The sequence below is a fragment of the Heliconius melpomene genome, chromosome 4 (assembly GCF_056956725.1).
Source record: "Heliconius melpomene rosina isolate 202511_hmr_F chromosome 4, ASM5695672v1, whole genome shotgun sequence".
Lineage (NCBI taxonomy): Eukaryota > Metazoa > Arthropoda > Insecta > Lepidoptera > Nymphalidae > Heliconius > Heliconius melpomene.
Genome location: NC_140392.1, coordinates 9052395 through 9196573, shown reverse-complemented (window position 1 = coordinate 9196573; position 144179 = coordinate 9052395). Strand labels below are relative to the sequence as shown.

The 144179-nt window shown below is 33.2% G+C and overlaps 2 protein-coding genes across 2 annotated transcripts; both read left to right on the top strand.

Annotated features, from left to right (window-relative positions):
* Nucleotides 1-49: 49 nt before the first annotated feature.
* LOC146539674 (odorant-binding protein 22-like) lies at nucleotides 50-1016 on the top strand. Its single transcript, XM_085184997.1, has 2 exons — nucleotides 50-242; nucleotides 643-1016. Exons 1-2 carry the CDS (start codon nucleotides 177-179, stop codon nucleotides 991-993), a joined length of 417 nt encoding a protein of 138 aa, XP_085041123.1. The 5' UTR covers nucleotides 50-176; the 3' UTR covers nucleotides 994-1016.
* A 61570-nt stretch (nucleotides 1017-62586) lies between these two features.
* On the top strand, nucleotides 62587-125785 carry LOC146539673 (uncharacterized). Its single transcript, XM_085184962.1, has 7 exons — nucleotides 62587-62755; nucleotides 116250-116344; nucleotides 116606-116970; nucleotides 119579-119798; nucleotides 119915-120089; nucleotides 120990-121126; nucleotides 125488-125785. The coding sequence occupies exons 2-7, from the start codon at nucleotides 116287-116289 to the stop codon at nucleotides 125691-125693; spliced, it is 1161 nt and encodes a 386-aa protein (XP_085041088.1). The 5' UTR covers nucleotides 62587-62755; nucleotides 116250-116286; the 3' UTR covers nucleotides 125694-125785.
* The last annotated feature ends 18394 nt before the right edge of the window (nucleotides 125786-144179 follow it).

Below are 144179 nucleotides of genomic sequence, written 5' to 3'. Positions count from 1 at the left end.
GCCCTGATTGCGTAAAAGACAGACAGACAGACAGAGTTACTTTCGAATTTATAATGTAGGTATGGATCAGAGATGATAATGCATTATTTAATAATTATTACATTAGTATAAAAGATGAATACTGTATTTTATTTTTAATTACTTTTGTTTAGCCGCTTGTAGTGAAAACTTACAAAATGAGGGCTGTCTGGTGCATAGCCGCTGTGCTCCTCGCTGTCGTTTATGGACAAAATGCTGGCAATGTAAGTAATATTTCATGTATTTTTCTATGTTTATCCAAAAAGAAAAAGAAGTGGCCAGGCAGAGGTCGTGGAGCAGGAGTACAAGGGCAAAATTTAGTATGAAAGTCGCTAGTTCAAGTGAGATATCAGATGAAAGGGCTCTGGCTAAGCTAAGCCCGTGACCTCTATTTTTGGTACGGAACCCCCGGTGGGCGAGTCCGACTTGCTCTTGTCCGGTTTTTTTATTTGTGTGCAATAAAATATAACCTTTCATCGAGTGGAAATCGAACCCACAACCTGTCGTGTTTACAGTCACACGCTAGTACCGCTGCGCCATGACTGACCTCAATTATTAATGTATTTATGTGTCTGTTTCACCATTGTTACTAGTGTTATTTTATTACCAAAATAATTTAAACAGATCATCGCTATGCCTCCAGCGCGTATTTCCGGTATTGTGATGGCGTCATCAAAGTGCATTGAAGAACTGAACCTAGAGAAAGATACGATGAAGAAATTTTTCGCGTGGCAGTTGAGTGATTCTGAGTCTACCAGAAAGTACACGTATTGCCTTGGAACTGGGTCTGGATATATAGATAGTGATGGAAGCATTATCAAAAACGAAGTTCTGGATATTGTTGGCAGGCACAGGGACAGAGTAAACGCTATCATTGACGAATGCAACAAGTCCAAATACAATGATAAGTACGAAGCGGCATTTCGTAGTGTTATGTGTTTCAATGAAAAATCTGGATTGCAGTTCAAGGTTTAATTATTTTTAAATGAAATCCTCCTTTTATATGACATGGCATTGTATTGTTTCTGATACTAATAATATAATAATGTATTCATTAAATTGTTTTTGTATTTCCACACATCTTCGTCGCTTTGTAACACGAATTTCATTTTGAGCATTGTTATGTTGAACGTGATTTGGATTTTAGTAAAATTTATTTCGCTATCTGCCATTTTACCATCCAAAATTATTTGAACACATGAACATACCTATTAAAATGAAAACAAAACAAAAGTAAGTATTTAAATTCTAGTTTACTCTTGCGAGTTCAACATAGTCCTTAATGGGCCAGCTCCGATCGTGGTCCAAATCGGGCTACAAAGGCCGGATTTCTAGAACCTTCGACGGGTCGAAAAAAATATTTTTTCGCCCCGTTCAAGGTAATTAAATATTTATTAAATTTATAATTTTAATTTCTTCCTGTGGTAACGATCCAGGCATAGCGCTATGTTCCCTCTACCTACCGTGCTATGTGCGGGATACAGCCTGTAGAAAAAAAAAACTATTTTATATAACATCAATCATCATCGTCGTGGCAAACTACCACTATCTATATTCCATAAGAAACAATCCTCACATAAACCTTTATAACCCTTTGATAGATGACAGTAATGTCCCATTAAGAGTCATCGTTACCTGGCGGATGTGTTACCCATAATGGAAGATAAACGCCTTCTAGCCACTATGTTTTATTCTCCGTACGTACTTAATGGGGTATTTGGCACTATATACATTTTAAAATCTAATTAGGCTAGTTTATTTGAATTGCAGAAAATCTTTTCGAGACCTATTTCATGTATCGATCCACCCCGTTGGCTTTCTTCGCGAGGCTAATGGTAGAATTAGTTATGTTCGCCTCTTTGCCAAGAAGTTGCTTTGAAGAAATATTTCTTAACCGACCGAGAACTTCATATTTAGCGTGTGCTAATGGTTGGTGAGTGTATCTCAAATTTTGCATAGGAGTTACTTATAGGACGTAGGTGCTCGCTAAGACGAGAATTTGCAATATTCGACTTTTAAGGGGTTGTTTTTGGGGTTGAAAGTTTGTATGAAACTTCGTTACTACAAATGCTAGGAGTCTCAAATTTTGTATAGACGTCACTAGGACGTAGTCATGGAGACAGAAATTAATAATAACATAGTTCACGCGGGTGAAACCGCGAGCGGGCCGCTAGTGTATTATAAATCGCTTATTAAATTCTTATTCTCGTAATCGCTCTTAATCGCTTATTAAGTTCTAGCTGGTCTTAGGTTAATATGATTTTTAAATATTTTTTAGTTTATATTTTGAGTTTTTTAATAATATTTTTAATCTCGAATACGGATACTTGAATAATAAAATTATACTTTTGCCTCGACACCAGAGCGAAGAAATGGAAATAAATATTTCATCTCCTCGAGTGGGGATCGAACTCACAACCTGTCACCTTTACAGTCACACGCCACGTTGTTCCCCTGCGCCACGACTGGCCTCTATAATTATCTGAATAAAAAACGCACACACATAAGAAAAATACAATCTCTGTTTTGAAAGAGCCGCGAAAAGTAAAAAAAATATATACAGTAATACAAAAAAATAAGATAACTGTATTTAAAACGACATCACCGCAGCTAAGTATTTGGCCACAATAGGCCGTTACTCGGAAAGGAAGCGCTGTGCGCTGGCAACCTTTTACTTACATATCCGTTTGGCGTCGTTTCATTTGTGAAGATTTATTTTGCTTTTATTTACTTTTTTGGTTCATAGATATATGAACCAAATTTCATAGATATATGTTCTTAGATATATGTTCTTTGCATTTGAATATATGTATAATATTATATATGCAAATGCACTGTACACAATGTATGAGTGACGATTCTGGCTTCGATTTCTATTTGGAGGAATTAATAATTTTTGTATGCTGAATCCGGAACGTCATAATATTATTACATACGTTCTCTCCACCTACCATGCTATAAGCGAGAAAGATATGAAAATAAAAGAATATATAGTGAATATGTGTTTATCCCTATGGCATATTGTTTGGTTTACATTATTGAAATTTTATTAAGGATCCCTAAATTGGTCTAATAATAATGTAGTTTTTATTTCCTTTGGGTATATATTTGCTAAAAATAATTAATTTCCATTTATTATATAACTAGCGACCCCCTTGCGGCTTCGCCCGCTTTAACTACTGGATTATTCATATAATGTATGTTTGCACTTAAGATAATGTGAAAATTAATTAAACCCTAATGCAACCCGCATTTTCGTAGTGTTAATAAGGATTTTCCAATTGTTTTACACAGCAAGGATTTTTTAGTAGATACCGTAATTTTAAATCTGTGCTACTAATCTTTTCAAGTAGTTATTAAAATATATTTAAATGACTATTTTTAAACGGAAGAAATTATAAACAAAAGCCTACCAACTAATAACTACTATAAAAAATATGAAACCAAATATATCGCGCTGAAATAATACATTCAACTCCAATTATCCAATACGTGCAAACGCATCTAAATCTTCGTTGCTATGCCTCTATAGCGGGCGGGTTTTTTTTTCGAGCTTGTGGTTAATACTGAAGAGGGTATTCTGTCCCTGATGAAAAGCAAGCACTACGTGGCTGCCTGTGAGGAAAATTAAATAGAATGCATCGGCTGGGAAGTGAACCCGGGCCGCCCGCGTGGCAGGCGAACATTCTATCACTGAACAACCGATGACTGCTCATGACGCGCTTGTATAAGCAAAACGTCGCGGGGCGCGTTTCGCAGCAAGGATGTTTTGATATTGTAACAACTTCTAAAGTACTTATTAAAATGAAAAAACAGTAAAAGATCTACATTAAATGGCCAACGTAACTAATATACTTATTTATATGCTGAGAGTAAGGGATAAGTAAAACTTGAGTCGGCACAGCTGATGAGTCAACGGCGTGATGTGTCAATAATTAAATGCGTTTTTCTCTAAAACTATTCGCAATTTCGAAATAGTGTAAACAGCAAATTTTATCTTCGTTTAACGTAGAAAATTAATAAAGTATTTTAAAGGATAAGGAATAATACCATTATGGAAAAATATCCCTCACAATAAAAAATATATTGAAATTACTATTTTTAGACAGAAATATGATCACTACACGTTATTCTTAAAAGATATGAATATGCCTTCGCTGACTTTTTTGTAGATCTTATTAAGAGGAACAATACTCCAGTACATTATTTTCATGTAGTACTTACCATTAAAGCAGCGCATGCGCGAAACTGTCTCAACGGGTAGGAGTTTAGACACATTTATCGTATTTATGTTAATTTACATAAGAATGTACAAATAATAAACTATATATAAACCTTCCCTGAGAAATACTCGACTTAATGGTGAAAACCGCATAAAAATCCGTTGGGTGGTTTAGAAGAAGAAGAGTTAGAAAGTTCAGACAGACACGAAAAGCGACTTTGTTTTATAAGATATAGGATAGGATACTTCATACAATTAAAACCACAATCTCATTCATTACTTTTCTCTGTTAAGAGACTAAAAACTTTCACAAACGCCCCGAGACCTCGTTTCATTTCGTTCGCGTATTCCGATGCGAATTCAATTTTATTTCTGTATCGTCTTTATTACTTTTTCATGTTAATTTGTTAAACTTACGGCCAAATATTTTGTTTGAATCATATTATTTTTACGCCTAACTTTTCAGAGTTACAATGTCATTTTATTATATTTCAATAAACATATAATAAGAAAAGACATTGCTACTTTTATTATATCACTAAACACGCAATATCTCTAAAATTCACCGGAAAGTGAGGGACGGAGTGTCTCTACACCAGCTTCTTGCTATGCATGCAAGAGTTAAACAAGTCGAACCAGTACTAGTTGCAGAGGTAACAAGGACTATAACATTTAAAACGACCACAGCCACCAGTGATGTATAACGTTCATTAGCGCTCTTGGCTTGATGAATCACCTCATCAGCCATTACCTCAAGTCGGGCTTTTATTAACTGGTTACTTTGCGTTTTGTATTCTCAAGTTATTAAAGATGGAGACTGTTATGGCCTAGGTGGAGCCCGACTCGGACTTGATCGGTTTTTTTTATTTACCATCATATAAAAAATGGGTATTCCCCGAATGGGAATCGAAGTCACAACCTATCGTGCTTACATTCACACGTATGTGCCCCTGCGCCACGACTGGCCTCAAACTGCCTTTACTAATAAAAGAAAGATTCATATCTTTCTTATCTATAATATCTACAATATATATTCAACTAATGGAATGAAAGCCGCTAGTGAAGTTGTCGCAGTAAGCGATAGTCCACCCTCAAAGATCCATTCCAGTCTAACATATTGTACAGAGAAGTGGACTACTTTGTTAAATTGACATTTTTATACGCGATTGTACCCGCTCTATACGGTCGGTCGTGTGATAAGCGTCTTACGTAACAGGATGTATATTCGAATGGAGAATATTATTAAACTGTGTTTACGAGGAATCTATTAATTGGAGACATTTATTAATATGGAAGACACTAAACCAGAGTTTAGAAACACAGAGTTTTTTGTCCATTTATCGAGTCAAAAAAAGTTTTCACAATTGTATTTTGGCCTACTCCCCTAATATGTATTTTGTGTTTTTTTCAATATTTTTTTGACATTCACGCTGTTTTCATCAGTGTACTTAGCAAGAAACCTTGTGTTGCGACTCTCCGTTCTCCACTTTCCGATGAAATCTCAACGCCGCACTTTGTCTCGAGATCAGAACGAATGAATATCTAAAATATAAATGAAAAAATAATGAATAACAGTGCTAAGTGGGAAAATAATTATTACTTTCGAACCTACAACCTTCGCGTTTACAGTCACAAGCTTGCTCCACTGCGCCTCAATGGCCTATCAACTGAATTTTAAATGTAACTCTTCCCTAAATCCCGTGAACAGTGTCGCAATATTCCTAAAGCGGGTTCCAGCGTCACAGAGTGTATTATATTTGCATGCAACAAGATGCACTTTATAAGCTTCCGAGGGACCTCATTTCAAGAACATAAAGCCAAAGATAAATAGCTATTTTAAATGTTCTCATCGCAAATATCATAGGGAGTTCTGTATGAAATTGCAATTCGTATTTAGTTTGTTTTTCAAAAGTAGCAAGTTCGATTATTACTATACGCTATTGAAGATGCTCTTTTGTTATATATGAGTATAAAAAAATTAAGATATATATAGATAAATTATTTTCTTTCTGACAAAATGCAGTATTGAGTTTCACGAATCAACTCGCAATGTCTCGAAAATTAGGCAGATAATGGAGGAGATATGAAATTAATAACTAGAGCTGTAATATTAGCCCAATGGCATACTTTTGTTTTAATTTTTTATAAATATTTAAATATTTCTATGATGTACTTTTAAAAAGCCATATGAATTTTCTCCATCGTATTTTTCCTTTCGGAAGAACGCGAAATCATATCAATCATATTTTTTCTATTATTGATATATCTGTTCAAGCAACAAGTAAATAATATTATGTCAAATCTAAAAAAAAATTAGGGACAAATGAAAAAAAAAACAAATTTTCATGTTAATTAAAAAAAACCTCAGTTCGTCTCGTGAGATGATGAAAACCGCTGGATATAAGAGCACGCCCGCCTCAGAGCTCGTGCTCCGTGCTAGGGACGTGACGCCCGCCTTCACTATAACTAATTTAGAGTGCACAAAAGCAGCTATTTCAAGGAAAATATTGTTCGTTTTATTGCATCACTCGTTTCTGCATGCGGTTTGGTATATTAGATATCTATGATGTATAAAATATATTAAATTCTTTAGGCCAAGGTGGCTCATCGGCATAGAGTCTGCCTGTTAATACGATGATTGTGGGTTTGATGATACGCCGTTTCATGTCCATCTTCACAATGATGGCCAAACATCAATACAGCATCACGTTTGGCCGACTCATCGATATGGCAGTGAAACACGGGTATTGCCTAAGAAGAATAAAAAAAGATAAATGTTGTGGAGATACGATATCTTCCTAGGATAGGCTAAGTCAGATTAGCTTCTGATTACTCTGAATCTGACTAATTCACAATGGAAAAATACAGAGAATGGTAGTTGCTAGCAGCAGTAGGATGCCACAATAAAAATAAAGAATATGTTAATAATTATATAGTTTGGGCAAGTCGAAAGAATGACTGATGAAAAAATAACAAAAAAATATAGCGGTAAATCTTGAAAAATTTCACGCTTTATCAAAACGAGTCATTTAAAATTAGGAAATACAATAATTATGTAATTGTATAATATAGAGGACACGGACATTTAGACATCAATTATATCACTTTATGAATTCACTGTGGATATTAACAAATTGCCCTTAGACCTTCAGTTGCCCTTATCAGAACTATACGCGTAAGTAAATTTGACTTGACACATTCAAATTGTCTAATAATTATCGTTTTAATTGGCTATATCAAGGGAAACGACTAAATGAATTACTGTTAGAAGCATTTATATAGAAAATGTACTTATTTGGGCATTTTTACAGTAATTATTAGATTTGATTATGAAATAATAATTAAGCATATTTAGTGAAATTAGCATTTATTTAAAAAAAAGAAACAACTCGCTTTTTTGGACATATTGCTACAACTAACAATGAATTAAAATATACAAAGAGGCTTTTATTGTATAACTAGCGACCCTATTGCGGCTTCGCCCGCTTTTACTACTGGATTATTCATATAATGTATGTTTGCAAAGCACTTAAGATAATGTGAAAATTAATTAAACCCTAATGCAACCCGTATTTTCGTAGTTTCAATAAGGATTTTCCAATTGTTTTACACAGCAAAGATTTTTTAGTAGGTACCGTAATTTTAAATCTGTGCTACTAATCTTTTCAAGTACTTATTAAAATATATTTAAATTACTATTTTTAGATAGTTAAATGACATTAAATAATACATTCAACTCGAATTATCCAATACGTGCAAACGCATCTAAATCTTCGTTGCTATAAAGGCAAGTGGGTTTTTTTTTTTCGAGCTTGTGGTTAATACTGAAGAGGGTATTCTGTCCCTGATGAAAAGCAAGCACTACGTGGCTGCCTGTGACGAAAATTAAATAGAATGCATCGGCCGGGAATTGAACCCGGGCTGCCCGCGTGGCAGGCGAGCATTCTACCACGGAACCACCGATGACTGCTCATGACGCGCTTGTATAAGCAAAACGTCGCGGGGCGCGTTTCGCAGCAAGGATGTTTTGATATTGTAACAACTTCTAAAGTACTTATTAAAATGAAAAAACAGTAAAAGACAGTTTTGATCTACATTAAATAGCCAACGTAACTAATATACTTATTTATATGCTGAGAGTAAGGGATAAGTAAAACTTAAGTCGGCACAGCTGATGAGTCAACGGCGTGATGTGTCAACAATTAAATGCGTTTTTCTCTAAAACTATTCGCAATTTCGAAATAGTGTCAAAAGCAAATTTTATCTTCGTTTAACGTAGAAAATTAATAAAGTATTTTAAAGGATAAGGATTAATACCATTATGGAAAAATATCCCTCACAATAAAAAATATATTGAAATTACTATTTTTAGACAGAAATATGATCACTACACATTATCCTTAAAAGATAAAAATATGCTCTCGCGGACTTTTTTGTAGATCTTATTAAGAGGAACAATACTCCAGTACATTTTTTTCATGTAGTATTTACCATTAAAGCAGCGCATGCGCCAAAGTGTCTCAGCGGGTAGGACTTTATACACATTTATCGTATTTATGTTAATTTACATAAGAATGTACAAATAATAAACTATATATAAACCTTCCCTGAGAAATACTCGACCTAATGGTGAAAACTGCATCCAAATCCGTTGGGTGGTTTAGAAGAAGAAGAGTTAGAAAGTTCAGACAGACACAAAAAGCGACTTTGTTTTATAAGATATAGGATACGACTGCTTGTTTCTGTAAATGCAATGGTCGTGGATTCCATTCCCACGTGGGAAAATAATTTTATTGAAATCATTTTCATCTCCCGTCTATGATAAGAAGTTGAATTCCGATATTTTCCCTGTATCGTTAACTAAATATGGCTGTAGAAATACAAACGTTCGTGTCGAAATAAACATAGTGAGCATTCGTTTACTCCTGTAATCCTATAGTAGGGCAATCTGACACGGCGGACAAATTCCAATACTGTATTGATAGTAGGGCCAAATAGCCTTACTTTTTAGGGTAGGTTATAAATTTATTTTAATCCGTTCATAAATAAAAAAAATATATATCCAATAAAGTATTATATGTGACAATATAATATTGATGAGTTTTCATATTTTCTTTGAAATTATAATTTTATAAGATCATGAAAGTAAATAGTAGTAAGATTGTAAACGCGCAGGTTGTGGGTTCGATTCCTACTCGAGAAAATTAAGCATTTATTTAAATTTATATTTTTATGTCTTCGTCCTGGTGTCAAGGCTAAGTGCTTCCAATTGCGAACTGGGCGAATTAATTATTTTTAAAAAATAATTATTTATTAAATGAATAAAGACAACAGATGTTCGTTAGTTGCTCGAAAGATGGACTTTAGATCAAATATTCAAACGATGAACCCATAACCAATATGTCAAACAAATGTATAATGTAATTAAGGCGTAAATAACTTTAATGATTGTGTTATTTGGTCCCTTCAAAAGTGTCAGCTAACAGCAATTACTGCGGTCCTCTTCGGGGATTCGCCTATTACGCTCATTTATCATGTGTTACTTGAAATTTGTATAATTTAATTGCCATTAATTGCTATATATATTTCAAGTTTTATCCCGCACCTCCTGAAAATCGTCCTAATCCTAAGATTTGTTTAGTGGAAAGTGGTCAAAATCTTTCTGCATATATGAAAACGTTAATATATTGTAACAAGAGAATAAGAATTTCGACGTAGGCTGATAAGAACGTATGGCTTAGTTGTCAGATTGCTTTAACGGTTTCCAAAAGGCGCGGGTTCGAAATGGGAACGTTTACGTTAAAAAAAATATACGGATTTTTTTTAACGTAACGTAATTTTTTTGGAATCTACGTTCCAAAAAAATTTAATAAAACGCTTTTCCCTGCAACTTTGACCGCACGGTGAAATTGAAATAAATATAAAATTAAATCTAACTACAGATATAGTGAATTACGTTTAAAATTTTCTCGAAAAACAGATTATCAAATACAAAATTATTTTTCAATTCAAGCTGGTAGTTTCTGAGATTAGTACGGTCAACCAAATTAACTCTTCAGATATATAGTGTAAGTAAAGATTTTATTGTCATAACATTATACATATATTGTAGATAAAAAAAAGACATTCATCTAATGATAACGTCCATTTAGAAATATTTGAATAAACACTAAAATTTCTGCGTGAAAATATTTCAACACCAATTGCCCATTCGTTGCACTAATAGCACCTCTAAATTTCAACCTATCATGAGTTTTTAAGCATAGTTTTTTATTCGATTTCACATACTAAAAAATAAAAATATTTCTAACAGGGTACGCCGTTAAAATACAGAAATTACCTCCCAGCTTTTTGCCCGCACTAAACCAAGTGTTAAGATATTCCATTCCCCTCTTTTTTCCCAATTTTCGAACAATGCGGGTTGAGTAGCGGAACTCGACGACGAATTTTATTCTCTTCTAGAATGAAAAAAATAAATTATCTTAACTTAATGTTGATAAAACTTAACATAAAAATCTTAACAATAATTATTTGGGAATCGAACCCACAACCTATGCTCTTACAATCAGTTCTTGTAATGCTAAGCCACGGCGGCCTCTAGTGAAATATAAAATAAAAATACATTTTTGAACCTAACGTGCCGTGATTGAGGCTCTTTGATTCATACGAGTGTATCGCAATATTTATTTAAATATTTACATTTAACTAGAACGCTTTTATAGCGAATAACTATAGTTTTTTTTTACTTTTTAGATATTCTATCAGAGAATTTGGTCAGTATTTTTTCCTTTTTTTCCATCACTTTATCAGAAGAAAACTTCGTGTCAAAACACTTCGTTTCGTTAAGCGATAGTACACAAAGCTGCAAAAAAATTTAATATTTATGTAAACATATATGTTAAACATGTATTATACATAATACAGGCACCCTGCAGAGTACATAAATCTCAGCAGTGCGATACTTAATTAGCATTACACGAGTTATATTGGTACCCGCGCCCTACACTACTATACTCGTAGAGGTAACTCGTATGGTCGCTACGGTCCACCGCCCTATGACGTGAATCGTTTAGCACGGTATTAGTTAAAGTTTTATATTAGTTTCTTTTTTTAATACGCCTTTATATCTTCGGTCATATCTATCTATCTATTTTTGAAAACGTAACTTTTTTTTAAAAAACTAGTCAAGTGTAAGTGTGAGTGGGACTCACCCATCGAGGGTATTCGTATCAGGATTTGGATCAGGATAACGGGAATTACAACTTATAATAATTAATAGTAATAAAATTAAATAATTAAAATAGTAATCGAACCCACATTGTCGAGGTTCCAGTTGCACTTTGTGTCCCTACGCCACAAATGCAACTGACCATATAAATAACTGTAACTAACAATATGCCCATGATATGAATCTGACCTAACCTTTCTACTAAATAACACCTCTTTCTTAACTAATGAACCATAAAAGTTAATTAAGTTAACAAAATAGTTAATAATTAACCGTAAAATATGAACTTAACGCGCCGTTACTTTAAATTAATGGAACATTAAGTTAGTCTTTGTTACCTGGATATGTGATCGTCATTAAATGTACTAAGGTACCATGGTGGCCAGACGTGGTATGGGGCCCCAAGCGAGCGATTATAAACGCGACAGGTTGTGAGTTCGATTCCCACTCGAGGAAACCAATTTGAAATTGGGTGAACGTAGTGTCATTACCTTACCTTTAAGATAAGTATTTGAAGTTAAAAATTAACGCTAGACTGAAGTTTCTTATTTCACTCGTATAATTTCCACGAGTTATCTGTCCCATCATGTTTTCGATAGAAAATTTGCTTAAAGTTTGTTTTAGTATGTTATGATGATTTATTTTTTAACCTCAATGATGAAGGGGCTCAACCGCCAACCTTGGCGGAAAGTGGGTAACAGAAAGCCCTTCTAGGGAACGGAGTGTTTTAATACTATTCAGATTCAGTGTGAAGCAAAGTGAGCAATAACTAAATATCCATAATGGTGTAGTACACGTGGCACGAACGAACTAACTTTTTACAAATTCTTCTTCCATTCTAACTGTAGTTAAAAATTCCTTTTAATATTATAATTTTCATATGAATTTCAAAAATATTAAAAATTATAAAACGTCCACCAGACCGGCTCTCGCTAAGCCAGCACAGCCAGCACAGTGGCTGTGGACGTAAATTTTAATCCTTGATGACGTAGCGTGAGAGATAGCGAGCTCGTAGACCGAGAAATTCGCACAGCATGGCGCACGAGATGTATGACCATTTATATTATTAGTACATTTACTTTTGAGAAAATATCTTATGAAATTAGTACTAGAACTGTTTTAGTGGAAATTGGAAACGAGAGACGAAGGTCTTTAAGGTCAGTCTTGGCGCAGGATCACGAGAGTGTGACTGTAAGCTCGACTGGTTGTAGTTTCGATCCCCACTCGAGGAATATTTACTTAAATTTATTTTTTCATTTCTTCGATCTGGTGCTGAGGCAAAGCGCAGCGTTGAGTTCCGCCACTCGACACGCAATTACGCCGCATATACAACGAAAATTGAATTGAATAAAAAAAAATTGACGTCAAAACATAAAGGAAATAATTTAAAGTTAGTTCCAACACAAAGTCAAGGTATTTAAACTTTGCAAAGACGCTTTAGCTCCGTAGAGTTGGTGAAAGCTTAAAAACCAGACTAAGGTATAACAATATATTAAAACAGCTAGTGCGTAAAATTAAAATGTCAACCAAGTTTTACTTCTATTATAATTTGCACATTGTTTTGTTATTATATAATAGAATGTGTGTTATATTACGGTCTTTGATATTAGTGGCAGTTTCTCATGTATATTCTCATACATAACTTAAAAGCTGTAGTCAAAAACTAAACAAAAAACTGGCCAAACGCGAGTCAAACTCCCACACCGTGGGTTCCTTACCAATTTTGAGATTGAATGTCTACGGGAAGTCCAATTTATAAAAATTGACAATTATTTCCGGTCAATTTCCTTCGTGTGTTTTCCATACAACGTGACATTGGCGAAATGAATTGTGCTCAACTGGCACGCTCGAAACGCCATATATCGAGAAATCAATCAAAAATTGACAAAAGTTTGAAAGACAAAAGATCGAAGTGAAACTGTCTTAATGGGAATGGAGTGTCTTAATACTAGGTTCCCAGGTTCCATCTGCCTGATCTCCTATGTGCGTACAGGTAGGTACATCCATAGCTGTGTAAATAAGAACAATGTGTTAATTTTTTTTCTAACTAGAATAAAAAATATTATTTTAAACTTTAAGCTATTCAAGATCCATTTGTATATATTAATTAATATTTCGGCGAAAAAATATCGAAATTGAACTAATAACGAGCACGTTCAACAAAACACTTAGAATTATTTATTTTGTAGAAAATATTTCTAAAATATTGAAACAAAAAATAAGTTCACTTTGCACTAGTGTTTGTTTAGAATCAAGCGTTTCGTTTAAATGTTCTATAGAAAAATATATTTTATTTTACATTTTTTATTTGAATCTTTTCATAGCCAAAGAACGCAAGCTTTTTTAAATTTGTTGGATAAGCATTGAATTTTTTTATATAATATTTTTTAAATATTATATAATTGTTATATATTCGAGGCCGTAGTGGCTGTAATGCAACGTTTGTGGCTTCGATCCCCACTTGAGTAAATAAAATATTTGCTTGCTCTGGTGTCGAGACAAAGAGCGGCGTTGAGTTCCGCTCAACACGCAATGCCTTTAAAATTTGGCGGAAAGTGGGGAACAAAGTGTCTTAACACTAGGTTCCCTCTACCTACCCTGCTGTGTGCGGGATACAGCGTGAAGCTAATTTAATTTAATTTTACTTACTAACTAAAACCACCTCTTTCACTCGCAATTACAATCACTTCACACAAATAAAGCTCAACAACAACACCAGTATCGCTGAACCCTCACACAATCCGCTTCCCGCTTCCGCTTCAAGGATGAACGAGCGAGAGTAATTAGAAGTACGTGAAACACGTGTTAGGTAACAGAGGGGATTTGGAAAGCTAACTTTGTAGGTCGCAAGTCACGTGACGTCGACGTGACAGCCTGTTGTACAAATGAAATAGGCCTTTGACATTATATGCCCTATATTCTAGTTGCTTAAGGAATATTTATTATTTTATGGAGAATAATTCTAATAGAGTTTGTCCTATAAATATAAATTACTTGTCGGGACAACGTCCTACTTTAAGCGCGGTGGTTACGGGTTCGATCTCCAATCGGAGGAACAAGGTGCAGCCTTATAACACAGCTCATTGAAAAAAGAGCTCATTTGGCCATCGTGAATTTTATTTGGCCAAGGTAAACTGAGGTCTTCTTCTTCTTCCCTCATCACTCCTCCACTCTTAATAAATAGTTTTAAATATAAGTTACTCTTAGCTTTTCATTATTTCATATACATATACAGTAATTAACACAAAACACATAAAGAAGAGAAAACCAAAATATTTAAAAGAGTGATTTTAAAGAAGTGCTTAAAAGCCTTGGGCTAAAACAATATATTTAAAAAAAATTAAAAAGTACACCACGTAACATTTCCGTTTCGTAACGTTACAGCCTACACTTGAAAACCGTTTAAACTATATGGGCTGCAAATTTTTAGAGGAATTTTAACTTTAATATGTAAGTATAAAGTTGCTTTTCCTTTGGCAATTATCGTTGCTATTTCGGGCAACACGTACACGTAGGGAATGCTTCATTTTCAATTGTTATTTGTTTTCTGGTGATGAAAACATGCCACCCTGGTATTTTAACTTGCTTTAATACTAACGTAGTTATTTGTTTTTTTTTTTAGCTTCAGACTGTATAATGTAGATAGATTGATGGGGTCAGGCAGAGGAACCTCCTGTATCCCGCACATGCCAGGGTAGGCAGAGTGAAATTGAGATAGTGATCTATATGACAGTTGACGAGGTGATAGGATATATAAAAATATGAACGTAACCAAATATTACACTTCCTCGAGTGGGGATCGAACCCACTACCGTCGCGTTACAGTCACACCCTTGTGCCGCTGCACCACGACAGCCTCAGATTCCATTCAGTCTCACCTAATTACTTAACGGCCGAACCAGAAATTGAATATATTGTAGTTGGCGTTGCATTCGCGAACTTTTGCAAAACTATTTGGATACGATCCAGCTCTTGGGAGGCCTCGCAGATACAAACCCGCTAGAACTTCGAAATGGCCAATGAATCTCCCACTTTGATTTAATGTCTGCCAACATCGTCATAAATATATACGAGGGAAAGAGTTATTTTATACTGACATATTAGTTGAAGCTAAACTGAAACCTATGTTAGTACTGTAAAACGTAATATTTGTTTGTTGGTACGCACTAACCTCATGAACGTTTCGAATTAAATTTTATATCGTATGGGAGTTTTTCGAAATAAGCTATATGCTAGATTACCTTACGTCAATATTATATAAAACTTCGATCCCATTCATTACACTGAGTATGCGGTCAGAGTTACCTCGACCATTTAGAATGTGTCATATACAAGTATTTATTTCCTCTTATTTACTTATTTACTAGGGAAAGCTGCATGTAAGAGTATAGTACTAAAGATTTTTTTATTAAAGTAAAATATATTATACAGTTAGAGAAAAAAATAATAAGAGAAAATGAAACTTATACCATGTAATATCTTGAAATAAAATGTTTTGGTTACCTAAAAAGTACTTAGCAGTATTTTATAAGGGAACAACAAAGTGCGAAACCCTTGTCCCGCCATTGGCCATAACTTTTAATGTACGTAAATATATCTAAAAATATAATTTCTTTATGTTGAAAATTATAAACAATAATAATATTATATAATATATGTTCCATAGCAGACAGAAACAGAATCTAGTATTAACCTTTAACTATGGACGTGATTTTTTTATAACACAAATATGGACGTCGGGTCTGTCAGACCAGTGTATTTATTGGTCATATTCCGTCAGTTTTTTAAAGGAAGAAGACAATTTTATGTTTTAGTTTACATGAATAGTCTCAAATCAAGCAAAATCAATATAAATAAAATCGCTTTTTATTAAAGTTTACGCATCACAACGATTTAAGTAACTTAAAGTCACAATTTCAGTCTTTGGCCACATGGGATGACGCTTAAGAAAATAATACTATAAAAAAAAGACAGATAATAAAATAAATATTTTTTTAACAAAATATAAAGTCTAACAAATAAAAAAAATAAAGAAATTACATCTTATGTTATAAAATAAAAGTTTTGACAACACCTCAAGATAAGGTATTATTGAACATCGATACACAATGGCTTTCAACATTGAAGGCAAACAGGACGATTGCAGTCAACATAAGTATGTGTTGTCTTTCTATATATCTTTTGGGGGCAAAGTGTACATGTTTTTCAAGAACCCAACACTATTTTTTTAGCGTCATGTTCAATAAATGATAAATCAGATCGCGAAACGCGAGTCAAAGTCATTCTCAATTCTTAGAGTAGTTTAGTATACGAAACGCGTTTTTTTATTTGATGAAGTGCTATTTTCTTTATAAAATGTCGTCGTCCAATTCTTTTATTAGATGTTGATTATAAAGTACCGACATTTTTGTCCCTGACGTGCTTGGTCGATCATTTTTTTCCATTTTATCATAAAAACAAAAAAAATTCAATCTTTTTTAGGTAAATAATATTTAAATTACTAAAATATATAACAAACAATGCAAAATAATATATTATATATAACAATAAAAACATTTGAATACAAATAATACAATTTAAATATTAAAGTATATTTTGTAATATTATAAAAATATATGGCGTTTTGAAGTCATTCATGTATGGGAAACATGGACGTCGGGTCTGACAGACCCATGCGCCGTTTAGAAAGTTAAATACTCACGTGTTTTGAACCCAGAGGCACAACCATTGCTATCTACATTCATTTTGTCATTAATACGAAAGGTACTGAGCGACTCAGTGGCGGAGGTCACCGAGAAGTGGCCGATTTGTAGAATTCGTAGACCTAGATGGGTCTGTCAGACCCGACGTCCATACTTAAAGGTTAAAACACTCCGTTCCCCACATACCGCCAAACTTTCGAGGCATTGCATGTCGAGTGGCGGAACTGAACGCCGCACTTTGCCTAAATATATATATATCTACATATCATCAACTATATAACCGATCACAGAAGTCATAGATTCAATCAATTTAGTTGATTAATACAAGCCATTTCTCGTTCTCGTCTGACGATGTTCAATAGATAGCAATTGTGACGTCAAACGACTATATTTGAAATTGCTGGTGAAACTCTTACTGAAATATTATTTATTCTCTTCAAAATCCTAAATGTATTGAGGCCGTATGGAAGACGAGATTATTTGAGGTTTTTACAAGTATTTTATGTTTTATAACAAGAATAGAATAGTTTTTATTTTAGATTTTAAAAAATCTTTGAAATATCACTTGTGCAATAAAGAATATTATATACATCCTTATTAATATGCGATTGTAGGCTCGATTCCCACTCGGTAGGATGAAATATACGACGTTGATTCAACACTCAACACGTGATGTCTCGAAATAATGGGACGAAAAGTGTGAACTATCTTTATACTTGCCTATCTTGATATAGGGGGGAACGAAGTGTCTTAAAATTAGGTTCCCTCTGCCTACCCTATGTGCTTTGTACGGGATACAGCATGAAGCTAAAACTGCAAAGGTTATTTCATTCGGGAACAATCTTATTTATTATTTGTATTATTTAAAAACTCTTTCACTTTGAACAAAGAAAACCAACAAAAGTAACTTATAACATTCTGTTAATTAACCCTCATACCAACAAAGGGAAGCCCTACGGAAGTAGAAAATTCAATTCAAGTTTTTAATATTGTTCAATTTGATGATCAAAATTGTTAATACAATTTACTTGCGGCTGTTTCCCAAAACAAAATTACGAATTGGTGATCTCAATACTTCATTTAAACTTTACATTAATTGGATTTAGACGATGTCATTGGGACTCGATCGATTTCATAACTTCCTAGGTCTAAGTTATGACTATGATTATTATAAGTATAAGGAACATGTAGTGGAGTGGGGTTGTGGGTTCTATTCCCTCCTTTTTCACCTTTCCTTTTCTCCTCTTGAATTCGGCGCTTAATGCCTTAACACTTAATGCTTCAAGAATTCAGCGGAAAGTAGGGAACGAAAGTGTCTTGAGTGTCTCAACACTAAGTTTTCAGGATCCATCTAACTACCTCAGTATGTGCGGGTTAGAATATATAGCTAAAACATATTTGTACCTATATCTACTTAATTTTGGTAGAGACTGGAGACATTTATCAATAAAATTTCTTCAAATAGAGTTGACAATAAACAACGATTTTAATTGACTGAAATCCGAGAGTCCCCAGACCTTCGTCATAAGAGGACCTTAGTACCTATCCATTTCACCCCATATATGTTCGCCGATTTCCAGTGATTTTCAGGAGTTCGGCGTTCATACACTCCGATCCTCACGCAGCGCCAAATATTCATGAACGGGTGGAACACAATGCTGCCTTTTGTCTTATAGCCAAAGCGAGAAAAGAAAATAATTCTTTCCTCATTTTACAAAAAAACAAACAAATACATAATATTCTTACAAATTAGTAATATTGCGCAAAATCGCGAGACGTTTCTGGATTCCGTCGTCTAACGCTTAATGAGATTTTGTAAATTACAAGATTACGTCAAGTGTTAAGAAAAAGAAAAGAAGTTTATATTTTGTTTTAATTGGAGCGAGCAGTTGTAGAAGGTCTACCCTCTGGCCGGAATAGCGCCTCCTAAGGTTCGACGTGAGGTGGCATGTTCTGTCGAAAAAATGCGTCAGGAAAAAGACCCTCGGCACCCACTCTTTGGCTACACCGCACCTCGTGCCCGCTTGAAAAGTCGCCACAGTTTTATTCAAGCTACCAAAGCTCTAGATTGCATTCCGAGTCGCGCTAGGATACGGTTATGGCAGACAATCTACTCGCCACCTTCAGGCTTTGTTCCCCCCAAAGAGTGCCTACCCGCAGGTTACAACTTGCAGTGGCCAACATGGAAGTCACTTAATCGTTTACGGAGCCAGGTTGGCCGATGCAAAGAGCTTCTCGTGAGATGGGGGTACGAACTGAGGGATGGGTCACCCTGTGACTGTGGCGCCGATCCACAAACGATGGCACACTTACTCTCCTGCCCGAAATGTCCATTCACCTGCTCACATGACGATCTGATGGAAGCAACAGATGCCGCCGTCGACGTGGCTAAATACTGGCAAAATGTGATATGAATTCTCCATTCATTGACACGAAGAAGAAGAAGAAGAAGTTGTAGAAGTAACAATTTTGTGTCCACGAAGTATCCCGCAAATAGTAGGGTAGGTAGAGGGAACTTGGGAACCTAGTGTTAAGACACTTCCCTTCCCCAACATTTTACTGAATTCTGGTTGGTTACCAGAGCGAGAAAAATAAAATATTAAATGTTTCATTCCCTCAAGTGGGAATCGAACCCACTATAAGGCTTACTATTATTGGAAAATATAAGTATATTAGGAACTTATATATAAATAAATAACTGAAAATAAAATTATTTACAGAACCATACCTAGAATGCCGAAAGTGTAAAACTTAAATAAGGCTAGGTCAAAACTGAGCCAAAATTTAATATAAAATGTATGAGAGGCGGAGTGGAGAATTCATATTTGTGATATTACAGCCTTTTATGCGGCGTGCTTTTAGTGCTTTAAGAGTAAGGAATTCGAGTTATTGTGAAACACTGGACCAATAATTTTTTGAATATTTTTTTTAGGTATAGAAAAACGCAGCAATATAGGAACCTGGAAATGGAAATCCCTGGAAATCCTTCCCTTGAATTCTGGAGACAGTGTGCTAGTGACGTAATACAACGTCGATTTTCTTTGTTATATATTTCATTTCCCATGTAGGAATCGTTTTCTGTACCTGATGAAGTAACAATTGTGTGAGATACAGTATGAAACTGAATAAAATACATTCTTCACGCAATATCTCAGAAATTGGGTAGAAAGTGAATAACGTAGTGCCTTAACACTATATGCAAAAACAAATAAAAGAATAAGAAGGATGATAAAGCGGTACAATGATGAAATGTACTAAAAACATATACAATAGATGTAATCCCATGCTCCCGTCCAACTATAATTCCGCTATATTTCACGGCATGGACGTCTTAAATTCGTTTACTTGGGTCCGTAAAAATAGATAACCCTCGCCTCGCCTACATATACATATATCTATATACATAGTTGACATCTCACTATTCGTTTTACTATTATTGTATAATATATAACTTTTGAACTTTAAATTCATACGTTTACGCACGGAATTCGCCTTTTTACACCATCTTAAATTTATTCTTCTATACATCTAGTTCACTTTTTTAACTTCTGTAAGAAGAAAAGAGAAAGAGAGGAAAAAAAATATCACAAGGTTATCAATTCGATTGATTTTAATTTGGTCCAGTTCTAACAACGTCACAGATGAGAAATTCATATAAGTCTTGAATTTGCATTAAGTATGTGCGTACGAATGAACTCAATACCACTCCAACCGATTTCGATGATTACTTTTTTATTGGAAAGGAATACTTCATGACGCTAAGCTAAAATTTGGTTAGCACTAACAAAAATGCAAAAAATAAACAAAGCTTCTTAACACGTAATGTCTGAAAACGTCGACAAGTGAGGACCAAAGTTTTGCCCCCAAATAACCCATACGAGAACATCATAGGAGACCACAAGATAACACGATAGTGCCATTTAACAACAGGATAAAATACGTCGTTCTCCAAGAGTAATATCAGGAGGAAGATACATGTTTACGCGTGAAGCCATCTGCGATGCGGACGGCATAAATCACCGCTGAGACGTCGTGGATAAATCTCCAGGATTATCAGACATGGTTTTCGGTTTAGAAATGACTCATCTTTATCAATTTCTTGTTGTATCTTATCTTTACTTGTACTTTAAAGGTTTGGGTATTTCTATGCTTACTAGCAATATAAGACTGAGGAACATTTATCGAAACAATCTCTTTGTTCCTTTTTAGCTTTACTCTGCGTTTTGCAAATAGCAGGGTAGGCAGAGGAAACCTGGTTTTAAGACATTCGTTTTCCCATCTTTTTCGAGATATTGCATATTGAGATGCGGTACTCAACGCCACAGTTACTTTATGTAATGAATGCTTTTACTAGAACTAAAAGCGAATATTATAAATCGAGTTAATGTAGTGGCTGTTTAGTGGTTTGCACATATAGTTGCCCAATATATTCAAAATCGACAGGTCGCGTTTAAATATTTATAATCATAAAATATTGGCATCATTTACGTCATATAAAACGAGATTAATTTTAAAGCGTGATTTTGATTTAATATAAGTATTTCCGTTGAATTTATTATGTGTGTATTTTGTACGTATACAATGAATAAATAAAATTAGCTATATTACGGCGCAGTCAGTATGTAGGTGTTTAAATCTTCAATTTTAAAGAGACAAATCGCGGCGTTAAGTTTCGTCACTCAACACGCAATGCCTCCAGAGTTCGGCGGAGGCCAGGGGAACGAAAGTATTTTAATAGAAACGGAGTGTCTGAGCTCTAAGTTCCTGGGTTCTCTCTGCCTACCCTGTTGTGATACAGTGTGAACCTAAAAAAATCTAAATAATCTCCGAGCCCAATTTTTGTTTAGCATTATGAAAAATTTTAACTTTTCAAACTGAAAAACAACTCCATTTTTTAAGTAGATTTTGATGGCTTTATGGTTAATTTCTTTTCTATATACATTCGATCCGTAACTATTTTTGATTTTTATTATTTAAATTTAATTATTTGATTTAGTTAAACAAAACTTTATTCCTAAGCATATATGCATAGACATGCTTATATGCCACTCAATAGAAGGATTCGCTCTAATCCTATTTAATGTGATTGGAAAAGGCATTTACGTGAAATTGATAGCTTTCATCGTATGTACAGTATGCAAAAAAAAACCCCGATATTTTGATATCTATTTAAATTATCTTTATAAATTTATTTAGGATCCTATCCAAAACGCGATGTTTACCCTAATTTTCCCCCCTAAATAGGAATAGAACATACACCCGTTACGTCCATTCAAATCTCTTTATTCTTCACTAATTCCCAGTGTATCGTTAGACACGTCAGAAGCAGTACCATCCTGGAGACCCGCGGCCGCGTTCCAGCGGGCCACTTTTAAAAAGTAGGTTTTTCATTCCTTTCATGTCAGTTACCGCGTATCCTATCGTAATTACGATCTGACGTTGAAAGGGCGAGATAAAAGAGTACGCCGTTTTGGTATTGTGAACCCATCGTTTTGTGTCATGGTGGTGCTGCCTGTGAGGATAGCTTGATTTTTTCTGTTTTTATTTTTTTTATTATTGGAGGAGAATCACGTGTAAAATTATTTATTCCTAAGATAAACGTAGACAAATATCTAATAGAATGTATTAAAACTGTATTAGCGATTTATTTATTTTTCAAAGTATTTAAATATTTTGCAAAATATTTTTTATATTGATAGTTACAAACAAATCATGTGAAAAAGTGAAGAATATATTCTTAAAATGAAAGTGTATGAGATTACTAGTCACATTTTTATCATCTTTACGTATACGTAATATGAGAAATCACATATACAATGACTAGACCCGCTCGTTGGCTTGTCGGCGTAAGCTAAATATCCCGCACATAATAGGGTAGGCAAAGCAAATCTGGGAACCTAGGGCACTCTGTTCCCATTAACACATTTCGGTACTTTATTTTGCGGAGAATTCCGAAGGAATTGCGATTGGAAGCACTCCACTCGCGTGTTGAGTGGAATTCAACACTGCGCTTACCAGAGCAAGGAAATTAAAATAAATCATTCCCTTAAATTAAATTAGAATCCACAACTGTCGCGTTCCAAGTCAAACGTTAACCGCTGCACTACAACGGCACCTAATATTTTTTAATATTTTTAAATAACGACAATTTGTACAATTATACTTTAAAAGTACGTATATTTATTTAGTTTAATGAGCACTTTATTTTAATCAGGCGCTACAGAAGCTGAGGTATCATTATAAAGTCTATTTAAGAAATTAAAATTGTCGTAGTACATATAATAAAATGTTATTTAACTTAATTTAATGCTATTTTAAATAGCTTATATACTTTATTTGATTAGAATAGAAATAAATGAGATAACTCAATTCAATACTTAAAATATCTTAATTGTAATTTTTTTTTATAATTTTTAAACATTTTCATATTTAGGAGCGTAAAATATTTCTAAGACTTTCCGTTATATCTTTTCGAATCGAACTCACTACCGCCACGTTTACATTCAAAGGCTCGTGCGACTGCGCCATGACGACTTCAAGAACATTACTAAAATAAAAAATATCCAAAGAAATTATATATTTTGATTCTTTTCACGTATTTAAATCACTTATTAATTTCAGAAACTCTATCGTATAATACGTATAGCGAAGCAGATTCTTTTACCTAAGTACAAAGAAAATTTGAACGCTATTAACCTGGTAAGGTAAGATTTATTTTTATAATTTCACGCCCAATAAAACACAGACTTTACTTTAGATAATTGTACGGGGAAATATTTATTTTATAAATTGCTTTGCAAGTTTCGAGCTTCGCTGTTAAACTTAAAAATTATAAGCAATCGGATTTAAAAATTTTGTTTTCCTTTTTATTAGTGAATTCGAGTCACTCTGTAATGAGTCGTAGCTCAACGCTGCATTATGTCTACCGGAGGAAAGAATCGTTTTTATATTTGGTGAATGGGGAGTAAATCCACAGGCATCGTCATTCCAGTAAGATACTGTTCCACTGCACCATGATGGCCATGATAAAAAAAATATAGTTATCTCTCGATTTCCCACAATATATATATATCCTTCTAAAATATTTAAATAATTTTTTATTTAATTTTTCTTTGGGTCACACAAAAATTACAGCACAAATTACCGTTCCCCAAGCAAAATGTACACGAAATAAAGTTTCAGATCCAGGCAGCTGTGAAAGTTGAGAACTATTTGGGAACTTGCTAAGCTGTTGGAAGTTCGGCATTCGCGAAGTTCGACCGGACCGCCCGCGCCGAGAGCACTTACATTACAAGTTTTATACTGTAAGTATATCATAAGCAGTTAGGACATTTTGTGAGGTACCTAATAGTTACCTTAGTCCTTATAATGTGGGTTGTTCTTGGTGGTTTCTGAATATAACTTGAGGAATTGATTAAATTTAAAACTGAGGCCGTCTTGGCGCAGCGGCGCAGATTGTACACGTGACGGTTGTGCGTTCGATTCTTATTCACGGGAAAAATAGGCGGAAATTAAGAAACGCTGAATGAACAAACGAGCTGTTATACGATAAACTTCAGCTGTCTTATAAGAGCAACGTTTATACGTTTATTCTTTGCATTCTCAACTATAACTTTTACTTCATTTTATATATTTTACTAACGAATTGGAATTTTATTATTTACTAGTGACCAACTCATGGCTTCACCTGCTTAAACTGTACAATTATTTATTTACTAATTTAAATTATTGTTGTAACACCATTTTAAGTTAAGTTATTTTAGGTTAAGTGCAAGTTTTTTTATGAAATACTTATAAGGTTCACTTTTAGATTTTTTTCCTTAATTTGTATAGTAAGTTCTCACTTCGCGACAAATTTCATAAATGTAGGTGGACGGGAATTAACCTATAGGTTTTGATGATACGGTGAATTTCACAAAGTAATTTCACGCAGCAAAAATGATACATAAATGGTCGTTACTGTTGATTGCGATGACGTAGAAGCTTGATTTTTTCTGTTTCTAAAAGGACTGTACACTTAAATATTTAATATTAATATCAGCTTGATACTTTACCTTTTGAGGTACGGGACCCTAAAAAAATTAAAACCCTTTGTTTTGAGTACTATTACATTGATGGATAGATATCTCCTATTCACATGTATTGTACAGACAGATATCAGTTACAATGTATAGATAAATCAACCAAACACCCTAGCTCTAGTCAACTAATGTAGATACAAAGGGATGACTGCCCGTGTGGATATATCATTGACAGTTATCTCATTTCAAATTTGATACAAGCTTTATTGTGATTAAACTGTTAATAAATGTATAAATACATATTATAATAAAAAAATAGATATATTGACGTATAGGGGCGCAGGTGCACAAGTTTACGACCGTAAACGCGACGGATGTGGCTTCGATTCCCACTTGGGGGAATAAAATATTTATTATTTTCATTTCCGCACTATGGTAAAGAGGTTTTTAGGGCGGCGTTAACTTCCACCATTAAATATGCAATACTTCGAGAGTTAGGCAGAAAGTGGGGAATGGAGTGTCTTATTCTTACATTTTTAGGATTCCTCTGTCTACTCTAATATGTGCGGGATACTGCGTGAAGCTACAAAAAAAATAATATTGATATTATAATTTTAAAGTAAAATAAAATAAAATGTTCTCTAAAATAATTGCTAAGCCTCCTACTTAAGCATACAGAATTATTCATGACCTTGTAATATCTCCGAGTAGCACAGTAAGCAGAGAGCTCTAAATACTCTGTTTTCCAGTTCTTATTCAAAACAAAGTTATTCCGCATAGAGAAATGGCATAACTAATCATTCCATGTCTCATAATATAATCATAATCATTCGCTAAATAAGAATCGAACCTACAACCATTATTTTAACATTCAAACACTAATAGCCTAATATACATATGTATTATGTACATAACTCAACTAATCCCATATGTAAACATATGAGTTGAATATAACGCAAACACCAAATTGAATGAACAAAATAGCTAGAATATTTACTGAGGATATCACAGAGTCACTACAACAAAACCCCCAAATCAAATAAGTCCAAAGGTCTCAGGTCACGGCGCGGCGGCCGAATCGAATTTCCTTTCTAGTTTTCTGTAAGCAAATTTCCCGAACAACCAACTGCGATCGTCTTCAATAAATCAGCCCGACAAGATTAAATTCGTCGCGGTTTGTGGCCGTAGTTTTACTTTTATAAGTTCAAAGGTCGACTAATATACGGGTTTTGCATTTTTTGGTGTTAGATATTAAAAAAATGGTTATTGGTTGGTGTGTTGGGGTTCGAGTTCTGTATGGTGTTAACTTATCACATCAGATTAGGGGAGGCAAACGGAACCAATTGTTTTTCGGCCGAATTTTCAATGTCACACTATCCACTAGAGCGGAGAAATGAAAACAAGTGATTTTTTTATAAAAAAAGAAACACTAAACCCTTGAGGCCGTCGTAGCGCAGCGGTACAAGGGTGTAACTGTGACGCGACGGTTGCGGGTTCGATTTCCATTCGAGAGAATGAAATATTTAATATTTTCATTTCCTAGCTCTGCTAACAAGGCTAAAACAGAGCGTTGAGTTTCTAAACTCGGCGGAAGGTGGGAATGGAGTGTCTTATCACTAAATTGCCATGTCCACTCTGCCCTACCCAGCTCGGCACGGGATACAGTGTGAAGTAAAAAACAAACAATAAAAAAATACTAAATTAAATAGTCATAAATCGTACGGGAGATGCCCTTTTTCATTATTCTCGAACGAATCGTGTTCCAGAATATTGTCTTAATATTTAATTAATATCAGCGACAATCAACCTTCAGACCCTCGTCAAAGAGAAATAAATCTGACAATAAATTATAATAACTAAAAGACATTTGAATGACAAACGAAAATATTATCTTATTATGTTAGACGAACAGCTGTTAGCGTTTATTTTTGTTTGTTATTTTAACTTGTATATTTATTAAATTAGTAGTTTTATATATTTTTCAATATTTTTTTACAGCAGAAGGTTTTACGAGTGGAACCAGCTCAGATTTATTTCTCTTACTAGTTTCTTAAATATTAATCTACGTTATTTGGCGTTGACATAGTATATGCACACCAACACGCAATGTGATCAGACTGAAGAAATTAAATATGTTTTTAACTCAAAACAACCTTACATGCCCCAATATGAATGATAAGATCTATCATGTCTTAATGGAACGGAGTGTTTTAACACTAGGTAAACCGTAAACCTAAGAAAAAAAAATCGCTAAACAAAAATTTCACATAACTGTGTAAAAAGTTCACCATCGATACATCTGCTCACGGAAACTCATAACAAATGCAAGACATTGAAGGGTCCGTATCTGTACGCGTCATCCATCATTATTACAGTGTTTGTGTGTATAACGTAACACACAAACATACATACGATGTCGGGTTACCCAAAAGTATGGTAAAGATGTATTCGAACCCTTTTAACCCTTGTTTATTTAAATGAGCACCGCAACTTTACTTTGAACGATGTAATAACGCCAATCTGTTGTCGGTTCTAATAGAAAATCTCAACATATCAATTAGTTTCGGTGTATTTTCATTAAATCTTTGTTAATATTGAAATGGGTTGAATTGAAATTATTAATTGATTTTTTTATATCAATTATATCGTAATGGCCGTCGTGGTCGAAGGCACAAGAGTAAGCGACCGTAAATGCTACAGGTTATGAATTCCATTCCCGCTCGAGGAAATGAAATGTTTAATATTTTCATTTTCCAAGCTCTGGTATCCAGACAGAAGCGCACAAAACAGTTTTTATTATTTATGCGGTAGGATTTCTTGCTTATATATTTTTTTATTTAAGTAAAATTCCGATTAAAATTTAATTTATATTTTAATTCAAATATAGCAGTCTCAAGCAAACAAATGGAACGGAACTAAACGGATGGTAGTTATAGGAACTAACATTTCTCGTTTGTAAAAATAAGCGTTGAATTTCAAAGATTATGAATGCTGAATTTATTCCTTCTACTACAACGAATCCAATAAGTAATTTCAGTGATATAAAACGAATTATATCTGTTCAGAATGTGGTTTGAAATGGAAACAGAAATAAGTATGCCTTCAGAATTCTGTTGAAAATGGGGAAAGTATTGTCTTATCACTAAGTTCCCAGGTTCCCTGCCATGTACAGAATACAGTGTGAAACTATTAAAAAACAAATAATTATAAAACAGAAATACAGCTGACTTAACGATATAATTCGAAAATTAATTGATCTAACAATATAAGTAGCTCATAATAAAGTAAATGTCAGTTAAGAAGGGTTTTCGATAAACCCATCCTCTAAGGGGGTTAAAAGTAAAGTGGAAGTGTACGCTTTGAACTCTATAAATAATATTTTCAGGGACTTAAGCTAAATGTACGCTACTTTAAGATTTTCATAATTTTTCTAGAAGGATACGAAGATTACTGCCAAAAAATTTACAATGATTCATTTGACGAGTATATACTATTTACCTAGTGTTATTTTATTTTAATTTAAATTTGTTTATAACGATATTTTAATACCTTAAAACATATAAAATCAAACATACAGTAGGGTATACAGAGGGAACCCAGTGTTAGGAAACTCTATTTTCCACTTTCCGCTGAATTCTTAAAACATAGGTATAGTACAAAATAATAACAATCGTACCGTTGTGGCATAGTATCTGTATTGTAAACACAATACAGATACTATGCCACACTCATAGCTAAGATTCAAGGGAATAAATTATTGAATTTCCTTCTACTGCTAACAATATAAAACACGGAATTAAGTGCCGTCACTTTACATGACAAGTCTCAAAAATGGGAGGGAAAGAGGAGAACGGAGTGTCTTAACACTTAGTTCCTTCTACTTACCCTCCTATAAACCGGATGCTAGGTACAAAATGACTATAGTTGTAAAATTCTCGTAATGGCTAGTCTATAATGAGAATATAAATCAAGATAATGGGTGATAGGTTGTCGCTATAGCACAGTCTACTCTACTAGCAACTACCAACACTCTCCAGTAAATAAGCCTTAATTAAGTTTCAAAACATTAAGTAAATTAACAGATCTTTTTATTCTTATTAAAGCAATGTTGCCGTCTCTGTTCACAATTTTATTGGGATTCATTACTAAATGAGATATTTTTACGTGAATCAGCGAAAATGTTCGTGGATTCGGTCCGTTGTGAATTCTCTTAGTTAGGAAAATATTAAAATTGTTTTATGAACATTTTTTACATTTTTTACATATAAAGTTTAGTATTGATTCAAATCACATCAAAATCGATCCTGTAATTTATTCCCTCGAGTGGGGATCGAACCGACAACCGTCGTGTTACAGTCACAACCTACTCCTCATGATACTTATATTTTAATAATTAATGATTTTTTTCAGATTCTTATAAAATGGTCGGGTTATTTGTTTCTTTTTTCACAAATATTTAACGTTCAATCTCTTGAAACAGAAGCCTCATTATTAAAACAAATTTTACAACTCTAATTGAGGAAAATCCCTGAAACTCAATAAGATAATTGGTATTGAATTTTTAAACCCCCATCTTCGTCTTACGAAATGAAGATCATTTAAAATTTCTTTTGATCCCAAAAGTGTCTGTGTTCTTATATTTTTTGTGGAATACATTTTTTTTCTAGTTTAATTACAATTTTATTTTTATCGCAAAACGGAAGACTGTAACGCGGGTTAAAGGTAGAGATTTTTTTTACAGATAGTTAAAAGTCATTCACAACGTTGTTTAACTTCTGGATGTTTTTTTCTGAAAATATTAGAAAAATTTTAAAACTTAGTAATTTGTAATACATTAATTACAAATTACTAAGTTTTAAAATACATAATACATTAGTAATACATTAATTATTATCACTTTTCGCCTCTGATTCCTTTGATTGTCTTTTCGACATAGAATGACTTGCTGTGGGACAGCCTCAATTTGAAAATATTTCAAGTCACTCTGTATCCCTCTCTCCGCAGGGTAGGCAGAGGGAACCTAGTGTTGGGACACTCCAGTATTAATTTTCCGCTGCATTCTAGAGTCATTCGATACGAGAGCGATAAAATGGAAATACTAAATATTTGACTTCCTCGACCAGGAATCCAACCCACAACCAGTCTCGTCTAAACTTATGCTTTGTGTCCCAGCCTCGCGACTGGCCTCAATAATAAGATAATAGCTATAAATAATAAGTTAGTATGTTGATTATTAAATCTAATTATACATTTTGTGGTTTGTGGTAAAGGCGAATGACAGTACGTCCGCCATTTCAATACGTACTATATATATCATTCTATATAATATGGACCGTTATGGCGCAGCGTCATGCTGCCTGATTGTAAATGCGATTATTGTAGGTTTGATTCTCACTCTGGGAAATAATTATTCCCATTTCCTCGCCCTCGTATGTCCGCAAGCAGCATTATGCGAGATTCTACGTGAAACTGGAATATAAGCACGCGAAAAAAGATAATCATGAATGAAAAGTGTGACAAATTAATTACTGTATTCTTTTAGGTTATCCCTCTAAAAATAAGCATAAGAAGAATACGGAAAAAAATGAATATAATATATTTCCATTTCTATTTCAGTTATCAATTCTTAAGTTTACGTAGAAAAGTCACTTAGTTCTTCATAAAAATAACATTTTATCATTGTTTATATAAGAAATTAAGGAAAACGAGCAGAAATACTCGATTTCAATATTTTTTCTGTAAACGTATGTAAAAATATATATGTTACTCATTGATATTGGTGTACTCTATTTATATTAACTTCCATTTTTCCATTAAAATATCTTTACTGTGTTTGTTTCTACAATTTATTATAATATATTTTGCTTCACAACCCATTTATTACGGCCTCGTATCGTATCTTTTATAGGTACCCTATAAAACGTGATGTTTTGTCGCTCCTCTCGTCTTCCGCTAACGAGAGTGTAGGTAATCTATTATTAAAACAAGGCGGAAATTCTGAACACTACGTATTAAGCGACAGAATTTAACACCACTTTGTTTTACCAAAGTTAAGGTAAAAAAAACTTCCAAAGAAATGGGGAACCGTTTGTTTTACTAGATTCACTAAATTTCCTCTGCCGACCCTGCTTAGCGATAAAAAGCATGAATCATGAAAAATGTATACATACATTTCAATAACATAATAAATAAAAAATATATAAATATAGAGAATCAAGACAAATAGTCGATCTTTTATTTTGAAATCAGCGTATAAATTAGTATTTAATATTTAAAAACTAGTCTCGACTCAAAGGCGTCGCAGTATGCTTGTAACTTTGGATCATTATGCTAATTTACTCGTAGTTGTTGAATGGACTTAATAATGCTTTATAAGTAGAGTTGGGAGTTTTTTGATAGTTTCCTACTTATTGTATTTACTTGTTTTATAGTTGTAACGATGTATTTAAACTGTGGGAAATATTTTTTTCTTGTTTCATTCTATATTCTGCATCTATATCCATAATTTTAGATTTTTAGATTCTTTCTTCTTCTTCTCCATTCCTCACTTTTCTCCCAATTTCCTAGACATTGCATATGGAGTGGTGACACAATTCAAACGTCATACTTTATCATGTTACCGGAGCAAGAAAATGAAAATAATTTATTTCTACGAGTTAAAATCGAACCCACAACCTTTGCGCTTACATTTAGATTGACAGACCTGTGCCGCTACGAACCACTCGTAACTATAGTTATAATAAAATTGAAAAATGAGAGTCTTCATTAAAATATACATCTAATGTGAAAAAATCATATATAACTGGGACAGAACAACGTTTTCCACTCTTTAAGATATATACATAAAGAAATTATGCAATCCTATCAATCTTCGAGCTATTGCATTCAAAGGTCATTTGAAGAACTTTCTAATGAACTGAACTGGTGATCTCGTTATAATTGATCAAAAGCTGCAAATTATAAGTCTGAAAGTCGGCCACCAGCGCCGAACAGAGTTAGTAGAAGGACTAAAAATTAGAAAAGTTTCGCCCCGCTTTCCCAAAGTCAACATCTGACCTAGAAGTCGAGGCATTCAGATGTTTTAATTGGCCGGATGTAATTTTGTGAGATTTCACTTTTGTAGTTTATTCTTTTTGATTTTGTATTTTATGTTTATTAAACTAGTTCTTTTTTTGTATTTCTAAGTGCTGTTTATCTTTTGTCTCTAAAAATCGAGGGAAAGAATATTTTTCATTTCCTTCTTCTAGCTGGGAGACAAAGTGTTACATGGAGTTCTTCCACTCAGAATTAATATCCGGAAATTGGCCAGTCATCATGCGATGCCTCCAGGATTTGGCGGAAAGTGGGGAACGGAGTGTCCTAACACTAGGTTCTCTGCCTACCCTGCTGAGTGCGGGATAAGCGTGAAAAAAGATCAACATTTTAAAAATATATTTCAAGTAGTTTTATCTTGGGATTCGAAGCTCAAACCCACAACCTCTAGCCAAGGAAGCAGTGCTATTTTTATTAACAATTTCTTATTCTCAAGCAATAATTAACGTTAAGTTTATTCCGAAGCAATCAATTTGTCGGGTTTGTATCGAGGATCGAGGGCGGGCTGTCGAGGACGTGCCCTGATTATGTTAAGGCTGGACCAAGTCAACAAGTCAAATTACTTTCTGTCCATTTTACGATGGATGCTTATAAATGAGTATAGTAATAATATATTATGCTTTTGTTCTTCTTTTGTTGCGTGGGATTGTTTGGAAGTTACAAAAAATATCTTTTTTATGATAAAGAAGATAAAAAATAATATAAAAAAAACTTTCAATCAATTGATTATTAACGTCTAGTAAAAAGGTCTCCTAGAATACCAAGAATTTATTAAAAAAAAATATGTATTAGGTAAATAAAATTAAGGTAGGCAAAGAGATGTTATAGTTAAAACAATGTTTTCTCGACCTTGCGTCCGATTTAAAGACGATGCCAGAATCGATAAAGGAGAAGAATTAAATTCATCCGAGTAGTAATAGAACCTACAACCGTGTTAACCGTTAGCTCTCCCACTGCGCCATGTTGATAAAATAACCTTGTCATAATAACATATTTTATGAGATTTCTTTCATATATATATTCTTCCATTGATTAAAAGATACCATGGCATTACATAAAACTGTGAAGAAATACAGAATATCTGTCGTGCCCAGAATGAATACAAATGAGCTGATGTCATACTAAATCCCATAAAACGGTTTATTACCGCTGCCTCGGAATTAAGATAGCAAAAAAATGTTTATAAAGTAAAATGACAATTTTGTACTGATTTAAAGATTTCTTTTTCTGCGTTTCGTATCTATCTTCAAAGTGCAAATTTTCATGGTATTTATTCCTTTCATTCTCTCTGTGATCTCCGTAGGTGGGTCGTGGGAATTCAAATTAAAAATTCAAAATATTCTTTATCAATTCTTCTTTATCAAATAGGTAATTATTATAAGCACTTTTGAATCGTCGAAGCGTCGTCGAATATTATATGGGTCATAATCAGAAAAAGTGTACATTTTGTGTCTTTTCTTGTCCCGCTACTTTGAATGCGTTTTAAAAATACAATTTTAAAGATAATTTAAATATTTTGCCATTTACGATAAGTTTACTTATTAACTTAAAGATTTTTGTAATATTTTAAATGTATTATGGCTATTAATAGTATTTTTTGTTAGTTGCAAAAAACTTTTCAAAATGCTTCCATACAATTTTTCGTGTCCCATTCACCACTTTACTTTTTAAAAATTGATTTGTTACGAATGTTTATGGTTTTATTTGATTTCAGATATGTTTATATTACTTTACTTTATGCAAAATATTAAACAAAAGTACTTTTATTGATATATTATTTAATAAATAATATATATGAATTAAGTAAATTTGTCCCAAAATATTGTCTTTTTTGTTACTCAGGGCTAGTAACGTACAATTAAATTATGAATGCAATTATTTTGGATGGTGTTTAATATTAGTTTTTATTGTGGCACCATAATTCTAAAAGTCAATGCTGTCGTAGCTACAACAAGTAGTGTTCTCGCTGCAGTTGAGGGGTTCAAATGTTTTAGAGGGAATATGTAAAATTACATCTCAGGGTTATAAACGGCTTTTATTTTGGTAAGTATTCTATAATTTCGTTTTCTTGTTTATGTTATTTGCTTCTTTTTACAAAATCTCAAAAAAGAACTTCAGTGCTTACACATGCAACACGTGGCTTATGAGCAAATATTTAAAAAGGTTAGAATTTCTCAGACTTTATTCTCAATTGCGTTATATTTCGTTACGTGACGAAACTGAGAAAATATGAAGCCTAGTTCATAATTACGTTACCATCGGAAGATATGTATATAAAAAAAAATTGCTGGCATATGAAAAAAATAATTGGTGACTTTTGATAACGTAAAGTAACCAAAAATAATGATTTTTAAGTTTTTTGCCTGTTTGCTTGTTTGTCTAATGTGTTTGTGCACGCTTATCTCAGAAACGGCTTAACCGATTTAGTTAAAAACATTTTTTTATTCTTCCTGAAATTAGTTGTGATTTTGTAATTACTATTTTTTTCTCTGGAGATAGTGAATTAATAAATATGTAGTTCAAGTTCAAGTGGGTGAAGCTTTTATTTAAAAACAAATACGTTCTGTACTAGCGTTGTTAAAGATCTAAACAATAAACATAAAATATTATTAAATATCTATTGATAAATATTTTCTTATTTTCAGTAAGCGTCATGGCTCCTATGTCAAATGCTGAAACACATAAAAGATATAGAGAACGTCTTAAAAAGACCAATCCTATGAAATATGAAGATATGCGGAATAAACACTTACAAAGAATTAAACTTAATTCCCGTGATAACGACTCAAATTTTGATATATTTTAAAGTGGATTTAATTTTATCATTAACTTTGTGATCTCTAACTAGAAATAGAAGTTTTTTACGTTACGAACTAGCATTATTATATTGTTAATATTGTCACTTTGTTATGTTTTCTTACATTTATAATCTGTTAATTCAACGATTGAATCTTTAAAATTTTAATTTGTGTCTCATTAAATAAAAACAACAGTAGTTTTATTCGTATAATATCCTTACTTTGTTGTGTATAATGCCTTATATCATCAGTTTCGTAACAAACATTATCAGTGTTGTTACTTATCAGTTACGTTACGAATTCGAAAATGTCCACTTTTCTGATTATGACCCATATATCATACTTTTTGTCTTCTATTTTTTTAGCTATTAGTATTTAGTCATTTTATAGTATTTATTTGACTATTCAAATGAAATTCAACCTCAGGTTTCCATTCAAAATAAAAAAAAATGAAGAAAAAGTTTGGAAACAAAACAAAGAAGAGCCATGTGTCGCTAGGTTCTGTTCGCCTTCTCCATATAATGTAAAAATTAACATAACAAAAAAAATATTTATTACATTCTACTTAATTTCAAGACAGCTCCGAACCAAATGGTTTGGTTATTTAAATGCTTTTGCGGAGTATTCAGAGTAATTATCGTAATACATGTTCGATCTAGCGATTAGCGTTGCCGCTAGTATGCTGACCTACTTCTTCATCAATCTCTCCGTACAAGCTCTCCGGGAGGTTCTCATGCTTTTTACATGACCATCCTCCAATAGAATCGTATATATTGCAGTCTCAAAGTAAAACGAGGTATATCCCTGCCTCTTTTACCACTCTTCTTGCCAATAGCATAATATAATGAATAATTTATCTCATCCCAAATTATTTTTTACGACAGAACGTTCATAAAAACGTAAGGAAAAATGTAATATAGCCTTTGAAAATCCATAAACTGGGTCTAACATCGACGTAGAGGGGCATTAGGACGAGCAGCCGTATCTCATAGCAATCAATCCCAAATACCATTACAATATAAGCAAGCTAAATATTTTGTTTCTTTTTATTTGTGACGGTCGATTTGGCCGTCGTCCCATACGAGACATATTTCATGTATATCTTGAGTTAAGTAAAACCACGGCGACACTTTGTCGTGACTTTATCAGGCTTTGACATGGAATATTTGTATGAACTAGTAATTTTTGGTAACGTTTTACTTGAGGTCATAATGGGTCAGTGGGGCAGCGTTTAATTGTAACTTGGGTTGTGGGTTCGAGTCAAATTCGGGGGAATGATTTTATTTAAATTGCTTAAAATTTCCTGCCCGGATAGGTAGAGCATCGAATTTAACAACAATATTATAATTGAACAAATGAGATTAATAAATATATTATATTCTATTATTAACATATTCTATTATTAACATATTTTAACTTACAAAGATATCATTGTTACTAGAAATGCATTCAAAACCTAATTTATACTCACTACTGGCCAGAGCTGAAACAATGCTAGACAGTTCTAAAGGTAGAGGCACATAGAGTAAGGCTTGTCATATATATTCTTATATAGATTTAGTTTCCACTTACATAATTGATAAATTTCATTTCTCTTTTTTAGAAATAAAAGCAAGGCGTTAAATTTCTGAGCTTTCTCTCTGTTTTCTCTGCTCTGTGTAGGTGAGAGTTACGCTACAACATACATAGGCAATATTTATTTCGCTGAATTATGAAGGCTTTGTGATATGCGTATTCAGTTGAGAAACTAAACGCCGCGCTTGGCCTAATCACCAGAGCGAAGAATGTTATCCTCAAGTGGAAATTGAACCTGTAACACGTGTGGCTTTTACAGTCACACGCTCGTGCCCTCTTTTCTTTGTGTTTGATTCCTGCTCGAGCAAATTAAATATTTTTATATCTCTGCTTTAGTGTCGAGGCAAAACACGGCGTTGAGTTCTGCACACTTCAAAATTCTTAGAGAAAAAATCTTGACCAATTCCACTTTATAAGGTAAGCCGTCGTGTTTACTTATTGTACCCTGAGCTTAACATTCGCTCGTTGCTGAAATCCATAGGGAATTAAGCGTGTGAATAGTGCACTTGGCATGTATGGACATCTTGCAACGTTATATATCAAATTTACTTATAGTAGAGTAATATAGCGAATAACATTGTATAATTATAATAGCAATCTTATGTATGTGGATTCGATTCTTCATCGGGGAATTTTTCCAGGCAGTACCAAAAAATCGAAAATAATAGATAATATTAACACTATATCTAGTGATTTAACACTCCGTTCTGTAAACATGGGGATCTAGCAAGCCTTTGTAAGAAAAAACATTTCTTGGAATATTTAACCTCTTCTAACAGATAATCATATTTTTAAACGAAATCCATTTTTACATTGAACGGTGACGTTTTTTGAATTTTATTATCCTATACAGATGAGACTCATTCGTATTCACGTCGGGTTGCCTCATCGGAAATACTTTTTACCGAACACCCTGTAACCTCTATTGAGTTATAAAAATTGGTAAAAAGACCATTGTATGGGGTTTTTAATGCTTTTTGGTTATTTCCAAGGAGATTTCAGTGACTGTGGGGTAAAATTATGTAAATTTAGAAATATTAGGGAATATATTGCATTGAGATTTTGGGGGCTATTTTTTTCTTTCTTTGATGTATGTATGTAACTTTTTTTTATAAGATGAGGTCGCTCCCCTACATAATGGTCTGACTAACTGAAATTTCTAGATACGCAAATATTTTACACAAGCCTTGCAAATGAAAGGTACTGCTGAAAATAGTTCATCCAAATACATGGCATGTATGTTTAGACGAAATAATTAATTTATCATAACCTCATCTTCAGAGATGAAGGAACCGATCAAACTGCTAAGACAAAAGGCATTCGAGGGCATAATCAACGTGTAGGGTGTCATTTCCTCGAGTGGAAAACAAACTCACAGCGTTTGCCTCGTGCCTCTGCGCCACACCTTGTCTCTCATACCTGTGATTAAAATATTTTATTTCTTTAACAATATAATATGGTTATTTTATTTTTTTGCAGCTTCTCGCTGTATCACGCATGCAAAGTAGAAAAACAAGTCTATTTTTAAGACACTGCGCTATTCATTTCCCGCCGAGATCCGAGATCTGGAGGCATTTCATGATGAGTAGCAGAACTGAATATTGCGCTTTAACTGGATGCTCACACCGCACACCACAGAAAAGAAAATAATAAATATTTCATTTCAAAGAAAATAGTAAATATTTCATTTCTTCGATATATTTTTTTAGTGTGGCGTGATCCAAAAAAATAGCTGTATAGAAACAAAAACATAAAAGTGATAAAACTCACACACCATGATATGGTCAGTAGTTTTTGTTTCGCAAATAAATGGAAATAGTAAAGGAAAATATAAACAATGAAACTTTTTTCATTGAGTTTAAGCTTTATAAATAACATTTTAATCACTTTTTCGTGGAGTAAATTTATTTTGCGTATCAAAAATTAAAAGGGTGATTTTATTTTCTTTCAATTACGGGGTAGTGTTTTGTTTTAACAGTTCTCAATTAATAAATTATTTATATCAGGTTTACGCGGTAAAAATAACCTAATTTTATGATACTCCACTGCGGAACTCAACGCAGCTCTTTGTCTTGGTACTAGAGCGAAGAATTAAAAATATTAATAAATAATCATTCATTCCCCCTAATGGGAATCGAACTCATAACGGTCGCGATAACAGTCACACCTTGTGTCCTGGTGACCACCAGTTAGCACAAACTTCTCTATAGATAAAAATATATATTAAGAGCGAAGATCAGGCTAATTTTTTACTTACCATTTTAATGTTCAAATTTAAACATAATGTATAAAAATAATAAACTATATATAAACTTTCTTTTATCTTAGTCATTTTTGCAATCTATAGCTATTTTTCATTAAAGTTAAAGTCAGTTTATGAGGACCTTATAAGTCCTATGGTACTATTAAGACTCTATGTAACCTTGTCTATGGAAATGTTGTTATAATTATAACAGACTTCTGACGTAGCCTAAGGCTGCAAGTTAATGTTAGAAACTGAAGTTAACATTATGTTATATGTAGGTATATCCTACATATTATGATTAAAATCTGGAGCTAATAGAAATGTCTAATGTTGGTTGCTGTTTTTTAGCTACTTGCTGACTGCCGCATAGGCAGAAGGAACCTAGCACTACGATACTCCGTTCCACATTTTTCGTCGAAATCTACGGTATTGCATATTAAGGCAAGACGTAATTCAACGCCGCGTTTACATCCATAATGAATATTTATCGAAATTCGAACTCATTTACAAAGAAAAACTGTAACGGTTCTAACGTTATATATAGCATTCAAATGACCACAACTTTCATTCCTTTATTTTGTAAGTTAATCTTAATAGTATCTCTGTATATATAAGTAAACTAATTTTAGAGCACTTATTTTTCACTTTTTTTATTTTATAAATTAAAAGCTTGCCTACACCTAACATTTTTAGCAAACATTTCAATATATACTGCCAATCGAGATTCGAAGTAACGACCATTTCGTATAAACTCAAACACTTACACCCTATCTGTAACCAAATATTAGTAAATACAACGCCATTCGTAGCCTATTAAGCAGTGTTCCTCCAGCTCAGGGTAAGTTGGACGTTGATCGGTGCCGGTGGACTTCACCAAAACTCCGTCAGTTCAGAACAACAGTGTGTTTAACTATTGCAAATTGTTTGCAAGTCCCTGCATTGTTGTCTCCTTGAATCTAAAGTATCTGCTTTCATCTTGATTTTGGTATTGTTATTAATATTTGAGGGAATATTTCAAGTTAAATAATAATAATAATAATAATAATATAATACTTTATTGCACAAATAAGAAGAGAAAAAAAAAAATACAAATCATTAGAAACACGATTAACAAGTGTGCAATGGCGGCCTTATCACTAAAAGCGATTTCTTACAGGCAACCAAAGAAAAACGGAAGGATTAAATTTAGAAAAGAAGGCAGAAAGGTGCAAAAAGTACATAAAATATATAAAAAACAATATTCAGAGAACACAAAATAGTTTAATACATACATTTATACATACATATCTACACAAATGCCTACATACATACATATATACATACATACAACAATTAAAGATAAATACATATATAATTATAATATTATAATATTGTTAAATAGTGTAATAATATTATGTATTTTATGAATAAATCAGTTTCACGCTGTATCCCGCACGCAGCAGGGTAGGCAGAGGGAACCTAGTGTTAAGACACTCCGTTCATCACCCCACTTCAGCTTATATATTATAATTTTATTCCTAAAATTATTAGAGGCCAGTTGTGACGCAGGGGCAAAGAGTGTGACCGCAAAACCGACTGGATGTGGGTCCGATTTCCACTTGAGGAGATTTAAATATTTTTTTAAATTTATATTTCCATTTCTTTGCTCTGGTGTAGAAGCAAAAGAGCGGCGTTAAGTTCCGCCACTCAACACGCAATGCCTCCAAAGTCGGTAACGGGAGTGTCTTACTGGGAACAGAATGTCTTAACATTCAACATCAATGTTTTACAAAAATTAAATATTTATAAAATATAACGTTTGCTATAATATATCATTATAATAAGAACGAAAACAAGAAACAAATAAAGAACGTTTGTCTCGGCTATATTTCAGGGTGCACCTGCTTCCGCTTGCTTAAAGGGTTAATGCCTTCATTTTAAACGGCAAGCATAAAATTGTGAGCCTACAAAATTATTAATTATTGTAGACCCTTTGCCATAACCAAAATAGGCTTTATTTACTTTATATAATTTATTTTGTTACCTACCCTAATAAATAAACTTACATAAGCAATCTCTTATATAAATAATATTGCTATAATTTAAAAATTCAATAAGCAAATGTGTACGTAACTTTATAAATAGTCGATAAATAAAATGGACGATACATGCATGGCTAACTGACTTGATTTATACTCCGGACTCAGAGTAGGGGAAATTAGAAAGGCATTACTTATTTTCTTATATTGTAGTTCAATTAAATTAAACCGACGACCTGAAGAAGGTTGCTGGCTTCGACTGGATGCGGGAGGCGGAGGATCGGGAGCTCTGGCGCATCTTGGGGAAGGCCTATATCCAGCAGTGGACCCGAACTGGCTGATTTGATTGATTGATTGATAGTTCAATGAGCTTCGCGCGTACATAGCAGTGTAGACAGAGGGAACCTAGAAACGCCACGCTTTTGCCTCGTTTTCATAGCGAGGAAATGAAAATACTATTTTATATTTTATTCCTCTGAAGGGAAATTGAACCTACAGCCACCAAAAATAATTCAAATATTTATAAACGTAATTAATAGACAGAATTTTGCGCACATAACATTTCCTCATACAAACTCTATTCCAAGATTTATAACGCCCGTCCGTTATTCAATAATTCATGAATCTATCTCAACGTTTATTATCTTCATTCTTTTATCGGTACTTGGTGGTTTTCGATCCTATAAAATAATATCGTTTTTGCTAGGCCTACATAATATATATTTTTCGAGGCTATTCTGGTACAGTGGAACAATGTTTGATTTTGGAACGCGATGGTCGTAGATTTATTTCCAATTCAAAAGATGATCATGTTGAATGAGGCCCTCCTGGTGCAGAGGCATACTATAAGCGCGAAGGTTGTAGATTTGAATCCCCGCTCGGGGGAGTAAATATTTAACGTTTTGATTTCCTCGCTTAACAAGGCAAGCAAAAAAATTAAAACAAAATCCTACTTTAATCCTATTTTCATTTTGATTTTTTGGAATTCGGTCAGAATATGGAGAATGGAGTGTCTTGTTACTAGCTTCTTTTGTGCCTACTTACTCCACTACCTCCACCTACTCTTCTAAATAATATACTCATATACATACTTCAGTAAATAATATACTCATATTCATATTGTTTATGTTTATGCATAAACTGTAAGATAGTGTGAAGCTGAAAAAAAAAACATTCTTTTACTCTCTTTCTTAAATTATTAATACACTATTTCATAGAGGTTGGTGATGGTTCAAAATCTAGGACACAGTGTGTACAAAATAAAAATAACAAGGTTTAATTCGTATAATGAAAGTATGTTATGAAAATAGGCTAGATCAACATTAAGATACAGCAATTTTGAGATACAAAATGTAATTTTTATTCTAGTGGTTCAGTTTAATAATAAAAATCAGAAATGCATATATAAAGAATTAAGGTTTAAATAAAAATAAAAATTCGTATAATTATTTTTTTCGAAAACCAAGTATTTGCATGGAGAAATATAAATAAAAAATATACGTAGTAATTAAAAATAGGTTTTCATATTAAAAAAAAAACGATAGTTCACTCTCCTTTATATAAATGCGATGTGGTTTCATTTGTAACCGGGGTAACGATTTTCTGACACTACTGGCCCATTAAAGAAATATTCTCAGAACAAGCATGTTTTGACTTCGCAGTAATAATTAAAAGTGGGTTAAAAACGATTTTATGTTTATAATCATGGTTTTTATGTTTATGTTTATAATCTTTATTTTTTTAAAAAAATCACCAAAAAATATAAAATAACTAGCGGACGCGCGCAGCTTCGCTTGCGTAATTAGGGGTGAATTCTAATAAACCCCGAAACAAGTGTTCATTTAAATACTTTTAAAAATTTAAATTTCAAATTTTATAAAAATCGGTGCCGATTTAAATTTTTTGCCATACAAACTTTGAACCCTTATTTCACCCCTTTAGGATTAACATCTTTCAAAATCCCTTCTTAGTGGATGTTCAGATTACGAAAGTAAACATCTGTCCAAATTTCACGTTTCTACGCACAGCGGTTACGGCTGTGCGCGCGTCTTACCTCAGTCAGTGAGGACAAGTCCTTTTATATATATAGATTACTAGCGGACGCGCGCAGCTTCGCTTACGTATGTAGGGGTGAATTCTAATAAACCATGAAACATGTGTTCAATGAAATATTTTTAAGAGTCTAAATTTCAAATTTTATAAAAATCGGTGGCGTTTTAAAGATTTTTCCAAAAAAACTTTCAACCCCTTATTTGCATCCTTAGGGGAGGAATTCTAGAAAACCATGAAACACATGTTCAATTAAATACGTTTAAGAGTCTAAATTTCAAATTTTATAAAAATTGGTGACGATTTAAAAAAAATCTATACAAACTTTCAACCCCTTTTTTGCACCCTTAGAGGGAGAATTCTAGAAAACGATGAAACACATGTTCAATTAAATACTTTTAAAAATCTACATTTAAAATTTTTTTTGTTATTTTTCTAAGGTTTTAGAAAATTTAAAAAAATGTTTTTGTCAATATTTTTTTTTTATTTACATATCTCACACATTTACAGAGCATAAACGATTCTGATAAATAAATTATAAGCAAAAAATCATTTTTAGAAAAAGCTTTCATTTAAACGCTTTAAAAAGGCGAAAATAAAATTTGTCTTTTAAATTTTAACTATCAACTCTTAACCTCATTGTACACAATTTATATGATCATAAAAGCTTGTCGCGCGATTTACTTGTGTAACTAAACTAGTGCTAATTTAATTATGTAAAATCTGCTAAGTTTCAATTTTTAAAGTTTCAATTTAATTAAATATTGATTAACGCGACAAGCTTTTATTAAACGGTTTTATTTAGCTCACCCCGTTTATTTGTTTGTTTGGGTCAAATTTAGTAATTGAAATTTAACCCTCTTCCCGTTAACCGATTGATCTGAAATTTGGTATACGCCTTTGATTCTAGTGACAATACAATTATCCATATTCAATATTATTGTGAATCCAAGATGGCCGCCGCTACAAGATGGCGGACAACTTAGTTTTTTTCAATCCCATCAATATGGATATCAAATGAAAGGGCTTGTCAAGTAGAATTCAGTGGACTATACAAAATCAAAATCCAAGATGGCCGCCACTATAAGATGGCGGACAAGTTAGTTTTTTTCAATCCTATCAATACGGGTATCAAATGAAAGGGCTTGTCAAGCAGAATTCAGTGGACTATACAAAATCAAAATCCAAGATGGCCGCCGCTACAAGATGGCGGACAAGTTAGTTTTTTCGATCCCATCAATATGGGTATCAAATGAAAGGGCTTGTCAAGTAGAATTCAGTGCACTATACAAAATCAAAATCAAAGATGGCCACTGCTACAAAATGGCGGATAATGTAGTTTTCAATCCCATCAATATGGGTATCAAAATAAAGGGCTTGGTAAGTATAATACAGTATACTATACACAATTACAATATGAATCTCCCACCTAAGTCAAGATCTGGTATCCTGTCGAGGACTGTGTGGCTATAGGGTGCCTAAAAATGATACGTCGCTAGGGGTACCACCCAAGGTAAAAGGTAAAAGCGCGCCGAGAACTGTATGGCACTAGGTGGATAAAAATGATATGTCGTTAGCGTTTTCCCCTCAAGATTCAGGCACATCTTGTTGTACATAGCCTTGTCCCTCTATTGGACCTCTGGGGGGGTCGTTCGTAACATTCTCCATTAACCTTGCAATAATGAGACATCGAGCCTCATTTCAACGAATTGAATAGCATGAGAAATAAAAACTAAAAACTTAAAAATAAAAAAGTATAAAAAAAAATTTAAGTTAAACGGTTTTATATTGCAGATAAATGTACTAAAAGCTAAAAAATAATTTCATAGAAATTATGATTACTAAAATAAAATCGTGGGGACACTTGCTATTTACCACTAGGTGGGTGAAGTCTCACGCTATGTCTTTCAATTGTAGATATTGGACGTGCCCCACGATTAAATTTTAGTAATCATAATTTCTATGAAATTATTTTTTAGCTTTTAGTACATTTATCTGCAATATAAAACCGTTTAACTTAAAATTTTTTTTATACTTTTTTATGATCATATAAATTGTGTACAATGAGGTTATGAGTTGATAGTTAAAATTTAAAAGACAAATTTTATTTTCGCCTTTTTAAAGCGTTTAAATGAAAGCTTTTTCTAAAAATGTTTTTTTGCTTATAATTTATTTTTTACTTTTTAGTTACCACTGGCTAGGTTTCTCACACTAGAGACATGTACCACGATTCCGCTTCTATGGTTAGGAATGCTGTTGGCAACACTAGACCCTTCCCGATTACAGTGGGGGTTCACCAGGGCTCGACTCTTAGTCCGTTCTTATTCAATGTAGTGCAGCCTCCATGGCTGATGATGTATGCCGACGACATAGCACTCATTGACGAGAACCGACTGACGCTGGAGCGTAAAGTGAACCTCTGGAAGGGTATGCTTGAGAACGGCGGTCTTAAACTAAATGTGTCGAAGACCGAGTACATGGCCTGCGGGAGCCCGGACCCGAGCACGATCCTTATAGGTCCTAAGCCAGCCGTTAAGTCAGAAAAGTTCAGGTACCTTGGATCCGTTATGCACGAGTCTGGAGGCATCGATCACGATGTCCATGGCCGGATAAGTGCTGCCTGGGCCAAATGGCAGGAGGTCACTGGTGTGGTCTGTGACCGAAGCAAACCGCCAAGCTCAAGGGACTGATATACAAGAGCATCATACGACCGGTTCTTTTATACGGCAGCGAATGTTGGCCAGCACTATCTCGGCACACTCAGGAGCTTCACGTCACGGAAATGAAGATGCTAAGGTGGATGTGTGGCGTAACGCGGTCTGACCGCATACGCAACACATTCATTCGAGGTAGTCTTGGGGTCCATGACGTAGCGGATAAGTTCCAAGAGCGCCGCCTGAGATGGTTTGGCCACGTTACGCGCCGGTCTAAGAACTATGTCGGATGCAAGTGCCTTGCTATATCAGTTTCTGGAGTGAGACCTCCTGGACGCCCAAGGAAGCGCTGGTTGGATGTCGTGATGCCGGATATGAGAGCCAATGGTCTAACCACCGAGGACGCAAAAGACCGCGCAAAGTGGAGTAGGTTGAGTTGGAGGGCAGACCCTGGCAATAGCCGGGATTAATGCCAGGAGGAAGAAGGTTTCTCACACTAGATGTCATATTATTTTTCTAATTATTCTCGGCAAGCCCTTTCATTTGATACCCGTATTGCAGATGTGCATAAATAATAACTATTCCGCCATCTTAGATGTTCCGCCATATTGGATTTAGAAAAACGTCACATTTTTCGAGTTACTATCAACGAGCCCTTTCAATAGATATCCATATTGTAGAAGTAGACTAAAATTAACTATTCGGCTATCTTGGATGGTCCGCCATATTGGATTTAGAATAACGTTAGATTATTTTTCGAGTTGTTCTCATTGAGCCCTTTCATTTGATGTCCATATTGCAGAATTGCAAAAATAATAACTATTCGTTCATCTTGGATGGTCCCCCATATTGGATTTAGAATGACGTCACATTATTTCCCAAATTGCTCTCAAGAAGCCCTTTCATTTGATACCCATATTATAGAAGTGCATTAAATATAACTATTCCGCCATCTTGGATGGTCCGCCTTATTAGATTTGAAATGACGTCACATCATTTTTCAAGTTGCTCTTAAGAAGCCCTTTCATTTGATACCCGTAATGTACAAGTGCATCAAAAATAACTATTCTGTTACTTTGGATGGTTCGCCATATTGGATTTACAATGACGTTATACTATTTTTCCAGTTACTCTCAACAAGCCCTTTCATTTGATACCCATATTATAGAAGTTCATGAAATATAACTATTCCGCAATCCCGGATGGTCCGCCATATTGTATTTAGAATGAAGTCACAAACCTTATCGTGCATTGTCATCCAAACCAATCGTGTATACAAAATTTCAGCTCAATCGTACGAACATACCTTTCATTATATGAAAGCACAAAAAACTTGAATCGTGTCAATTCTATTGGATTTCAAGTGATGTCACATTATTTTTCTAATTGTTCTCGGCAAGATCTTTCATTTGATACCCATATTGCAGAAGTGCATAAATAATAACTATTCCGCCATCTTAGATGTTCCGCCATATTGGATTTAGTATAACGTCACATTATTTTTAGAGTTACGGTCAACGACCCATTTCATTTAATATCTATATTGTAGAAGTAGACCAAATAGATACTCGGCTATCTTCGATTTCCTCCTTATGGGATTTAGAGTGATATCACATTATTTTTCGAGTTGCTCTCAACGAGTCCTTTTATTTGATACCCATATTGTAGAAGTACATTAAAAATAACAATTCCACCATCTTGCATGGTCCGCCATATTACATTTAGAATGACGTCACATATTTTATCGTGCATTGTCATCCAAAGTAAACGTGTATACAAAATTTCCGCTCAATCGGTTGACGATATCTACTTCAAAATTGAGCTCTAAGATTTCACCCGAACCCACATATATACATTGCAAGTTAAATAAAAGCTTTTAAAAATAAAATTAATTATTCGTTAAAAATAGGTTTTATATGTTAAAATTTAACCAATTTAATTACTTAAGCTGCTATCAATCACAGCATCAGTATATTAATCTTAAATTTGTCTAGCACTTCCCAATATTAAAAAAAAAGAGATTGACGATGAGAATAATTTTATTCCATTTTGTAACGGGTCGGGTGTCAATGTCAATAGGAATTCTAAAAGAAAAATTTCAACAACGATTTTCCTCATTTACACCGTCTCCATTCCTCAATTTCCAAGGTGGGAGAGAAGTTGATATAAAATTAGTTGGCAATGTAATTTCACTAAGTACTTGTATTGTTGATAGTTTTATTTCCATGACCTAGTAAAGCACGGGCCTTTTAATATTACTCCGGGAACCCGAGAGACTCTCTAATTGCTAAAAGTTTTACGCGACAGGCAAAACTTGTGTTCTCGTAATTTTTGGACGTCACTTTCGTCATTTGAATTTTTCATTGCTTGTTTTCATATAGATTTATGAATTTTATTTACAAGATTTATTAATTAAAAATGATTTATTTTGATTGTTTTGAACGGTTTGGATTGTTTTTTAAGTAATGTTTGATAAAATATATAATTATAAACAATTTACTTTTAACTTGTTACGTTAACGTGTTTTTTGTGTTGAGTGGCAGAACTCAACGCTGCGCTTTGCCTCGACACCAGAGCTAAGAAATGGTAACATAAATTTAAATAAATATTTCATCTCCTCGAGTGGAGATCGAACCCACAACCAATCGGATTTACAGTCACACTCTCTGCCCCTGGGCCACGACTGGCCTCAACTCAGCTTAAATTATTAATACTCAAAATATAATATATTCTTTAATACAGGCTCTCCACATACAGACAAGACAAAAAACCCATTCATAAAATAACTCAATAGTACTATTTCCATCTAAGTATATACTAACGGAATAGAAACATACCGTTTTCTAATAAAGTGTAAATCTCCATTGTTATATTTTACGATCGTAATAAATCTGTCGTTTGGGAGCAAAGAATCATTACCGATTGATTTGATCCCAGTTGCTGACAGTGATGTTTTAGGAGATGAGGATGGTGCAGAGGTGGTATATGCGAAAATGTCCCGCATATAGCAGGTTAGGCAGAGGGAACCTAAGAGTCCAGTACTCGCGAAAGCGCCTGACCGGAAGCCACAGTTGTAAGTTCGATTCCCATTGGAGTAATGTTTTTTTTATTTTCTCTTTCTGGGTATATGAAAAAAGTCGGAATTTCAGAAATTGGTCTTACAAAGTTGTCTAATATATGTCTAAAGTATAATAACAGAAAATAATTTTAAAAAATACTTTCCAACTAAATTCAATACCCTGAGATTTCTGGATAATAAGTTTTTAATATGAGTATAATATTCATTAATTATCATTCATTTAATAAATTAAATTGATGTTTTGTCCAGAAACCACTTTCATATATTTCTTTATTTCTTCTGTGTATTCTTCCATTCAACTTATGGATATAATTTTATTGGAAGTGAGTAATGGTACTTTTGTTTGATAAGTTTATTTGCTTAATTACTACACTTGAATTAAGAACTTGGTTTTGACTTTGACTTTGGAATCAATTTGTAAAATATACTTTAAATCAATTAAATATAAGGGAAATTCGCAACTTTTAACGAATATATTCTATGCATAAGCGTGCGACTGTGAACGCGGCAAGATGTGGAATTGATTTCCTCTAGAGGAAATGAAAATTCTAATATTTTCATTCCCTCTCTCTGGGAAAGCACGGCGTAGAATTTCGCCACTCAACATGCAATGCCTCCAGAATTCGCCGGAAAGTAAGGAATGGAAGTGTCCTAATGAGAACATCTTAACACTAGGTTCTCAGGTTCCCTCTGCCTACCCTGCTACGTGCGGGATACAACGTAAAGCTAGCGTATCTATACGCTACGCTTAGCGTATATATAGGTTATTGTAAAATAAAAGTATATTATGATACGCCATTCACGTATACACGTATATTCAGATCCTTAAACGATTTTTTAATGATTGACGGAGAGCGCGGCGTTAAGTTCCGCTAAATTAAATATTCCCATCTCTCAAATGTCATCAATATTATTTAAATAAAATAAGTCCAAGGAAATACAAAAATATAAATATTATGTTAAAAAATTTACAATAAAAAAGAAAAATGTTTTAGCTTAGATAATTTATGTGTAATAGTTTAAATGGGAAAATGCGTAAAATCGCACGTTACGGCTTAATACCTGAAATGATTTAGCGCGGCAGGTTCAGTTTAAAAGTTAAATGCAAATAGAAATTTACTGCTCTTTTTATTTATTCTAGAATATTATAGTCATAAAATAAAATCTGTAAATGTTTTATATTTTATGGTTTTTATAAAGCGTGAGGTATGCTTTAGGCAGTGGGAAAGCGTTGCGATGATTATGAGTTCGAATTCCACATAGAAGAATATTTACTTTTTTTTTATTTCCTCCCCCTAGTAGACGAAGCGCGGCGTTAAGTTCTGTCAATACGCAATGTTTATAAGCAAAATACCAAAAGTAGGGAACAGAGTAATTATTCTAAGACAATTTCTCTCTATCTGCTCTCAAAGCCTCAAGTATAGTAAAAAGTGAAACTAATATAAGTGAGTAGACACAAAATTTGTTTTGCCACCTTTCTAATTGAAGAAAATTTATGTAACAGAGCAAAAGAAAAATAACTAGAGTAGTAGTATGGATAATAGATATGTATATATATATATATATATATATATATGTATATATGTATATACATATATATATGTCACTAAAGCGACAGTTCACATTTTCCAATAATTGAGTTTTATCCGAATTTTTTGCGGATGTCTGAAAAGTTTAGTTAGAAAATTTAGCCATAACATATTTTATTTTCGTTTTTGCGGAAACAAAGTTCAGCTCCACCTTCGCGAGGGCCAGTAATAGCATGTAACCGAGTTGCGGAAGCCACATACGCTGGTCGTCCACCGTAGAGAGTAGTTAGGTGGATATGGTATCAAAATTTAACAAAGTTTATATTTTTTTAACACCACCTGTATCAGGGTAGGCATATGGAACATGGAAACCCAGTGTTAAGACACTCTCTACCTTTAAAAGAATTTACCCATTTATTGCCGAATTTTGGAGGCATTGCGTGTGAAAAAAATATAAACAATATATATTTTTCGATATTATTAAAGTATCCTCTTGTCAAATGACACAAAACAATAAAATACTCACAAATAAAATATTTAATCGTTTCAAATTCTATACCAATTCATAGATCCTCTGAACAACACGAGGTTGGGGCGATAGAGGGTAATGACGTCACTTCCGCCGTATATCGCCGCAATTTGCTTTAATAAATCAACTGCACAGCAACTATGGGCCTTGTTTATGATATCAGTTTCATATTCGATGCTAATCTTAGTTGAAATCTAAAGTGGGCTTTAATTATATTGGAATTTTCATGTAATAACTGATTTAATTCTACTTATTCCTACTTGTTTTACGCTGTATCCCGCATATAGTAGAGTAGGCAAGAGGGAACCTTGTGTTAATACACTCCGTCCCCTTCATTCGGCCGAGTTCTTTGAGGCAGTGGCGGAACTGAACGCCGGGTTTTGCTTTTGTGCCATTTATTTTCTTTAATGGGAATCGAACCCAAACAACAAGTATACATAAATTGAATGAGTCATACATACAAATACAAGTGTGGGAGAAATCAGCACAGTTATAAACAAACGTACAAATACCAGCCTCTTGGCATCGCGACCTTTTTATGGTGTGTCGGAAATAAAGCCAGGAGGCACTTCCGCGCCGAGGATGTTGCGGGTGGTCCAAACGTGAAAGCTTATTGATTTCTATATATTTAGCCTTTTCATTTCATTTTTATGTTCATATGAAGTAAATGGTACAGCTGTGTTTGAAGATGTTATAGCTTAGTTGTTCGTTTCTTAGTTTTAATAATTGAGGGTTCAATTCTCACACTGGTTAGCAAAAGGGTGCCTTAAAGCCTTTTCATGTTGATATATTTCAAGTTTTTAGGTTCCGTTTTTTCTTCATTATGTACGGAACCCTAAAAAATAAAGGAGATAACGTTATCTCCCCTAAAATATTGATAAGAAATTTAATACAAAATTATTATACTAACATAAAATAAAAGAATATTTAGTTTTTTAACTTAAATTCGTGTGTATTTTATACAAATGTAATCTTTTGCCAAATGGGTAAATAGGTTGTATGAGAGCGCCGAGGCTAGAGGTACTTTGTACTAATGCCAGAATAGGCTGGAGTGGGCAATTGCTAAACAAGCGAATTTATCGCATATATATGTCAAATAGAGATATATACCAATATATTTGGTAAATTCTGTAATAGATCGCAATATAGACAATTACGTTTTATATAAAATTGTGTTTTTGTAGTCTCATTAATTCTCACTCATAATAATTATTATAACTATATTTAATTATAATTATTGGAGAGGCCTATGTCCAGCAGTGGACGAGGACAGGCTGATTAACTGTGATGATGATGATGATGAATTATTTGACAGCATAGAGTGTTTGAATAATATTGTCACTGAAATTAACCTTGAGATTTTTTTGTTAACCTTAAAGGCTTTCCACATAGCATGGTAGGCAGAGAAAGCCTAATATAAAAACTCTGTTTCACCGCTTTCCATCCGAATTTCAGACATTGCATATTGAATGGCGTAACTCAACGCTGCACTTTGTTTTCTTAAAGCAAAGATTCTTAAAGCAAACAAAACAAAATATTTCACTTTTACGAACGGGAACCCTGTTCCCCTGCGTTAGGATAGCATCAATAAATCTTATAACTTGCACCAAAATAATATATGTACGAAATAGTCATAGAAATCACAATATATCCGTATCTATGCCAAACGCCGTGATTGTTTACAGCGCTCTAAATCAGAAACGAATTCGGTACCACCAACCTTCATTATCTCATTTCTTTATGCCTCTTCTTGGGGGAAAATTGAACTGAATGGAAAATGTGGTTATTATGGGAAACATTTTATAAGGCTTTTGATATTGGAATTTGATGGAGAAATTGGATTTTTTATGTATTCTGTTAAAGGTTACTAGTATCTTTGCTAAATTACGAGCTGTGTAAAACAAAGTAATGAAATAAAGATGGTAATGTTCCTTACATATTATGATATCTTAAGTAATGTATCTTATATTATGGTAATTTTTTTTTTCAGCTTCACGCTGCGTCTCGTATTTAGAAGGGTAGGCAGAGGGAGTCTAGTGTTAATACACTCCACTCGTCATTGTAATATATCTTTATGTATGTTCATAAGAAAGTGAATATATATTTTTTAATTATATTTTCTCAGTGGAGATGGTGGCTTAGTGGGAAATCCTTCTAATGTGAGCGTAACGGTTTTAAGTTCGATTTCCGTTCGGTGAAATCAATTAATATTTTCAATTCGAGGCGTCGAGTTCGTGGCTAAAGAAGTAGAGAACCGAGTGTCTGGACTCTAGGTATTCTCTGCCTATTTCTTATATAAAGGATACAGCGTGAATATAGAATTTTTTTTCGTTTAAACAATTTGAGCTGGTCTGATCCTGCTACTATTACCTAGTAATGACACGCTACGGTGAACTGATATAACCCATTCTCATTCGAGTTTCAATTTAAATTCTGACATATCGACATTGGATAAAAAACTAGTTGGTTTTGATTTAAATATAAATGTTTCTATGTTTTTTAATAACTTTTTTAGCGTCACGCTATATCACGCAGCAAGGTAGGCAGAGGGAACCCAGTTTTAAATGTTCGTCCATTCTATATGTTCCGCCGAATTATGGAGGCACTTCCTGTTGAGTGGTGAAACTCAACGCCGTACTTTGCCTCGACGCCAGAGCGAAAAAAATTAAAATATTAAATATTTCATTTCCTCGAGTAAGAATCGAACCCCAAAACGGCCTCGTTTATAGTCAAATTGTTCCTTTGCGCCACGACTGGTTTTTTCAAATAACTTGTATGTAAAAAAAAAGTATATTTATATATTTTTTCATTTCATAAATGGATTTCATTTTAGAATATTACTCTGAGAAAGTCGCAAAGACTAAGTCTATAACGAAAACTTTGAGCTCAGCAAGAAACAAGAAAAATGTATAGAATTTTAAAATGGAAGATGCTAAATTGGTACGTAACAGAATGCTTGTACTTCAACCCCAACACGTTCCCACACGAAAATTACTTTTTTAGCTCAACATGTTTCACCAAAAGTAAAACTTAATTAACTTTGTACACTTTGTAAAGATAATTTCATGTAATACATAGTGAATTATATATCCCTTTTTCTAATATACTATGCGGGCCCTAATTTGTGTAATACTTGCCGTTGTTTGCGGCTTTGCTTGCATGGCAAGGACTTTAAAAATTTTTTATTCCTCAGATAGGTAGAGATAGTGTGAAGACACTCCATTTCCATGAAAACACTTCTGTTACCCACTCTCCGCCGAATTCTTGAGGTTGAGTGGCGTCAATATTTTATTAATCAATGGAAAAAACTGTGTTGTCGTTCCAGTAGGAATTTACATAAAATTTTATTTATTAAATTAATAAAACACCAAAAAATTACAATTTTTCGCGTCAGATTTTATATTTTATCCAATACAACTTTATTGCAGCCATATAATCTATGAAATTTCAACTGAAACATTCAAAAGTAACTTTGATAGTTCAGATATTTTTAAATATTAGTAAAGCTAGCGTGGAATACGCTCGATTCGATCATAAAATAGCAAGTAAATATAAATGTATGGTCGAACTGAAAATATTAAAGTATCCTTATCTTATTACATTTATTTTTCAAATACATACGAAGCTTCTTTAACATTTTACATATTGGTTTAAAAATCTAAATATATATAAAAACATAAATATTTCATTCCTTCGTGGCGTTAGGGCACAAGTGTATGAGAGTAACGCGGAGGTTGTAGGTTCGAAACCCACTCGAGGGAATAAAAAACTAACTAATTATCATTAAAATATACTAATGTTATATTTTTACATAATTAAACGATTTTCTGGTATAAAATAACACTCGATAAAACCTGTATATTGTTCCATAGAATACTAAAATTTAAAACAATGTGTAAAATATAATAAAATTTTAAAAGAAATACAAATCTGTACATCGAATATAAACTAAAAACAATATTTCTAAAGGTTTTTATACAAGCAACAGAAGCCAAAAAAAATATTTCTTAAATAATTATCTGTATATCTGTTGATCACTTTTTACGCAAAATCTGCTCGACGGATTTTAATAAAACGTTTGTATACCAAAGTGTACCTTTGATAGCTATTTGTAGTCCTCGACAACGTATAGGCTAAAATAAATACGAAGCCTAGTATAAATAACGCTATAAAAATATCTTTACTACCTACAAGCCATATAAAACACGTCAACAATAAAAAAGTAAATAAATAGTCCAATTTTTTAAAAAGCTTTCACGTTAAGGCTGTGCTGTTGAAATATTTACGACACAATAAGTTGAATCCTAGCACAGAGCACAGGGTTTTGCGAATATATTATGATAAGTAAAAGAATCGATATCTTTTTTATGTTTTTGTTATTTGACTGCGAATAAAACCTATAGCTGACTTTACTTTCCATTTAATTTTCGTCCTACATCTAATTATTGTGTGTTGAATGGCGGAACATAACGCCGCGCCGTCGCGACGCCGCCGAGGGATCGAACCTTCAACCGTCGCATGTACCCAGAGACACTGCCACAGCGCCACGATATCTTCAAATGTATGTTTGTATAATTGTGCAAAACAGAAGAATCATCAAAAGGGATTCGTTCTTCAACCAATTTAATCCTATAATATAAGTAGGTACTTATTACTATTACTTACTTATTTGTTTTTTTATACTTATCTAATAGCATAGAACAAATAAGTATCTATATAATATATATTACATTATCCATATTATAAGATATTTATTACAAAATATTTGTATGTTTACTTTATGTTGATTTAATATCCATTGAGTGTTGGAATCCAATGTCATATTTTTTTCAGCTCACGCTGTATCCCGCATATTGCCGTTTTTCGCTTAAAATCTAAATCGAACCTTACATCATCATCATCACGCTTATAATCATAAGATGTTCCAATGTGACGTAACGGCCTCAAAGGACAATAAGAACCAACATATATTATTTTATAATGAAAATAATATATAACTTGGAACTGTGGCTAATTTTATTAAGCAATCTTTTCACGGTCCGATGTGTAGTTGACAACGTGAGATACTGCCACTGAAATGTATCTCCTTTTTGTGTTTATATATAAAATTATTTTATTATTCCATTGTTCTTGTTATCTCTTATTAAATACCAAATTTGAATTATATAATATTTATACTAACTATTTATAGTACATTTGAGGAGAAATATTCTGAGTTTCTAATTCTACCAATAAAAAAATATTAGTTAAAAAACTAAAAAACAAGTTTTTTAACAGAACACGGTCAGAACGGTGAAATCATCGCTTTTATTAACTTCCATTATTTAACACTAAATTGAGCAGAATATGAAGAACGGAGTGTCTTAACACTACGTTTGCTCCTACTTATCTTGCTATAAAAGCTAAAATTCAAATCTTTATCTATTCTATATAGATTTAGACATTTATACTGTATATTTTACACTACATACATTTTGCACACTCGCTCGAATGGACTTGCTCTTTTTTAGGGTCACATATTCCGGCACGTAACCGCCCTGTTAGGCTCATAATAAAATACCTAACATAGGACCATTGGAGTACCCTAACTCTAGATTTCTTTCCTGAGATTTTACGTAACACTTTACACACTTACTTTTTACTATTTTATATGAATTTATTGTGTTATATAAGCGTATGTTGGCCAGTTTCCCTAAAACGTTATGTTATGAACGTTAGTATACGAGTACAGGCAATTTTTTTTTCCGACTAAAGTTAGTGACTAAAGTAAGTGTTGTGGATTTGATTTCTAATAGATAGCGTGTTGAGTGGCGGATCTTAACATCGCGCTTTGCCACGACAACAGATCGAAGAAATCCATTCCTACGGGACGAAATTAAATATTAAATATTAAAAAAAAACACCGGAGCATCGTTAAAAAAGGCTGGTCGTGGCGCATTGACACAAAGTGTGACTGTAAACGCGACAGGTTATGAGTTCGATTCCCACTCGACAAAATTAAATATTAAATATTTTTATTTTCATCGCTACCCGCAATTCGGCGGAAATGTTAACACTAGATTCCCTCTGCCTACGCTGTCAGATACAACGTGACCTAAAAAAAAAGAAAAAAAAATGTCCAACAAAAAAAAAAGTAATCATTTGAAACGTTAAACAAACATTACAATTTAACAATGAAAAATATATTAGAACGAAATCATTTCATTAATTATTCAATGTTACACAGAGAGGCCTCGTCACATTCGAAATGAGTATATTTAACATCCCTTAAAAATAAGTAAATAAATCACACTTTAGGTGAAACGGGGGTGGGATTAGCCATCCCTTATCATCCTGCAATCCCGCGATTAAACACAGACGTACGTATATACTATATATTATATATAAATATAACGTGGCAGATACGTGTTTATGAATTTACATTTTTTGCAGCTTTGGATTTGTCGTTTTAAGGGATTCTGTGCTAATGTTATAAAGCTAAAGAGTTTGCTTGGTTGAACGCGTCTCAGGAACTGCTGGTTTCAATTGAAAAAATATTTTTGTGTTGGATAGTTCATTCGTTTCGTTTAGAGGCTGTTGTCGTGCTAGAACAGAAGCTTGTATTGTGAGCAGGTTTGGTTGTGGGTTTCAATTCTTACCCGGAGGAATTAAATATTTATTTTTTCGTTTCGTCGTTCGAGGTCAAGCACGGTGTTAAATCCTACCACTCAACACGCATTGCTTCAAGAAATCCGCTGCAAGTAATAAAGATAGATCTTTGATGGGAACGGAGTTTCTTTATACAGGGCTCCGAGGTTTTCGCTTTCTACCCTGCCTGTAAAGCTAAAAAAAACGTTTTTATAGTAAAATTTACAATTTACTAGAAATATTATGAAGTATATCTGTGAACTGTGAACACGATCGTTGCAGGTTCTATCCCAATTCAGGGAATTAATTGTTACCGTTTCGCTGTCCTAGCAAGGTAAAGCGCAGGCTTCGTCCACTCAACAAGGAATGTCCCTTAAATTTGAAGGTGTGTGGGCAACGTAGTCTCTTGACTAAACTCTCTTCGCTTATCCTGAAAAAAAACGTAAATTTTGTACGAATTTATTATTGTAGACTAAAAACTAATAAATAACTTTAAACTATAATTTATCAAGGCAAACAGCAAGTAACAAATAACTAAAATAATTAGAAACTTAAACTTAAATAGAAAGCTTAACTTTAAAATATTATTTTTCATGTTAAATGCAATAAAGTTATAAAAAAATCATAACTTTATATAGTATATATTACAATCGTTTTCAAATCATTGAGGCCTTCATGGCGCAATGGTATAATGGTGTAACTGTAAACAATGACCCTAAAATTGGGAGGAAAGTGGAAAACGGAGTGTCTTAACACCAAGTTCCCTCTGCCTTACCTACTAAAACGTAGACCTAATACAAAAATTAAAAAAACATACTTTAAATATATCAAAATAAATATAAATCAAAATGGACGTTAAGTTATCTATTCAGTGTCAAATTCAAAACTTAGCAGCCATAGTTTGCTCCTTAAAGACCCCATTCATTCACCAATAGGTTATTAATTTTGCTGTAATCGCTCCCGGAAGTTGGGCAACATTATCTAAGTGTCCGATAAGTTTGAATGCCTTTACAAAGTGTTGCTATACTTCATACATTATTATATAATTTTGATAGAATTACTAAATATGAAAAAATATTATATTTCTATTTATTTTTTACTTAATATTAAAATATATTATACTTTATTTTTTTGCCAATTTGATTTTTATTTTACTAATATAAATTTTCGTATAATAACGGTAATAATATACATTTAACGACAATAACTGCACTGCATAATACACAGCACACAGCACAGAGAGAAAAAAATAACTTAGTGTTAGGATACTCCATTCTCTACACATCCTATAAGTACTTATACTTATATAGGTCACAAAAACCAAATAATGATATTTCGATATTTTTTTATTTTTGCGGACCTCGCGGCGAAGCGACACAGCTTGTGACTGTAAAAGCGACAATTGTGGGGTTAATTCCCGTTCGGGGAAACGAATTGTTTTCATTTCCTCGCTCTGGTAACAAGATAAAGCGCTACGAGCTGAGTTCTATATCTCTTAACCCATAACTATTGAGGTTACAATTGCATGCTTGTGAATCTGTATCACGACGGCCTCAAATATAGGTAAAAATAAAATCTCGATTAAATCAGCTGCACTCTGTATCCCGCACACAGCAGGATAGGCAAAGGGAACTAGTGCTAGGACATTCCGTTTCCCACTTTTCGCCAAATTTTTCGTAATCAACGCCGGGCTTTATATAAATATTATTTTTAAGTAAGTAATCACAATGAACTAAGAAATAAAAAGAAATAAGAAAATAAAAACAAACCAACTATTTCTTACTTAATACTGTCTGCGTATAAAAATATAGTACAATATTGTTAGAAGCCATGAGAATAGTTTGCACCCAAAGGAATTTGTCTGTTCATTCTGACGGGTAATTAAGCGGGCTCTAAGGGCTTGAGGGGTAATTGTACCAAACTTATAGACTCCTTTGAATTTATGAATAGCCGGTGATTTGCTATTATGTAGGTTTTTTTTATTCTTAGGCTATTTTTGATTTTTTTCGGTTATTTTATATTGTTTGTTTGACCTTGGTTGACCTTCGAAAACATAGTATCTCTCACTGGGGTAATATCGCATAAAAAGCATAAAGACCTCTCGGAGTGAATGTGTGAAGAGGTCAATGACAGACAACGAGGTTAAAAAGGTATGCAGAGACAGTAGCACTCGGCGATCCGTTCTCTCTCGTTACCCTGTTAGGGATACAGCTAAGATAATTGAGTTAATTTAATACTTTGTGAATATTTAGAAATATTGCATTAGGTTTAGACTAAAGTAGTCGTCAAATTAAAACTTCTCTGGATTTACACTTTAAGACATAAAACAAAAAATTTTCTTAAAATCTCAATATTTTATTTTTGAAATATGTAAATTGAGACCTTTCATTTGACACCAAAATGATGCTTACGACGACACCTCATGTATGAAGCTATAATGAATAATTTATAAGTTTTAAGGGAACACATGAACATGCATACCAGTCAAATCACCACCCTCGTTTTCGCTTCGCCGGAGTCGGGTAAAAAATCGAATTAAAAATGAAACAAAAGTGACAATAGACGATACAAGCTGCTTTCACGACGCCGTTATAACATTTAAATATGTCTGTTAGGCACAAATTTAGCCTTTAAAATGCAATGGCAACGAAATTGGAACCGCCAGCTGCTGCACTCTTGTGAGGGTGCCCATGTTATATTAGAAAATAGTATCTTAAATAAATCTTAAGTATACTATTAATTTTTATAATAATTTTAAAGGAACGAGGTAAAAATATAAGAAACTCAAATTTTCCAAAAGAAAAAAATAGATGAATAGAAAAAGTTAATAATATGTCCTTCGGTTACTTTTTTCTTTTAAATTGTGTTAAAGCACTAACTTTCTAAAAATATAAATCAGACTTTTTTATTTAAAAATCTTTAGCCGATTGCATTATTTATGAATCAAATAATAATTCAAAATCAATTCAAAATTTTATTATAGTTATTCCATTTTAAATTTTACCAGATATTTAGAGATAAGAGCGTGCTCAATTCAATGTAAACGCCTGGTAACCCTCAAAGTACAACGCCGCGTTTCGTTTTAGATGATACAGCTTATTCCTGAAATATTCACGGTAAAAGCCTCTAAGCCAAAAGGAAAGTTGGCTGAATGAGGTTCAAAGAGGTATGAAACATAGTCTTATTATAAGTGTTAAATATTGATATTGCATATTGAATTCTTGTTATTTTCTATCATTTCTCAATTTTTTGATTCTTATGGCGCAGTGGAATAATGATAGTGGAAAGAAATGAATGTGGGATTTCGATGCTACTAAAAATTAATTATTTTCATCTCCATCCCGTTACTCTATTAATAATATTTCGTTATTAATTTGGATGGAGAGCAGAGAACTGAGTGTCTTGAATTTTTTAAATACATATTAATAAATGAAATTCTGAGGGGCCAGTCGTGGCGTGTGTATAGCTGTAAACAAGACAGGTTGTGAATTTAAGCATCACATGAGGAAAATAAATATTTAATATTTATTTATTTGCTATTTTGGTGGAAAATGGGGAACGAAGTGTCCTAACACTCTGCCTACCCTGCAATGAGAGGGTCACAGCGTGAAGATAAAAAAAAATAGTGTAATTCTACAGATATTATGTTATAAAAATAAATTATTAATTATGAACTAAGTAAATATAATTTTCGCTGCAATTAATTTGAACATTATCTCTCAGTATCTGCAATGCTTGTTTTTAATTATTTATCGAGACCTCGAGTTTGAAATTAATGGTTTCCTTTGGCTGTTTCTTCTTCCTTTTAACATAATAAATTTTAGGGCGTATTATAATTATGTTATAAAAGATTTGTGTACTATTTTTATCTTTGATCTTTATAAAAAATATAGATTTGAACTTTGTATATATTCATAAGTTCTTTGGTTACGTCAGATTCAGTTCTATTGAGGCCATAGTGGCGCAAGGGTACAAGGGTGTGACTGTAACGTGACATCTTTGGGTTCGATTCCCACTCAGAGAAATGAATTATTGTTTATTAATATTTTCCATTCAAACTAACTTTCATGCAAAAATACTTCACAAACATAACAACTATTATTCCAAATATTTCTGTGCTTCTTCCCGTATACAAGTTTTTCCTTAAAACATAAACGATTTAGGAAACATTAGGGTTACGAATTCCGCTATCAACAACTTTGAGGATAAATAACGATAAGTATTAATAAATCTACTTTACGTTTTCCGCTGTCCTCGTAACGTGATTTTTTTGCTCTATACTTAATATACCACGAACGAGAAAGCGCGTAGCAATCTAAAAAAAAAGTTATGTAAAACTTTCCACAAAGAAAAGACAATTAAGCGGGGATGCCTTTATAATTGGACCGTTTTTCATCCCTACGAAAAGTTTCCCTTAAAAGTATTAGCGGGTGTAGTTTCTTGAAAAGGTTGTTTTAAAGCTATTTGTTTTGCTTATCAATCGCTTTATTTTAAATTAAATAACAAAAAAAAAAGTCACATACGACTATACTATCAAAATTAGGTAAAATAAGACTTCAGTTGATCTTATCATACTACACACAAGCACACCTATAAGAGAGTATAGATAACACTCCAGTATTAATCATTCCCCCAGGAAGGTCACGTAAAAAGCATGAGGCGAAAATGCTATGCAGAAACCGTAGCCTTTGGCGCTCCGTTCTCTCTGGCAATCCCGCAAGTAAGTCATAGCCTTTTGTAAATAAAAGCTGCATTTAGTTTGATTCCTTTTACTCTGTGTTGGCCACAAAATGTATTAAAACATTTAATGAAATATATTTTCATTTCATCGCTCTGGTAACAAGGCAAAGCGCGGCGTTGAGTTTCGCTACTCCACACACAATGCTTTGAAAATTTGGTGAAAAGGGGAACGGTGTGTCTTGAAATTTGCTTACCCTGCAATATTGCAGGGTAATAATGCTTGAATATGAAAAAAATAATAAATAGCCTAGTATGTTTTTAATAAGTAAAATAATACTTATGAAGTTATTTAAATTATATACTAAAATATAACATAGATGAATGTGACAAAATTTTGAGTTTTACACAGATCAAGTAAGCCATCGGCAGTTCGGACTTGCGCGTTTCGTAGACTAGTGTAGCAGTCAGACGTGCTACACCGAACGCTACGCACGTTACGTTCGAACGCTACGACGGCTCTACGAAATAACTTTGTCAGTATCGGAGTATAAGTGAGTGAGGGTAGTGTTTAAAAAAATTGTGTAAAAATAATTTGTGACTATGTTGTGTTTGTGTTTTAATTTAAAACAAGTAACTGGGTTCAAATTCGTCGATTTGCGAAATTCAGCGATGACCTTCACATTTTACAGGTTAGTTGTGTATTTTTAATTAGGACCTCACTTCGGCGGCTTATTTTAGCCTGGAGTTTACCTGAAATATATAATTTTGTTGGTTGAGTGAAAAATATGTTAGATTATCTTTTTTTAAAGTAGTATTTATTACATATATAATAGGGATATATATTTTAATTTAAATTTGTTTCATATAATGAATAAAAAAATTATACAAAATTATAAAAATAAATATGAAACGGATTACATACGATACATACTCGTATATTAGTTGCTTATATTATTTATTTATATAACATGTCTAAAATAATTTAGGCTGTACAAAAAACTTTTAAAAAATAATAAAATACTAACTTACAGCAAAATATTTTTAATAAACGCCCATATTGTTAAAATAATCCCAAAAGAAATTTAGCTCACAGCTTAGAGCTTAAGTGGATATTTTAAAATTTCATCCATTTCTGGATAAGCCGTTTCGCCCGAAGTCTAACCCGAGCGGGCTCAACTAAGCTTACTAACGCGGAAAGAATCTTGCAAATCGCTTTACTTGTGAAACTGGTGATAATACTAAAACTTTGCCTAAAATAAAAAGAGGTTTTCGGCATTTTCAATGTATGTTTATATCTTCGGTCGTTAGAGAAAATGAAGATACTCTTTCATATAAGAAATCAATATATAGAAATAAGTGGGGACCGAAGTGTCTCAACACTTAGTTTCCTCTCTGCCCATCCTGCTGTGTGCGGAAGCTTTTTATTTTCGATTTTTTTTTCATATAGAAATATATTATTTTTTTAAAGTTAGTTTTCTTTCTTAAAACCTTTACTCATGTTAACTGACTTATTAGTTTAAAAAATCTAAATATTTCTTTATTTACTGGCTTGGAATAGTTTACTTGAATACAAAAATATTTTGATTTCGTACAGCTAACATACTAAAGATAGAGTATACATAATATAAATATGTCTTTACTCATAAAATATATATGTTTATATATGGCTTTATATAGTAAAGATATATCACATTGACTATTGCGTCATCACTCTTGGGACGGAAAGGCCGCTCGTACTATATGATACATGAAAATAACGATTCTGGTATATTGTAGCAGCATTAAGTACAGTGTGATAAAATTTTTTGCCAATTTTTTTAAAGTACGCACAGGGAACCTAGTATTAAGGCCTTTGTTACCCCATTTTCTGTCGAACTCTGATGAGATTGCGAGTTGAGTGGAACTGCATCATGCATTATTTGCTTATAATACACATACGTTTTAAGATGTTTAAAATAAAAATAACTGTGGCGCAGTTAGTTACGGTTTTACAGGTTAGGAACAATTTGCGGTTCCTCCTTTAAAAAATATTGAAAATGCTAGGTGTAAAGGGTTGTACTATTCACCCTATACAAAAGTGTTATACATTTAAAACAAGTCTTGAAAACTGGACTTTACATAATCACGTTTAAAGTAAGCATGCTTTTTGATAATACGGCGAATTTCATATAAAATGCTGCAAAAACGATGTGTAAATGCTCGTCTTGTATCTTTTTATCCTCTGAGGGACCATAGACCTACTTGTTATTCACTTGAACTTGAGATCCCCTACTTTGTCTTGACAGACTAATAGACAGACAACTAAGTACTATAAGACTTTTGAAATACGGAACCCTAAAACATGCTTAAAGTATTCTTTTTTTTTTACTTAAGAAACTAAAGTAAATGAGAAATCGAAAACCACTCATAACATCTTAACGTGCAAAAGTTAGCTAACTATATATAGTTTATTGAGTAAAGTATAAAATGTATTTTTTTCCTAGTTGCTAACTATTATTAAACTACAACAATTAACTGAAAGGAAAACTTATAAGGGGTGGAAAATTATATTTTTTAATACTAATTAATATTTTTAAGAAGTTATAATAGTGTGTGTACTTTTTTAGCTTCAGGGTCGAGGGAACCTAATGTTAAGATCTAGGACGACGACGGTCTTAATCTAAATTCAAATAATAAAATGATACCGACTGACATATTCATATCAAAAGTTTATTTCTGCATATTGCGGTAAACGCGTGAACAGAAACATAAACTATCTCAAAAAGTCGTAAAAATCTTTTAGTATGTCTAAGTTTTAATGCTTATTTCATTGTTCTATATAATTTTATTGCTAACTAGATATTAGCTGTGGCTTTGTCCGAATAGTTAAGCGGAAATAAATAAGACAAATACCAGAGTAGGCAGAACCTGGGAACTTAGTGTTAACACACTCCGTTCTAATTGAGATACTTGTGTTCCTCACATTCCGCCGTATTCTAGAGACATTGCGTATTGAAAAGTTCGCCTCTATTCGAATTCAACGCCACGCTTTGCCTCGTTACCAGAGCGAGAATTGAACCCGCAACCTGTCGTTTTTACAGTCACATGCCTATTCCCCTGTGCCACGAATGGCTTCATTTAAGATTAAAACTTATAAAATAATAATAGCATAATCTAAGTACCTGAAATACTCTGAACACTGACATTGTGGGTTACATTATAATAATTAAAATTAACACAGCCTTCCTCGATATATAGACTAAAAAACATAATATAGTTTTTTTTTAATTTGAGGTCTTTTGAGGATATCACGTTCAACCAAAAAAACCCTTCAACTTTATAATGTTAGTATATAATAATATAGATAATAAAATATAAGTACGATTTAGGCAATAAAATGTTTTTCATTATCAGAAAATCTCATCGCCATTTTTAAGGTGATTCGTAAAATGGTATTTAATTTGTACATTTTTGAAGACCGCTCCATCCTATAAAGGTACTTAAATAAACAACATTCGAGCGGCAAATTTATTATTTAATAAACTCGTAGCATTTGATCCAATCGTTTGTGAATTTGTTTCGTTTGAACGATTTTTCTTAATTGAATTACTCGAATTTTATTATGGTGGAGATGGAGTGGATAATAATTTGTTTTTTTTAGCTTTAGCTGTCCCGTCTCTAATAAAAGTTTCCGTTTTCTACTTTCCGTCGAATTTTGCAGATCTTACTCATCGTCGCGCTTTGCCACTAGAGCGAGAAAATGAAAATATTTAATATTTAATTTTCCTCTCTAACGGGAATCGAACTCACAACCCGTCGCTTTTGTGATCGCGCTTTTGCTTCTTTGCGCCATGAGAATGTTTTAATAATATATTCTCTTCTTCACCCTGGTTACCAAAACAAATCTCGGTGTTGACCTCGACACATAATGCCTAGAAAATTCAAGGGAAAATGGGAAACGGGGTGTCCTAACACTAGGTTCCCTCTACCTACACCATTATATATGGGATATAACGAGAAGCTCAAAAAATATATAACAGAAATATATTCTTTTCATAGGACGCCCACTTCTAAAGTTATTTACTTTATATATCCAAATATGTGCAGAGGTCTTCAAAGCTACAACGCTCCTCTCAAACCGACGTAATCTGTAAGCATTGTTGAGTGCCATTCGTATTTGAAGCTAACCGTTGTCACTTTGCATGTTTCTCTTTTTTTATATTTTTCTTTATTTTCACGCTATATAGGCACGTATAGCAGGGAAGGTAAAAGGAACCTAGTGTTAAGATATTTTGTATACCACTTCCTGCTTTGAAATATTTGAAACATTGCGATAAACGCAATTATTAATTTTGAAAACTGGTGCACCTATTATAAATATAAATATATATTTTTTTCTACTCCAATCGGGATTCGAACTTTAGAATTTTTTTTCCATCTCTAGGTTCTTGAGAAACGCGTTATGAGATGTCACATTTCATTAGGTATTTATAATAAGAAATGTTTGACATTGCTTGGATTATGTCTGAAGCTTTTTGAGTTAATCCGTAAAGAGTGGTGAAGGTACAAACAGCATATGAAGTCTGAGAGAAAGAGATTTATTAATATTGAATTAATTATGGAGGTTGAGGCCAAGCACGGCGCAGGGGCACAAGCGTGTTAATGTAAACGTGACGGGTTGTGAGTTCGATTCCCATTCGAGGTGTAAAGGATATAATATTTTCATTTCTTCGCTTTGGTGTTGAGGCAAAGCGTTGAGTTCTGCCACTCAACATACAATGCTCAAAAAACTGTGGAGAATGGAGTTTCTAAACACTAGGTTCCCTCTGCTTACACTATGCGGGAGACACAAAAAAAGTTATCAACAATTTTCGAGATAGATTGAGTGGCGGAGCTCAAAACCGCGCTATGTTTTGTTACCAGAGCGAATAGATGACCCGAAAAAGAACGACGATATTAAAAATATACTTTGATTAAAAAAATCTACAGTAATCTATATCTATATATATAATAAAACTGTAAAGGGGGTAAAATCTGTACATTGAATATAAACTAAAAAAAACACTTCAGGGGGACTCAATACAACTAATAGAAGGTAAAAATATGATTTTTGGAATTCTTGTCTGTCTGTCTGTTGTGACTCTTTAACTCAAAAACTACTGGACAGATTTAAATGAAACTTCTTTTGTTGCAAAGCTATTAGTCTTCGGCAACATATAGGCTATAATTTATTTTGATAGTCCGAATACCTGATATGAGACCCTAGCAGCCCGCCTAATCTATAAGAGATATCAATACAACGAATTAGGAAAAGTTATTCAGCGTGATGAGCATTTTCTGTTGACATAAAAAAAAATTGGATCCAATGTGGAACCCCAGTCACCCAGCTACACTTTATTACATGTAATTGGTCAGTCATCTTAAAATAAAATATTCTACGTAATAAACATTTGTTTTGACGTTTATGTAATACCATAATTATTATTTAAAATGGTTCAACACCAACTGATATAAATTTAAGTCAATATTTTTAATAAATATATACAAATTAAATAAAATTTAAAAAGAAAATCCATAAATCGGTAACATATATATGTATCACAGATAAAAAAAATACATTCTCATAATTTTGAGGCCCGTTGTGGCGCAGCGGCACAAGCACGGGACTATATACACGACAGGTTCTGAGTTCGATTCCTACTTGAAGAAATGAAATATTTTATATTTTCATTACCTCACTCTGGAACGAGGCAAAAGTAATTTTATAATATCAATAAAATATACGAAATATCTTCTGTTTTAAAAAAAATAATCGCTGAATGTGTTGCTAAGCGCAAATCTCGAGAGCAGCTGAACCGATTTCGCTAATTCTTTTTTTATAATATTCCTTGAAGTACTAGGATGGTTCTAACGGACAGAAAAAAATAAAAAATTACCAGAAAAGGTCCAAAAACATGACTTTTCTATATTCCCATACAAAAGATTCGTATTAATATCTACTTAAAAGTCAATTTGGACTTTAATACCCTACTATAAAGTTTAAATGTTAGTAGCTGGATTCCTGGAAGGCAAAACAATTGAGTGACGTTAGTATCGTTTAAATATTATAGCCCAACCCAGAGCTGCCCGACCGATGTCATTTTAGCAAAGGTGAAATTTTGAGGACTATTAGTCTTACATGTAGTTAAGACAGTATGCTTATTCACTAACTTGAAAATGGGATCCTTTCAGTGGTAGAGAAAAATAACGGTATATCTCTTTTTGGGAAAATGATAAAGCCATCGGATTGATCTGGTTGCTTAGGGTCTGGGGCTAGAGGGGTCTTAAAATAGTCCGTAAATAATATATTTTAAATTTTAGATTTACTTTAATGTAATTTTCTCCAATTTTAAAGAACCTTTATGACGTCTGGCAGAAGTAAAGGTCCACGTGAAAGAATGTGAAATATATTTTTTTTACTTTAAAACATATATAAAAACTCTCTTCCTTACTTAAGGGAGCGTTATCAATTGACACTTGCAAGTGAAAGACCTGTACGCTCATGTGTAACTCTAAGAAAGCTTGAGTGCCCTATATGTAATACCTCTTTCTATGAAAAATCCTTCACAGTTCAAGTAGTGCGCTTATGGAACTGACTACCCAACTCTATACTGTCGGGCAATCCATCTCTAAATACTATTAAAATCAAATTAAAATAACATTTCTTAATCTCAATTAGAATCTTTAGTAGCCGCTTTGTCTTTTTTTTATTATTTTTCTTTTTCTGTTTCAACTCTTTTATGTCGTTGTATATATTTATGTAGGTATAGTAATATTGATTAATATTATGTATATTTGTATAGGTTTATTATTATTATTAACATTATATTAAAATACCGCACCCGAATCATTTCTTTTAACATCCGCTACATTCAAGGGTTTCTGGTAGAGATCTCTATTAGAGATAAGTTATCCATTGTACACATTTTTTCTGTTATCATAAGTTTTCTGTACTTTCTTTCTTGTGTGGTACCACATAAATAAATGAGAAAAAAAAGTGTGCTTTAAGTTGGCACTATCTCTGAAGGTTTTAAAGTTAGAGAGTCTTAAGTACATATTAGACTATCAATCCTCAAAATTTCAGCTTTGTTAAAATGATGTAGGTCTGGGGGCCCTGGGATCTCAGTCTATTAATGTCAATATTTGTCAATATTTCTACGGTAAGATGTCAATTGAAATGTAAACGTCTCATTGTGCGTCTATATTACTAAATCTAAAAGCCATAAATTTTATAAAATTAATAAAGTGTTGTGTATTTGTGACTTACAAAATATGCCTTCTATAACGCGGTGGACAAATTTAGGCAGAATAATCTAATCGTACCCAGAACGTGAAGATTGCACGTGAATGAACGTGAGCACGATAGTTGACTGATAATGGTGCAAATTTCAATCGAGCTGCTTTTTGTTACGATATATCAATTGATGCCAGCAGTGCCTACAGCTGTGTTGCTATTGGACCTATGAACTCAGCTTGACAATGTTGTAAGGTTATTGTAAAAACTCAGTTTGCCAATCAATTTGGTGGCGCAATGATTTTATTATAAGGAGGATTGCCAGTGTTTAAAGTCCTCGAAATTGTGGAAACATGTCAAGGTATTACCTTTAAGCAAGAATATGCATGTCATAATGCAAAATGATCAATCTGGATACATATTCTCTAAACAACTCATTGATATTGGTAATGGCAAACTTCCTATATATGCGCTGACGGACTGCATCACCTTTCCTGATTGTTTTTGTCAGTTAACGTAATCAAAAGATGAACTCATTCATAAAGTGCTTCCAAATGTTGCTGAAATGTTGCTGATTATTTATTCCATAATTGGTTGAGCGAAAAAGCTTTACTGGCTGCCAAACACACTGATGTAAATGAAATAAATATAAATTTTCAAGATGGCATTCCTGGCAAAATCAAGAACACATAAGTCAGTTGATACGGCAACTAATGAAGATGATGTCGTGAACTATCCACCGGAATTTTTAAATTCACTTGATTTGCCAGGATTGCCGCCTCACAACCTTCAATTAAAGCTTGAATGTGTAGTTATAATGTTGCGAAATATTAACCAACTGAAACTTTGTAACGGCACACGATTAGCGATAAAAAAATAATGAATAACTTAAAAGAAGCAATCATATTGAAAGGAAAGTATAAAGGAGAAGACTTTTTGATGATGCGGGGCATCCCAATGATTTCGACTGACATACCATTCGAGCTTAAAAGACTACAGTTTCCAGTACGGCTTGCTTTCGCAATGACTATAAACAAATCCCAGGGGCAGTTATTAAGTGTTTGTGGTATTAATTATAGAAAACTCATGTTTCGCGCATGGTCTATGGTATGTTGCCTGTTCCCGTGTTGGAAAACCATCTGCTCTGTTTGTTTACGCGCCAGATAACCAAACAAAAAATAACGTGTACCATAAAGTACTACAATGAAAATGAAACTGAATTTAGAATAAGTAAAAATAAAATAAAATATAATAAGTAGGCATCATCATAAGATATCGGAAATTGTTATTTTTATTATATTTTTTAATGAATATTATAAGAATTAAAAATGATTTAAGTTTTTATTTTTTTTATCTCACTAGCTGACCCGGTGTCGCTAATAGCAGAATACATATTAAAAAAAAAATCGACTGTTAGGCGATACGAAGTTCGCGGGTCTGCTAGTATTTATATAAAATTCATGAATAAGTGCTTAACGAATCTCAGCCATTTTCATAGTAGTATATATTTGCAATTCGAGTTGCAAATAGAAATAGAATATTGACTGTCGGACAAAGATTTATGACCGACATTCGTTTCTTACAATAACTGCGGAAAATCGGTTAGTTCTCAGACGTTTTTTGAAATAGCTAGTAAGAATAAAATTAATATATTATGTTAAATGCTATTAATATTAATAATTTTTTAAAAGTTCTCGCATGGTTGTATGAGGTCAAGAGAATATAGTGTAAATCCGTGTGCGTCTGGATACGCATTGAATGTAAGAGAAGGAGTAGTCAATAAGCTAGCAATATCAATGAGTGGAGCGAAGCGAAGTTCTTACTGGTTACAAGTGTGTTTCGTTGTAATGTTACTCCTCCTAGAACGTTAAACCTATAGCTCTGACATTTTGCAGGAACGTTGTGGACGACACGGTGATTCCAGTAATATGATAATTGTAATTGTAGTTTTTTAGTAAATGGTCAAAATGTATCCCATAGAGTAAAGCTGTGGAAAGTGTTGAAATTCACACGCACAGATTGAACTTTGACTAACCTAACCCGGACAAAACAGAAAATTTCGTTTAATTTCGCGCACCATAGCTTCGCTCAGCTCCATTCGGCGTGCACAGCATGTGCCAGATCCTAGTACTTTTTTATTGCCAACATAAAAATATATTTCCAAAAAATATACAAATAAAAAACTTTACAATAAAGCGAGTAAAATCCATTAAAAGAGACAAAAGTCCATTTCCCCGAAACAAATATTGTTATAAAATGTTTGATATCTGTTTGACTTTAACTATAGAATTACGGTCGGTGGCTTTCAAAATTCACGTTTGTCAAATAAAATTTTACAAGCTAGAGTTGTCGTTTGTGAATAGGTTCCGTATTTTTTATGCTATTTCTCGTTAAGACACTCCGTTGCCCCTTCAAATTTTTTGAGACATTAAGTGTTGAATGGTGGATGATTAGCCCTATAATTTTTTTTTGTCTTTAATTTTAATTTTAATTGTCGCGCTTATAACACATCACAGACATCAGTTTTGTGGCTAATTGCAAATTTTCTAGCTCCAGGCTTTATCCCACATAATAGAAAAGGACTTAGTTAAAATATTATTTATTACAGTACTCAACTGTATATAGAAGCAAATGAATTGCTGAATGGATTTAAAAATATTTCTCTTAGTTGGAACCCACTCAACGACCAACCCCATTAATCGAACCCACTACCATCGCGATTACAGCCAGATGATATTCCTCTCTGCAATGACATGAATAATATTTAGATTTTACTTCATAAAATATAATATAAATAGATTTAGATTATGAATCTAAATCACTTCTCTGAGCTTAAAAAGAATAACTAATATTAAAAACTTTCTACTTTATTTGCACAGATTATATGAAAGACGGTGTGGCTTCACATAATTTATTCGTTTTAAAGAAAAAAATGTCCAAAGGTTGCAGTTCTAATAGTTGAAAGTGGCATTTTAAAATATATTCATGCCTCAGCTTGCTCTAATTTTTTCTACAAGGCAATTCAATTATTAAGTTCTTATATTAAAAAAAGTTAATATAAAAAGTATTTTTGTCATGAAATTTAATCTGAGGCTTTTTATTTTGAGACCAGCCGTGGCACAGGGGTATACGCGTGTGACTATAAGGATATATACCCGCGCGACAGGTTGCGAGTTCGATTCCTTCTTGAGGAAATGAAATATTTAGGCCTTGAGTTCCGCCACTACACACGTAAAGACCAAAAATAATGGATTTATAATACCTATTTCTATATTTTTCTTCCCGCTTAGCTCCACATATAGCTAGTATAGGGAAAGCATAAAAAATCTAATGGCAAGACACTTTGATTTGGATTCCCAAATTGTTTTGCGAACCTTTCCAAATTACAGTAAGGGTTGACTACAAAAACACCGGGATTAATACCAGTTTTGCCAGAGCAACTAAGTGAAAATAGTTTATTCCCCTGAATGGATATCGAAACGACAACTATCACATATGTAACCAGACGTTGTTTCACTGCGCTACGAAGGCCTCAACTTAGATTATACTTAGAAATCCATATATGTAATTATTGTACCCCAAATATATTATATACTATATCAATAATGGCCAGATTTAGAGTTTTCATTAGATTCATATTACATTAGCGTCTAACCAGGGGTACAGTTTACTTAACTCCACCCTTAACTTCGCAACGAATTTCCTAAGCACATACAAGTTACCAACTTAGTGTAATTGCGTTATAACTCCAATGTGTTACTTAATTATTATGATTTCTAAAGCGTATGTATGTCTGTTTGTGTTTATATTGAAACTTTGAGTTGTTCATTTGAGTACATTTGATTTTGATATTAAATAAGTTGAGGCCAGTCGTAGTGCAGGGGCACAAAGTGTGCTGCAAAATCGACTAGTTATGGGTTCGATTCCCACTCTACAAAAGGAAATATTTATTTAAATTTATATTCTCATTTCTTCGCTCTGGTGTCGAGGCAAATCGCGATATTGAGTCTACCACTCACCACAAATGCCTCCAGAATTCGGCAGGAAGTGGAGAACGGAGTATCTTAACATTATGTTTCCTCTACCTACCCGCGTGAAACTGATTTATTTAAAATTTCATAATGTTAGGTTCTCTTCCCAGATACTCAGAGGGAAGGGAAGTTTACATACATGTCAAAGTTAAATAGCCTTACAAATGAAGCAAGATGCCAACTCGTTAAAGTAACGCGTCTGGTGAGTTGCCAACTGTTTGTGCCCCTTAGGCTTAGTGGTTATCATGTCTTAATCTATATATATAAAATCGAAAGGTCACTCACTCATCACGAAATCTCAGAAACTACAAGTGTTAAAAATCTCAAATTTTGCATAGGAGTTACTTATAGGACGTAGGTGCTCGCTAAGACGGGAATTTGCAATATTCGACTTCTAAGGGGTTGTTTTTGGGGTCGAAAGTTTGTATGAAACTTCGTTACTACAAATGCTATGATTCTCAAACTTTGCATAGACGTCACTACGACGTCGTCATGGAGACAGAAATTAATAATAACATAGTTAACGCGGGTGTAACCGCGAGGGGGCCGCTAGTTTATTATAATATACTCTACTTGTGTGTGAATTGAACCCACTACCTCTCGCATTTACTCGCAGTAACACGCCTGTACCCCAGCAACACAATTGGTCTCAAAAAACAGTAAATAATCTTTCAAGGTAAATGGATTTTCCAACAGAAATATTTTTCAATATAAAATAATATTTTTTATTGTATTTGTACATAAAATATATATATTTACATACATTCTAAATAAGATAAAATATTTCAATATGAATTTATATTTATTACTAGAATAGGTGGTAAATTCGATTCCTTAACCGTCACGTCCTATCTGATATTAGGTACATCGATGGCATAGGCATCGAGAGCTACTATCTGCATCTGAAAATAGATTAGAACCTTCGTAGTTTATATATATTATGTAAAATACATATATAGAATGAGAGGATTGTGGGTTCAATTTCTACTCACGGGATGGACAGTTTTCATTTCCTCGTGGTAAGAGGCGTAGAGTTCCGCCACTCAACACGCAATATCTCTAAAATTGTGTTGAAAATGAGAATGGAAAGCTTTAACAATAGGTTCCCTCTGCCTACATGGCTGAAACGGTAAGATGATAAAAAAATATTATTTAATATGAGATACAAGTATGTTATTAGATATCTCTGCGCAATAATTTTATAAACTATGAGTTAAGTTGCTTATTTTTTGTTATTACAAAATTCTCGTCTCGCTCGTTATTATTTTATCATACAAAAATAAAAAACACACAATTTTTGTATGATAAAATAATAATAACAAGATATATTAAATATATAGTTATTATTGTAGTACGAATAAATTGTTAACTCGTACTTACGACTACGTACTTTGAAGTAATCATCACAGTTAGTATAACAACTTAAATTTCAAAGTTAAAACTTTAACTTAACAAAGAAAGTAATAATTAGGAACTTAAACGCCTCTGCATTGTCCTACTTCCTAGTAATATTAAATGTGAAAGTTAGGAAGGATGGATGGATGTTTGTTCTGCTTTCACACCATATCTACTAAACAAAATTAGATGAAACTTTACAATAATATCGCTTATATATACGAATATAATTTATGTAAATATTTTGTATAATATACAGGGTGGAAGAGGCAGCGCTTCTTTTACTGAAACTGCATATAGGGTAAAATATTTCAAACCCAGAATAAAAAAAATAATCAAGGTACCTCAACAGCTTGGACGTAGGATTTTTTTTCATTTCACGATTTTTATCCATACCTGTATTTCGTGTGACGCACACATACGCGTGCGACGTTTCCGATTTGACAGGTAAGTGTGTGCGTGCCTATGATATACTTTACAAATGGCGTTTTATTTTAAAACGATAATTTTATTATTTATTTTGTTTGAAAAAAAAAAACTGTTTCATTTTCGAGAATTATTTTTTTTCCGAATTATATTAGACTTTTATAGAGTAGTTAAAACTGTGGTTTCATTTAAAGTGGCGCTGACAATTCCAGCCTGTATATATCCTCCTTCTTATATCCAGCTTTCTTTTTCTTTTTTCTTTTCCGTTGTATTTTAAATTAGAATATAAATTAGAATTATTTTGATTTTTAGTATATTAAATTATACCAACAAAACTCAATATAAATTATGAAATACCAAACTATTCAGACAAATTATTAATTAATATATTAATTTTAGATACTAAGATAGAAAAATCCGCTATTTATAATATAAATATCTGAACAAAACCATATACTGTCCTTTCCAAGATACCAAAGACATGTAAAAGTAGATGAAAGAAAATTCCAGCTTCACTTAAAAAAGCCAGCTAAGCCCCCCTAACTTTAAGTTTAGAATGTTCCCGGCGTGTACTTAGCCCGAGAAGTTTAATCTCACCTAAGTATAACTTTAATGGAGGTAGCGCATTTTGGAGCCGGATAACGGCTATGAATACAAATTCTTGTGAAATTTTCGGTTATTTTTGGCGGTTTTCAAGGTGAAAATGTTTTTAGGGATGAATTTTAAGCGTGACTGCTAAATTGTTGGGTGTAGTCTGCGTAATGCTTAACGTTTTACCGTGGTTAGTGGAAAGATAAGCAATGATATAAGTGAATTTACTACTGTACTAGTAGTGTCTACTTTCAATTTCGCTCTGTATCCCGCATATAGACTGAGGGAACCTGGGAACCTAATGTTAAGACACTCCGGTCAATTTAGACACTTTCGTTTTCAAATTTCCGCGGAATTCTAGAGGTGTGTGCTGAGTGGCGGAACTTAACGTAGCGCTTTGCCTCGACACCAGAGCGAAGAAACGAAAATATTAAATATTTCGTTTGCTCGAGTTGGCATCGAACCCACAACCTATCGCATTTACAGTCACACTTGTGTCATGACTGACCTCGATTATATAAAAAAATAAACAATTAAAATTATAATTAAGTGAAAGGACTCTTTTAATAAGCAATTCGTTTAATATATAAAATTATAATTTCAATGTAAATTATTAGTAAAATAATACCGAATGTGTTTTCACAAACAAATTAATTTATTCCTCCTTAATTATATTTTACGTAGTTCAACAAATAAATTCGCAAAATAATATTATTATAATTTGTTATATTGATGCTGTATTTTCCGTATAGATAAATTTTAAAATCACATTACATTGAGTACCGGAATTAAACGCCGTATTACCTTTTTAAGACTCCCGAAAATATATGCATATTTAACTTTGATATTTGATATTGCTATTAATATTTCAAAATAGATTTTGAATCGTACAAGAGCGAAAAAATATGCGAAAAAAAAAGATTTCATTTCATCAAATAGGAATCGAACTCACAACCTGACCTCAAATCCTAAGATATATTTCCAAAATCCACAAAATCGAAAAATATAATAACATCATCGACATTAACAAAATTCCAATAGTAATCACAATTTTGTTTTACTTCGTTTCAAGAAACATAAAACTCCGTAGACGATATGTTCTGTTATTTGTTTTACTGAAACGTATACGAGTGTATACTGTAGCCAACCCTAAATTAAGGATTATCCCTCACCAACCGCTGTCCACGGGTTAAATCTACTAAATTTCTTGTAACGAATTTACCATCGAGAATGGAAGCATAAAAGTATTTTTCTTTGTTAGTTTCTGCATTGTCTTGTATAGGTTCCATAGGGGGCTATTAGTATTAAGAAGTTACGTTATTCGATCAAGAAGTTACGTGTTAAGTAGTGGAACACAACGCTGTGTCCAGTTGCTTACCAGAGCTGCTGGCTTGCTAGAGTTAGGAAATAAACATAATTTATTATCTAGAGTGAAAATCAAACCTATAACTATCGTGTTCTGACAGCCAGACGATGTGTAAATATGTAGCTGTACCATAACGGGCTCAATAATAGGCGTGATGACAGATTTCAGGAGTTATTCTGTTGAGTTATTGAATTGAATATTATAATTTCAACATTTATCATATTTCTGTAGAAAATAAAAATTAAAAAAATACATTTTAATTATACATGTTTTATAATGTATTTATAGGGGTTGATTAATTTTAGTATTTTTTACTAGTTGTCATGCCTATTATAATTAGAAGAAATCAGTTCCAAAGGAACGACATACGTTACATATGATTTCGGTTCTCTAAGTGAGAGAACCGAAATCATATGTAACGTATGTCTCTACACATCAAAAAATATACTCAATTTCTTCAGAATAATGTTCAAAGAGCCCACACATACATAAATACATGAAAGTTCACTAGAATGCTTATTGGAATCGACGACGACGTTGACGCCCAGCAATTCCTTGAATATCAATAGAATACGAACATTGAATAGAATTTTTATTACTTACATCTATAAGGTTAACTTGAAGATGTATTGCTATAGGATCTTTCGTTCACATTGGCCTCTCTTCTTAAACCGTCCAAGTATGATGTAGCAAGGAAGGGAGCATGATCGAGGAAATGATAATACTAAATATTTCATTTTCTCGAATAAGAATAGAACTAAAAACCTTTGGCGTCTTCAGAGAGACTTTACACATAAAAATATCAAGTAAGTCCTGCAAGAAGCTACCACGGAAGGCTGCTGCTGAGAAAATCCAGTTAGAACTTCATTAGCAGTAATCCTCATAAAAGCTTGTCGCGTTAATCAATATTTAATTAAATTGAAACTTTAAAAAGTTAAACTTAGCAGATTTTACATAATTAAATTAGCACTATTTTAGTTACACAAGTAAATCGCGCGACAAGCTTTTATGATCATATAAATTGTGTACAATGAGGTTATGAGTTGATAGTTAAAATTATAATTTATTTTCTCCTTTTTAGAGCGTTTAAATAAAAGCTTTTTCTAAAAATGATTTTTTGTTTATAATTTATTCCCATTTATAGAGATATTAAAAATTGAAGTATTATTTTTTTTCGTTGAAACCATTAAAGGTATAACAAAGAAATTTACCAAATACATTTGTATTTTTTATTAAAATATATAAGGTTTCCTATTAAAATATTTTCTTATAATAGTGATATTAAAGCAGATTTTCGGAGAATTATTTAGTTTTGTGTATTGTTTTTATACCTTACTTTGTACTATAATTCAATTTACTTTGTAGTAAAAAGGAGATACGTTAGAAAACATTATAGACATAATTATTTTAATTTTATATATATACAGTATACATACATACATACATGTACACCAACAATATTGCTTGCGTGGAGTTCAGGACGTAAAAAATCTCATATTTCCACGCTCCTATTGGAATTTCAAGCTCCTTAGGTGGCTTCGCCCGCTTGAACTATATGAATATTTATTAAATATATTTATGATTTATTTTCAATTCAGAAGATGTAAGTACTAAAACTAAGTATAAACTGTAATGAAACAGCTTTCATTAATTAAACATCGAAAGAAGACTTCTAAGAGTTATTTATTAAATATGAAACTTAAATTACTATAATTACTTTGTGAAATTTCATTTTAAAAATATCTCGGCTTGTTGGTAATTAAATTTATCGCTCATATATTTTTTAATAAAGTTCCTCGAGTATACAGATTCAATTCCCATACATATACATATTAAGTACATGTATGTATGTGCCTATATAATATACCTACTTTAAACTAAGGGCTTGTAACGTACAAACTGTAGTCCATAGTTTTTTTTTTATTTTCTAAAATGAACCTAAATGAATGTACCCTGAAGTGTTTTTATGTACACTTCAATTTCATATATCTTCTGTAGAAATGATTATAGCTGATTGTTGTTTGTCAGTCTGTGTATATGTACATAAGAATATTTATTATTTTTATATTGCACTTTGTATTCCGCAAGCAGAAAGCTAAGTAAGGGAACCAAGTTAAGTTCATTCCGTTCCCCCAAATAAAATAATTGAAATATAATCATTCTCGTGAATGGGAATCGATCCCGCAATCCTCGCGCTTATACTGAAACTGCAGCAACGCATGACATCAATCATATATATAAGAGAAAGCAAAAAGAATCTAGTGGTACATATATATACTCCCTTTTCTATTTTCAGCCCATTCCATACATTACATACCTACCTGCCTACCTATAAAAAACAACAGATATTAACTTCAATATTTGCTTCAACCAAATTCGAACCCGCAACCTTCACTATATTAATCTTATATTAATTTTACATAATAGCTTTGTTCCATAAAGCTATAAGCTATATAATACACAAGCACTTTGTTTTCAAAGTGTTAAGCTCCATCATCGTCGTATTATGATACTTCAAATATTTACAGCTAGTCTGCTTAGGAATTTCAAATAATGCTGTAATTTTGACTAAAGTTGTTATTATTAATAGTGTCTTTGTGACGTCACAAGCTTCTGAAATATTTAATAGCTTTGCGGGTATTTGTATGGTGTTTGTTTGGTGGATAGAGAAAACATCAACGTCAAGATATTTTGTTTGACTTTTCGAATTTCTCAAAACGATGCAAGCATGGCATGTGAAATAATTTTAAATTTATTTTTTACCTCAGTGAAAGCGTATATTGGTGGGAATTGATTTACCTTTTTCCCTGAATAACATACATTTCATCCCCCCAAATTCTGAGGAGTTTCATGTCCGGTGAACGGCAGAATTCAGTACCACGAAGATAAAAAAATGATTCAAGTTAAAGAATAAATTGAGACCAGTCGTGAAGTAAATGCACAAAAGGGTACGACTGTAAACACGGTAGATTGTAGATTCGATTCCCACTCGAGTAAATAAAATAATAAATATTTTAATTTTCTTGCTCTAGTTGACTCCAAGGCTGTATTAAGTTCCGCTACTCAACTTCCAATGCCTTTAGAATTCGGCAGAAAGTGGGCAACATAAGAGTTTTGTTAGTGTAAAAAAAATAAAAGAAAACATCTATAAACAAACACACTACAATGAACCCTTATTTTACATACTGAACATCACATACCAAATTCCTTTGTCCAGAAGTGTATTGAAATTCGCATACAATTGTCGTATCGTATAACCCAACTTGTCTCACTTGAGTGTCGAGACAGCGATCGATATGCCAGTGTATTCATTTCATAAGTTATTCAATGTTATCATAGAGGAAGGGCATTGCTTCGCTGGGTATCAAATGGAAATTCGTATAGTTCACCTAATATTTACTGGTGATTGAGGATTTTTACCCAAAACATGTGGAAGGAATTTTAAAATGGAAGGATTCTCCTTAAATATGGAATTGTAGATATTATTAAAATATAACTTAATACCTGTCTGTAGTGTACTGGCAGTAGTAAAATATTATCGTATTTTACTCAGCTTTAGGCTTATCCTACATTTAGAAGAGTAGAGAGAGCAGTTTTAGGACACTTTGCTCTCCACTTTTCGCCGAATTCTGGATATGTTACTTTTATTATAAATTTATTAATTTGTAATAAATCACGTTGCAAATGATAAATCACGTTTAACGTCAACTTATCAATTATATTCGGTACGTCGGCAATAATGAGAAATGATGACTTAAAAACATATAATGTAATTCATTACTTTCATTAACATAATGATATCAATCATTTAGGAAGACAGTACTATAATATATTATTAAATAAATAATTAAATACATTATTTGAAAATACTCACAGTTGATGTATTTGTAAATCATTAATTTGTGTTATTAAATATTATTAATGGATCATCTTTCATTTAATATTTTGATTTCCTCGCTTTGATAACGAGGCTAAGCACAGCGTTTACCCTGGAACTTAAGTTCCATCTCTCAACATGCAATGCCTCCAGAATTCAGCGGAGAGTCGGGGACAGAAATGCCTTAACACTAGGTTCCCAGGTTTTCTTTGCCCACTCTGCTTTAATTTATTCATTATCTAGACAGAGTTTGATAAATTATCATTACTATCATCATATTTTATCATTATAATAGTAGAATAATGTTACAGAAGAATGCACAACGTAAGAATGAGACAGAAGCTTGTTATGGAAAGTTTACAGATAAATAGAGTTAAAATACGTTCCTGTGGGTATATACAGGAGGCAGCAGGATAGGCCTCTGCCTACCTCCGTTCCCGACTTTGGGCTCATGTTGGTTGGTGGATATCAACGCCGTGCTTTGTTTTACTACCAGAGCGAGCTAATAATAATGTTTATCCTCAGAATAGGTATCGGACCTAAAGCCGATGCAATTACAATCAGCTGCTGTGCCCCAAGTTTCAATAGACAATTTTATACGTCAAATATAAATTACTATTGATCAAAACTAATTAGTACAGAATTGATGTCAATACTTCCATATAATTAGACATCAACAGAGTTAATTATGAAATTTTAACTAATATCTAATTATGTGTACAGTTAGTACACAACTATACAAATGTATTAACTATATAGTTCCAATTAAATTTTGTATACTAATTAACAGATAGATTATTTTATTGAAGTGATATAATTGTATTGCTTTGTTTTAATAAGGTTACCTATATTTGATTTAATTATTAACTAGTGGGCCCGTGCGGCTACGCCCGCTTGAATTATACAAATGTTTATTTAAGTGTATTTAAGAAAAATTGACCTAACCGATTGTAACAAAATAAACCCTAGATGTTTTCGAGAGCTTGCCAGAATCCAATAGTGAAAGTCACATCTAAATCGGTTAAGCCGATTCTGAGATTAGCAAAAACAAACGCACAGACAAATAGACAAAATTTTATTGTAATTATCATTGTTTATGTGTTATCATTGTTTTGTGTTCTATTACGTTAATAAAGATGTCCAATAACATTTTTTTTAAATATTTTCCAAGTACAGTCACCGACCCTCTTACGATTTTATTATAAGTATAGATATTGTGTAGGCCGTCGAAATTAATTCCCCGTAGATACGACTTTCGACAAAACAATATGGGATAAATATATTTTTTCTTCGAGTGTAATAATAATGTTTTTTATAATAATTGGTAAACTTGGAAAAATATTTCGAAGAATATTAAATGAAATTTGTTTTTAATTTAATTTGTTGTCTGTAAGCGATATAGGATTTCGTTTAAAAAGTATTCAATACTAAGAAACGGTTCTTACCCGTGATTTCGTGTTCTTTTTTAGCTTGTATTTCAGCATAACGCGTGAATAATACTTTCACGTATAATACTCTTAGCAGGGTAGGCAAAGGGAACCTTGGAACCTAGTGTTAGAATTTTATGCTTTATGCTGAATTCTGGAGGCATTGGGTGTTGACTGCCGCAACTCAACGGCGCGTGGCGAGTTTGTCTCGTTACCAGAGGGAGGGAATGAAAATATTGAATATTTCATTTCCTTGCGCGGCGTTTAGCCCCGCCACTTAACTTTAGGTCCCCTTGTTTATGTGCAAGATACCTACAGCGTCAAACAATAATTTCAAATTGCCTCAACAGAAAATCAAATCTATAATCGTAACAAATATAAACTAAAAATAAACTCTGGCACTAGAATATAAGTGAGTCTCGAATGTCAGGGGACTAATGGTGTATAAATAATTTCTCATCCCGCCGTCTGCTATATTTGTATATTTTAGATAATTTAGAAATACTTCATATATTTTAGAAAATTATAGTCTTTCCTTTGATGTTAATGGATTTTGTATTGTTAATATATATTCTATTTTCTTCCCACTCGAGGGGAATGAAATATTTTATATTTTCATTTCGCGGTGTTGTGTTCCGTCAATCAAACACGCAATGCCTCAAGCGGCAGAAAGTGGGGAACGATATGTTAACATTAGGTTCTCTCTGCCTACTTTGCTATAGGTATGCCAGATACAATGTGAACCAGAAAAAAGAAATTAGATAAAAGAAATACTTTAAACTGTATGTACATGCAAAAATATTTTCCTTTTTTTGGCTAGCATCTAGACTATTAAAAAAAATGTAATTACTCACTTTAATAAAAAAAATACAGAAAAAGTTATGTAATTTTCACTAAATTTTTTCATAGATTTATAAGCATTGTATACACCTAGAAGGGACCTATTTTTGTCAATTTTTTTTAATAGTAATGCTCATTTTGCAATATTATATAAATATTTTGGAATAAATATATACTAGTATATAATAAAATAATTAATTTTTAAATTGTAGCATCTATATAGAATTTTTGACTCGACGCAATATATACTAACTTATCGACTAGCTGCAGCACTTGGACGATATCCAAAAGATGTGAGATCTAAATCTCTTAAGTCTAACTTAGCTTGTTATAGGCCATAGTGGCGCAGTGGTACAGTGTCTAAATATAAATGCAATGATTGTAGGCTCGATTCCCGCTTGGAGGAATGATTATGTTTTAAATTATTTCAATTTTTCCCGCTCTGGTAAAGCTGGTTTTAAACTTCGTACCTAACTCAATGAAAATTAGGCGAAAAATGGGAACCCTAATGTATGTTCCCTGTACCTTCCATGATTTTCGAACAAAAGCGTGAATCTGCTTACAAGAATCATAAGGATTTTCTTCAAGATTTAATTTTCTTACACAAAAACGAATATAATTAAGTCATCAAGTCAATGTTGGTAAAAACTTCGGCCGTGAGTCAGCGGAAGAAGTTGTCTAATCATGCCTCTTTTTCCAATCCTGTCGACCTATACATCTTCATTTATTGTTAGAATTTCTTACCCAATGAAGAAAGAAATAAAATATTGAGATCTTCGTAGCACGGCGGCTTAGCGTCTGACTTTAAAGGCAAGTAGTGGTGTCGATTCCAACTCAAGGTAAAATAGCGCGATACAAAGCGCAGTGTTGAGTTTCGCCACTCTACACACAATGTCTCATAAGTTTAACGGGGATTAGGCATCGCAAAATATGGGCATTCTGCCTATCTATTCTGCCTACCATGCTATGTGGATTACACCTTGAAGCTAAAAAACAAAACAAAATTCTACATAAATGAAATAACTCCGTAGATATATGTTCAATCACCAAATGGCGCCACTCGACAGTGTGATTGTCGTAGATACGTCTATCCGGCCAGCCGGTAATTATGGGGTACGTTTAGCTAAGGGATTAGATAGGCAGTGATACACGAGGGTGGATTTGCATTCATTTTTCATGTTTTATCATGTTTCGTGATATCTTATTTTTGATTTCTATGTTACGATTCGGAAGTATAACTTGTTTGTCGAAAGAAATTGCTTATTATAGGAAGGTCATTTTCATTTTCCACATTTTCCGTAAGTCATCACTTAGTCTGTTAATTTAAAAATACTAGTTATCGCCCCCAATTTTATTTGCGAAATTCTGAGATGGAAAATTCCGTTTTTTTTTCGTTCCATTAAAAACTGCAACTATAATTAATTAATCCACTCTGAATTCTCCACTATATTTCCTAACTTACTTAATATAGTTTCGTCAATGCATTTTCTGTCAGTTAGTAAGTTAGTAACGGAAGGCTTAGTAATAGAAACTGAACTAACTAACTACACAGATGTGAGATGAGCTGCTGTTCGTTTAATCTTAAGATTAGCATTACATCTCAGACAGCGTACATTTAAGATTTTGAGCAGCAAGATACTTGTATTTACTTGTAGATATATCAAACATTGCAAAGAAACTGGTGTTAAAGCTTTTTTTATCATTTATTTAGTAACAATATTTTTTCGTTATTTCATATCTGACTATATTGTTTTTTATAGCTTCACGCTGTATCCCGCGCATAACAGGCATAGGCAATGGTAACCTGGGAACCTAGAGTTAAGACAACCCGTTCACATTAAAATACTTCTGATTCCCACTTTCCACTAAATTCTGGAGGCATGGCATATTGAGTGGCGGAACTCAACGCCGCTCTAGATAAAGAAATCTCTCGCAATCAAAGCGAGGAAATAAAATATTAAAAATAGATACACTTAAAATACTGCCTTCGCCTTAGAGCTCTTTTAGACTCACTAAATAATCTGTACACCAAATCCCAGATTTCTGCGGACATCTGTCTGTCTGTCGGTAACGGAAGAATATATTTTTTGGCCAAGTGTATCCCCAGCTTAAAGAGAGACCCAGAGCAGTGGGCAATGACTGGCCATTTCGGTGACCACTGTAATTTGTGCCGAGCGATGGGGGAAGCAGGTCTGATTTAAGATACGTTCAACATTTTCCCTTATCTCTTTACTTACTGGTTACTTAAGGGATTTTTATTGAAATGTTTTTTTTTAATTAAATATATGAATATATTTAATTTAGCTGTTTCCTACATTGTTTATGAATTGTATAAACACCTGGTTTCCGGGTCTTCCCTTTTATTAGCGAAGAATGAATTGAAAATATTAATTATTTCATGTCACCAATGGAAATCAAACTCACAACCTTTCCATTAATAGTCGCACGCTTGTACTTTTGCGCTATAGCGACCTTAAATAGCCATACATATATATATTACAAATATTTTTCTCAGTATATCAACATAGCACCATGTTAAGCAACATATGTATGTATTCGTGTGTGCCCAAAACCCAACAAAAAGAATATAATGAAGTGAATATGGTTCAATCGTTTCTCAAGTTTCTATCGATATCGAAATCTAATCGGAACTTCAACGAACTAGTAACACGCTTATAAAAGTTGGTAGTCGAACTGAGCTTTGTGTTTGTATGAAAATATGTATTGGGGAAACATTATTATAAGTTTTCCTTGACTAATTGGACTTATGAATGTGATGTGTATACATTTTCAAAATCAGCAGCGGGAACCTAATGTTAAGACACTATGTTTCCCAATTTCTGCTGAACTCTGGAGGCATTGCGTGATGAGTGGCGGAATTAAACGCCGCCGCGCTTTGTGAGCTTTTGTGTAAGTGAAAAATTGCAAGTATCTTTTATTGCTGTTTTGAACTACTAATAAACTACTTACATATTAAAAAGGTTTCAAAGTAATATTATTTATATATTGCTAATTTAAGAGAATTATAACTACAAAAAGTGAACTTCTATTCATAGATAGGCCATTTATTTTCTATAATAATATTACTTCGACCATCCCAAAAAAATACTAAAATCGAGCAAAAAACTTATTATTCTTAGCACATTTTGTCATACAAATATCATACACTCCCAAAAATGACGTTACCAAGAAATTTAAGCAACAAAAGCTACTTGAACGAGTCACGCCCGAACAATCACTATAATACAACTTAAAGTAAACTTGTATTTCACTTCCACTCAAAACTACTTATTGTTTTGTAGAACACTGAACTTTTCACAATGGCGTACACAATTACGTCTGCGTCAGCATCCGTACCTGTGCCCATTATAATATAATGTAGCTTTGTGGTGCAAGTCATGTGGGATGGAGATTATGGGAGAAGCTGGAAAAGGTGTGTGCAGCACAAGTCTGTAATTGTAAATGGGATGGGTGTCGGTTCGATTCCCACTCAGAGGATTGTATGTTTAATACATTCGAAAATTAAAACATTTTTTTTTCAGCGTCTCGCTGAGTCCCTCATATTCCAGGGTAGGCAGAGGGAGTCTAATGTTCAGATACTCCGCTCCCCACTTTCTACTGAATTCCGGAATTCTTGTGTAGAAACTCAACTTGGAAGAAGGGGGAACTCAACGCCACGCTTTGTCTTACCAGAGCGAGGAAATGAAACTGTTAAGTATTTTATTTCCTCTTGTGGGAATCGAACCCACAGCGTTTACAGTCGCTCGCATTTGCCAATGTGCCAAGACGGCCTCAGTCTTGTATAGTATACCTATAAAAGATTTTAGTCACAATTGTAAGATTAAAATGTTTATTATTATTGTAATAATTTAAAATAGTATCCGAGTACTTCTGAATAAATTTTATACCCTCTGGCAATTTAATTCCCTTAATGAAGAAACAGAGCCGCAATTTCGTGAAAACTGAAAATAGTTCGTTCTACCTAAAGTTACAAGAAGAATTATTTATACTTTAGTTTCATCAATCTCTGAATTGTTGTGTCTAAAAGAATTCCATTTGGTTTATATTTAATTGTTTTCATGATATTATGATTTATAGTAAATTTTTTTCAATGGATATTGCAGGTTGACTGGTAAACTCTGGAACTCAACGCCGTGTTTTGTTTTGACAGCGATAAAATGTAAAACTTATCATGACAGAGTCGAAATTAAAAAAAAAACATATTTATACTTTTTAATAATATGTAAACAAAATATACAAAAATGTTTTATGTCAAAATTTTGAATTTAGGTAGGTCTTTGGGGCAAGGCGCTTCGTTGAGACCCGCCACTCGACAAGCAATGCCTCCAGTTTATCAAAACGGTATCAAAAATCTTGTAAATTCTGTATCCTCTCGTTAGACGGCTTCGAAGAGCGGATTCGATTCTCGATGCGTTAATTTTTTTTAAAAATACAATTTTTTAACCGATTTCAAAAAGAAAGATTTTTTCGATTAGTTTTCTACTTTTTCTCCTACAGCTTGTAACTTAGATCACCTACTCTCGTTCCCATTTGCTTATCAACTGCGTTCGCTGGCGTTTCATTGGGTGACATTTAGTATCGTATGTCACTGCCGTCGTTATGTCTCGCAAAGGTTAGATTCCTGTGTAAATGACATAGATTTAACTTCGCTGTGATATTTACTTTTCTATTTTAGATTGTTCTAATTATATTTATTTATCTATTGACGTCATCTAGGTCTAGTGGACAGAGATTGGCTGACCATTCGACGGTTATGAGTTCGATTCTGTTCGAACTGTAAAAGATTTTAAGAAAAATGTTATGTTAGTTTTTGTCTATTTATTTTACCGGCATGCTGTTGAATTTTCCACTTTCTAAGCCTTATTATCAGAACGAGAAAACGAAAATATTAAATATGCATTACTTCAAGTGGAAATCGAATCTAGAACCTGCATTGTTTTTTAGCAGGGAGAGAAAATGCAAATAATTCATTCCCCCAAGTGGGTTTTGAACCACAACCATCGCATTTATAGTTAAACACTGTATCATGTCGGCCATGGTCTTATTCTATTCTCAATATTATTTTATATTAATCACGGGCATATTTTCATTCAACTTATTTCATCATTCATAGAATAGAATGAGAGTATATATAGAAGATACTTAAAAATTTCTTAAGTTATTCTAAGTGGTAACTTAGCGCCTGCATCAAGGCCAAGGCCTAGCTTTTTTAATTACACAATTTTAACTAAAATATGCTGAGATCAGAAAGCTTTTCTCCCACATTGCTTAGTGGTACGTTGGTGCCAATATTTTTAAGGTTACAGCTTCAATATTTTGTCGATGTTATATGTATATGAAAGATTTATAATAATTTGAAATTAGTACAATTTTAAACTTAAACTTGTTGAAACCGTCGTGGCTTAGCGGCTCAAAGTCTACATGAAAACGTCATGATTGTGGATGCGATCCTCACTCGGAGGGGAATACGTTTTCATTTCTCCGCTGTCGTTAGACAAAGGTCTTTTTTTAACTTCACGCTGTAAGTAAAGGGAACCTGGGGACCTAGTCTTAAAATCTATATCAACGAAGTGGCGAGCGACAACCTGTATTTCTATAAAATCAAATATAACTAACTCGTTTTGACAAATAAAAAAAACAAACCTATATTTGATATTTTTTACTATAACCCAATATCTCAAGTAAAATAAAAAGGGTTATATTTTTATAGTTTTCCTTATAGACAATTGTAATTGGCCTCACGTTTCTGATCTCATTTTTTGTCGATTCGACAGCCCTTCAACGAGATTAAGGTATCACTCCTTCATGTATTTTATACAGAATAAAAATGTCATTTGAGAACAAGGTAACCTTATACGGAATAAAAATATTAGTTTTTTTATAGCTTCATGCTACCACCCGTATATAGCAAGATTCTTGGGAACCTAGTCCGTTTCCGTTCTCCACTTTCCGCTGAATTCTGGTGTTGAATGGCGGTACTCATCGCCGCGATTGACTCGTAACCTGAGCGAAGAAGATAAAATATGAAATATTTAATTGAGTGGGAATCGAACCCACAACTTGTCACGTTAACAATATTTATTTACATCAAACAATAATCCATAAACTTTATATTTAGTCATACAAATATATAACACTGATGAACTTCCACCAGCTAATTAGTACAAAAGAGAATTATTTTTGGAACACCCAATTTCATTCATGGATAGATAGATATCTACAGAACCATCCATTCTATTGTCTGTCATCCATTAACGTAATTTAATTACATACATCGAACATCGAACTCCGATCTTTTTGATAAGATATTATTATTAGCTCATAGCCTGTGTTAAGCTATGTGGCTATTTTAGGAACTTAGCGTTAATTGTTTTAGAGAGAAATAACTGTTCTTGTTTATTATATTCATATACTTACTTTAATATCAAGCAAGCTTCAGCATGTAACAAAACAAACCGATAAGACATTTTGTTCTCCGTTTTCTATCTTAATTCGAGACATTCGTGTTGAATGGCGCAACTTAACGCTGCGCATTATATGCATTGCGTGTATAGTCAATTTTCCCATTCTTCAACTTTTGTAATTAAAATTATGTACATATTCACTTATTATTTATATCGCATGCGATACTCTTCTTACAAGGTTTTTCATTTAGTGATAAGGAATACAGAAATAAAAGTTATTATTGTAAACTTTATTCAAAGTCTGTACCACTGGTGAATCTGAATAAATAAATAGCGTCACGCTATAATATATTACACACACTATATCAGCACAGAGGGAACCTAGTGTATAAACTCTCTGTTCCTCACTTATAGCCATAGTTCCTCGAGCTTTCAATTCCACACATTAATATCTTTATACTTATCTTGGATAGAATATTAAATAGCAGGAGTAAGCTGTAACCTAGTTATATGTTAAGCAACGTGGAAATTCAGGAACGTGGCCTCGTTGGCTTTAGGGAGAAACACCTGTTGTTGGAATATTATATTAGGAATTTAATTTATAATATTTGTATCGAGACTAACAATATTTTCAAGCTCATGTAGAATAGTTAAATATTTAATATATGACCTAAAGTACAATTTCACGCAAAACTGTAGACAATTGAGTGGTAGACAGAGGGAACCTAGTTTTAAGACACTCCGTTCCCCATTTTCCGCCGAATTTTGAGACATTGCATTTTGTGTAGTGAATTAAATATTAAGATTGCTATTCTATATAATTATATGCTATATAATTGTTGTCACTTTTAAATAAAATCAAATAATTATTTTTTATAGCTTCCCACTGTATTTCTCATATAGTAGGGGGAAGTAGAGGGAACATATTGTTAGACACTCCGTTACTAAATAATATATAGACACTAACTTAATACCAAAGACACTGTATACATGCACATTTAATCTTGGATTGCAGGTATTCAAATCTGCATATGTAACGAACTTGAAGTAATACAAATTTGAATTACCAATTATGTTACAGTAAGAGATACAATATCTCTCTGTCTTTGTTTTAAGTTATATTCTGTATATGTAATACTAGGTGATGGTGATGATGATGACGAATTTTCTTTGTATATCCCATATACATTTGAGGTTAGGCAGAGGGAACCTAAAATTAAGATAGTCCCTTATTTACTTTTCATCTAGTTTTATTTTAAATGTGCGGGACTTAACGCTATGCTTGTTATCTGAGCAAAGCAACAAATTAACACGGTTAGGTTATGCTACTCAACACACAATGCCTCCAGATTTCGGCGGAAAGTGCAAAGCGAACGGAATTGTCTTAATGGAAACGGAGTGTTTTAACACTAGATCCCAAGGTTCTCTTTGCTATGAGCTGGATACAGGGTAATTAAAAAATATATAGTTTTAGTCATCTCGGGCGTGGATTGAAGTTTTCAATACCATGATATCATTTCATACTACTTTAATACTCAGTTGCTTCGTACAACGTTTCGCCCTAGAGACATGTGTGACCTCGCACGGCAAGGTAACAGCAAGATACATAAATGTATGTCAAGAATTTACAAAATCTTGATTTTTGAGATATTTTTGATATATTTTTATGGTAATTTTTTATAGATATTAATATTTTGAATATTTAATGCAAGTGTTGGTTGTGTGAAGTTAGTAATTAATACTTTTTAAATTACTAATGGTTGATAGTAAGTGATGTAATAAGAGACTTTATTGCCATTAAGACACTTCCGTTTACCACTTTTGTAAGAATTTTAAAAACATTCATACAGCTTCATTTTAATTACGGTTTTATGGTCTTTATTATATTAAATTAAATTTTATTATATTAAATTTAAATTTGAAATCCGTCATTACATAGATGTGCGACAACGTAAACGCGACAAGTTGTGAGTTCGATTCCCACTCGAGAATATAAAATATTTAATATTTTTATTTTTTCAGCCTGGTGCAATTTAGAACCCAGGATTTCATATCTCCAATATATGCATATCATAGAAAACAAAATAACTTATAACTTAGAAAGTGTTTCGTCAAAAAAATCATTTCAATATCTAAAACACTCACTGCTTACAAAATATAAAAAGAGAAACAAAATAAAAAATCGTCAAACCAAAAGTAAAAAAAAATATCTATATTTCTCAAAAAAAAGACAACTTTATAACATTAGGTGTTTGCAAATGAACGATTTGTCACACGTTTGTAAATCCGATTTTCTTTCACGCATTTCGTATAGAGGGAACGTTGTTAGATTTATATTCCTCGCTGACATCTCAAGTGGTACGAAATTACCATGAAGTTAAAAATGTATTTTATTTTAAACCTCTGAGTACTTGATATATTGTCGCTCTGGTGGCAAAGAGAGTAAATCCAATTACTTAAAATTTCGAGATAATGATCCAAATGAAACGTTTAATCAAAAAACATAATTTACATATAGCCTATGTATTTGCCCTGTATATCTCATTAATATACAAATATTATACACACAAACAGGGCAAGGAATATAAAGCAGAGTAGGCAGAAGAAAACTTTGTATTTAAGACACTTCGTTTCCCACTTTCCGCCCTATTTTTAAGACATTGAATGTTGAGTTGCAGAACTCCATGTCTAACTTTACTTACCAGCGTAAACAAAAGAAAATAATTAATATATTAAGAAACTGACGCACCCCCCCCCCCCCGCACCCCCCCCCCCCCGCCCCCCCCCACGACGGCCTCAATAAACATTCTCAATAAACTCTAGTATTATTTATACTCCCACATAATATTTCTAAGGGAAGCTCTCGTATAAAGCCATGGGAATAAACACGTGCGTGGGACGGTTGTCAGCGCGTCGTATTGAAAATTCATGGTAATGTGAGACAATTTGACAATTGTGTGTTATTTTTGAGATATTAAGTTGTTTTAGGTTCGAATTCTTTACTATCTTTTGATAATAATTTTAATATTTTCTTTTTTGAAGCTTATTTTATGGGTTTTTGATATTGCATTGTATCCTTATTTTAAATGTAGGGCCATCCGTGGCGCAGGAAAACAATTATGTGGTTGTTAATGCGTTCAACTCTCACTCAGAAGTGAAATATTTAATATTTTTATTTTTCACTCTGGTGTAGTAGCAAAGCAGCGGCGTTGAGTTTCACCACTCATTCCTCCAGAATTCAGCGGAGTATCCTAACACTAGGCTCCCTCTGTCTACCCTTCAACATACGGAATAGAACGTGAAGCGGGTAAAATTGCTTTTAATTATTAATTTTAATAAAATATTTGAATTTTAGATAGTCTATTTATTTATATATAGGCTATAATTATTATCATGTTAATTGTTTCGATGTCACCAGCTGTACCTGTGTGATTTTTCAATTAGAATCCATAATGGATTCCCGCGAATACAGTATTTAAGCGAAAATTAAAAACAAATAAAATACTTGCTAAAATCACAAAGTTCCAATATCATCATTATCAAAATATAATAACGAGCGTGGCGGGCTTCAGTGAAATGATCTGTGAACGCGATGGGGAGATGAATCGACCTAATGCTGTGTTTTAAATCACCTATTTCATATAAAATTAATATATTTTTCTTTTTTTTTTGCAAATATTATATAACAAAATTATATATTTAGAGTACCTAGACAGAAAAAACCTAGTGCTAAGACACTCTGTTCTCCAGGTATCTAATTTTGTGTTTCCTCCTTTCCATTTTCTTCGTATGTACAAATGTATAGAGGAAATATAGAGGTCTTCTTGATAGTGAAGAAACATCTGATTGTAATTACGATGATTGTGAATTTGAATAATATTCGTTGAAATAATAAAATTAAAATTATACTGATTTCCCTCCTTTGATAAAATATAGCACAGCATTAAATTCCACTAATTAACAAGTAAAATAGATAACAAGACCTTCAACTAATTATGACTACTTTAAAAGACAATACGAATTTAAACCAAAAAATAATTAAAATGAAGGAAAAAGTTTTTTTCGAAACTACTAATTTGCAAGCAACAATTGTGTTTCATAAATAATTGTTTCTGTAACTTCAAAGAACTACACTACTGCGAGTATAGTTAGTGGATGTCAGTTACTTCTATTAACTGACACACCCCATTTATTTTTAGAAAATCAATCGAAATAGAAGCTCATTGTATTTAAGTGATTTACATTAACAATTCTTTTATTATCATTTACATACAGGCGGTAGGCAAAGCGAGCCTAGTGTTAAGACACTCAGCTCCTCATTTTAACTTCTCTCTTTCTCCCATCTACTAAAATAAAAAATATATATATTGCACATAGGTATTAGAAAATAAAATAAAATTGTTTTTTAGTTTCACGCTCATAGCAGAGTAGGCATAGGGAATCAGTGAACCCCATTCCTATTAAGATGATTCCGTTCTCCACTCTCCGTCAAGTAGTATTTTATTTAAAGTATAACGTCTCATTAGCCGTTACATTACAGTGTTTACAGCTCTTTGAATAAAAAAGTAAAACATTGATAGTATTTCCTCTGCTTGATTTGGGCATATCTTTAAAAGGGAAGCTCTGACAAGCTTTTTACGAGTAGGCATAAGCTTTATAGCGGATGGAACAGAACTGATGAAAAACACGCTGGGATTATTTCTGGCGAAGATTGTAAGTCACGAATTCTGATGATATAGATATTATTATTATGTTTAACTTTCATTGTAGAGGATACAATGTTTTACAGTGACGTGTTAGCCGTGATCATTCTATGAGTAGCTTCTATGGAAAACGGAATTTTGACTCTGACCATCCAAACTCCATACCATATGGTATTTACCATACAAAATGAAATTTAGATGAAGTGGCTACTGGATTACGAAGTAAGAATAAAGAGCATACGCCTTTTCCAGCCTGAAATTGAAGGCTTGATGGACGATGACGCGTCAACTACTGGATGGTCCTACACGAAGTGGTGGAAACCAGACTAGAAGCAAGCCAGAAGAGGGTATAAGATTACAATTCTCCTCTGCTTCTTTGATTTCTGCGTGAGCCAGGACTTATCAGTGAACAACCGGTAACTATACAGAGACGGTCATCGGAGAAACTAAATTGGGCTTATGGGATGAAGTTTGGATGGACTGAGAGACCAAAAAGGGTCTCCACAAAATAGCAAAATGTCTTGAATATCACTGTCGTGGTCATCTTTATAAGTATACAGTAAAATTACAATTCCTCCCTTCCCCCTTTTTTCTCCGGACATTAAATTCTTAACTTCACATTGGTATATATAATGTATATATATATTATTTCACCCGGTTATTCAACTTTCTTACACGCACTATCCTAAGCCTTGTAGACTAAGTTCGTATGCCTTTGTACCAGGCACAGTTCATATGCTCGTAAATCATACGATTTTGATCGCGTCACGCAGAAAAAATCAACTTAAAGTATGAGAATATGCTTCTATGATATCTATTTTTGTGTTTTATTAGTTTACAATATTGATTGAGTTGTGATTTATTGGATGCGTTTTTTTATATAAGAATAGAAAGACTTGCAGTAGACGGTATTGATGTGCATTTCATTTAAGGCTGGGTACACTTTTAATTATTTGTATTTTTAGCAATTTAAAAAATATTATTGAACATAATGAAATGAAAAAAAATTTTAGGACATTTTTTATTTATTTTTTTTAGTTTCCACGTTCTGGAATTCTCGAAAATTGAGCGGGAAAATTAGCACGTAAGCGGGAAAAAGCATAAAGCTGCTTTCTTATATCATAATTCTTAAAAGCATATTGTGATAACCTTACTAACTTTGCTGTAACTCTATAATACTACAAACTACAAAACCTTAATAACTCTTTTCATCATAATAAATGTAGTATATAAAAACTCTTATAACACATAAAAGTAATAATCGCCCGTAAAGTATACATAAAAGCGGCGTTAAAGAATAACGATCAAAGTTTAATTACCTCCTTATACCATACTAGCGGACGCGCGCAGCTTCGCTTGCGTATTTAAGGGTAAATTCTAATAACCCATGAAACATGTGTTCAATGAAATATTTTTAAGAGTCTAAATTTGAAATTTTATAAAAATCGGTGGCGATTTAAAGATTTTTCCATACAAACTTTCAACCCCTTATTTACACCCTTAGGGGGAGAATTCTAGAAAACCATGAAACACGTGTTCAATTAAATACTTTTAAAAATCTAAATTTCAAATTTTATAAAAATCGGTGACGATTTATTTTTTTTTCCATACAAACTTTGAACCCCTATTTCGCCCCTTTGGGGTTAAAATTTTTCAAAATCCCTTCTTAGTGGATGTCCAGATTACAAAAGTAAACATCTGTCCAAATTTCACGTTTCTACCATCAGCGGTTACGGCTGTGCGTGCGTCTTACCTCAGTCAGTGAGGACAAGTCCTTTTATATACCATATAAGGTAATATAAGAGAATTACAAAATATTAATACGGGAAAGTCAGAAAATAATTTCATGTGAAATTTCATATGAAGTTATTCTCTAACATTCCCTTTTTTCAGCTTCACGATATATCCCGTATGTAGCAGGATAGGCAAAGAGAATTCTGTATACATTACGTGTTAATTGGTGTAACTCAACGCCGCGCTTTGCCTCGAGACCAGAGCAAAGAAATTTAAAAAAAAAATGTTTGTTTGACTGGGAATTGAACCCACAACCGTCGGATTATGGCGACACGCTTATGCCACAGAGCTACATATAACTTCTTATTATTGATTGTATTTCTCAGAAATCATATCCTTTATAGGATAACAGTGCTCTAGGCGCGATTATAATGTCAGTCAAGTTGGAATTTTGGATTAAGACGTCACGAAAATAGCTGGAGCTTCCGCGTGGGAAGTTCATGTACCTATTGAATGCGAGGAATTTACTATGAGTTGAGAAACAAAGTTACTTTGCTATAGTATGTGGATATATGAAAGTTTTCCAGTTAATAATTTCAGCATAAATAACTAGGCATTTTTAGCTTCATGCTTGTATCATGTAGAGAAGAGTGGGTAGAGGGAACCTGGGAACCCAGTTTTATGGCACTCGGTTCCCATTAAAACACTTCAGTTCCCCAGCTTCTAACACTTCCGTTTTCAATTTTCTTTTCAAAGCATTGCTTGTCAAATGGCGGATTTCATTATTGCTAGTTATACCCTCTGCATATCTCTTAAAACCTCATGGATAGCGGGGTACGGTGTGTTTTGACATTAACTTTTCTCTGTATATTCTGCTATATCGATAAAAATTCCACGGAAAGTAGCTTACTTATTGTCCTAACACTAGGTTCCCCCCATGTCCCCTGTTGGAAAAAACCGTTACCGTAAATACCGTTTTTTATAAACAAATTCAATTCCCCATCCGCAGGGGAATTTGGGAACAAACAATCATATTATGAGGGGAAATCGTAAACACAATCGACAGTCAATAAAAGGATCACCTGTCGTAATAAAAAAACAATTCCACTTTGACAAAACAAAGGCAAGTGATATATATAATTTCCCCAGGGGTGCCAACAAAATTAATCATTCGTGTCAAGGGAAATCGACTATTCAAACGTAGAGACGGAAACTTTTAGCGGAAACATTTTCAAGGTTGCACTGTGTTTATATATCTATACTAATATTGTAAAGCTGAAGTTTTGGTTTGGTTGACCGCGCTAATCTCAGGAACTACTGGTTCCAATTTGAATATGTTGGTATTTTGTGTTGGGTGTCTTTTTATTATATTTTTTTTCAGCTTTACCATGTATCTCATATGTAACAGGGTAGCCAGGGAGAGCCTAGTGTTGAGACGAAGCGAAAACGGACTGATAGGCAGAGTGAAGAAATGAAAATATTAAATATTTAATTTCTCTAAAAGGGAAGGGAATCCACAAACCATTGCGTTTACAGTCTGCACAAGCATGTGTCACTGCGTTAAGACTGATTTCATATCTTAAAATGCAGAAAACAAGTAAAATAATGTTAAATATTATCTTCATGCTGTGCCTGTGTAATTTGAAGAAATAAAAAGCAATAGGCACAAGCATATATATGCTCCAAATAAAATATAACGTTAACTTTATCAAGAAAATTATGTACCTCCCTACAATTCGGTCTCCAAAATGCCTTGTTGATTATAAACGTCATACGTGAGTAACATAAGCAAGACACCACAAACAATATAAGGACTGAAATAATATATCATTATTATTCAAAGTACATGTTCCATCTCCCATCGTTTCTATTTCAAACAAAAACATCAGCTTCACGCTGTATCCCGCACATACTAGGGAAGGCAGAGGGAACCTAGTGTTAAGGCACTCCGTGCCCCAATTCCCGCCGAATTTTTCATGGCATTGCGTGTTGAGATTCGGAACTCAACTCTGGGCTATTGTTTTTGGTGCCAGTGTGAAGACATGAAAATATTCATGCTTATATAATTAATCCTCGAATAGGCTTGGAAGCCGCAACCGTCGCCTTACAGTCAAACCCTTGTGCCCCTGGGCCACCAGGGTCACACACAGTATAAGGACCGAAAGAATATTATTATTCAAAATACGTGTTCTATCTCCCATCATTTCTATTTCACAGACCCTAATATGACAGAGCATGACCTGGGGAGTTTAGTCGTTTGCGCATAAATTTGTCGGACGCTGCTTTACCTTCGTACTGCGTCTTACTTTATTTATGGATGAGAGGATCGATGGGACAAGGTTATTTATATGGGTTCAAATACTTATTTGAGGTCGCTTGAATGCAAATGCGACAGGTTATGGGTTCGATTCTCATTCGAGGAATTTATATTTTTAATAATTTTATTTTCCTCGCTCTGGTGACGAGGCAAAACGTGGAATGCCACGAGAGGAATGAGGCAAAACTTAATGAAGTTCAGCTACTCAACACGCAATATATTAAAAATTTGGCGAAGTATCTCATTAGTAGATTCCCATATTCCCTCCACCTACCCTTCTATCGTGTGCGTGATACAGCGTGAAGCTAAAAATATAAAAATAAAATAAATATTTGTACATACTTCTCTCGTTGGGTTTGAGGTAGGTATTATTTCACATGGATGGGTGCTATTCCAGGCACTTTACTTTGAAAAATTGCAAACTTGGTGATAGCATTGAAGTTTCATATTTATAATATGGATTATTTTTGATCTAGTTATGCAAAATCCAACAAAGTAGGCAGAGGAAATATTTCGAATTGATTGGCTGAATTCAAAATACAAAATAATTCGTACCCTCGAAAAGAAATCGAAACGACAACCATCGTATGCCGCTACGCATCGGCTTCTCTAGAGATAATTATTTTAGATAAAAATAGCAGAAATCTAGTAATTATATAGAAAAGCATAATTAGTTATTTTAAATGTCAGGGTTTTAATATAATATACTGAACATAAGATACGAGTGTCTCGTGCTATAACAATGAGATATAACACGCGTCACGTACAGCTTCTTTGAACCGTAACCCAGTGGTACGATAAACCAGACTAGCAAGGTCTATCTATCTATTTCTGTACTAATATGACAAAGCTTATGAATTGGTTTAGTTTAACGCGCTTATCTCAGGAACTAACGTTTTTTTTAGCTTTACTCTGAGACCCGCACCTAAGTGGTAACTTAGTGTTAAGAATCTCTGTTCCCATTAAAACACTTCCGTTCCCCACTTTTCGTCAAAGTCTGAGCGTTGCGGGTTCGCCCACCGAGTTACTTCCCTTTAAATGAAACGAACTAATGTATAAATTTTAACTTTTCGGTTTTTTTTTTAATTTTTGTATAGCATTTTCTGACTTCGTGCCAAATTTCATAACTGTAAATGCATTAAAATTGATGCGAAAATGCTCGTGTTTTTTATTGTATTGATTTAGAAGCTAGAAGCAACGAACTAGACGAATATTTTATATTAATTTCAGTTTGATACCTCCACGCGATCTCGAGATAAATGGTCTTGACAGACGGACATTAAAGTGATCCCATAAGGCTTATATTTTTACCTTTTGAGGCACGGAACCCTAAAAACATGTCATTTCAAACATTATATATAATATATAAAACTACTACTAAAACTTCGTTCCAACAAGTATTTTTCAAAGGATATCCCTAATATTCTCACCTTTTCAACGATTTCTCGCTGAAAGGACTTAACTTAAATCAAGACGTATAGCTTCTTATATGAAGGCTAAATATGAAAAACTGCTATTACTGGAACAAATGAGTTTTCTCGCTCTAGTATATAGAACTTTGTTTTATATTTGAAATAGTTTGTTCAAGTTCATTGCAGGTTGTTAGATTTTTTATTTTTTTTTGTAGTTCGCTTGCAGGGGTAGCACGGAGACGGAGTTATGAGACCTGTCGAGTGGCGGAACTCAACGCTGTGGTTTATCTTTTTACCAGAACATGGTAATGGAAATATTATTAATCCATTTCCTTAAGTGGGAACCTAATCCACAACCATCACATAAATTTCAAAGCATAACTAAGCAGCTATACTTTGTGTTCTTTCAAGTCTATTTGAACTAAGAATATTTTTAATTCATATTTGAATTAATAATTTAAAATACTAAATACATATTATATAAGTAGTCTATTGTACTAATTAATCTTAAAATTATAATGAAAGAATATTCGTATCACGAGTAGATGATAAATTAATATTTAAATAATATATTTACATTTAAATGAAGTATATTTTTTGGCTTGGCAACATTTAAAAACGGCGAACTCTTGTATAAGGCTGATTACTTTAACATAAGCTTCACTCGTGTTCTGAATATAAAATTTTTCATGAAATTAAAACTTTAGCAGATAAAAATTTTTAACTACACATATGATATTCAAAAACGGCTTAAATAACAATTATTGTAATCTGAATTACGTACTAAAAATATTTTTTATTAAAGTTAAAAATATATGAATTATAAAATAAATAAATCAGCTTCACGCTCACCTTGCACACAGCAGGGTAGGCAGAGGGAACCTAGAGTTAAATCACTCCATCCCCTATTTTTCACCAGATTTTGGAGGCATTGTGTGTTGAGTGGAAGAACTGATGTGTCTTAATGGGAACAGAGTATCCTAACATTAAGTTCCCAAATTCCTTCTGCATCCGCACACAATATGCAAGCAAAGGGAACCTAGAGCGTAAACCTAAACAAAAAATACAACTTGTCAACGAATTACAAACACAACACATTCAGAATTTCAAATCTCACTACATCCAACTATTCCATAGGGGGTGGTAAATTTTCCGTCGAGCTTTGGTTTCCAAGCTTTCTGGCCTATTTCGAGTGACCTACTTGCATAAGGCGACAGCATTGTAAGGATATGGCTGTGATAAGCATAGAAATGACTTTTTATGTGACATCTTAGATCCAAGGTTACAAGTATATCCATATTTGTGAGTATAAGTTTGGGATTTGTTCATGTTATACTTACGTATTAGGTTTTGTGGAGCTTTTCTTGTATTTTAGTATATTTGTAAGATGGGTAAGTATTTATAATTTTAACACTATACTGAAAAATACTAGTTTTTTTATTTCACGCTGTATCCCGTAAATAGCAGGGTAGGCAAAGGGAACCTAATAATAAAACACTCCATTACCTACCTTCCAAATTGCAGAAACGTTTGGCGGATCCTAACGCCGCGTTTTGTCTTCTTTACAAATCGAAATTATAATATCGTTACATCGAATCGAACCTACATGCTTCCACACTGCGCTACGACGACAAAAAAAAAAGTTTTTAACATTTTTAAAGTGTAATGACGTCATATTACATGTAAGCACGAACTGAAATTCGAAACACGAAAGTATAATTCCGTTGATATTCATCTATGTTTCAATAGAACTATTGTTCTTTACACGAGCTCTATAGAACAATCTGAATATTTGAAATTCGTTAATCTACCGTTGATTTTAAAGATTTTTTTGATTCGTGTATTTCGTTAAACACAAATATATTTTCTCTGAATTTATTTTAAAACTAAAATTGTGACTACTAATATTTTCACTTATTTTAAAAATTTTACATGACGGGACATAAACTCACGGCTCTCGGTCGATTGCTAAGAGATGCGGGTTCATATCTCGCTACTTTTAAATTTTTATTCGATTTTTTAAAATTTAATTTATAAATAAAAAAAATGCGAGCGGCGACTATCTTGTAATATAAGACGCAGGAAGGTAGAATGAGAAAAATATTATATTAAATTTATTTTACTTTTTTAGATGAAGCAAAAATAATTTATTACATTTACCATTAAAGGAAGCCATTAGAAGACGATAATAATAATTAACGACGAAGAAATTGTAAACAAAATCAACCCTTCAAGGAAAACATAACAGAATTACAAACAAACCATAACGACTCGTGGAATTGGATTATAAAAGCATAAAGTTATATAATATTTGGATTTTGCAGGATAATATTTTAGTTTCCTTAGTTGGAGGCATGTTATGAGTTGGATTTTCATTACTTTATCCAATATCAGCTTAAATACATTTTTTTTTTATTATTTTCTTTTCTAGGGTTCCGTACTAAAACAGTAAAATAAGACTATTACTAAGACTTTGTCGATGTCGTCTGTCTGTTACTAGGCTGTGTCTCATGAACCATAATAGTTAGACAGACAACAAGTAAAAAATAAAATAAATATTTAAAGAATTTTTATAGTTAATTGTAAGGAACTCTTTGTGTGCGAGTTCTATTTGAACCTGCGCTTGACGGCTACAATGAGTTTTCATTATTATTTTATTTCTCTCCATTATTTTCTAATATTTTTATTTGTTCCACACAATTTTACATGTAGCTAGGTAAGCAGGGGATAATTAGTGTTAATACACTCCGTTCGCCAATTTTCGCACCTCCTTTAGAACCACGCCTACCTTTAGAAGTTCATCTCAAAAATATTGTGTTTTGAGTGGCGAAAAGAAAACGAAGAAATCAAAAGAAATCAAAGTTAACGATTTCGCCTAAATGGAAATCCAGAACCGTCAATTAAAACAAGGTGATATACCGTCTGTCATGATAGCCTCCTATAACATAATAAATATTCTTTGTCTATAAATAAAAAAAAATCAGAGAGATCAAAAGGGAATAAATTACAAGCTATTTTTCATCAGAAACAAAAATCACAGTGTTTGGTGACGAATTTAAAATTCAGAAGGCGACGAATCAAGATTCATGCCTCGGAATAATGATGACTTTTATTGTTATACGAGTACGTTGACAGACTTCCCGAATTAAGATTTACTGTTTGACTCTAATTTAAACATTTAAATATGTATATTTGAAACAGGAAAATTAGAAATATTGAAATATATTGAGAATTTTTTCCCGACGTTCAACACGCAATGTCTCGAGAATTTGGCGAAAAGTGGGGAGTGTCTTAACACTAGTTTTCCATGTTCCTCCTGTCTACCCTACTATGTATAGGATACAGCGTGAAGTTAAAAAAAATATTGAAAAAATTAAAAAAAATATTGTTGTGGGCTCGATATTCACCCAGAAAAATAAATAATTCTCATTTTAACGCCCTAGCAAGACAAGTGCGGCGTTAAAAACTGCTACTCATCAAATATATAAACAGAATATTGGGCACAAGGTAAGGAACGGTGCGTCTTAGCAATAGTTTTACTAACCCAAAACCCTTACCAAAATATTAAACAAATGAAGATATAACGAAATGATTACTACTACCTTATAATAACATGTCATATCCGTATATAAATGTTATAGTTAAACGGATGTAAAGATTTCCTCTTAAACCCGCCTATTTCACGTCAGATTAGGAAGGTCTCTTTGTGTCAAGAAAGGGATGTTACCTTGAAGATTTTATTTTCTTGTCAATTTAACGTTTTCACTCCACCGAATTCTGGCAGCATTGGGTGTTGAGTGGCAAAACTCAATGTAAATTCAGCAGAAAATGAGGAACGGAAAATTTTAACACTAAATTATCTTTATCTACCCGGTTATATGCGACATACAGAGTGTCGTTGGAAAACAAAAGAAAAACTAAATAAAATATTTCGATAGTACATTTATACTAACCAATGAGTGAATGGAGAATTTTACCATTAATTTATTTGCTTATTTCATTAAAATGGACCTTGAAACTTAGTAAGTGTGCTTGACAAAAACTAGAGCTACGTAAAAAGTTTTCTGCAATTATACCAGTAAATTGTGGTCTTCATCAAGAAATTTAAAAATTATATTTAATTTACATTCATTAGTGACGAGGACTGACTGACAGGAAATAATAGTATGTTTAATTATGTACCAAAGATAGTCCAGGAAAATTATTCTCACTGTATCCCGCACACACCAGGGTAGGCAGAGGGAACCTAGGGTTAAAACACTGCACTCCCCACTTTCCGCCGAATTCTGGAGGCATTGCGTGGTGAGAGGCGGACTATTCTACTCCAGAATTCGATAGGAAGTGGGGGACGGAGTGTCTCAACACTAAAAAGACCTGTGTACGGGATCCAACGTGAAGCTGATTCATTTTTTTTAATAAAAAGCAACAATATATTATAACGATTTGCTTTGCATTCTACTGGCTTCGCCCATCAATCTTCACTAGCTTCCCTCATCAATCTTTACTGGCTTCGCCCGCTGTAATGATAAAAAAATAATTTCTCTGGAGTTCATCAAAGGATCGAAACTCAGTGTAACAGCATCTATCTAACTATAGTCATAATGGTTGTAGGTACGATTCCCTCTCGGAGAAATGAAAAATCTTCATTTTATATTAAAAAAACACACACTCAGTTGTTTTTACATAATAAAATGAAATAGCCATATTAAATTGTATAACTATACTCCAAAAGAAAATATTACTATTTATTTCGTTCACCGTTGAGCCCCAAGTTTGCCAGTCAATTTAAGGGATATATCAATATAGGAAGTATTAAGTTCAACCGACCATTTTAACCTAATGGGGGTCTAATAGCTATGTGTACGTGATCCAAATCTGTAAGTAGTTTAGGTTTTGTATCATGAAGTAAGGTAATAAAAATGTATTATTTATCTATTTCCTTAAATGTTGTTTTCTTTTTAAGTGTAAACGTGACGGTTGTGGATTCGACTCTCACTCGGGCAATTTAATATTTAATATGTTCATTTTCTCGCTCTGGTAACACTAGGTTCCCTCTGCTTAACCTGCGGAAAACAGCTTAAAGCTAAAAAACTCGACAGCGCGGCGTTGAATTTCACCAATCAACACGATTTTTGGAATTCTATCGGGAAGCGGATACAATATACAATACAGAGAACAAATCTAAAGATTTTCTCTAAGTGTTTCTACCCTTAAGCATTTTCCAAATGACTAGAATATTCCAAATGTGTCTTAGATGGTTTGAAATGAGCGCCTCGCGTGATTACAGGAGATGCGGTGGTTGAAATCTTCAGGCTTTTAGCCCAGAAAGGTTTTACTATAATTTTTTTTTTTCAGAAAATTTGAGACAAATTATTCTATTTTCTCATTTTACATGTTTTTTCTTTTTTTTTAGTAAATTACTATTACTTTTAATTGATAATTTCGAACACAAGGTATTACTAATTGTTAATTTAACTTTTTTTAAGTATAATAAAAAATCTCTCTAGAATTTGCTAAATTATCTATTTATTAGGCCTAAGCAGTTCTATAGGTCGTTGCGGCGCTGCCGCACAAAGGGGCGACTGTGATGGTTGTGGGTACGATTCCCACTTAGAAGAGTAAAATATTACATTTTTCATCTCCTTGCTGCAGTATCAAAGAGAATTATACCTCCAGAAATCGAAGGAAAATGGTGAACCGAGTGTTTTACAAGTAGGTACCCCCTGTCTATCCTGCTATATATATAAAGCGTGAAGCTATACATTTATTTATTGTGGTTTACTCTTTAATCAAATGAAATATTTTTCAATATAATTAAAATTATATTGCAAGTTGAGTGGTGAGTTGAGAACTCAAAGCAGTAATTAAAATTATGCAAGAAATATTGTAATTAAATGTAAAACTCTAGATATGGCCGGTGGCTTTGCTATACTTTAGGAGCATTGTAAAATTTAGAGTTACAATATTTTTTTAAAAAATAAATCAGCTTCAAACCACACACAGCAGGGGAAGGAGAGAGAGCCTAGTGTTAAAACACACCGTTCCCCATTTTCCGCCGAATTTTTCGAGCCGAGCTTTTTGCATTATTACCAGAGCAAAGAAATGAAAATATTAAATGCTTCTTTCCTTGAGTAAGAATCGAACTGATATGCTGTCGACCTTACTGTCACACCCTTATAACCGTACGCCACGACTGGCGTCGTAAATTGTTACTTTAAGATTATTTATGTTAATATTTAATGTATAATTTAATATTTAATGTATATTATTACAGAAAATTAAAAATATGACTATCTCAGTCATTAACATTTAGATGAAATTTTTCCAACAACGTTATAAACTAGATTTATTTTATGCTTCAGTAAAATTAAATAACGTATACTAAGTGACTGCTACACGCACGAGGCGCAGAGGAACAGCGTTTGACTATAAATGAAGATTGTAGGTTCGATTTCCACTTGACGATTGTATATTTATTTTTACGATAGGGTTGAATCAGCTATCATTTTGTAGATTGCTAGTTGTAGTATATACTTGAAATTAAAAACATTGACATTTTCATTTAGAACTGATGTCGAATAATAAATTTTCGATTTAAACAAGGAAAAACGAGACTTTAATTTTCGCCACCAAACACCGCAATTTTGGTGAAGAGTGTTTTGACACTAGGTTTTCTCTACCATTCCTATTTTATACGATACTAGCGGCTCACCCGCGGCTTCGCCTGCGTGAACTACGTTATTATTAATTTCTGTCTCCATGAGCACCTACGTCCTGTAAGTAACTCCTATGCAAAATTTGAAATTCCTAGCACTTGTAGTTTCTGAGATTTCGTGATGAGTGAGTGACCTTTCGATTTTATATATAAAGATAAAGTTTGAATTCAAAAAACAAATGGAAACAATATATTTAAATAACTAAAATGTTATTAAACCTGACCTTGTAAGATATTTCGGCCTTGAACTAGCTTTAGTTCTCCAAATAGTTTAAGTTCCACACTTCCAACTTTACCAAGCATTTCTGGGAACAGGTCAAAATTTATACGGAGCATTATAAGTTTTGTATTTAAGGGAATTTATTTTAGTAGGTGTTGTTTATATTTGAAAATCGGATTTAATCAGATTTTTTTTTTCATTTATATTAATACATTTTATAAACATAAACTATAAATATAATGTATATTATAAAGAAGACCGTAGAGCTGTGAACGAGTTGGTTGTTTGATCTCCATCCGGGTGTATATTATAAGGCGCTACTTTAAGTGAACTATCAGATGAAAGGGATCTGGCTAAGCTAAGCTTGAAATTCAGAAAAAGCTCGAAATGGAACCCTCGGTGGGCGAACCCGACTTGAGCTTGTCCGGTTTTTTTTCTTTCAAGCGCAGAACCCTAAAAATGATAATAAATATTGATTTCTTTTAACATAAATATTCTAATTTATTATAAAAGGACCCACATACATTTCACGCACATTTATTTCACATCAACATACAAAAAACAAAAAGGAAACTAAAAAGCTTTCCAAATCTTAATGTCAAAGAGAATGAAAGTTCGTTTAGAATTCACTTGTTCTGGACATGAAAACGTAATGGAGATTGGCATTGCCTTTTAGTCAGACAGCTCTAAATGAAAAGTACTGAAGTACCAATAAAGTTTAGCTGACACGAAGAGCGACGGCACACGACACTGTCAAATTACTATAAAGTTTTATTTCATTTATGTATTCGTTTGGATGGTATTTTTCTATTGAAGTAGGTATACAGGTTCAATTCTTTGCTGAAAAGGGTAGCATAGTTTTTTGTATAAAGGATTTCAGCAGAAATTGAAACAATAGATTAAATTTTGAACTTAAAATAAGGACATCTAAATTTAGGAGGTAATTCTGACTGGAATCGCGATGGTTGCAGGTTCAGCTTTTAATCACGAGAATAGATTATTTTATTTCCTCAACTTATATTATCATTTTCGGAATAATCAGAGAAAATAGAGTAGCTACGATCTCTGCCCACCTCTATCGCCTCGTCCACTAACATTAACCTCTTCTTACATAGTTCTCATGCTTTTTAAGTGACTTTCCTACAGTATCTAAGTCCTTGAAGGTCAACCGAGACCTCTGTTTCATCAGATTATTACATCATAAATCAAACTTTGCAGCAAAATACTTAAACTCTTATTCTTTGTCGCTATTGAGTATTCTTACCAACAACAATTATTACTTTTCATAGAAATTTGTATTTTAAAACTTTTACAAATCATTTTAACATTTAAATTTCAAATATTTTTAAAACACGGTCGAGTGACACTTGTACGATGACTTCGCCGGCTCACAGCGGACTGGGACTACGGAAAAAGTAAAACAAAATATTGAGTACCCACTTCAATTATGTACAAAAAATTTGGCAGCAAAGCTCGATTTCTTTCATTTACAAAAGGAAAATAATATTTATTTAGCTTCAATATTTTTAGCATATTTTTTAAAGAATGAATAACAACAACACATATTTAAAATACACGAACAATATCTAGAAGCCGTCGTAGCACAGTGACTGTAAACGCGACGGTTGTGGGATCGATTCCCACTGAAGGGAATAAATAATTTAATGTTGTCGATGTTGAAAAAGAAAAAAAGCACGGCGTTGAGTTCCGCCACCCTACACACACTTCCTCGAAAATTCGGTGGAAAGAGGGGATTTGTTTTTATAACAGCGGAATCTCTTAACACTATGTTCCTAGGTTCAAAATGCCTACCTTGCTATGTATGTTTAGAATACAGCGTGAAGCTAAGATAAATAATTGTCGAATTTTCACTAAAAACACATTTCAGAAACTCGTAACCAAGTTATAAAAGCAATAACTTAACATAAAAACAACTTTTATAATTTTCATAATAACGTTTCGTTTTTAACTTTTTCTTTATTTTTTTTGCTTGTTTTCAATTGTCATTACCGTACGAATTTCATACTAATTAAATTAGAATGAAAAATATTTTTACTTTTTTAGAGGCCGTTAGGCTTTCAACGCTGTCTAAAAAAATCTTGAGTTACAAATTCATTAATATAAATTTGAATGAAAATATTTATATATAGAATAAACTTAACTTCTTTAGCAAACGTCCAAAATTGCTAACCAAATTTGATGTGGCTTTCAACGAACTGTATTGTTAACCCATATAGACCCGCCGTGCCCAAATGGGTACACCTACAATAGTACCCTTGTTTTTTTAATATTTTTATTTTTATGCAGTTTATGTCTAGAATTGTAAAGATAAGTAGTACATCCTTATGTTGTAGCCGTAAAATCCAATTAAAAAATTTTTACAATCGTTCATTTCGTGCCTTTTGTAAAGCTGTTTCACGAAATCTGTGAAGGCAAAATGTAAGTATATTTATTTTTAAATTTTTCTTCTAAATACATTTGTTTTGGTACAAAACATACTTAAGTACTTAGTATTCTATGTAATATAATTACATTTGATTAGAAAAGAAGAGTCGTAATAGGACAAATTCAACTTTTACGATGCTATCCCCAATTGGGGCCAATGGGCACATCAGAGGTCAATTTTTATGTTTTTATATGCATGTCCATCCAAAGTTCATAATGACTCTTAGGATATTTAGCGGTCGCAAGGAATATAAGGGTCTTCAAGAAGCAATCGGAGTTGTAATTATTGAAGAAAAAGACTTCGGAGAGGTATATTTAGTTGCGCTGCCTCTAAAACCAGGTGTGGTAATCGACGAAGAAGAAGATGTAGATATACAAAGCACTGCTTACTAATAGAAGCATTTATCAACCTTTTGTTAAGAGACGTAGAGGAACCGTAATCTTGAGCAACCCCGTTGGTGTAAAAGTGATCCAACTACAACTAATATACAAGGTCGTCTTGAGAAATTTAAGAATTGTTAAAAGATGAAACTCAGCAGTAAAGGATATGAAAAGAAAAACCGAGACGATTTTGATTACTGCTTTTACCAAGTTAACTAAATTTTATTAGTGCGAAGGTTTTACAGTGTGGTATGGGAGGGGTTGATCAGGCTGATCAATCTTTTTACCTATATAGTAATGCTGTACGTGACAAAAAATGGTGGTGGGTTTTATCCATACATACATAGGATCTTGCTGTTGCAAATTCGCGGCACCTGCACTTGCTAACTAATATAAACAGGATAGATTAGCTTGTTTTTTTCGTTACATTGCTCGTCACGATTTAAGAGACGAAAACATCAACGTTAATTGCAAACATTAATGCGACCAGCAGCTTCTGCAGTACCAAGTCTGCAGCACCACAGGGTAGACCACTACTCCCAAAAATTTTGCTAGCAACTGAGACGTGCAATGTGCCATAAAAAAAACGCGTTGATAGTGTAAAAAGTGTTATAAAACATTTCGTGTCGCAAAAATAGTTTCGAAAATTTAGATACTACATGTGCCCATTGGCCCCATTTAAGGACGGCATTTTTTTTATATTTAAATAAAAAAATAATATTTTTTTTTTACGTTTTTTATTTTCTTACATCGATATCTATCAATTATTACCTAAAAAACCTTTTATTTACTGCTAGTTTGGCTATGGGTCTAAATGGGTTAAGTTCGTATACAAGCCGAGTTATATAAAACTAGATTTTACGTTGTATCCCGCACGCAGCAGGGTAGGCAGAGGGAACCTAGTGTTAACACACTCTATTTTCCATTTCGCAATCGAGATTTTCCGCCGAATTCTGGAGGCATTGCCTGTTGGGTGGCGGGACTAAGCGCCACGTTTTGCCTCGACTGGCGCGAAGAGATGATATAAAATATTTGATTTCCTCTATTTATTTATTTCACCTGTGGCGGTATACGCGTGACTAAATGGAAATATTTACTCGTTTTGTATGATTCATGTCACACATTCTTGGTGTTCGAGATGACTCTGAGCGCAGGTACGGTGAATTCACTTTGAAACGTTTGAAGTGATGTCATAGCTTAAAGCCTACTAATTAAAAGGACTATCTAACACAAAAGGATTCCTTAATTTGAACTTGTAGTTTCAGAGATAGGCACGTCCAAACAAACAACTTCAGAATATTGGTCTGAGGCCAGTCGTGGCATAGGTGACAAAGTATAACTGAAAATGTGACTGCTTGTGGGTTCGATTCCCACTGAAAGAAGTGAAATATTTTAATGTTTCTATTTTCTTCAGTCTGGTGTCGAGACAAAGCGCGGCGTTAAGTTCCGCCGTTCAACATGCAGTATCTGCAGAATTCGGAAGCAAATTTTCAACAGAGTGTCTTAACAATAGATTCCGTGACGCTATAAAAAATAATTATATTGGTATACATTGGTAAAGTAGCTATATTTTGAAGAATAGTCAGAGTACTTTGCTAGTATACAAACCAGTATATTACGGATCCGCCATTTGTCAAACTTTACAGAACAGCAGTTCAAAACTTTTTTAATACCAAAGTTGTTGTCAAAATATACATACATGCCTAATGGAACAACATTTTTCTTTCAGTATTTATAAAAGGTGGTAAATATTGATAAAAATATATAATATTTTATAATATTTATTTATTTAAATATAGTTGTAAGTGATTTTCCTACTTCTAAGTTTTCGGCAGCCTGCAAATGTGGGTTCCATTAAACACAAGAAAAAGTACGGCGTTGAATTCCACCATTAAAATTAAAAAGTTAGAAAAAAGAACCCATTAACCTACCTTAATAACTGTACCATTGCCGTAAAGGATAAAAGGATAAAACAAAAATGGGTTAACCGTATTTCACGCACCCACTGCGATTAACGGCCTCTAAATTACTTATACAAGTATCCTTACGGGAAGGGAAGTACTAATTTCCTTAACAAATTATATATTGACTAATGCGAATATGATAAATATATCGAGAGGGTTCCATTAAAAGGAAGCACCAATTATATGTTAATTATTTGTTTTTCAGTTCAGTGTGATTGTAAATGCGACAGCTTGCGGGTTTGATTCCCACCCGAGAATATGAAATATTCAATAATATTTTTTTTATTTCTTCGCTTTTGCTTTCACTTTGCTTGCTTGAAAATTTAAGGCCATCTTGGCACTGGGGTACAAACGTGTGATTGTTTCTACGTATTCCGTACATAACAGGGTAGGCAGAGGGAACCTACACTCCGTTCCCCAATTTTCACCGAGGTCAAATTCTGGAGGTATTGCGTGTTGAGTAGCGCAACTCAACGCCGAACTTTGCCTCGACGCGAGAGTGCTACACGACTGGCCTCCCAGAATAATACACTCAAGCTAAATTGCTTAAATGTGCCAATTAAAATATTCATATTTTATTTTAACTTTATAACCTTTTTTAATATTTTAAAACTTAAACTATATTTATAGTTAAATTTATATTTACTTCTATACTGTTTAAATTCAAAGCGAACCAATTTATACAAATAGCAAACCACTTTACGGCGGTAGTTTAACTGCGGTTAGCGGTGTCGCTGCAGAATTTAGATTTACTTCTAGAACAACTAGAACACATGGCTGAGTTTTGCTAAGAGAAAAGCCGATTTTGTTCCATATTGAACTACTGATTAATATATAAGTAACTAGCGGGCGCGCGCAGCTTTGCTTGCGTACTTAGGGGTGAATTCTAATATACCATAAAACATGTGTTCAATTAAATACTTTTAATAGGCTGAATTTCAAATTTTATAAAAATTGGTCCCGATTTAAAAAAAATCTATACATACTTTCAACCCCTTATTTGCACGCTTAGGGGAAGAATTTTAGAAAACCATGAAACATGTGTTCAATTAAATACTTTTAAGAGTCTGAATTTCAAATTGTATAAGAATCGGTGCCGATTTAATTTTTTTTTCCATACAAACTTTCAACTCCCGATTTGCACCCTTAGAAGGAGAATTCTTGAAAACCATGAAACACGTATTTAATTAAATACTTTTAAAAATCTAAATTTCAAATTTTATAAGAATCGGTGCCGATTTAAATTTTTTTCCATACAAACTTTCCACCCCAATATCACCCCTTTAGGGTTAAAATTTTTCAAAATCCCTTCTTAGTGGATGTCCAGATTACAAAAGTAAACATCTGTCCAAATTTCACGTTTCTACGCACAGCGGTTACGGCTGTGCGTGCGTCTTACCTCAGTGTGGACAAGTCCTTTTATATATATAGATAAGATTTAATTTTGGTTATTACTTAGTAATATGAATGTTATTTAAAAAAACCACTGTCTCCATAAATATATTTGAACATATTCAATAGGCTACAAACCCAGACTCTTAAGTAAAAAATTAAATCAGCTTCACGTGTCCCGCACACGGCAAGGTAAGTGAAGGAACCTAGTGTTAAGAAACTCTGTTCGTCACTTTGAGGCATTGGATGGAGGAAGTTAACACCGGGATTTGCATTGGTGTCAGAGATTGCATTGAGTGAGATCGAACCCGCAACCATCGCGTTACAGTACTTGTGCCCCTGGGCCACGACGGCTTCTACACTCTTCATTTTTATGATAACTATAAAATATATAGAAATGCCAATATGACTTTATTATATAAAAAAGTCAGAGGTCATTTAAAATTCAAATTGACTTCCACTTCTATCTAGAGAGACTCAGTTATGAAGTTACGGAAAGTCTTTGATATTCTCATGGGGATTCTTCAAATGAATTCTCGATCCAGTGTAGCTGTTCGCTAAGATCTTAATGTAGTTGTTTGTAACAAATATCTTATATACTATCAATGTTATAAATAAGTAGAGAAAAAAAAGTCATTAATTAATTATAATCATTTTTTATCTGACATTACAAAAAAATACACAAATTTCTAATTTATGATTTTATATTAAAATTGTATATTTAAAGAAAAAGAAAAGATATTCTTCTCACAGTGAACAGATTTTGTATAGGAAATTATAGAAACGTAATAAAGTACACCCAATTTACAAGCGACAGCGACTAAGACAAAGTAAAAAAAAATATTTTATTTTATACATTCTATATAAAAACTCATTTCTAGTTATTAAAATGTGATATATTGTAATAGCTGATTTATCGTATTTTTTTCAGCCTCATGCTTTTCTCGCATACCGGAGTGGGGTTGAGGGAACCTAATGTTAAGACACTCCATTCCCCACGCACCACCCAATTGCCAATACATTGCGTACTGAGTGGCAAAACTCAACGTCGCACGTCTTCTAGAGCGAGGAAGTAAAATAATTTTCTAAATAACCATTTCGCTTATAACTTAACCAAATCAGGTCACCTGACAAGACCATCGCCTTAACGGCCGAAAAGGAGTTGCAATTAAACGCGTAATCCATGATACTCGTGTTCTATCCATTAATTCCAACCGACGATCTTAACCCTCGACGACAGAACCCTAAAAAGTGGTTGGGGTAGGAATAAATTTGCATAAATACATACATAATTAATTCAAAGTCGCAGGTAGCGGTAGAATAAAAATAAACTAAACAAATAATTGAGCCCGTCGTGGCGCCGGGGGAACAAGCGTGCGACTGTAAACGCTATGGTTGTGGATTCGATTCCTATTCGAGGTATAATATGATATTATCTGATAACAAGATAATATGCGGCTAATGTCCTAAGAGCAAACTCTTAGAACTCTTAGCATACTCTTAGCGGAATGAGTTTAAAAAACGGAGTGTCCTGCCACAAGGTTCCCATGTTCCCTCTGCTAACCCTTCAATGTGCGGGATACAGCGTGAAGACAAAACAAAACTATGAGGCAAGGATTACGCTTACCCTTAATCCATTATAATATATTACTCTAGACGCTAATGTCTTCTGTATACGTATAGGTTTCTAATTATAGCAATTAACCTGAATTGGAAATAATTTAACGCCAATGTTAGGTACAAATGAAGAGGTCAAATGAGGTCAAATTATATTAAGTAAAAATATATATTTATACAAGAATTATATTAAATATTTAATTATTATTAAAATCAATTACATATTTTTTTAATTCAATGTAGTTATAATACAATGACTTAACTATGTCAGTAAGACATAGTCTAAATTAGGCTATGTCGTAATAAATTAAATCTTACACGTAGATATTATGTTCACAATTTTCTCATTTGATACAAAGACAGGCGTTAAGCTCTGTGAAAGAAAAATAAATATCACAGGGGCATAAATGTGATTGTAAAAGTGGTTGGTTGTGAATTCGATCCTCACTCAAGTGAAATGAAATATTTATTTAAATTTATTTTATTTTTTTTCGCTCTGGTGTCGAGGGAAAGCGCAGCGTTGAGATCCGCCACTCAACACGCAATGCCTCCAGAATCCGGAAATCCGGAAAGTCATCCAGAACACTAGGTTAAGAGGTAGGGCTCTTTCTATATGTATAAAAGGACTTGTCCTCACTGACTGAGGTAAGACGCACGCACAGCCGTAACCGCTGATGATAGAAATGTGAAATTTGGACAGATATTTATTTTTGTAATCTAGACATCCACTAAGAAGGGATTTTGAAAAATTTTGACCCTAAAAGGGTGAAATAGGGGTTGAAAGTTTGTATGGAAAAAAAACTAAAACGGCACCGATTTTTATAAAATTTGACATTTAGATTTTTACAAGTATTTGATTGAACACGTATTTCATCGTTTTCTAGAATTCTCCCCCTAAGGGTGCAAATAAGGGGTTGAAAGTTTGTATAGGTTTTTTTAAATCGTCACCAATTTTTATAAAATTTTAAATTCAAACTGTTAAACATATATAATTAAACACATGTTTCATGGTTTTCTAGAACTCACCCCCTAAGAGTGCAAATAAGGCATTGAAAGTGTGTATGGAAAAATCTATAAATCGCCACCGATTTTTATAAAATTTGAAATTTAGACTCTTAAAAATATTTTATTGAACACATATTTCATGGGTTATTAGAATTCACCCCTAAATACGCAAGCAAAGCTGCGCGCGTCCGCTAGTATTTTAATAAATTTAACATAATATAAAACTTTATTCATTTGAATGTAGCTTCCGATATAAAAACAGTACATTTGTATTGTTAAGAGAATTCAATATAATAATAATTGGAATGCGACGTTGCTCATGTTATTATTCCCATATTCAAACCACTATTGGAAGAATACTCGAGCTTATAAAAGATTTTTGATTTTCAATTCAGAACCGATAGATAACTCGGCTTTAAATTACTATACCTAATATAACATTTATAATTTCCGTCAAAAATAAATATCAATTTGTTACCAAAGCGAGGAAATGTAAATGGTAATAAATATTATTTCGTTGCCCCAAGTATGGGGATCGAACCCACTACTGTTGCTACTTGTGCCACTGCGCCAAGACGGCTTCAAGTTATCATCCTCAAATTGCCTTCTAAGTTTTCATCATAAGTAATATATTAACTTTCGTTCCAGATTATGAAGGCCCTTGACGCAGCCTCGTTCAGGCGCTATGTGGAGTGTAGGAGTATTCCTCTTCACTCAGATAGCTGTTTGTCAATTTACTACAGGTATGCAAATGGTGTTGTCTTCATTGCTAGGAATACTATTACTTCGGTATTTTAAGATTTTTTTCTTTTATCACCGAAGGAAATTGGAAATTGTTGGAAATTGGAAATTGTGTTAATGAAAAAACTACTTAAAGACTGTAGGATTTTGTTATAAAAAAATTCAAGCCTAACAACCTTTTCGAGCCATGCAAGATTTCTATAAATTTTTAAAAATTGTATTTTTAACTCTTTAATTTGATGTTCTCTCTTCTTTTCACACAGAAAACACAACATCAACAACAGAAGAAGACCAAACGGTAACACCGTTCTACGCACTTAGCACAGGCATTGTGCCTGCGCCTGTAATGCTTCGCCTTGGCAATTCTACTATAGACAGCACCAAGTCATTTAAAGTTCCACAACCCTCCCAAGAACCTGTTGAAAATTCAGGGACACGTTCTGCTCCAGCTAATGTTAACCTGGAGATGGTACCACACGTTGTAGCCGTTAAAAACATATACTTTGACCATGACAGAAAATATGGGCCAACTTTCGAAGACAGTGATGGCAATTTAACTAAGATAACTATACAGTTGGGTGAAGATGCTCATCTAAATTGTAGAATAAGCCTTCTGCAAGATAAAACAGTAAGTTCATATTCTAGATACTTTTATATATTTTTTTTATGTCTTCAATTTTGAAGACCTAAAAAATTGACGTCTCATCAGTACGATTGCACGACGTTCATACCCTACGTCTTGTCCATACGCTGAAGAACAGTAAATTTGTTGTGTTTTTTTTCTTTTTTTATTTTAAACTTTTAAATATACATTTTAAAGAATATAAATTTTCATATATTTCTGATGAGCAATGAGGCACCTCTGAACTCTCGAGGCATTGCGTGTTGGGTGGCGGAGCTCAACGCCGCGCTTTGCCTAACTACTAGATCCAGGAAATGAAATATTAAATATTTCAACAGAAATATATATACAAAAAATACAAAGAAATAAATAAGAAAAAAACATTAGTCCTTTTGAAAAGTTAAAACAAAAACAAGATACGTTATAAACGCTACTGAGCAGCACTTGTACGCGAATCCGACTTACTCTTGACCGGTTTCTTTTGTTCCACAATAACACTGGCTGAGTCTATTTATAAAACAACACTTACAGTGGTGGCCTGTCTGGAGCTTTACTTGTGTACTTAATTTTGTGGACCAAGAAATAGAAAATGAAATTTTTAAACCTATATATTAGAGACCGACTTGGCTCAGCTTATGGCTGTAGTTATCGCGGGTTTGATTTCCACTTAGATATATTTATTATTTACACTTCCTCGGTCTGGTAACAGACTCGAAAATTTGGCGGTCTATGGGAGGTGGAATGGTTTATGCTATAATAAAAAAAACCCGACACACGCGAGTCGGGCTCGCTCACTGAGGGTTTCGTACTAAATTTGGTCTCTTATATGGTTTGCATTTCAACTCGATATCTCCAAGAATTCTTGATATAAAGGGTCTTGACAGCCAGACAAAGAAACAGAGAGACAGATAGACAGACAGACGGACAACAGAGGAAAGTAAAAGGATCACCGACTTAATATTATCAATTAATATAAGAAATTTTCTAACAGAATGTCAAAAGTAAGTATAGCATTTAATTATAATAGTATTCATAATTTAGACACCAACGCTGCCAGTTCAGTGTACTTTGACAAAATAAGTTTCAATTTGAATTTTCCTTTCGCTTAATGAAAACGTGGACAAAGAGAAATGCTCGAGAACGCTTCAGTCTGATTTATGGCTTGTTAAATTTGTAAATAGTATGGAGATTACTTGTGTTGTCGTCTGATTAAAAGAATCAAGTTCTTTACGCGATAAAAACGCAATTATTGGGGGTTCAATTCCCATTCGAGGGAATGGGTTATATTTAATTAATTTTTATTTCTCCACTGTAATAGACAAAACGCGGTGTTGAGTTTCTCTCAACCGTTACACACAAAGGGAAAAAAAGAAAGTTTAAAAACTAAAACCCGACTACTTAAACACACTTTAAAAAGTAAATTAACATACGCTTCACGCTGTATCCCGCACACAGCAGGGTAGGCAGAGGGAACCTAGTGTTAAGATACTCCGTTCCCCACTTTCTACCGAATTCTGGAGGCATTGCGTGTTGAGTGAATGAGAGCATTATAACAATAATCGTTTTTTAGATTATAAAATAACGGAATTTTACCGTTACAAAATCTCTCATTTATCTATATATATAAAATCGAAAGGTCACTCACTCATCACGAAATCTCAGAAACTACAAGTGCTAGGAATTTCAAATTTTGCATAGGAGTTATTTATAGGATGTAGGTGCTCGCTAAGACGGGAATTTGCAATATTCGACTTCTAAGGGGTTGTTTTTGGGGTCGAAAGTTTCTATGAAACTTCGTTAGTACAAATGCTAGGAGTCTCAAATTTTGCATAGACGTCACTAGGACGTAGTCATGGAGACAGAAATTAATAATAACATAGTTCACGCGGGTGAAACCGCGAGCGGGCCGCTAGTATTTCATAAAATGTTATTGAATCATTTATTTTTAAGTTTAAAGTCTATAGCTATTTAACTGAGCTTAAGCCCATCACTGGTTATTACTATAAGCAGAATAACCAAAAGGCAATCTTCGTTTTAAAGCAACCATAACCGACTTAAACCTACATTACAAACGCAATACAATCTTGTTTCACTCCATTATTGTTATTATTAGTGGAAATGAGAACATTTAGACATTGAAATGACTATAAAACCTTTATTGTTTGATATTAGCCGATAATTATTGTAGGTAGAATGTCTGTTTTATATAGACATCGGGGAACCCAAAGCTTTCGAGGCCAATCATAATGGACTCTTAAAATTTATTTTCGTACTGCTTGTAGATAAGATGTTATTTAAGATCGCAATAGTCTCCTCACTCGAGCTCTGTAACGAACTGAATAATTCCAATCCAGATTTATTAGGGTAGAGTAAAAGAAAATGAAAAGACGACCAAATTGAAGTGAAGTTGGTAATAATTAATGAATTTCATTTCTTTTCCTGTCTTCAATCACAAAGAATATGTATGACCCGTTTAATTCTTTTGAAGTAAAACATACAATGTTATTCTTAGGCAATTATGTGAATATTTATGTAGAACTGACTCTTTTAGTACATTTAAATATAATTATGTAAAAAATCAGAATGAATTAAAATATACTATATTATTTTTTAGGTATCCTGGGTCCGTCGGAGAGGTCGTGATGAAATACCAGAACTTCTCACAGTAGGTGCAGTTACTTATGCAGCGGACAATAGGGTGTCAGTTGGGAAACGTTATCCTGGCAACTGGAGGCTGCTCATCAGGGAAGTCAAGCCTGATGATGAAGGCGTCTACGAATGTCAGATATCTACACATCCACCTAGAGTCAGCAGGACTTATCTACATGTGAATAGTAAGTAAATATTTTTGTTATATCAATTTCTTTACTTCGTATTTTAATAATTTTCAAAATATATTTAAATTTATAAAAAAGTCAGTTTAAATTTAACAAACCACAATCATCACTAGCGCCACAAGTATGGGTGGTCGACGAAGCGGGTGGTCCTCTTCAAGAGAAGTATTACGAGGCTGAATCCACCCTCGCCCTGGTGTGCAGAGCTCGCCATGTGGAGACCCCAGCTGTCCTCACTTGGCTGCATGAGGGAAGAGCCCTCAATGCTGATACTACTAGAGGCGGAATTAGGTAAATCCTCGCACATTTTTTAAATATATATTTTTTTTCCATTAAAATCTACTGAAACAAAATTCAAAGTTGAGTTCTGCTGCTCAGTCTCACGATGTATGAATTCTGGAGGCATTGGCGTGTTGAGTGGCGGAACTACATATACATATATCAAATTTAAATTACAAACCAATATATTTGGGCAATATTACTAACGAACTAAGTATGTCATATTATACCTATCTAAATATTGTAAATATAAAATTGTATTTTATAGATAAAGACAATCTTTCCTGCACCCGTTTTATGTATTTCCTTTATATATTCTTAGTTTGACGTTGATAGCAGGGTAAGCAGAGGGAACCTGACAATCTAGTAATGAAATAAAATTGAATGAACACAAACCAAACATTCTAATCTTAACAGTTAACCTACTTTGTAAAAGGAAAATCTGCTTATACCGGATTTCTGTTCAATGTGTTCCAACGTTGATAAATGATCCTTCTCTTCCCACCCTTCAAAAGAAGCTAAAATATATATAAATATATATTACCTGGCACTTTTGGGACGCGATATGACACTGTTAAACCTTTTCGTACGTGTACAGAATAGATGACATTATAAATAAATAATGGTTTCCATACATTACGTGTCTACGCAAAGGTTATAATAAAATAGCCTTTGATTATGATAAGATATAAAAAAAGATGAAGTGAAAAATGGTTTTCCATTTTTTTATGGTTTTTGGGGTTCTCTGCCCGAAAGGAAAAAAACGGAACCTACAAAATCCCTTTGTTGTTCGTCTGTCCTGTCCTGTTCCCTATTTTGCGCCAAATTTTCAAGATATTGCGTGTTGAGCAGCGGAATTCAACGCCGCGATTTGTCATAGTAGAGATTTGTAACTAACATTATATTCTGCAGCGTAAAAACAGAGCAGGTGCCAGGGGGCGCGGACAGCGTGCTGAGACTGGCACGCGTCAACAGTAGCGATGCTGGTAACTACACCTGTGCTGTGCGCGGCGCGAGGCCTCATACTGTAGCTGTGCATGTGTTGAATGGTAATAGTGTTATATTTTTTTTTCTTCCGTAGCTTAACGCTGCATCTTGCACGTTGCAGGGTTGACAGAGGAAATCTGGGAACCTAATGTTACTACACTCCGTTCCCCATTATAACATTTCTGTTCCCCATTTTCCCCTGGAACTCAACCCGTGGTTGGAATAGTGGAATTCAGGAAAAATATTAAGTAGATACATCATTTCTACGAGTAGAAATCGAACCCCCAATCTGTCGCACGTTTGTGCCCGGCATTACTTTTAGCCTCATTTTATTATCACGTAAAATACGACTTTTACAAATATAATTTATAACTTTCATCACTTTTAATAAAACTCAAAGTCAAATCTTTTCAAAGAAAGAATAATCATAAATTCTGTTTCCGAGTAAGGCAACCAAATTTTTCAGCATTAGCTTCTACCTCGTGGGATAGGCTGTGAGAAATCACAACTGGGAGATATTACTTCATGTTCGATTTGATGTAGAATAATGTTATTTATTTTAGTATTTTTGAATCATATTGGTAAAGTTGGCAAGTAGACTACTTTTTTAGGTGAAGGTAACCTGGGAACCTACCTACCTAAACATACTATTAAAAGCCTCCGTTCATATTAAAGCACTTCCGTTTCCCACTTATCCCCGAATTCTGGAGGCATTGCGTATTGAGTCACGGAACTGAACGCTGTGCTTTGCCTCCGTACCAGAACGAGGAAATGAAAATATTTCATTTTCTTGAGTGAGAATCGAATTCGCAAGCTGTTGCGCTTGCAGGCGCTCATTTCTTTTACCAAAGTCAGGAGATAAGGGTAGTACATTTTCCCGAATAGAAAGTAAGACGCTGTGTCACTGCTACTACACTGTTACTTTTTGAGATACGGAACCTTAAAAATAAATTAATTAATAGTTTGAAATAATTCGAAAATAAATATCAAACTGTAAATTGGCATCATTCGCGTGGCTTAATTAAATTTAATTTATTCTATAATTTGAATTCTATAAATAAATGAAAAGCTTTAAAAAATGTTAGAATAAAATTAAAATTAAATAATATAGCTTCATTAGTTGGCGTGAAAGGATAATTAATTGCATATTCATGCTGTACTGTTGAGCTCGTCGTGGCGCAGGAGTACAAGAGCGTGACAGTAAGCGTGACGGTTGTGTGTTGAATGAGAATGAGAAATGAAATGAGTAACGGAGTGTCTTTGCACTAGGTTCCCTCTGCCTACCCTACCGTGTACAAGATACAGTATGAAGCTGATTTTGTATATTTAATATATTCCTACATTGACCTCAATACGAGCGAGGTGAGAGACTAACTTATGTCGCAAATTATCATATTTTTTTTATTCCTAAAGTAAACAAAAAGTAATAGAAAGTATGAGCAGCACCTACGTGCACTGAAAAGCTAATATTATGAAGGTGAAAAGTTCGAGCTTACAACAACAGAAAAGTTTCACCTGGAGTTTTAATACGTACAGGAAGCAACTTTAAATTGAGCTTCTATACAAACTCTCCAAAACGGTATATTAATCTATTATACTATCATATATTAGTAAAGACAAGAAACTACTTAGGATTCCATGGTTTTAGCGTGTCTAGCGGCTAGCGGCGCCCGGGCCTTTGGAGTTTCAGAGTGAAGAGGCCAGAGCAGTATCTGGGGCTTGGGACCCAAATATAAAGTTAAAGGGGACCTTTTAGATGCACATTAGGGCTCACCTACGGTTGGAAGTCCCCTGTCTATTTTACCAATTTACAACTACAAGAACTACAAGTTTCGTACATTGTTCGAAACCGCAAAGAAATAAAAAATAGAATTTTGATATAAAGCTTTTTTGTTGTTTTGTTGAAAAATTCACTCCGTATCCCGCACACAGCAGAGGGGACCTAGTGTTAAGTCACCCCCAGTTCCTCACTTTCCCCCGAATTCTGGAGGCATTGCATGTTAAGTGGCGGAACTCAACGCCGAACTATAAGTTAAAATTTATGTAATCTGTTTAGTGTTATCCTGAATGAGTTATAAATATTCAAGTATTATATACTATACTTAGAACTACTAACTACAAAGCTAACTTAAAACTTTCTCTTTCTTATTTCATAACAAAAACTTTTCTGATATTCTTTTAGATATTTTCCTTTCTACAAATTGCGAATATTTAGAGTTAAATTACAACCATGTAAAATCTGATAATATAATTATAGTTCGCACAAAAATTTAAATATAGCCAAGTACAATAAAATAATTTTAAAAGATTATAATAAAAGATACAGAATAACATTTTAAACTTTCGCCATAAAAGCTCATCTAAAAGTCTGAAATACGGTTATTTCTTCTTCTGTAGCGAGTATAATGTATTTGTATAATATTCTAAATGTAAAAAGTTCCTTACAAATTGTATCCATTATGTGTTGCGAGCCTGTCAAGTGGCACGTCGCGTGATAACGTATGAAGACGTAACGTGACTTTATGAAAGAGATTTCTTATTCAGTTAGGTTGTTGATATGGTGATATTTTGGACATTTGGTGACAAACTTCTATTGCTTAGTGATAAATCACTTACTATAAGTGAATGTTGCTGTTACTAAGGACCAGTTGACGTCTGGTTTTGAGAAATCGTCTTTTAGGCAAGTCGTGGCGCAGGGGCACGAGTGAACGTGACAGATAGTGAGTTCAATCCCCACTCAAGGAAATTACTTTAATTTCATAATATTTAATGTTTTTAACATTTTTAAACTGTTATTCTACACTTAGAAAAGAATAATACTTATTAAGAAAACGTATAAAAATTTGAACGTAGCGGGATTTGAACCTGCGCCCCTTGGAAACTCTCTCTCTATTATGTATTTTAAATCACACGCGTTTCTGGAGTATAATTAGAAAGGAAACACATTAAACAGACACTTTGTTCCCCAGTTTTTGCACACATTTCCACCATGTTTTTGAGACATTGCTTGTTGAGAGGCTCAGAACTCAATGCCGCGCATCGGCTTATTAAGGGAGCGAGGAAAGAAAAATATGAAACATTTCATTTTTCCGAGCGGGAATCGAACCCACAACCTTCGCATTTATAAGCCTGAACACAAATTTAACTTAGATCGAATAATCTAATATATTATGTAAACAAAGAATTTTTAATTACTATCAGCTTTAATATTAAAACCAAAGTGATATTATTTGCTCTATTCTAGAACAGGATGAAGGAAATTGAACCATCGCTTTTGTTAGCTTCGACAGATTTTAATGAAAAGTTACAGCTTTCATACAAAATTAATACCACACCCTTGTTTCCATATTGGAGCAAATGAAATTTCAATTTTGCAAATAATTTCATTAAAATTCAATACATTTTTTAATTATCGGTTATTTATTTCTAAATAAAGATGATTTTCATTCATTTTCGATTCTTAAGTGGTCTTCGTGGTGCTATGGCATAGGCGTGTGATTTTATGCGCGACGGTTATGGGTTCGATACCCACTTGGGACGACACACTGCTTCCAAAATTCGGAAGTGGGGAATGGAGAATGTTAACACAAGGTTCCATCTTCCTATCCTTCTATATGTGGGATACAGTGTGAAAAAAAAATTAAATATATATAATAATATACTTGTACTATAATTATATAATAATAATAGTACAAGTAAATTTTAATTTTTTAAATTTAAATTTATTGTTAAAATCTTTTTTAAGGTCTTCAGTAGGTAATGACTGTTTTACGAATATTTCCGACATGCTAATAGCAACACAACTTTCATCTTAACATAAATTGGTTGATGGAGTGATACGAGTTATTTAAAAGATATATTTTTTATACAATTTCTTTGTCATTCTATTGTCAAGAATCTGTCATATTTCGAAGGAGCGAAGACTCTTTTTAATATAGCCCCTTCTCGAAATACGTTATTAAATACGTACTGGGTGACAAATTGAATGAGTGAATGTCAAACTGTCACACCTTAACATTTTATACTGCAGCAATGTATTTCTTTATTTTTTTTCCACCGTTTTTTTTCTATTTTAGCTATGTATATCATCAATCCGTGGAACTATGATTAATAAATCAAATCAAAATCAGCTTCACGCTATATTCCTCATACAGCCAGGGTAGGCGGAGGGTACCTAGTGTTAAAACACTCCATTCTGCCGATTTTTTCAAGGTATTGCGTGTTTGAGTGGCAGAACTTAACTCCGAAATTTTGCCTTAGTGTGAGAGCGAAAAAATGAAAATATTAATAAATGAGAAATAAAGCCACAACCGTCACGTTACAGTCACACTTCTGTGCTCTTGTCCTTAAAAATTATATCTCAGAATTTACAAATAAAGCAAAATTTATATGAAATGTACATATGCTTATTACTTTGTTTCAGAGAGTCTCGCCGAACTCCATGCTGGGGCCTCATCGTGTCAAGCGTCGTTAAAAACTATAACAACTATAGTAATTGTGACGCTAATTACTACACAGTCTGCGTTATTACGTGATGCGATATCGTTTTTAGTGTTAGTACTTAAAAGTAAGTTAAAAGTTCCAAATAAGATGCACGATCACCACCCCGTTATATTGTTGCCGACGTGATGAACATATGTATGTAAATAAAACGATTTTAAAATGTAATTAATATATTATATTATATAAATAGATAATTGGAAATAAAATTTCATTATAAATTGGTTGTTTTATTTTTTTGTAAATCTATATTAATATAATAAATTTGAAGAGCTTGTTTGGTTGAACGCCCTAATCGCGGGAACTAAGTTGAATTCAAAAAAACATTTTTTGCATTAGTCAATCAATTAATCTTCTAGAAATCGCCGTAAAAATGTTTTAATTAGATTTTTTATTAGTGTCAGTAATGTCAATCCAAAAAAATGTATTTTTGATAAAAAAGAAGGTTAAAGTCGCATAAAATCGAGGCCAGTTGTATCACACATGTATATAAGTTGTTAATAAGTTGTTAATAGCACAATGCAAATTACAAATATATTTGGAAATTTACTATTTCAAATACATTTAAGATTATCGGACAAAATGTTATTTTTAATAAACTCCTTTTTTGTATACAAAATAATGATATTTTAGTTATATTTTTTTCTATGCAATTCTACTTACGAAACATTGAAGGGTAAGCAGAAAATAATCAATATTAATATATTCCTTTAGACACTTTTCGCATGATTTCCAAATAGTGAAAAATCAGAAAAAATCTTTGTCCCCTTCTCCATTGATAACTGTTTTATCAATGGAGAAGGGGACAAAGATTTTTTCATGTTTAACGACTGGGTGACTATGATTTATTTGAAGAAAAAAAATCTTGTAGGCAGTCAAGTAGGCAGAGGGAATCCAATGCTAAGTTTCACTTTCCACAAAATTATCGAGACATCGAATGAACGGCGAAACTCAACGCCGTGTTTTGTCTTGTTACCATCATTCTCCCGAGTAGAAATCGAACCCACAATCGTTGCGCTTACAGTCAGACACTGTGCCGATTTGTTACTTTGTCAATAGCAGATACAATGTTTAAATTATACTCAATAGTTATTTACATTTATATTACAAACCACGTACAGAGAAACGGACGTAGGGTGGCTTAGTAATACGATACAATCTTTGATATCTTTTTTGAAGAAATAACTTCAAAAACTACCTTCTTGAGAACTGAGGCATGTAACAAAAAAACATACAAGTGAATTCTATAAAACCACTGACAATAAGATTATGCTCTTGAAGGTTATCCAAGGTCTTTCACAACTCATTCTTAATTAATTAATCTTTTTTGCCATTTCCTTATTGAATGAGTAAAATTAAGATTGACTTTCTTCTCAGTAGAACTGCCTTCCCAGGTGATGGTAAGCAACGTATTCATTCAACGATTCAAAAGTATTTGCAAAAACTTACTCTGTTTGAAATGAGAATATTTTGAGTTTTAATTTATTAAAAGGTCGCTAAAAAGTTGTTATAAACACAATTTGCAAAAGCATCTAAGAAATTTAAATGAATATAAAATTACTCAATTCAGTCTCCTTTTATTTCTTCTTGAAGTGTAGTATAAATATTTGTTGTACTTCCTCAAATTCTCGTTTACTGCTCGGGTCTAATGAAATTGTTTTAAAAGGTCAAACTAAATCAAAAGAAAGAGTCAACATTAGTTCTAAGTAATTTCATTAGTGCGACAAATATTCCACAACTATTTATAGGGTTGTCGGATATACTTGTTGCATGTTATTAAGGTATTTTTAGATTCGATTCCCATTTGATGGAATAAAATATTTAATATTTTAGCTTTCTTCACTCTGTTAAGCAAAAGCGCGGTTTTAAATTCCCTGGTTCCCTCTACCTACCCTGCTTTACGATACAGAATACAGTGTATCTTATTAATATTTAAGATATAGATATCACACATAAATATATCTATATCTTAAATATTACTTATATATAAAGTTGAACGCTTCAATCACAAGACAAGTTCACTCTAGTTGCGGATAATCGTTTTGCTGCTGGAGTTTCATATAAATTAAAAACAAAGATTTCAAACTACGCGAACAACGATGCCAAGGTAACGAAAGCGCTCGAGTTCTCAGTCAAGATCAAGTTTAAAGAGGTAGCGAAATTTTACCAGAGATTTGAAATATTTCAAATGAAGAATTGGGGTTTAAGACCGCTATGGTACATTGCAATAGCGTCAGTTGTCAACGCGATGGTTGAGGGTTCAATTTCAATGAGGAGAATAAATTATTTTCATTTTCTCACTCTTATAACACAAATTCCAATTCAATATGCAATATCTAGTATTCATCCAAAAAACTTAGTATCTTGAAACTAAGGCTTTCTAAGCAAGATAAGCACCTTGCTGCTTGCAGAGTATATATGTATAGGTAAAAAATAATAATAAATAAATATACAGGGTGTCCCAGGAGTCAACGATAAAACGAAAACAGGTGATAGACCAAGTCGTGACAGTTATGAGAAAAATATAAAAAAAAATCTTTATCATGTATTTTTCATATTATATTGATTTTAAAAAATATCGGAAAAACCAACACCCTGTGATGGTTTTTCAAGTCCCAGGACTACAAATATTACTCTTTCTACATTTTTTTTTCTGTAATGTAATCATGAGTAACCCTTCTGCGAATTACAGCTTAAGATTGAAACATACCTGCATCAGTTTTCAATAAAATATCGTGTTTTTGCCAAACATTAAATTCAAAATATTTACTACACCCAACTTTAACCGACTGTACTATAAAAAAAATGTACTACACTGTTTTTGCAAGTAACTTTAAAAGTTGGCGCATTTAATCTGGATTCCGAAATGGTACGACACTTGCTGCATTACTTCTTTGTTGAAGAGAGAAAAATCGAAATACACGATAATCGGGATGACGTTCAGCGTTTTGGTATCTTTTCCGATACATTCTAGATGCAGCATTTGCGTTACATAACCACTCTCCATGAATGAAATGCATATTGGCAATGTGTCAAAGACCGAGTATATGGCCTGCGAGCGCCCGGACTCGAGCACTATCCTTATAAGTCCTGGGCCAGCCCCTAAGTCGGATAAGCGTTGCCTGGGCTAAGTGGCGGGAGGTCACTGGTGTGGTGTGTGATCGCAGAATACTCTTATCCGGCCAAGGAGATCGTGATCGATGCCTCCAGACTCGTGCATAACGGATCCAAGGTACCTGAACTTTTCCAACTTATAAGGACACTTAACAGGACTTATAAGGATAGTGCTCGAGACCGGGCGCTCGCAGGCCATATACTCGGTCTTTGACACATTGCCAATATGCATTTCATTCATGGAGAGTGGTTATGTAACGCAAATGCTGCATCTAGAATGTATCGGAAAAGATACCAAAACGCTGAACGTCATTCCGATTATCGTGTATTTCGATTTTTCTCTCTTCAACAAAGAAGTAATCCAGGAAGTGTTGTACCATTTCGGAATCCAGATTAAATGCGCCAACTTTTAAAGTTACTTGCAAAAACAGTGTAGTACATTTTTTTTATAGTACAGTCGGTTAAAGTTGGGTGTAGTAAATATTTTGAATTTAATGTTTGGCAAAAACACGATATTTTATTGAAAACTGATGCAGGTATGTTTCAATCTTAAGCTGTAATTCGCAGAAGGGTTACTCATGATTACATTACAGAAAAAAAAATGTAGAAAGAGTAATATTTGTAGTCCTGGGACTTGAAAAACCATCACAGGGTGTTGGTTTTTCCGATATTTTTTAAAATCAATATAATATGAAAAATACATGATAAAGATTTTTTTTTATATTTTTCTCATAACTGTCACGACTTGGTCTATCACCTGTTTTCGTTTTATCGTTGACTCCTGGGACACCCTGTATATAAATAGGTTCTATATAATCTGGAATTTTCCATAATTTGGCAAGATATAAGACTAGGTCGATTATCATTGTTACATATATATATATATACTAGCGGACCCGGACGCGGCTACGCCTGCTTGAAATATAAGAATATAATTTCTATAGAAATATAATTTCAATCTAGATGAAATGCTAAAAGTGACTATTTTATATTTATTTTCATAAGGGTGAATATCAAAATGACGCGGTAACGAACGCGGTCGCGTAGCGACGACGGTTGTTATTAACATGGCAGAATAAATTTCATGTCAAATTAGAAAATATTTTAATTTATTAGTATATATGTATAATGTAATGTTATATAGCCTATAGCACTTCTGAAGAATGCAGCTTTCATACAAAACAAAAACATAGTAAATCAGACCAGTAGATCCAGAGATCTTAGCGTTCAAACAAACAAACAAACAAACAAACAAACAAACAAACAAACTCTTCCGCTTTATTATATTAGTATAGATATGTAAATTTAAACTAACCTTACCATAGCGAATAACTTCACTCCAATAATATACTCGTATATAATCTATATTTACATTAATGTACGAGGCGCATGTGAATGTGAAATGCGCACTCAAACCTCTTAATTATTATGCAATCATTTAAAAAACATATACGTAATACTAGAATCTATATGTGATTTAACCAACTTTAAATATATGTAATATTTAGTAAAAACCATATTAGAGCCGTCGTGCCACAAAGGCACAGGCGCGTGACAGGAAACGTGACAGGTTGTGGGTTCCATTTCTACTCGGAAACAGAAAATGAAAATATTAAATAGTCAAAGAAATATTAAAAGCAAACAAATGAAAATGTTGAGCGGCGTTGAGTTTCGCCGCTCAACACAAAATTCCTTAAGAACTCGGCGAAAGGTAGGGAATGGACATATCTTATTTGCAGGGTACTTACTGAAAGTTGCGGGAACGATGAAGCTAAAAAAAGAAAAAAATATTGTTTTGGAAATGATGTTTTTATCCAATTAGTGTGAAATAGTTTACTTTTCATATTCTGACCTTCAAAAAGTAACGTTTCAAACTGAAAAATATAATTGGTAAACTTTAAGCTTTAATATATAGTTTTAAGTTTTTATTTCTCTCCATGACTGTTTAATAATAATTAATAATTTATATCATCCGCTTAACTGAGTAGACGTAGTAAATGTTTTTTTTTAGATTCACACTGTATCCCGCACATAGCATGGTAGAGGGAACTATAGGGAACCTGGGAACCTGGCGTTGACACACATTGTTTCTATTAAGAACTCTGTTCCCCACTTTCCGCTAAATTCTAGAGGCATTGAATTGAGTGGCGGAGCTCAACACCGTGCTGCACCGTGAACCCACAAACTGTCGCTGACAGTCGCACGCTTGTGCCCCTGCGCCACCAATGCCCTCAATATCAAGACATTCATTGTAATTAATTACAATATAATATTGTATATAACATCTAAAGCATTACGTCACAGAAAAGTAACCTCCATTTGACACAATTTAAATCAAGTACAGCGACACTAGTCGACGTCGTAGTTGAACCGTGAAATGAGTAGTACATGTGTTGTTTAGAAATTCATCTTATTCTATTCTATTCTATTCATTAACCTCCACGTCTTAGATGAGGTGATGGAAATAGTAATGATTGCTATCGCTTTTGAATATCATTTACTTGTTTAGCTGTTTATTTTGTATTAGTTATACTTAAAACATACAAAATCAGTCGAGGTGCTCGTACTGCTCGTACTGCTACGAGTATATCATCTGATTGTGATCGCGACGGTTATGGGGTTCGATTCCCATTCAAGAGATTGATGAATTAAGAAGAGCGGAGTTGGGCCACTGAATACACAATGGCTTGAATTGGATGGAAAATGAGGAACGGAATATCCCTGGAGGGTATGCAGAAGCTAAGAAAAATTATTTATCTAGCAATAAATCATTTATTATTTTTTTTTTTTCTCCTATTTTGGACATATTCAATGTTTTCATTTAATAATTTTCCCACCACGACGAACTCTAGCTTGAAGAAAATAAATTATTGAGAAACATACGAGTAACAGGTGCGACAAGGTTATAGCACGTTGTTTCTAAGAGCCTAACATCATTTACTATAGACTTGTGTATAAAATGTATATAATAGCTGTTATATAGGGTTTCTTTTATAATAACGGAAATTACCAACATATATGTAATTATAATCGTATTTTTTATTAACATGTAAATTTTCTCTTCAACTTTTAAGAAGATGTACTTATATTTAATCGACTTCCTATATATTCTTCGGGAGCTTCCCATAAGCAAGTCACGAACAAAATCCTCTTCACTGTGCCCTACTTCTGGGGTCAAACGTGAGATACACATTAGCTTTCACAACAGCAAACAAGTTTTACAACTATGCTGCTACAAAAAAGTAAATAGCTTAAAACTTAAAAAAAAAAAATCTGCTTCATACTGTATCCCGCACACAGCAGGGTTGGCAGAGGGAACCTAGTGTTAAAACACTCCGTTCCCCACTTTCTGCCGAATTTTGGAGGCATTGCGTGTTGAGGGACAGAACTCAACGTATCGTTTTGCCTCGACACCAGAGCGAAGAAATGAAAATATAAATATATAATAGGGAAATCGAACTCACAACCCTAACACACTTTTTGCCCCTGCGCCACAACTGGCCTGAAAGGAATGGAAGGTGTATGACACATTATATCCGCCGTTGATAACTTTAACGACCCTATAACTATTCTCAATTCCATTTGGAATCTAATATAAAAAGATTTTTTTTTTTAATTTGAAACAGATTTTCCTGAGATTAGCGCCTTCCACCAATTCTTACTCATATCACTATTTTCAAAGCTTTGGATCTTGAAATTCAATCATCGTATTTACGATAGCTAGGAACAAACGCAACCTTTTCTATATTATTTGTACAAGAAAATAAAAATCTAACCTCGTCCTATATAAATAGAGTTGTAAGCCACGGAATAAATACTTACATATAGGTGTCTCGTGTATGTAGTGTTTTGGAATAAAGATTTGGTTGAATAATATTTTATTAGAATTTGCGTGTGTTAATGGTATTATCTATTATTATATAAACATGAAGAGGCTTATGTCCAGCAATGGACGAGGACAGGCTGATGATGATGATGATGATGATGATGATGATGATGATATAAACATTCGACATTTGAAATCGTGCGACAGGAGTATAAGCATGTGATTGTAAACGCGACAGGTTGTGGGATCGTTCAGCGTGGTGTTTACTTTTGCCAATTATATAAATAATATAATTATAAATATTTTAATTAATTAATTTAATTTTAAATTAAATAAATTTTACTACATATATTCCTAAATTATTTAACCACTATTTAAAAGAAGAAAATATAATTAGTAAACGTTTTTTTTAGTCTACCATAAATATTATTTTAAATGACAACTTGGTGACATTTTAAATTATGGTTTTTGGAAAATTAATGTTGATTGTGAGTTTATATTTGATTTGATAAGTTGATATTTTTATTACGAATAAAAATATAAGTTTATAAACACCATGATAAGATAACTGAACTGAATAACTGTGTATATGACGTGGTGATGTGAAGAATTCGGCAGAATGTGGGGAATGGAGTGTTTTAACACTAGATTCCCTCTGCCTACCCTGCTGTGTGTGGGATGAAGCTGATTATTTAGTTATTACTATTAATAAAAAATGCAACACAAAAAACTAGAAAAGTGACGATTATTGTTTAAGCGGTAGAATATAATTTCTTCAACCATGATTTTTGTATAACGGCCATTCACAACTCTAGAATGAATATAACAGTAGTATAAAGATAATATTATATTTTTTAAATTTAGCTAAGTCAAGTCTGAAAACAGCTAATAGTGTGCTACACTGGTGGTTCTGGAGCGCTGCCGCGATCTGCACTCGTCACTCCACCGCCACCTTACGGTATTATTTAATTCTACTTTGTTTTAACTAAAATGAGTCAATGTTTGAGGAATAGAATTTAACAAAAAATAATAGTTTCAAATATAGTTTCGTAATAAATTATTATTTTTTTAATTTAAATAACGATGGATTGAACAATTTTAAAGGTTTTTATATAAAAAGAGTAATAGATGCATAACAGCTTATTTAACCTGTTTTTACCTGTCCACTTTACGTGGAATGCCCCCTATATTTTACATAAATAACGTTATTATCCTTACTTGTACGACGCTAAAGCCACGAGTTACAATCTCGACATACTTGTGAAGCCGAGATCCTCATAATGTACGTCATTATTTTCATGCACCTACGTTTCTGTAAGTATTTTTAATACGAATGTTGACATAGATCGGAATATATTTTTTTATATTTACAAGTCATTCATAATTCTCGCTAAACAGGAAAAAATTAAAATATATGTATGTACAAATCACAGTTCTTAGCCTTTTATCCTTAAAAATGCAAAATAAATCTTTAAAATAGTCGCTTCAAACTTTGTTCTTTCATTATGAAAAAGACAAAGCAAACGAGCATACGAGTCACTTTTCTATATTACATTTTTAAATTAGCAAGTCATCAAAGTATTACATCAGGATTAATAGAAATAACCGCCGCTTTAATTTTCGAGACATTGTGTGTATAGTTGCAGAACTCTATATTTATATAATTTAAATATATTCCTTCCCCCCAGAGGGAATTGAACCTTAAAATTATAGGAAAGAAGAAATTTCGAAAGTATATAAAACCTGAAAATACTCTCAGTCGTAGCTCGCTAAAATACAAACGGAAGAACAATATAGTACGAGCTTATATAATTTTCACTGCAAAGTTTCTGACGCTTTTCGGGAATAATTTGTCATATCCAAAAATATAATTTTACACGAGATTGACAACGTGACATTTATTAATATAAATGTTACTAACACTAACAAGGTAGGCAGAGGGAACCTAGTGTTAAGTAATTTCGTTCCTCACTTTCTGCTCAATTGTCGGGATTTTTCATGTTAGGTCTGGAAGTTCGAAGCCGCCGCGCTTTGACCAGAGCGAGTACAATAATTAATTACCCTGAATGGTGATCGAACCCACAACCATCACGCATGACCCGATGACCTCAAAATGCAAATGTTAAGAATTAATAAAATTGTAAAGTATATTTTAAAAATGTACAGACACACATTTTTCACTGTTTTATTAAAAAACAAACTTTAAGTAATCTGAACTTAAGAGATCTCCATAGTTGGCATAACTGAAACTCCTTTCCTTTGATTACAGCAGTGATAGCAAATCGTTCAAAGTTAGCGAGTGGATTTCAGGAATTACAGTCTTGATTCCTTTAGCATGGACTAGTTTTATAATATTTATTGGTATTTTTTAAGGAATTTCTTCACTAAATACATATTTTATCTAAATATAAAGCAGAATAGACCCTTGTGCCGCAGCGGGAATGTATATAGCTGTAAGGGACTGTAGTGTGGATTTGAATATTTGATATGTATTTTAGCTTAATATCTCCTCTTGAGAGACGGACAGACGGACAACAAAGTAATCCTATAACGGTTCCATTTTTACTTTTTGAGGTACGGAACCTTAAAAAGTTAAATTTCCAAAAATTAAACTAAAGACTATTAACTTATTATCGGCCTAAAAACCTAAAAACTTAATAATATTACTGATCCTCCATGATGAGTGAAAATTTAAATAAAGGTTTTTGTTCATAGCAACGTGAGAATTCCGATTCCCAGAGTTACGTTCCTGACACAAGCCCGGTCGGTACCCGTCAAACGCACTTTGTAGCCGCAATTTTTGAAATTTATTTTTAAATTTCTACTGAATACCTGCAAAAGTCACTTGAGAGGAGTTTTATATGATAATACGTGAAAACATTTATTATTTGGAATGTACAATTCTGAATGTGATATACGATTGTATTAAATAATTTTATTTCGGTTTTAGAGCTTTGATGCTGTGCAGCGGCACAGCGTCAGACGGTAAACGCGATGGTTGTGGCTTCGAAGGTTGGGAGGAAAGTGGAGGACTAATATTTAACAATAGGTTCCCCCTACCTAACCTGCTAAACGCAGGGTATAGCGTGAAACTTAAAAACATATTTTAAAGGGGGGTTGGAATTACAAAGGGCTTTATAGCCATCCTAAATCCTATAATATTTTTCGGTCCTAATCAGTCCTTATACACTCACTTTATTTCGATAGCTTAAATTTAAAAAAATAAAATGGAATTACAGTAACAAGTATTACCGACCAAATTGATAATGACATCGCCCTGAGTACAATTGAAAAATTGCGAATATCTGTTGAGTAAGTTTATTTTATTTGGATATGATTATGCCACATGAAAACAATTTTCATATTTTGAAAAATTGGAAAAATGAAAAAAATGTAATACAAATTTGAGGCCAGTCTCAGCGCAAGGACACAAAGAATGACTGTTAACGTGATGGGTTGTGAATTCGATTCCTATTCGAGGAAATAAAATATTTAATATTTTCATTTCTTCGCTCTGGTTTCGAGGCAAAGTAAAAAATGTAATTATTATATTATAAACTACAATATATTTTAAACCAATTGCATACTCACATCCTATTTATAAAGTGACATCGTCTCTTAAGTTTGACGAAATCCACCTGCCATCCTTTGTTATCATTTACATTGAGTGGTTTACAATAGCTGAATATATAAAATAACTTCATTTTAAAATGATTTTCTAATAGTCAACTAGCCTAATTTTTAAATAGTCTTGTAAATATGTTTTTATACAGGAATTTAAAGACCGTCGTGGCACAGTAGCACAGCGCCTGACTGTAATCATAATTCGAATAAATTAAATGGGTTCGATTCCCATTAGATTTTCATTTCATCACTCGGGTAACGAGGCAAAGTGCGGGGTTAAATTCCGCCACTTAACACGTATGGCCTCTAGTGGTGAACGGAAGTGTCTAAACGCTAGGTTTCCGGGTTCTCTTTGCCTACGCTGCTATGGGATACAGTGTAACGCTGAAAATAAAACAATAATAATAAAAACAAAAATCTGAATAAGCATATCCTTTGCATTTATACCAACTGAAAAAGGTCTTTACGTTTCGCTATCGCAACTTGAACTACAAGAACTGTAGTAATATACTTCCAAATTGCTCCCAGAACGCGCGTTGTGTAGTTGCAATCAAATATATTTTACTATAACGACTAAGGTTTTTTGCAATGTTTACTCTATGGAAGCTGAATAGATAACAAATAGTGAAATGCCACATACTAGGTTCCCTTTCGTTGCTTTCGTTATTTTTAAGTAAATAATAAAATTATAAATATAAAACTAAGGTTAGGTTAGAATTGCGATAGTTTGCGCGTTCTAACTCGAGGAAATAAAATATTTTTACAGTGGAATAGGCCTTTGGCTGTAATGGTTGTGTTTTTGATCCCAACTGGGGGAAATTAATTATTTTTTCCTCACTCTGGTAACAAGACAATGTGTGGCGTTGTGTTCCGCCACTCAACACGCAGTGCCTCGGAAAGCGAAGAACAAACACTGTTCTGACGATAAAAAAGTATATATACTAAATATAATTTACTTTTCCATTTCAAACAGGTTTTAAATTCATATATCGCGTATCTCTAATTAAAGTAAATGTGTGACTTCACAATGTAACGAACGAAGACGTATTCTGAACTAGAAAGTAAATAGAGTAAGTTCTTATCAAATCTGCGCCATATCTTTTTTAGCCACAGCTTATATAAATGTGACAGCTTAATCAAATAGAAATTGTATTTTAAACGTATGATAAATTCGAATTATAAATAATAAAAATTTACAACGTCGACGATTGTGGGTTCGATTCCCACTCGAGGGGACGAAGTAATTAATATTTTAATTTCGACTTCGATTTCGACGACGGCCTTAACATTGTTTATGCCTATATTTATATAGTTATAGTATTAATATAACTTATATTAATTTTATATAAGAGTACTAAAATACAGAATAGACTAGATTTATTATTAAAAACTTTCATTAAAACATCGTAACATTGTTACTTAATTATACGAAAATGAAGCCTACAAATTAAATTTTCAATTTCAATGATTTATATTCTCAGACAATATGTACTTACTTATATTGGAAGTAGAGAATTGGCTTCTCTAATAAAAACAAAATATTTTAGTATTGATTGATTCTTCAAACAATACTGAATTATTTTGTTATTATTAAATATTTTTAACATATTTAAAGCGTTATAGGAAATTTGAATAGTACCTACTAAATAGATATATGCAATGAAATGCAATAAATAAAATCTTTTAAAATATATTTTCTTATTCTCCATAGCATTTGTAATACAATAGTCGTCGTATTTGAACGTTTTCCTCTAATCAATAAAGTTTCGTGCAAATAAAACTGCCACAATAGGCTAAGCTTGTAATTTTGCAATAATACGGGAACATTTTACGACAAAGGCCACCGTGTGTATACAAAAGTATATGAGTGAAGTTTACTTTAGCACATTCCTTTCACATGCACGCGTTATGGAAACACACGGAACCATATTGGAATGTAAAAACGTAGCGTGCCTCTTGGCGGGCGTCGGTAGACAGAGCACTGGACGGTCTCTAAGAAGGTTTACAAGTCGTTCCTAAAAATATAGTTTTAGTTATTCTATAACTATAATTTTCCAAAACTATTATACTTATTTATTATACTTCAAAAATTGTAAATACAGATATAAATAAAATTATTATAGAAAAAAAGCTTATTCTGCACTCTTAACACGTGTGTTAAAAATTATAAAAGATACTCAATAATAGATCTGAATTGACGACCGTCTAGAATGATTAAATTAGCCTTCCTAATTGCAATATAATGCATTATGTTTTCACTAAGCGGCGTGCTTGTCGTGCCTCACGTGAACCTGGCTCTATTGGAGTAGCACAATATTCTACTTAAACCCCGCACTTACACTCCGCGATGTTTGGGCGCGCTGATATGCGCTGATATGCCAGGTTTGTGGATGACGTACTATTTGATATAAGGCCATTGTGGCACAGTGGAATGTAAACACGATGGTTGTATGTTCGACTTGCTTTTTTCTTTTTTTTAGCTTCACTCTGTATCCCTTCACTGTATACCTGAAAACGTAGTGTTAAGACATTCACATATTTACATAATGAGTCGCCGATTTCCGTTGAGGTCAGTGAATCATTTAGCAATACATAAATCCATACCTATATTATAAATTCGAAAGTAACTATGTCTGTCTGTCTTTTACGCAATCAGGGCCAAACCGCTAATTTAATTGTGATAAAATACTCATATAGAGATACTTGAGGGTCTCGGGATGAACATAGGTTACTTTTTTTTCTCATATTTGTAATATTTTCGATTTATACCAATTTATTAAAATACTTATTAATTTGACATGCAATTTATTCCGTCATGTTTATAACAACCGCCGTTGCTAAGCAACGATTTGCAAAGTTTGTTGTTAGAAAACGTCACCCAAAATGAGCTTGCTTAATGCATCTCTCTATTGATGAAAACTGAAAATAATTTCATAAATATTCGTATAGTTCAAGCGGGCGTAGCCGCGTCCGGGTCCATAAACGAAAAATACGCAAAAAATAACAACAAAAATGTATATTCTCTGGTACTGTGCACACGGAATAATAAGAGTTATGTCACTGCCGAAATTAACGACCTATTTCAAGTCACACTTCCCTCACATCTCAATATGCTCGTATAGTGCTTACAAAATGACAGACGTAGAATATACCGCCGCTAATTAGCTTTATTAAAGCCGGCATTGGAGCTTAAAAACTGTATATTTATTGTACAATCAATTTCAAACTTTAACACAATGTAAATACAGTATAATTTAGTGTTTCTTATATTAACAATTACTTTTCCCCATATTACACAATTTTGAAACTGAAATTTTTGCCTTTTAGTCAACACTGTGTTTGAAATGTGAGGTTGTTTGGGAACAAGTTGACATTTCGTTCATTGGTACAGGTTTGGGGTCCGAGCAAGGGCTGATTCATCTTTGTGGGTAGTTTGCTGACGATGTAACTCATCAGTACAGTTCTCTGACTTACCTGAGTTTGAGAAGAGGAAACTATATACTAATAGTTTAATACATATACGAGCATTTTGTGCATAGATGCATGTAGATTCCATCGAGACGCAGCGGGAGCGAGGTGATTGTGGTTTTTAAATTTTAAATCCTACTCATTTAAATGGTTTGTAATTAAATTACTTTCATTTCCACCTAATGGTAAAAGAGCGGTGCGTTGGGCACTACCCTCAATATTCGTACATTATCAATACATTATGTCCGTCAACGGAATGGAAAATGAAACACAAAATTGCTCAACACTAGGAACCCTCTACCCATAAAGAGAGTTGTGCTCAAAAAGAGGGTACATATATAAAAAAAAACAAAAACTTCAATAATAACAATTTGCCAATGGATTTACTGAAATTACCGAAAACTCCAAACGTGTCTCGCATACCTTACAAAATATGAATGCGTGCGTTGAAATGTTTTTTATCGCAAACAAAAATACTTTTAGCAAATTCTAAATTCACCACAAATATTAGAGGCACGTACAACTAATTCCATGTTCATTATTTGTATGAATAATGTATATATGTATGTATGTAGTTTATATTAGTTGTCGAATGTTCTTTTATTGAGGTCGTCGTAGCTCAGCAGCACAAGCGTTTGACTATGAGCGCGACGGTTTTTGGGTTCGATTTCCACTTTGGAAAATGAATTATAGAGTACTAGAGTAATAACACAAATTGAGTAACACAAGCAGCAAAGCAAACAATCCTTCGGGACACATGCCAAAATGATACACTTTTTTTAAATTAGCTAAAAAAATCCACGAAACCACTCTAAGTTTTCGTAGTCATCCGGTAAATAACTCGATATCCCCCAACATTAGGTTAAGCCGTGTCGATTTCCTCTCTTTTCACGAACGAAACTCGCGTGTGAACTGTTCCATTAGAGATTTCTTTCCTTTTACATGGACTCGTTCACTGTAACAGTATCGTCGGCTGAATGCTTGGGGAATGTTTAATTTAGTGATACCCGAAAGTTTGTGAGCTTTTTTTGGTTTTATGTAAGCGTTTTTATATTAAAAATGCTATCGCGGAACTATGGGTAGGTTTCAAAGTCAAATTCAAATAATTCTCAATTTTTGGACCGTCAATTAATTTACCACCCTTCATCTCTTAAGTTACTACTGCAGACATAAGAAGAACCGACGCAAAAACTCAGCGGGTCTTTTTTTTATTTGATTGTAAAAGCTATGAATGGGAGTGGGTGAAAATTTCCCCGATCTGCCGTTGATGCTGACTTCTCTGGGATGAACAGACAGACAGACACAGAACAAAGGGTTCTGTTGTATAGTTATAAGGGTTCTGATTTTACTTCATACGTACGGAACACTGAAAATAAAATAGAAACTAAACTAATATATAAAGTATACTGAACTATCGCTATTCTTAGCTTCGACAGAACTAACGATAACAAAGAAAATTTTGTATGAACTTAATACAAAAAATCCTAATAATGTACACTTGTCATATTTCGTGAAAGCAATTGTTCTTAGACATTTTAATATAATTTGGCATCGGACCTGAAGCGTTAAAAGAGAAAAGAAAGATGGAAACTTGCCAAAACCTTCAACTTGGAATTGGCAACAAAATAGTTTGTTATACAATTCATCTACTTATCAATGAATTTTAAAAAACAAAATTCATAAGATTTGTTCTTATTTTCTTACTTATTTTCAACGGTGACTCAGCTTCCCAACAGACAAAAAAACTGTCATAAATATTTAAAAAAAATCAACTTCACACTGTATCACGCACACAGCAGGATATGCAGAGGGAACCTAGTGTTTAGACACTCCGTTCTCCACTTATAAAAAAGATAAAAGGGGAAATGGAAATAATTAATCCCTCTAAGCGGGAACCCAACCCGCAGTTATCGCGCTTATAGTCGATGCCAACGACCGAAAATTTAAAAATAATTAACTTTATTACATATAAGTATAATATAAACATGTTAAGATCATAAAAAATATTAGTAAGGAACTACTGAATAAACATTATTTCGAAGGAAGGAACCGGACAACAACTTAATTACAAAACATTAGGTCTCATAACGGTTATAGTAACTACAGTTAATGGCAACATTATGTACAGTGCACACTATAGTAAGCTCGACGAATCGTGGCCGCTGGAGGAGGTGCCTTTTAACTATTTTTCTGAGTGAACAAAAACTAAGAGCTTCAAACCTTACTTTAAGGCAGCCACGACTTTTCCACCTTACTATACATTGCGGTTACCGTTATACTAAGACATAAGCCGTTAAGTCTTCCATAGTTTAATGCTTCAAGCGGAAACTATATATATAAAATATATTTTACTTTTTTTGCACCACATTTGGGAGGAAAGAAAGAACCATCCATCCATTCAGAGTCATTGCGTTTTGGATGAATGAACTAAATGGGACCTCCTGCCACAAATCAGTAATTTTAAGATAAAGGACTAATTTGTACATATGACTGGACATTGAACCCATACCATCTTATTTACAGTCAGATAAACTAATTTCATTAAAAAGGTATTTTTTTATTTGTAAATATTTTTCTTTTTTTTTACTTTTAAATATTTTTCATATCATCATAATAATATGAGGTGGATTAAGAACTTTATTACACAACTTTTACTTATCCCAAATTTTTTAGCTCGTAGAAGACGGCGGAGTTCAACGCCGCTCTTATACTAACCAAACAAAAGCAACCATATCCTCGAGCGAGACCGAATCTACAACTATCGTTCTCTCAGACGTAGCTCTCTATTGCGTCACGACATCAATCCATTTACTAAATTGATTTGGTTTCTTTTAATTGAAAATCTAATAATTAATACCACGAGCGCAGCGACGCCGATACAACCAACCGCCGACAATTTTTCCAACTTACATTAACGAAATTGATGTCGCATTGCAATGCATTTTTAATATTATTGAAGATATTTTAATACCCTAATGGTTTCCCATAAAATGTTATAAAAAAAGTTTTTTTTTTAAGAAAAATAGAGAGTTGTAGGATCATTCGTTTGTGATACCTGCTACTTTTGAAGAAGTTGTCTTGTACATATTATCTATATTTTATTTAAATATTTTTTTTCTGCTTTTCGCAAAATTTTTGAGCCATTGTGTGTTGAGTGGTAGAACTCATTGCAGCGCTTTGCCTCGTTACCAGAGCGAGAAAATGAAAATAATTAAATATTTCACTACCCCGAGCAGGAATCGAACCCACAATCGTCACGTTTACAGTTGCACGCTTGTACCCCTCCGCCATGTTAACCTTGTCAACAACGTAAACGCCGTACTTTTATTTAACCGTAGAAGAGAGAAATAAAAGCCGTAAGCGGAGAAATAAAAACAATTATTTATTTGCATTTACATTCAGCAAGTGAGAAACGAACGCGTAACCACTGCTCCGCTATTTTCCGATGCAGTTCTACTGCGCTACGACGATCTGCACCAAAACAATGTAATTAAAAAGAGAAATAAAAAAATATCACAATTGGCCCAAAATATGCCTATTACAAACAAAAAGTTAATTTAGATTGTACAAAAAAGAACAATAAAAGGGATATTCGATTTCAAAAGTAATCATCTAAATGTTTGTATATCACGCGTTTACGCAATAACCCTCTATCAAGGTAAATATATGTACGTATTATATATTTTATATTTCAGTAACTTATATGAGGATATCGTCATATTATTATACATATATATACATATTTATCTATATTAACCTTTAAATATGAACATTAAAATGTTGTAACATATTGATGGACCCGAGGTCTCATGGACCGCTATTTTTTTTTAGTTTTAATATCTTTAAGGGACAATAAATTAAAAGAATACATACTCAATATATATGAGTAAGGATTGTGGTTTTAATTATTTAATTTATATTTAAGGAAATAACAATATAAGGTACTTTGCAGGCTTTAATACCTGAGATCAAGAAAGGGATTAAAAATTTAAAGAAAATTGTCTAACATTTTTAACTTTTAAAGGTTAACCACTGATGCACATAGCGTGGTACGTCCTAATCTTAGTGGATTTTTATTCATAACCTAATTTTCTGTGTGAATGAAGAAAATAAAATATATATCCATACCTATATTATAAATTCGAAAGTAACTCTGTCTATCTGTCTGTCTGTCTGTCTGTCTGTCTTTTACGCAATCAGGACCAAACCGCTAATTTAATTGTGATAAAATACTCATATAGAGATACTTGAGGGTCCCGGGATGAACATAGGATACTTTTTTTTTTCTCATATTTGTAATATTTTCGATATATACCAATATATTAAAATAATTAATTTGACAAGCAATTTATTCCGCCATGTTAATAACAATCGCCGCTACGCGTTGCTAAGCAACGGCTTGCAAAGTTTGTTGTTTTAAGAAAACGTCACCCAAAGTGAGTTTGCTTGATGCATACATAGCGCGCGCCGATATAGATTTGTATACATTCACAAAAATTAGATGATTTCTATAATTTGATATTCATCCTTATGAAAATAAATATAATAGTCACTTTTAGCATTTCATCTTGATGGAAATTATA

Coding starts and splice junctions, on each gene's coding strand:
- LOC146539673 (XM_085184962.1), top strand. CDS start 116,287: ATGTGGAGTGTAGGAGTATTCCTCTTCACTCAGATAGCTGTTTGTCAA. Junction 119,799..119,914: donor GACTTATCTACATGTGAATA/GTAAGTAAATAT, acceptor AATCATCACTAG/CGCCACAAGTATGGGTGGTC. Junction 120,090..120,989: donor ACTACTAGAGGCGGAATTAG/GTAAATCCTCGC, acceptor TATATTCTGCAG/CGTAAAAACAGAGCAGGTGC.
- LOC146539674 (XM_085184997.1), top strand. CDS start 177: ATGAGGGCTGTCTGGTGCATAGCCGCTGTGCTCCTCGCTGTCGTTTAT. Junction 243..642: donor ATGGACAAAATGCTGGCAAT/GTAAGTAATATT, acceptor TAATTTAAACAG/ATCATCGCTATGCCTCCAGC.